Below are 116,643 nucleotides of genomic sequence, written 5' to 3' on the forward strand. Positions count from 1 at the left end.
TGGTGGAATAGTGGCAGTTGCTTAAATCCGGATGCATCGTTTGTAGCTCGGTGTGAAATTTGCTGGCTTTCACCAGTCTTCCAGCTGTGTCATTTCTCGGTGAATAAATTACGGCGCTGACCCTGAGAAGTCAGCCCTTCGGGTCTGTGTTGGGGATGTGTCCAGGCGGTTTTGCAAGAAGACGATGCTCCTCTCTGCTTTTAGTGCTGAGGAAGGCACGTCCCGGTGAGGCAGGCAGCTTGGGGCGAGCAGGTGTGGAGAGCACCGAGTTGGGCAAGGCTGCTACCAAAAAAGTGAGCAGCCAGCGGAGAAGAAACGCTTGCCCTGGCTCGAGTGAGCGTTGCCTTGCTGCAAGGCAGTGCAGAACCTCAGTGCAGCTGAGGCTTTCGGGCCTGGACCAAGGCTCTGTTGGCAGAAGAGGTGCCAACAGGGCTGTCGTGGACCATACCACAGCTGCTAACATCTGCGCAGATGAACATCAGGTGTGGCGCCCTCCTCTGGAGATGCCATCCTGGAGCTGCTTGGACCTTCTCCCCCTGCATCCTGGGTGTCCGTGGGTGAGGTGCACCAGCCCGGGGATTCTGCCTCCCTGCTGCAGAGGTGCTTGGCTTGGCAAATGAGGAAAACATCTCTTCGTAATCCAGCAGGTAATGAATTTGTTCCTGGAAAAAAAAAAGAAAACAACTTCCATTCCTGCATGGTTATAAACATGCTTCTGAGTCACAGCTACCCAGTCCCAATTTGAAATTTGGCCAGAGCACCGTAGATGATTCTCATTTGATCCTAGTTGTTTTTTTTTTTTCTTCCCCCCCCCCCCCCCCCAGCATAACTAAAGCCTTATTTAAAAAATAAAATCAAATCAGGGTGCCAAAAGCCACTTTCTAAGATGAGCGCAGCCCATCAGAGCTCCTGGGACTATTGGTCACCGAAGCAGAGCCTGTCCCCTGACTCCAGACCCTGCCTTGGCTGCCTGAGGGCTGTGTCCCCTGCCCGATGCTGTCCCCGAGATGAGGAGCAGCCTTCGGCTCCCTGAGCGACCCGGGGCTCGGCAGAGGATGCTTTTAACGGTATTGCCTGTAACCAGCAATACGGAGGTGGGAGATTTTGGGTCGCCCGGGGTGAGCCGGAGGCTGCTGAGCCGTGCGAAGGGATGCAATAGCTGCGCGGAGCGGGGGGGACGCTTGTGCATCTGCCGCAAAGCGCCCCACGGGAAGGGTAGGCAAAGGAGGCGGGGGTGGGGGGGGCTCGGCTCGGCTCCCCCCCGCCCCCCCGACTGCAGCCGGCTGTCGGAGGCTGGGACGAGCGGCGCGGGGGGGCTGCAGGGAGGGGGCAGCCGCCGCTAGATGGCAATGCCGGAGCGGCGGCAGCCCGGGCGCACCGGCCCCGGCCTGCGGCGGAGGCGGTGCTGGAGGTGATGGGGAGGGTTTGGCCCTCCCCTGGGAAGGGGTTAGCCCAGTGTCTACGCCGGTGCCCCACCGTGCAGGGGTAGTGGCATGGCTGGGAAGGTGGGGGGGGGGGCGAGGGGGGAAGCAAGGAGGCGGCTTGGATGGCAATATCAGCATGCGGAGGGGAATTAGCCCGTCTCTGCAAAACCCAGCGCATCCCAAGCGCCTTCCTGTCCCAGCACCCGCTCTTGCCCTGTCTTCTTGGACTTCCTTCATTCACAAAAAAAAACCCCAAAAAAACACCTAAACCAACCCCACATAGCTGGCTCTGAATCTCCGTGCCATGTTGAATCATGCGGGCATCAGCCACGCTTCTCCCTGACTCACCAATCCCAGCGTGCTGGGGTGAGGGTCAAGACGAGAACAGCAATAAACATCCTGGGAAACCGACCCTGCATCTCTTGGCATAGCCAGAGACGTTTTGTTTTTTTTTCTTCTTTCAGTCTTCTCTTAAGGAGCTGCTTTCTCATAAATATCCCATCCTTTAGCACCGTCTGAGCAGGAGAGAGGCTCCCAGCGGGGTCATCCTGCGCCTCTGCTCTGCAGCAGCAAATATAGAGTAGAGCTGAGAGCGAACCCCTGGGTGCAGGGGATAACCCGCTGCCCCAGAAGAGGTGTCCAGGTAAGGCTGGCATCCCTGGGGGACGGAGGGGACAGGAGGAATGCTGCCTTCCTCCTCCTCAGCCCCTCGCACCGAGCGGTGAGGCAGCCATGATGCCTCTGAGCGGGGCAGGGGATGCAGGGGAAGCGCTTGGGTCCAGCCTTCCCCATCCTCCTCGGCCTCTGGGTACCAGCCAGAGCCTGAGCGTTTAGGCTGGGTGGAGGCTTGTCTGCAGGCTCAGAGGGATGGGAGAGAGCTGGGGGGGCCAGGGGGGAGCCAAGGCAGGAGCTCTTGCGGGGCTGAGGATCTGCTTCTGGCAATCAGCCCAGCCTTGGGCTTAATTAACGGTGGCTTAAAGGGTTGGAAGGTGGGAAGAGTGGCATCGCTCCTGATGCTGCGCTGGTGGTGGTGGGGAGGAGGAGGAGGCAAAGGGGATGAGCCACAAATCATAATTGATTCGTTTAGGGCAGCGTCTTGCCTGGAATGAATCGAAGGGACTGTAATTAGTTGGTAGCTGGCGTGGCCTCCTCGCTGCCTGTTGTTAGTGGAATGAAAGCCCAGGGTCATTCTGGCTTGTGCTGGGGTCGGCTGGTGGCCTGGGAAGCATTTCGGGAGGGATCTACCCACCCCTGCTCCATTTTGTGCTGCAGTGTGGCGGTGGCAAAGCTGGGGGGCTTGCCGAAACCCCTCAATAACACCCACCTCTGTTTAAAGGCTAATTGGAGAAGGAAAGTCAAGTAGGGATGCAGCAGATGGGCATCGTGGTGAGCTGGTGGGCTCTCGGTGTCTGGCTGAGGTTGGGGGAATGATCCTGCAACCTTTTTTGTAAACACTCCTCTGTTATCTTGCTGAGGAGGGCCTGATCCTTCCTCACTCAGCCAGCCCAAGGGCTCCTGGCCATGCACCGGTAAAAGCCTGTGCTGAAAAGCGAGCTCCATGGCCATTTGGTCACACTAGCGCCTGCAGGGTGGGAAAGTCTGTGGTGAGGTGCTGCCAGGCTGCGCTGAGGGAGCAGCCCTTGTCCAAATGAGTTAACAATTTATGTGATTAAGGGCTTGATTATTTTTTTTTTAATTTCTTTTTTTTTTTTTTTTGAGATGCCCAAAGTGTTCCTGGCTGCTGCACAGCAGATCCGGGGGGGACAGGGCAGCAGCTGCTGTTTGTAGAGCAGGTTGCTTGTGGTAGGGGGGACAGGGGAAGAGCATTGAGGGGACACAGGGTGACTTGTGACACTGCCTGAAGCTGTGGGCACTCTTCCTGCGGGAAGGGCAGGTAGTGAGCGCTGAAGGCCCTGGGGGACCCCTTTGGATGTGGGGTTGAAAGGGGAGGGCGGGGGATCCTACGTGTGAACAGGTCGCAGGGTGTCAGGGTGTGCTGGGCGGTGAGGCTGGTGCCCTACCTGTTGGGTAGGGAGGACATTGGGGATGCCCTTGAGGAGCTGCGTCTCCCCTGTGTGTGCAAGAGGGCCAGGTGGGCTCCCCCAAAGGCGGGTGGGCAGGCAGCACCCTCACCCAGAGCCCAGGGGAGCCCGCGCATCCCTGGGTGCCCGCAGCACCTGCATGGCTGGTGCTGTGCCCTCGCCTCCACGGTCGGGTCCCTGGTCCTCTGTCCGTGGGACGGCTGGGGGGAGCGGGGTCAATGCCAGACTGGCCCCAGGGCCACCCCCCTCCGCCCCCCCCCCCCCCCCCTTCCCCCGTGGCAGCCGCTGCAGGGACACTTCCAGCCAGGGTTGTTTACACCTCTCCGATGAGCTGCTGCTTCTTCTGGCCAACATCAAGCATCAAAAAGAAAATACCGAGGCGGGGGTTGGGGAGGGGGTGGTGGTGTGGGGGGTGTGCTAAGGAGGCTCATCTGTATGCGACGGGGAGCAGCAGGGCTCTCCCCGGGCAGCCGCTGGCATCGGGGCGGCTCCGGCAGGGAACTGGGAGCCCCGAAGTTTCCCAGGGATTGGGTGCATGTGGCTGGGGAGATGCTCGGTGCGGGATGAGATGGGGTGAGCCTCTCGCCTGCCCTGCAGGCAGGGGGGAGGCAGAGCCCCCTCCCTCCCCCCCCCCCCCCCTTTGCCCCCTATTACCTCCCCCCCCGCCCCAGTTTAGCCACTCACCTAGGAACACCCATGTGCTGGAAAGCCCTCGGCAGCCGGGGCTGGGGGGTGCGTGTGTGTGTGGGGGGAGCTTCTTGCAGGCGGGGAGCTTGCAGGGTGGGGGCTTCTTGCAGGGTGGGGGCCTCCCCCATTGCCTTTGTTCCCTTCAGACCCTCCCCTCGCCTCTGACTTTCCTTTGCGGCAGCTCCCGTGCTTGCCAAAAGAATGCACTGGATGGAGCGAGGGAGCGAGCCGGGCGTGCGTGCGTGTGTGCGCGCTTGTGTGCGCCTGTGTTGCCACTGACTTCATTAAAGCAAGCTGTCCCCGAGCTGCAGAGGCGCCGGCAGCCTTTAATTTCGTGGCCCCGGCTCCTGCGGGAAGCCGGCGTCGCCTTTGAGAGCTCCTGCCCTGGCAGCCAAAGGGCCGAGCATCCCTGCCGCCGCCGGTGCCTGCCCGGAGGTTCTGCCCGCCATCCCTGCCCGCTGCCCCCGGGAGCCAGCGGATGGGTGGCCGGGCTCCTGCAGGCTGCTGAAGATGGAGCCGGGAGGAGGGAGTTGGACACTTGGCTCCAACTAGGCTGGACCACGCTGCAACCTGTTCCCCTGGCCTCCCCTCCGCTGCGCTGGGTGCTGTACCAAATTGCGTCTTCCTTTGCGACCGGGGTGGATGGAAGGACTTGGATCCCAGCCTTTTTCCCTGCCCGGCAGGCAGTCCCCGGGCTCGCCTTGCTGGGAAAGGGAGGAGGTTAAAAAGCGCTGGTTTGGGTTTGCAGGCAGAGCGGTGGGAAGGATGTGGCTGGGTTTAACCCCTTGCTTCGTGGCAGAAGGTGCCTCTGCGGCCTCCGCCGAGCACGCAGGACGGGTCACTGCCGTCCCCGCTGCCCGTGTGGCTGGCGGCGGGGGGGACACACATGGGAGGCAGCCAGCTGCCCACCATGCCGTGCCGCTGAGCCCGGTGCCACGCGTTGCCGCCTCTCCTTCTCCGCGCGGGTCCCCGCTCCCCCGGAGGGATGGAGGAGAGACGGAGCTGAGCATCATCCGGAGAGGAGGAGGGGGCTGTGGTTGGGACTGCGCCCCGCAACCCCCTCCCTCTTCTCTTCCCCCCCCACCCCCCCCATTCACCTCGGTGGTGCTGCTTTGGCTCACCTGTGTGTTTTCTTCCAGGATGGCTCGTTTTGGGGAGGCGGTGGCCGGCAGGCTGGGCTCCGGAGATGGGGGCTCCGATCAGAACAGGAGCCGGCAAGGACCTCCTGCCCCTGCGGGAGGGACCCCAGGAGCCTTCAAGCAAACCAAAGCGCAGAGAGCCCGGACTATGGCTCTGTACAACCCTATCCCCGTCCGGCAGAACTGCTTCACCGTCAACAGATCGCTCTTCCTCTTTGGGGAAGAGAACATAGTCAGGAAATATGCCAAGAAGCTCATCGACTGGCCATATCCTTTCTGCGCCCCCTGCGAGCCCCCCCCTTGCTCCCTGGATTTGCCTTGGTGGCTGCCCAGGACACGTGCGTGTGGCACTAGCCGGCAGGTAAGTGCCTGCCTTCTGCTCTTCTTCGGCGTGCGGAGAGGGGTGCCCCGTCCCCCCCGTCCCCAGGGAATGTTCTCCTCGCCCTGTTGCTGCTTCCCCTCCTGTGCTCTGCTTGGTGCCCTTGGTGGGGAGCTGAGCCCCTTCTCCCTGCGGGGAGCCCCCCGGTCCCTCCTCAGTCTTGGATTTGGAAGCCCCCTGTGCTGGCCAGGAGGGGGACTCTGATCCCGGTTAAACCCTGCATGCTTTAGGGTGTTCTCTGTGTGTGCGTGTGTGTGTGTATCTGTGTGTGTGTCTGTGTGTGTGGCTGGGTGGGGGGGTCACGGCCTTTCCTCTATGTCTCAACGAGTTTTGCCACCTCACCCTGCCCAGAGCTTACCCATCCTGCTGGGGATAGACCCCGGGGAGCCCACAAATCTCTGGTCCCTGCTGAGCAGTGGCTTTGTCTTCTCCTGCGCCTGCCTGCACGTGCCCCCTTTGCTGCTAATCGCATCTGGCAGGGGCACAGCCGTCCTCGCCCTGCAGCCCCCCGGCCTCCGACTGTGGCTCTGGGAACCGGTTGCCCCCCTCCTTGCGGCAGAGGGGAAATGCTGAAAACCTTGGCTGTGCCCTGTGGCCCCCTGGGGGGCTGGCGCAGGGGACGGAGGTTTATCCCAGGGACTGAGGTTTATCCCAAGCACCCCACTCCTAGGGCTGGGTGGGGGATGCAGACCCCCCTGGCTCCTTTCCCCTGCTCCTCCATCCTTTTATACACCCCCGTGCGCTTCTCTCCCCTTCCGCCCTCCCTGCGGGTGCCCCCGGGTGCCCTGGCCGGTGCCCAGCACCGCAGCACGCAGCTCCCCATCAACCTGGGTTCGGCACCCTGCCCCCCGAGACCCTTCCTGGGCTTTGCCCCCACCGAGGACCTGAGCCTAAAAACTTCAGCGTGGCCACGCTTTGGCTTTAGGGACCCTCCCTGTGCCGTCTTCTGCAGTGGTGATTACATGCAGCTCTTGCCGCTGCCGCTTTCTCTCCCTGCAACTTGTTGGTTAACTTGCCGGCTCCTCCGGCGGGCGCAGAGAGCCTGCCCAGGTGCCAAGCGGCGATGCCTGGGTCTGGTGCAACAGGTACCTCGGGGAAACCCTCCAGCGAGGCACAGGGATGCAGGACAGGTCACTCACCCGCCCCGCTGAGCGTCATCGGGCAAATAGTCCCCTTGCAGCTCCAACACGTCAGGTTGAACCTCTGCCAGGCAGGAGCTGGGGAGCCGCAAAGCCCTCAGGGTTGGGGGGTGACCTGGGGGTGAAGGGACAGCTCGAGGAGGCCATATTCCCCACGGCATCCCTAAATCCGCCTCTGCCGGCAGCGCCCGCTGGGTGGGCGGCTGCGGGAGCATTGGTGCGGTGGCGAGGATGGGAACGTGGCAGCTCAGCTCACAGCCCTGCAGGGCAGCGGCCAGGCCGGCCTGCCTGCTTTTCCAGAATATGCCAAATTATGCGTGTGCTTTTTCAGCGTATGGTGTGGGATGGCCCTCACGCCTTTGCCTTTCGTTTAAAGCAAGAAGGAGAGCTGGGGCGCTGCTGCTGGCCCAGCATTCCTGGCGTGGGCTGGGGTCCCGTGCTGGTGCGGCGCCGTGTGATGTCTCATCTCTAGGCAGCCGCTGTCTCCTAGAAACTAGAGCTTCACCACTGCGCGGTAAAAACTCCCCAACGTTATTCTTTCCTGGAATTTGCAATGCATGAGGGAGATGGGTTCGTTTCATTTTTTTTATTTTTTTTTTTCCAGAAGTAAGTGACGTATCCCCATGTGAGTGCTGGGAACGGGCATGCTCCAGGTGCGGGAGCTGAGCATCCCGCCTAGCTGCCATCTCTTTCCAGGAAACTCATCCACCCCGGAGCTCCTCCGCTCTCCTTGAGCTCTTGAGGGATTGGGGATATGGAAAAGGTTTTTTGGTGATGAGTTTGGCGGTGTTGGCCAGGCGAGTTGTTCCCATTCTTGTAGTTGTAGCCTGGCACGTGCAGCCGGTGCCTTTTGGTAGGGCTGGGAAAAACGTGTGAGCATCTCAGCTGCCTGGCCCGGAGCCTGTGGCATCGCTCCTGGGCAAGGGCGAGGGTGGTTTGGAGAGGTAAGCGTTGGATTTTGGCCACAGTCAGCGAGAGCTGCTGGCCTCGGGAGGGAGATGGGCTGGTCCCTGGCGCTGCGGGTCGGAGCAGGCATGGCACGAAGGAAAGCCAAGGGGGCTGGGGTGGAGCGCGGGGAGGAGTGGAGGCTCTTCTTCATCCAGCTCCAGTTGACTAGGTAATAGGGCTAAAAATAACTGGTGATTCAGGCCTGTATATCTGCTGGGTAACTGTATAATTATAACCAGCAGCCTCTGCAGTTTGGCTTCCCGGTGTAAATAGGGATGATGCATGGAGGGGAAGGAGGAGAAACACGAGCAACTGGGATTGGGATGCAGCTTTGTGGGGAGACGGGTCTTTGCTGAGTTCCTCACTGGAAAGCCCAGTGCGTTACCTCTGCTGCAGCTGCTCTTTTTACCGGTCCTGCTCAAAACGTGAGGCAGCTGCCGGTTTGGCTGTAGGAACACCTATTCCTCTTCTTCTTCAGAAACAAAGCCTTGTCCTGCCTGTTCTCCTTCTGCTGATGACCAGGCCTTTAGCCCTGATTTCATTTGTTTGGCTGCCTGGAAAGCCGCAATTCAGTTAGCACATGAGATGGGCTGCAACTCATCTATATCTGCTCGGTTCTTCATCCGCTTAATCACATTTGACCTGGATAAGATCCCTCTCCCGCCCCAGAAAGGCCAGATGACACTGCGTGGCTCTGGCTATGTCCCCAAGGACAGCCTCTGGCTGTAGGTGCACAGTGCCCACTGTACCCGTCCCCCTGATTTGGCAGGGGACAGGGATGTCCATCAGTCTTCTGGGGACCTTGCTGTTCCCTACAGCAAGGGCTTTCTCCTATCTCAGCCCTTTTGAGGACCAGATCTGGTGCTGGGCTGGCCAAGAGCAGCCGGGATGTCCACAAAGCCCCGGTGCGTGTCCCTGGTCCAACACATATGGGGATTTTTCTCCATGGGATGCGCGCCGGTGCGCGCCTGAACCGTTTTGCCACGCGATGACTCCCACTTTAACCCAGGCATCTCTGATGCTGTGTGGGCACTGCCCCTCGGGGACCCTGGTAGCGTTATGCCGCATCCGAGCAAGCGTTTTCTGCGCCTTCGCTTCTGGCCAGCCAAGATTTCAGCAGGTCTCGCCTCCTCGCGGGAAGAGCTGCGCCATGTCGTGCCGTCCTTGGGCAGCTCCCTCCTTGCCACTACCCAAGAACACCTCTTTTTATTTTATTTTTTTCTTCCTTTTCTTTTCCTTCAAGGCTGTTTTCTGTACCTTTCATTCATCAGATTTTTAAAATGTGTTTTGGTTTTTTTTGTTTTTGTTTTTTTTTTTGTTTTGTTTTTTTTTGGGAGGGGCGAGTAGGTGTAATGGCAGGTCCATCTTTTTTGACAGCCGGAGAGAGCGAGGCTGCCTGTCAGATGGTGAATTTAAACAGAGGCAGCTGTTGTCATGGTGACTCCAAGTTGCATCCTGTTGCTGTGGCAACCAAAGTTAAAAAACTGATGTTAAGGCAGGAAAAATCACATGATGTGGTTCTTTTTTGTTGGTTTTTTTTTTTTAAAAAAAAAAAGGAGGAGAGGAGAGAGATTCGATTTCCAGTTTTTTAAGCGCAGGGTGAGGTGGGGGAGAAGGAGACGCTTCTCCAAGGAGCTGTTGGCACGTGGCAGGCGGGCACCCCACAACCCTACGGGATGGCAGCGGCATGGGCAGGCTCTGCCCCCACCGGCTCCTGGCTGACACTGCTTTCGCTTTAGCCCCTGACAGAGACCAGACTGCCCACTTTTTGGAGCCAGGAGCAGCAATATCTGTGGACGCAGATAACAAGCAGAGGGTCCCCCCTCGAGGCATGCCTGCATAGTGAGATTTAGGTGGCCTGAGCACCTCGCCCGCGTGCTCCCTTGTGAGCTGCACGGAGCTGCGAGCACAGCTCTGAGCCCACGCTTGCCCTCCTGCGCCCCTTTCGCTTGGCGTAACGGGCACGCGGGAGCTGGCTCGCCTCCAAAGCCGTGGCATTTGGGGATCTGTTGGCACCTTGTCCTCCTGGAGATCATTTTCTGTCAACCCCAGCAAAGCGTGGATGGGCCCGGAGCGCTGGGTGGTGGAACCCAGGGATGGGGACAGCTCTGAGGGGCCACGGCTCTGCAGCTGTTTGATAGCCTTATGTGCTGGGGGAAGATCCCCCTCCGTGTCCTTGGGGACAAGCCAGGGAGGTGCTGTAGGGATGGGGAACCCTGGAGTTGAAGTAGGACTGTGTTCCATTTGGCATTTTGGGTTTCTCTTGGAAAACAGCCTTGGAGAGGAGGCTTTCCTGCTGGGGAGGAGGAGGGTTGGGGCCTCCTAGGGAATGGGATGTTGAAAAGATGGGTCTTTGTTCCTGTCGTGCCTTGGGTGGATGGAGTGTGGGAAGGTCTGTGTGAGGGCAGGCAGCAGTGGCGGAGTTGGAACCAGCAAGATAAAGTCCACGGATGTTGGAACTGAAGCTCCCTCTCATTGCCATCTGGCGTGCAGGGAAAGCCCCTCCGTGCAGCAGGTCCTGGGGGAAGCCGGCGGAATGGTGGGAAATGGAGACTTAAGTTTCTAGATGTTGGGGCTGGGCTGGGTGATGCAGGCAGGGTGAGGGGTAAATCGTTCCTGGTCTTCTCAATGGTTCTCTGAGGTAGGCTTCCCCTCTGAGGCAGGCTTCCTCAAGAGCCCTTTTGGAGATGCCCACGTGGCCTCACTCCTCTGGCTCTTCTGCTCCTTCCCCATCTGCCTGCCCAGCAGCAGGGAGGAGGCACTGTCACAGAAGTGGAGAGATGGAGGTGGGCTTTCCACAGCTCCCAGCCCGCATCGCCAGGGAGGGATTTGTTTTGCACCCAGCCTCTCAGGGAGGTTGCATCAATGTGCCATCAGCACCATAAATCCGTCTTCAGGGCTTAGAGCTGGGCACGCTCCCTGCATTAGCGATATAGGTGTTCTGGGTGGGCTGGTTTTGGCTTCCAGCTGTGGAGGGAGCGAGGTGAAGAGGGGAGTCACAGCTGGAAGCAAGGATCCACCGGTGGCTGGACATCTCCCTGGTGCTCCCTGCCAGCTTCTGCCAGACCTGCCAAGGAGCTCCAGCTCCAGGCATGGCGTTAGCCTGCAGTGCCTGCTCTGGGTGGGATGGGGCATGGGTCTGGTGGGGGGTGTCTCCGTGGCCTGGGGGGCACCTTCCCCACCTGAAATGCACCGGGAGGGAAGCATGGAGCTGCAGGTGTGGTGTGCTCTGGGATCGGACGAGTTGCTAAGGAAACAAGTCAACGGTGCAGGGGAGAGAGCATTGGGTAAAGGAGATAAATCAATAAGAAAACCTATTTTTATCAGCTCCCTAATGATCCTCCAGGAGAAGCCAGACGAAGGAGGAGGAGAAGGCTGGAGGCAGATGGGCTTTCATTACCGGGCTTGGAGGGAGGCAAGTGCTACTCTGTGTTTTGGGTGGCTGGAAGGTTGTGTAATTAGACATCTAATGAGAGAGGAAACAAAGGAGTAATAGAGCATTGTCCAGTGGGCTCCAACCCTGAGCTGGGAGGATGCTTGCTTGGCAGAAGTCAAATGCGTGGATAAAATTTCCCCCGGTTCAGCCAGATGTTCCCGTTGTCCCTTGGGGCGGGTTTTCTTACCCTGGGCCTCTCAAAACCTGGCACAGCTGGAGGCTACGGGGACTTGTAGCTCTCACCCAGCTCCAGATGCGATAGCCCAGGATCGGGTCCTAAGAAAACTGGGCCAGTGGGGTTCGGAGAATCACCTCGTGCTTAGGCCACCGCTTAGGGCAGCGATTGCCCTGTTTCCCGTAGACTTAATACTTGCTGATCCACATGCCACGCGCTCCCTGGAGGCGGAGCAGGGACGCGGTCCCATGCTGGGGCTGTGACAGATGTGCACCGTCCTTATGCTGTCGAGCCAGATGTTGGACCCAGCAAGGAGATGTAGGGGCGAGCTGAGCCATTAGAAGGGGTCCTGTCCCCCACCAGCCACTGCCGGGCAGGGCTCCCACACTGCTGGCTTTGGAAAATTTGGGAATTTTCCTACCTGGGTGTTTCCCCTGGGGGACGAGAGGCCGCAGCGGGGAGGAGGCAGTGCTAAACCCTGCCAGGGCGGACAGACGGACTCACCGCGCCGTTCCCACACTTCTCATCTAGGCAAATGTGCCTAGCGCCTGGGGACCTGGCTGCGCCGCCCTGCTAACGCACTGTTTTCTTTTAAGCCTGTGCTAATTGCTCCCAGACTTTCAGGAAAATGAGACAAAAGACCCCAAATAGGCCGGTGGCTTGGGGCCAAGTGCCGCAGTCTGTGTATTAGCTGAAGTGTGTGGGCAGAGGTGGGAAGCAGAGAAAGTACGTGGCTTTTGCAGGAGCCGTGCAATCAAATCCTCACTTGTGTGAAGCCTCAGATGAAAACTTTTGGGGTCTGGCATCCCCCCGAGCACGGGGAGCTGCTCACAATTTGTGCCCGGCTGGCATCAAGGTCTGAGCCCGCAGCAGTGAGCTCCGCGGCGGTCTCTCTTGGTTTGCCTTTAACTTAGCAACCATTAATTTCACTGAGTGGCCTTTTAAATGCCTTGGCTTAATCTTCCCTGGCACTTCTCCCTACTGGGCTGAATCCATCCCGGTTCCTGCAGGCTCTCCTTGGCATCCCCTCCTGGTCGACTTGCCGGGGACCTGATCCGATGTCCGGCCCTGTTCCCACCTTGCCACAGGCCGCAGCATGCACAGGGTGGCTGCCGCCAGCGTTAATTCATGGTTTCCAGTTAACCATGGTCATGGCCAGCCCTGGATATGTCTTCTCTTGCCCATGGGCTCAGGGCCGCTGATTTAAGGCATCTCTCTGTAGCCAGTGGCTTTGTCAGCCAAAAGCTGAAGTTGCGAAAATCATCCCTTTTCCCGGGGCTGATGGCACCGGCATTTGGCACCTCCTGGCCTGAGCAGTGTGAAGCTGAAGCCGCCGGGTCTGGAGAAGCCCAGTGTGGTAGGGAAAGGCTCAGCCGGGGTCCTGGTCCCTGTGCCGGCTTGGATGATTTCTTTATGGGCAAATCCATGCCAGGTGGGATCACCCCCCCTTTCCATAGACATGAGCCTTGGGAAGGTGGCAGTCCCTTCCCAGGGTGCCCGCTGACCCCAGTGGTGACAGTAATGGAGCTGTGGGTTTTTGACACGGAGGGAGCGGAGAAAGGGCGTGCCACCTGCTGATGAATCTCACCTCATTTAGTTATTGAGGACAAAGAGGGCTTTTATTGCAATGAGGTGGTAAAGATGGACAGGAAGTCGGAAAGATATGGCCGTCCTGTCGCTTGGAAGTGCTTTGTTTTCAGGGCTTGGCGGTGGGCCAGGCAGGAGGAGGGAGCTCTGTGCCCTCACCTCGCTCCCGGCGGACTCTGTGAATCCAAAGGCAGGAGGGAGCTGAGTCTGGAGTGCCTTTCCCGGGGTGTCTGACCGCCCTTTCCTCCGCCTCCCCTCCCCACTCACTCGGGTCCTCAGGTGCCAGCGTCTCCTGCCACTTGTCCTGGTGGGGGGGCTGCTCCCGGAGAGGGGTGTGTAAGGCCCTAGACATGGCTGTAGGGTTTAGGATGCTCGTAAGGGTCCAACCAAATCCTGCTGATAAGGTGTCGCCACCCCTCAGGGTCTCACCGAAGCGTGGCTGAGCTGGGATGGCTCCGTGGGGAGTTTCAGCCCTGCCTGAACTGGAGCTCAGACCCAGGCGCCATCAGTGTCTTGAGCTGCAAACGCTCAGCCTGGTGCTCTGCGGCTCCCAGCGCTGTCTGTGGTCACCCTGCCACCCGCGGGGTGCTTGGCAAGGGACCCTCGGTTCCCAGGGCACGTCCGCCTTGCCAACGCAGGGCACAGGGTGGGCTGATCCAGGTCGGAACCCCAGGACCTGTCAGGGATGCTCTAGGACTGGGGCCGCCGATAGCCTGTGACACCCTCAATTCCAAGCCCCATCTCCTGCTGCTTTGTGATGGAAAAGAGAAGGCAAGCAGCAGGGCCACTGCGTTGCAGGGACATGCCAGTCCCGGCTACCAGCTTGCCATGCCAGGGACACGCTCCCTGACGCTGCCAGGGATCACGCCAAGCACTTTTCTAGATGAAGCCCAACCTGGTCAGAGTCTGGTTGTCCACCTTCATGCTTGTGCCTGTCTTCTGGGCTTCCACCACAAGCAGCGTCTCACTCCCAAGAGAGTTCACAGCCCAGCAACGGCCGTTGGTTAAATGTCCCATTGCCTTGGGAAGGAGGTGATGGTGCTCAGCAGGTCTCTAGGGAGGAAGGTCCTGAGGGCTCACAGTTCTCATCACTTCTCTCGTTTCCAAACAGTCCCAGCTGGGCTTCACCCTCCTGCCTGGGGGGCAGCGGGAGGTGAAATCTGGGCTCTGTGTGTGTGTTTTCCTGTAGGGAAAGCAGTGGTGGTGGCTAAACGAAACGGTGGTGGTGGTGGTGAAACGAGATGGGCAGGGGTGGGCTGGCAGGTTGGGGACATCTTCGGCTGCTTCTCTGCTCCTTAACTCCTCTCCACTCCCTTCGAGTACATGATCCTGGCGACCATCATTGCCAACTGCATCGTGCTGGCCCTCGAGCAGCACCTCCCCGAGGACGACAAGACGCCCATGTCACGGAGATTAGTAAGTACCCTGCGTCCGTCCCTCGCCAACCCGGTCGGGGGTTCTGGTGGGTGACCAGCTGAGGGGAGCCACCCCATCCTACCAGCCAATTTCTGCTGGTTTCAGGGTGGTAGGCTAAGAGGTTTCCTCTGGGACCAGCCCCTCCAGCCTTCCCAGGGCTGCTGTCACATACTCCTCCTCCATGGAAAGGGCTAAGGAAGGTTTAAGTCCCTTAAAAAGTGGGGTAGAGAAGGGGGACTGGGCAACTTGAGTGGGTTGTAGCCCCCACTTTTTGTTTCCAAGGTTAATGCTGTCTGAGGAAGGGCGAGGAAAGCTCCCAAAGGGGAGGATGGGGCTGGGGAAGGTGGGATGGGATGTCAGTTGGGTCAAAGTGAAATGGCTGGTGCTGTGTTTGCTCCATCTCCATCCTCCCCCTCTGACCGTGTCACTGATTCCCCTCTGGCAGGAGAAGACGGAGCCCTACTTCATCGGGATTTTCTGCTTCGAGGCTGGGATTAAGATCGTGGCTCTGGGATTCGTTTTCCACAAGGGTTCGTACCTGCGTAATGGCTGGAACGTCATGGACTTCATCGTGGTCCTTAGTGGGTGAGTCAGGCGGCGTGGGGCCGTTGGTGGGGTTGGGCAGCTGGGCATGGGGACTCGTCCCACTGGGGACATAAGCTCCAGGACGCGGGTTTGCTGTTGTCGGTGGTGTTTCTTCATCCCGAGGGAGGGGAGGATGGTTCCCAGTACTGGAGGCTCCTGTGTTGGCTTTGCTGTGGGCTGCTGATGGTGGGGCAAGGTTCCCTGTCGGGCGAGGAGGGCTGGCTCTCAGGGCATCATGTCAAGCTTTCCTCAGCTGGTGGCCTGACACCTGTCACCCGTTTGGGCATGGGGTGAGGTGAGGATGAGCACGGTCTGATAAGCTAAGCAACTGGACGTGGTCTGGGAGAGGTTTTGGTCAAACCCTTTGTGGAGAGGGGGAAAATCTCTTCTCCTCTTGCCTTCCCAAGCACTTTCCAGCCTTGGCCCGTTGCTGGGGGTTTGGGAACGAGATCCACGTGGGGCTATTTTCCCAGGTGGTGCTCACTCAGCATCCCAGTTTGCAGCAGCAGTGCTGGGGGTGATAGTGCACAGAGCTTCACGGGTGCTGGTTGTGTCACTGGTGGTGTCACCTGCTGGGGACGTGGCCCAGATTTGCGTCCTGCTTGTGGTGTGATGGGCTGTGCTGGTGACATAGAAATGAACAGGGATATCTGGGCTTGTGCTAGCCAACGGTGGCAGTCAGCTTGAGCAGAAGCTTCTTAGGGTGACTGCCCCAGCCCCTCGCTGTGTGGAGGGCAGGTGGGTGCCTGCAGCCACCAAGGGGTCCCGAGGAAAGGTGCCTGGATCACGGTCAATGTTTTTTGCATGCTGAAGGAAACGCCACGCTCAGAGTACCTGGTTTGATGCGTACAAACAGATGGTGTCTGTGGATCTCTAAGCACTTAGCGAGCTCTGCTGGGTGCAGAGCAGCTGCAGGTCTGGCTGGGAAACTGAGGCATGGGAGCCAGGAAAGATACCTGGAGTCTCTCCTGAATTGCTTGCTGCATAGTCCTGTCTCTTGGCTTGCAGGGTAGTGGTACCACGTGGGACATGACACCCATTGGGGTGTTCGGAGGAGGAAAGGGGATGCTGAGCCTGGTGCTGCCAGGGACGTGGTGATGGGTGCTGCTTGTCTGTGGTGGAGAGGTGCAGGTTGGGACTATGCTTGAGTGAAGACTTGAGGAGAACATGACCGGGAATGTTTTGACTCCCTTGGTCCCATGTGGACGGGGATGGCCTCGCTGGGGAGCGGGGACACCTCTGCCAGTGAAGGCAGGGTGTCTCGATGTGCTGGTGGTGGGGTGATGCTTCTCAGTGGGCATCAAACAGGCTGCCTGTGGGCGGTGCGGCCATCGCACAGGATGCCGCTGCCTCTTCCGCATCTGCAAAGCAACTCTCAGGGGAGGGCTTTGTGACCTGATGGGCTCGCTGCTGCGGGGAGAGCAGCCAGGCACAGCTCCGGGGCTGGGCAAAGGTAGTCACATCTCCGAGGACAGCGTGGGACACGTATGTCACCCCTGGTCGCAACAAGAGGGGACGTCTCGGCCTCACCGTGCAGCTGCGGTGCTGGGCTGAGCGCGCAGAAAGTGGGCGGGTGGTTGGCAAATGCCCATCATCTGTCTCCTGGCCCGGGCATCCTTTGGGGCCGGGGCCAAGGGGGGAAGCACTGGGCTGGGAGGGGGGGAATTCGCCGCGGACCTCTCCGTGCCCTCCCCGCGACTCCGGGCGAGCTGACTGTAACCGAGCTGGTGCTGAGTCAGCGCTCGGCAATTACTCACTCACGAAAGCCTCGCCAGCTCCTTTCAGTGCCGCCGCCGGGCCCCGTGCCAGGGAATCAATTGTCCGTGCCGGGCTGCTAGCGCCACGCCGGCCACCCTGCCGGGAGGTGCTCAGGTCCCCCTGACACTGCCTGTTACGGGGCATAGCCCTCCAGGGTCCGCTTCACCACCATCGCCCCCCTCGCACGCCGACGTTTGCTCCGGCAGGATGAATCCCTCTCTGAGAAATGCCTAGGTACCCACCAGCTTTGCCCCAGCCGTCCCAGCACCTCCTGGCATGGACTCACCGGGCTTTTGGGGTGAATTCTGTTGTATGATGGGTGGAGGAGGCAACCTGCAGTTTTTCAGCCTGAAAACCAGTTTTGGGGATGATGGGGTCACTGGGGGAAAGGCTGGACCACATCATCGGCTCCTCTGTGCTCTTCAGCCCTTGCTTTTACAGCGCGGTGCCGACAAAGCTGCCGTTCTCCAGCGCCACGGTTGTGCCTCCCTTGCGAGAAACTCTTGCCCGTTTGATCTGCTGAATTATTGGCAAATCTCTTCAGCAAATAATCCTCGGCTGGCAAATGACTTGCAAACAGCTTGCGGGAGAGGGTTTGCGCTTGGCGGTTCGTGCTGCGTCGGTTGCGTAAGGCGGGTGGTGAAGTCTGCGCGGGGGATGCGTGCGGGTGACCGGCAGGTTCAGGATGATCTTTGTGAACTAAAACGCCACGCGTGATTAATACGTGAGTGTCTGGATGGAGGCTGTTGAGCTTGGGAGGATTAATGGTCATTGGGATCTCGTCACGACTTAGCAAGAGGCGGTGGCTCTGGTGGAGGGGATGTTGTGAGTGTCAGAGGCGTAGGGTAACGCTCGCCGTGGGATGTGCTGACCGCTTTGGGATGCTGATGCATCCCATGAGGATGGACCAGAGAGGATATCCATGGGAACAGAACCCACCCCAGGATCCATCCCTGATGGCCCTAGAGGGACCAGGCATCCCACTTGCTGGCCCTTGTCCCTCCAAGGTTGACACAGGGTATTACTCTTCCTTTCTGGACTTATTTTTTGCCATGTGTCCGATGGGAGAGGTGGCATCATGGCGTTGGGATTTCCGTGAGCCGTGGGATTTCCTGGGCACGCTTTCCCCGGCGTAAATTAGCCTAACGAGGGGCTGCTACCGTGAGCGGTCTCCTGGGACCCTGTGCAGGAATGGATGGCACTGACTTGGCTTCAACTGGTGTTTGCTTCTTATGTCAATAAATCCCGATTTTATTTTTTTTTTTTTTCATCTCGGTGGAAATCAACTCCCACGTAAAACTCCCTGATGCTAAAGCTTCCACCGGGGAACTAATAGTCACATTTGTAAACCTGCTCTGTTTATAACCTGTGGTTTCCAAATCATCGTTGCTGCCTGAAAAAACCAGCCTGTTCTCCCCCAGCTAAAAATATTTTTCGCGGAAAACGTGCATAAAATACCTTCATTCGTTCCGAGGCAGAGCCGGGGAGGGGAACGTCTGTGTTTCCCCTGGGGCTTGGGGATGCTCGCCTTGCCCATGCATGAACCAGAGCCGGCTGGGCACCGAAGCTGGACTCGTGGCCCGCTCGATGCTGCATGTCCTGGACCAAAAAGGGGAAAGAAATGCTCAGAAATGGTCAGGAGGGGCAGCGGGACCTTGGTGACCTCTTAATTGGTGGTCCCAAGAGGGAGAGGTTGAAGGACCTTGAAGGGTCTGAAGGACCAGCGACTGGAGCATCAGCTCTGTGCTCCCCGGGGTGCTGTTAGCGCAATGAAAAGAGAACAAGGACCCTACACCAGCCCACCTTGTCCTTGTATTTGACGGAGCTCATGGAAAAAGAAGGGTTAAGCTCCCTCTGAAAATATCCAGGTGGGTGTGCGCTTCACACACTCCAAAGCCTGAGCATCATAGCACCGCGCTGGCTTTTTTTTATAGCAGTTGCAGTGGTAATACAATAACACGTTATGTTGAGAGGTGAAGGGGTGGGGAAACACTTCTAACGACGGGGGGAGGGGGAAAAAAAAGAAAATTGAAATGGAAATCAAAAGGCCCTTGTGAAGTTGTGCTGCTCAGGAGCCGAGGAAGCAGCCGCTGTAAAACCAGGGTAAATACACTGGGGTCACTAAAAGGAAGAGCTGGCGTCAGGGTTTTTCGGAGGTTTTAATAACAGCCGCTACACCTGGATGCCTTCTGTGAAGCCCTTGGGCTCTGCGGTTTATCATTAAGGGATTTTGTGGGGTGGAGCATGGCCAAGGGAAGGCAGGAATGAAGGATCGCCGGAGGTGACTGCCGTGCCCTTAGCAAAACCCGGAGCCAACCGGTGGGACACCGGCCCGTGCCGACGGAGGACAGCCTTGGCACTCCAAACCCAGACGGCTGGCCTGAAAACCCAAGTCCTCTCCCTGCAAAGGCCAGCGGCAGTTGCGAGCCTGTCCCTCTGACCCGCCGGTGGAATCCTGCGCACGCTCCTGCCCTGATTTTTCGGCTGTGGCTGGGGTGAAGCAGGAGAGCGCGGTTCCCGGGAGGCTGCTTTCCTCTTTGCTGCGGGGTCGCAACAGGAGCGTGGGGACGAGGAAGGGCAGGTTGTTGCCCATTGAGGTGCTGCCTGCCTTCGGGGATGACTGTCCTGGAATGTGCCCGGTGCCCTTTTTGCAATTCCCTTGGGATCCCCCATGGCAGACATGAGGACGCTTTGCCCTCTGGTGTTTAGCGCACCTCACACAACCCAAGTTCTGTGTGTCTTAGGTGGTCTTTTTGGTCTCAGAGGGCCGGAGATGGAAGAGTGGGGGGACGACCTTGAATGGGTCTGTGCAGGAATATTCATATGCTCCACCTCCTTGCGGTTTTGGGGTTGCCGGCGGCCAGCAGCGTGCCTGGCACCTGATGCACGTGCAAAAGCACACACGTGTGTGTGTGCACACCCGGGCTGGGAACAGGCTCTCGCCCCGACTCCGACACCTGCGTTTTCCCAACCGAGGGAGTATAGTGCACCTCCAGGCAAGGAAGTTTTGGGGGAGTGGATACAAGGGTTAAATCGGAGCACGAGTGCAGCATCCCAACAGGGTTATTCTTCTGGAGCCTGTACCGTTGCAAGGAGTGTTGTCCTATAGGGCAAACCAGTAAAGAGACAGCCCCGAGTCCAAAAGCGGAGCAATGCTTTGATCACACCAGACAAGACTTTTTTTTTTTTCCTCTTCCTTTCTTTTCATGAACGGTGCCGGTCTCCAACCTGATGTCTGCCCCATCTCCCACCCCCTTCCCAGCCCTTTCCTTCCAGGACAATTAGTAAAGTGTTTGGTCTTTCGTTTGGATGAATAATTAATTCCCCAGCTTTGTGAATGATTCATGTGCCATATGCCACGGCGGCGGGACGTGCCTGCCATCGGCACCTTGTACAAAGGGCAGCACCGTTTCACTGGCCCGGCGAGGGGATGGGATGGGATGGGTGAGGGAAAAGGCTTTGCGCTGCTGGGGAGACAGGTGGTGGCGAGGACACTGGGTGACCCCTGAGAAGGCAGACCCAGGGCTCTGGCTTTGGGGGAGACAGCCATCCCGCCTTCCCTGGGCGCAAGGATCCGGGCCTGGGCCTGCTCACACGCTTCACCTTCTTGGTTCCTCTTCCCGGGCAGCTGGTTTTCCCGCAGCCGCCACGCTGCGGAGTGAGTCAGTCCCTCCCACGCGGCTGCCGGGCCCGGGGATGGGGTGGGCATCGGCATCGCCTCCCCTCCCCAGGCACCCCTCTGCCCCTTGCGGTCCCCGGGGGCTCCCTGCGGAGCTCCCAGGGTTGGGGAGAAGCCCTCGTCCTCCTGGGGGTAAAGCCTTGGGCCAAGCTGCAAAGCCCCCACCTGCCATTTCTTTGCGCTGCCGCGGACTTGGCGCCGGGAGGTGGGGTTGTGGGGTAAAAGCCTGGCTTGAGGGAAGGGGAAAGGGATTATTTTCCACCACATCCTCATGTGGGGAGGTGGTATCACCCAGGCTTGGGTAAATATCCCTTGGGGCCTCGGACCTCTCCTTTTGGCACGAGTTCAAGCAGGTCTTGAGGTGGTACAGGGTCGCCTGTGCTGTATTTCTCTTTGCGGGGCCGGCTCTCCAGCCTCCTGGCAGCAACTTTAGGTTTCCACCAGGTCCCGTTTCCCAAACGGTTTCACCAGCATCTCCTCGCCCTGCTAAATCCTGCATCTGCCGAGAGGCGCCGGAGGCGGGAGGGAGGCGCAGGGTTTGTCCAGCCCGCAGGGTGCGGAGCAGGAGGGGATGCTCCCTCATGCACCAAATCCTGGGGGCTTCTCCAGGAAGAGGTGGCCTTGGGAGATCATTTTGTGTCCTTCCCCCACCCCGTGTCGAAGGCTGGTGATGGCAGATTTTCTGCTCACCCTCCTCACACCTTGCAGGGAGTCATTGGTGCCCAGTTCAGGGCTCTCAAAGCCGCCTGGAAAGATGGGACCAGCAGCTTTGCAGCAGTGCAAATCCGCTTGTGTCACGGCCCCAAAACCTAGAAAGAGAAAGTGAAGAGGATGGAGGCTTTAAGGTTGCTCTGAACTGTGCCAAGGGCAGGACTCGGACCTGGTCCCTTGGCATGGCCAAGGCAGGACCACTGCACTCTGCTGTGGGGCATCCTCGGGGTGGGCAACCCCATCCCTCTGGCCCTGCCTGGAGCGGGGTTTGGACCCAAGAGCCTAGAGTCCATCCCGCTACTCGTGATGCTGTCTGCAGAGAGAGGAGGGGTTGATTCCCCAGCAGAAAAGGGCAAGAATGGGGTAAATTCATCAGGTAACTTACTTTCCGTGAGCCGTTTGACCAGTGTATTAATTATGAAGTAGTCTCCCTCGTAGAGTCAGGTGGCAGTGCAAGCCTTCAGGGGCCTTTCCACTTAATTATAAATATTAATTTGCGCGTCAGCCAGCCAGCCAGCACCCTCCCTGCCCCAGATTTTGAGCTGAGATTAGTCTGTCTCAGCCGATCGCTCCCTCCACCCAGCAAACTCTGGAGCTGCCCTTTGCTAGGACGGCTTGTCTGCATGCACCTCTGCAGCGGTTCCCGACGGAAACGGTCGAGGGATGCTCAGTTTGGGGTGGGGGATGAATTGGGGGTGACCGTTTGGGTGTTCAGCATTTGCTTGGGGTCCTCGGGGGCGAAGCCCTTTGCAGCGTGCCCCGCGCTGTGTGCGCCGTCCCCAAGGGCTGAAGCTTTTCAGGGTTGTTGGTGCCGCCTCCCGACGGGATGATGGGGACGTGAGCGGGTGCGATGTGCGGCCCCTGGCACGGGCAGCGGAGGCACGCTGGGTGCCGTAGCGTGTGACGGTGCCTGAATTTGGCGCTGGCTCTGTGGTAGTAAAAAGGGCTTTTGTGCGGGCAGGGTCGTCGAGCGTCGCTCACGCTGTATTCTGCGAAGTCCCAAACAGCAGTCATTTTCAAATGGGATTATTCTCCTCTTTTTTTTTTTTTTTTTTTTTTTTTTTTTTTTTTTTTTTTTTTTTAACTTTTGGCCCCCTTTCTCATCTGGAAAAGAAATCCATAGGTGCAGGTTTTCAGCTGGAGGCGAGGGCGTGCGCTTTGCTCAGCTGCCGGGAGGGAGCTGGAGCATCGCTCCGCCAACAACAGCCACCAGCCCCACAGCCTGCAGGTGCGGCGCAGCCCAGCGGGAGCTCGCCCTTCGCTCCGCAGCCTGTAAAGAAAGAAAATAAAATAATCATCCTGGTCGCAAACACCAAAGCATCGGAGGTCGTTCCCCCCCCCCCCCCCCCCCGAAAGCATGTTTTTGTCTGCCGGTGGGTGATTGCTCACTATTCAATTATACTTTGGGGATTAGCATATATTTCCCATCCTGCCTCCTCTCTCATTTGCATTCTTCCAATAGCTCCTCTCTGCTCTTTTCTCCACCTGAAGTCTCTTCCCCCTTTCCTGTGAAGAAGTAAAACTAACCCCTTTGCCTGGGTGACCTATAAAAACGCCTTCACTTCTTTCCCCCCCCCCACTTCTTCTTTTTTTCTCCAGTACATATGATGAAAAGCATGAGCTCATTGGGATTTTTATAGCCCAATCTGGCAGCTTTTTCAAATAACTTGGATGGTGAGATGTAATTTTAGTTTGGGTCCTTGCCTAAAAATAAAGAATAATTATTAGCACATCAGACGTGGATATTGTAAGTGTTCGAAAAGGGTTTAAATTGTTCCACAGATACCGGAGCTGCCGCCCTGTGTCAGCACAATGGTCTGTCACAGCCCCAGTCCCACCTCTGCGCCGTGCATCCTGAAGGGTTTAAGAATCCCTAACCCTAATGTGTGCCAATAAATAAATCAGAAATGGGTCGTGCCGGGTGATACGGGTGGCTCTCTGCTTTTTTTTTTTTAAAAAAAAAAAAAAGGGCATGCTTAAAGGGTTAATAAGCAATTAACAGGTGAGATGCTGAAGTCCGAAGCAGGAGGGTGTGTTTTGAGCGTTGAATTTATTAGTAGCAGTAACGTGGTGGTGGCGTCTGTGCGTACTAGCGAAGGCTGGCTGTCAGGGAGAGGTGACGTCTGTGATTTAGAGCCACTGAAGGGCTTGGGAAAGGCAGACGGAAGCCATCCTTGCATGCCTGGAAGCTTGTTTGGCTTTTTCCAGCCACTTCAGTTGGTCTAAAGGTGGTCCAGGGCTGTTCAGACCCTGCTCAGAGACGCTGGGATGCCTCGGTGCTCTGGGATGGGTGGGTTTCCCAGGAGCAGCTCCAGTAGCCTGTGGATCCGCCTTTGTCCGGGAGCCGCGGCTGTGTCCGCGAAAGGACGTGCAGGCACCTATTTTGTAGCTCTGGGTCATCTTTTTGTTGTCGATCAGGAGACGTGTCTCCAGTGAGACCCCCTTGCCCTGGTGATCTTGTCCAAACCTCCTTCCAAGGGAGCTCGTGATGTCCCTTGTCCCCCAGCCGAGGACAAGGAGCATGTCACCTTGCCACAGAGGAGTCCCATTCTTAGCAGCTAATTTAGAGCGCTGGGAAGTAGTGCCCTGAAATCGCCTGAACCTTGCCTGAAGGCTCGGCGCGACGGCTCCCGAGCCCTTCAAACAAATCTGGGTTAGCGGAGGACTTTGCAGCCAGGGCGGCTCTGCTCCCCTCCGCCGGAACGGGCAGCCGGTGACGGTCCTGCCCCGGGGAGGAGATGTGTGGTGGGGCTGGGAGCGGTGACGGCTCCACCTCCGTCACTCGACCTGGTTGTATGGGACTGCGGCTCATGCTGCTTTGTGGTGGTGGGAGAGAGCTGTCAATTCTGCTCTGCTGCCGGAATCCTTCCAGCTGGGCTTGCATCTGCGAACCCTTGGCACAAGGGCTGGAGCCTGCATCCAGCCCAGGAGCATCCCTGGTCTCCTGGAGATGCTCAGCCCTGGCTGGAGTCAGCGGAGGGGCTGCATGTGCCTTTCCCCTGTCCCTTTGGGAGGCTGGTTGGACACCAGGTATCGGGACGTGAGGAGCGAAAGCTGAAGGAGGGTCTCGGGGTCTCCAAAGCAGCATTGGGTGCAGCATGTCCTCTGCTTTGGAGCGCTGGATTTGCTCTCACTGGCAGGTGGCATGAAAGAGATGAAAGTGCCCGTGCTCCTCTCTCTCCCACGTGCTGCTGAGTGGCCGTGCTTTGTCATACTTACTGATTTTGGTCTTACAACCAATTTAACACCGCAGCTCTCCCCAGCCTCTGGGTGCTCCTGACTTAATTAAATCCCTTTTCTGCTCTCCCGTCAGCCCTGTGGGTAGCGGGGGTTGGACACAGGCTGGGGCACGGGGACCATGCCGAAGGGGGATGGGGGAAAGGGAAAGTGCCACCAAGGGTAAAAGATCCACCTATATATCGGGGATGAGCATTCTGACACGAGGGGAGTTGTGGGTGATGCTGGGGTGTCGCATCCCATCTGCTGCTGGGGCCAGGCTTTGCAGCTGACCCCTTGCGCTGGGGCAGGGAGGAAGAGGAGGCTCGGAAAAGGAGTTGAAACAACCTGGTTTGCTGATGTGAGAGCATTTCTGCTGCCGGGGTATCCTAGGAAACCCAGCCGCCTTTCTGGAGGGGCAGGTTGGTACCTGCCGTACCTCGGGGAGAGGGGGAGAGAAAGAGTGCTAATTGCTCAGCACGCCAGAGAGCTGCTCTGGCCTGTAATTAGATGAATTAGTGGAACAATGACCCAATTTCCCTCGGTTTTTGGATTGCTGCAAACAACCCTGGGGTTGCTGCCTCCCTCTGTCCTGCTCTCCTCCCCATCCCCTCCTCTCCCATCCCCTGCTCCTCTGCTGCAGTTCCCCCGCCTCCTCCTCCTCGCCCAGCACCTGGGGACCGAGCCGGGATGGGAGAGGAGGCCACGAGCTCCGGCACCGCCGTCTGTGCTCCCGCAGCTCTGCCGGCATCCCCGAGCTGCAGCATCCCCGTCCTCCCGAGTATTTCCGCTACTGGACTTGGTGTGCGCCAGCTCCCTTCTGCCCCAGTTTGTTTTCCAGAGATGGGCTTGAAAAAAATCTTTGTGTTTTAAAAGAAAATCTCCGGAGTCCTTCCCGTGCCTGCCGGTTGCCTTCCAAGGTCATCAAACTTTCATTACTGTAGATTTTTGAATGCACGCAAGGTTCTCGGCTCCTTCGTGGCAATCCCAGAGGTAGGACTCTAAGGAAGCTCCATGTGTGGAAAAAGCCAGAGCAGCTGATGGCTGGAGGTGCTGCCAGAGAAGCATGGGTGACCATCAGGGGAACGACCCCCATCGCTGGGGCACCATCTCTGGTCCATGTGCCACCTGCCTGGAAGGGAGGTTAAACCCACTCAACCACGATGAGCACGGTGTTGGCGGTGTTGAGACCCCAGAGTGCGATTGCACGGCGTGGGTGATGGCCAGCACTGTGGCATGGGGCTGTCCCCAGCCATCCTGGTGTGTGTGTGGGGCATTGACGTGGGGCTGCCAGGGCTGGGTGGCCCCTGGGTGGCTTTGTCTGACCATAGTGGCCCATGAGCTTTGGTGCCAGCATGGAACGGGGCTCACTGGCATGCGGGCTGTGGGACGCATTGAATCTCTGTACCTGCCATGGTCTTCCACGTGGTTTCCCCCAGCCTGGCAGGAGAACATGGCTCTTGGCACTGGGGTGGCCGAGGGCTTTGCCCGGAGTAACTCTGCTCTCTCCCTCTCTGCCCGCAGCATCCTTGCCACTGCTGGGACACACTTCAACACCCACGTGGACCTGCGGACTCTGCGGGCCGTGCGTGTGCTCAGACCTCTGAAGCTTGTCTCAGGCATTCCCAGTAAGTTGGATGCTCCTGGTCCTCCTCGCAGTGTGTCCCTATCAGTCCCTGGTGTCCTTCATAGTGAGAGGAGTCCGGGTGCTGCTTTGGAGGTGTAGGGTGTAATCAGGGAAGAGGGAGACAAACCTCCTCATGGAGGGGGGATTTTACATGCCGTCTTCCCAGCCAGCCCTTGGATAGCCCGCAGGGGAGGTGCCTCTAGGATGGCAGCGTTTGGTGTCCCCGGGTGGCATTTCCTCCCGCCCAGCCTGCACTGTGCTGGTACAAGCCTGAGCTCGGCGGCTCGCGGGGCCCACCAGCGGCTCTGCTTCCCTGGCCAGAAGGCGGTGGGTGGATCCTTTCAGGACTGAGGTTTATTCAGGGGAGTTTTCTTTTTTTTTTTTTTTTTTTTTTTTTTTTTTTTTTGCAAGATTTCATCTGCTGGCACGGGGATAAATAAAGAAACTATAAAGAAACTAGGCTGCTGCCGGCACCGGTCCTCCCATCCCTCCTGTCCTGAGCACTGGCTGGGTGGTGCGCTGGATCCGTGCCGAGGGGACAGAGCTGTACAGGCCATGTCCCACCAAGTCCAGGTGGCACAAAGACAGAGAGGACACCAGAGGGAGGACCAGATCCAAAAACCATCCCTCCTGGAGCCTTGCTCTGCAGCCTGGCCCTCCCTGCTCCCACTGGGATAGTGCTTTCCTCTGAGCTGCCCAAAGGGATGCTCTAGGCTGTGCTGGCCTCCTACATCTGTCTGATGACTGTCCGTCCTATCTGTTCACTGTCCTCCGCTTGCCAGAGGTGGGATGGACGTGCTCCAGGCAGGGGGTTTGCGTCACCGTACTGAGCTGCGCTCTTTCTTTCCCCTCCCAGGTCTGCAGATTGTGCTGAAATCCATCATGAAGGCCATGGTGCCTCTCCTCCAGATTGGCTTGCTGCTCTTTTTTGCTATTCTCATGTTTGCCATCATCGGCCTGGAGTTCTACAGCGGGAAGCTGCACCGCGCCTGCTACACAAACAATTCAGGTGGGGAGAAGGGCTCTGCACCCCCTTTGCATCCCAGGGGTGGAAAACAGCTAGGACGAGCGCACGTTGCTATTGTGGGAAGATCCTGCGTTTTGCTTTGTGCACACCAGGCATCACCTGGTTGCAGTCAGGATATCCCGGTTTCTTACGGGAGCAGTTTGTGTGCAGCCAGGGCTGGTCCCAGCGGGGTCCCCTGCTCTGCCCCAAGCCCGTCTGCGTTCGGGCTCTTTGCCTCGCCAGTGCCTTGCCCCTCTCTTACCTTTGCCTCCTTTGGCTCTCTGCTGTGCACTCGCAGGTGAACTAGAGGAGCTGGACCCCCCCCATCCATGCGGGGTGCAGGGTTGCCCCCCAGGCTACGAATGCCGGGAGTGGATCGGTCCCAACGACGGGATCACGCAGTTTGACAACATCCTCTTTGCTGTGTTGACCGTCTTCCAGTGCATCACCATGGAAGGGTGGACCACAGTCCTGTACAACGTGAGTAGCGCTGCTCCGGGGTCCCTTTGGGCAGATGGGCATGGGCATGGGGAGCCGGAGACGGTATTTTTACGTGCTGGAAACCAACGAGATCCTGAATTTCCTTTGTGACGGGGTCGGTCGATCCCTTTTGGGCAGGAGCTGGGGGATAAAGAGGCGCGTGTTACATGTGTCTGGGCAAAGGGAGCACTAAGGGCTTGGTCCCCATCCCTGGGCTGGCTGTGCATCCCACTGCAGAGAGCAAAACCTTGTGGGCACGGGCTGCAGTCAGCCTCCTGCTCGAGGGCTGTCCCTCGGGGGGGCATCCTTCCTTCCTTCCCTCCTCCTCCTGCGCTCCCCAAGGCAGCTCTGTAAGAGTGGACGTGGTTTCTGGGCACTCTGCATCCGCTCTCCCTGCGGACCAGGCGGCAGACGTGCCTGCATCCCTGTGGTGGCCTTGAGAAGCCCTGGAGCTGGACTTGGACCCCCCTCCCTGGGGCAAGGGCAGGATTTCGGTGTCCGACAGGGAGCTGAGATCTTTGATATTGATGCTGCAAATGTTTGTTGGTGCTGATGAAGGAGGGGATGGGGTTCCTGTGGTTTGCAGCAGCTTGAATTTGCCAACGCCCGAGCCCTTGAGGTGCCCAGGGAGCAACTTGGGGGCAAAGCTGGAAGCACGAAAAAAGCTACAGGCGATCACAAAGCGCGATATCTTCGTGGGCAATTGGCGGTATTACGTACGTTTTAGTTTATGGGCTAGAAGCGACGGTGCCAGTTCCGTTCCCAGCCTAATTTCAGCATCAATTTTGGCGTCATTGCACCGGGAATGTTTTTATACCCTGGTTCCCATAGTGCCTGGAGAGTTGCAGAGTGGCATCGCCCTGCGGGAGGCATATTGGATGGCTTGCGATGGGGAAACGTGCTTTGAGAGTTGCTTGCTGTGAGCAGAAAGGCTGGGTTTTAACCCCAGGCGAAGACACCGGCGCTGCCAGCGTCGGGGTCCCCCTCCCGCTCGGTCCCTCCCAGGGTCCTTCTGGTGGGCAAACGGACCATGAAACCCAGACTGGGGTAGAAAGGGGAGAGTTCACGGCAAGGGCTTGACCGTGCCGTGAGGATTTGGTTTTCCTCATCCTAAAGGAGATGGCAGCGTCAAGATCTTTTGCTGCTTCAGTGGGGGAATTCGGCAGGATTGAATCACCTGGGAGTTCAGACCAAGAAAAAAAAAAAAAAAAAAAAAAGAATATTTCTTGGCTGCTTCTGGTGTATCGATGGGATTAGAGACTTAAGGACGATGCTTATTGCCCGGGCATAATTGAGCATAGCGGGAAAGGTGATTTCTTTTCCTGCCTGGCGGTGCGGTTCCCCTGCCTGTAACACGGCTGGGCAGGTCCTGCCCGCTCACGCCGCCGTGCTGCAGCCCGCGCCTGGCAACACAGCGACATGCCCTGCACCTTCTCTCTCGTATTAACGATTGTCTCTTTGCAAAAGCCAGGGGCTGCTTCCATCGGTGCTCCCCATGTCCCCTCCTCTCCGTCCTTTGGCGTCTGCAGCCATTAGCGGCAGCGCTCCCCGGGCGGGAGCTGCGGTGCGCGAGGAGCCGGGGAGGTGCATGGATGGGCAATTTACGGTCTGATGGACCTTGAGGGTTTGTACCGGCAGTTTCCCGAGAAATTCTGGTCTCCTGCCGTTTAGGGTGTCCTCGCTGGGAAGGCTGGAGCTGATCCATTTGATATGAGGGATACGCTGATCTGTATCTTACTGGGGGGCAAGGGTAGGAGATGCTGTTGGGAGCACCGATAACCATGCTGTGCAGGACAGACCCTGCGGCATCCCCTGTTTACCACTCTAGCTGCTAAATCAAGGGCTCTTTGGGTCACCTGAGGAGCCACAGCCCCAGTATCCGAATGCTCTTCCCAGCACCGGTCGCAATGCCGGGCAGATGCGCTCTGTCACGGTGTCCCCAAAGGCCGGGACCGTAAGGTACCTCCCTTTCCTGCTCCTCTGCAAGGAACCGGCTATTACTTACCTATAATGGAAAGGATTAGGGACCTTCTTTGGCTTTTAATTGAATGAGGACTGGGGCCTTGGTATGGTAAAATGCTGCTGATTCACTCTGGGAGGCGGCGAGGGATGGACACTGTTCCCAGCACTGCCGGGCTGCACCTCCCGCCCTCCCCAGGGACACGGGCTGCGTCACAGGGTGCCTCTAGCTCGCGAAGGATATGGGTGCTCAGTCCTTTTGTTGCCCGGAGGCAGCAAAACGGGCTTCTGCCCCCCCCCCCTTTTTTTTAATTATTTTTATTTATTTTAAATAGAAAAATGAGGCGTACATACGGGGAGCGTGGTCCCCAGGGGGTGCTGGAGGAGGGCTGGGCAGGGGTAGAAAGCCACTGGGATGCTCTGCCATCACCTTCATCGTTTGGAGAAGCAAAGCAGAGCAGGATCCCGCTGCTAACCAGCGTGGACGTTGCCCAGCCCATGCCTCGGGTTTGGGTAAGTCGGTGGGGGACTGTCCGCTTTCCCACCGGAGTACAGCGGTGGGAGGCTGCGTCCTTGCAGGTTAACGCCGCAGCCTTGCAGAGGAGGTGGGGATGGCAAGAAAACCACTTGAGCCATCTCTCCAGAAAATGGCTCGACTACCCAATTCCCCTGCGTAAACCGTATCGTGATTTTTAAGATCCGTTTTTCCCCAATTTTGCCGGGTCCGGAAGCGGGGCTCCTGGAATTCATAGCTAGCTTCACAAAAAGCTAATTGGCCTGGTGGTGCTTTCCACCCGCGTCGTTTCACGGATGTGTGCTTGCCTTTTGCCTTGTTTTTATCAGCCTTGCCTGCATGCAATGCTGTCTTTCTTGCTAGAAAACACACTATAGGCTAAAAAAAAAAGAGAAAAAGCCTTAAACTGTGGGGTGTTACAGCTTTTCCAGCTCCTGTTCCTAGAAGCCTGAAGGACTTTAATTTCTTTTAGAGGGGGATTTTGGCTTTGTGGGTCCTCTGGTTGTCTCTGCCATCCAAAACAGGGGCTAAGGAATAATTTGCTTTTTTATACTGGAGCGGGTGCCCCTTCCCTGGGATGGCTTGAGACCAAACCTGGTTTCTGTAGGGACCAGAGGGAAAAATGATGCTGGCAAAGAGGCTCGCTGGCCTAATTCTCTGCCGGTGTGCCATCATGGGTCAGGGGCCGGGTTGCGATTTTGTCATTAAACAGCGATGCTGGGTCCTGGGCGGAGGGGTGGGGATGATGGCAGGGCCATGCCATGGGGTGCTGAGCACCGGGGCTGCCCGCGCACAGCACAGGGTGCTGCTCAGTGGCGCTGGCGGCTTCGGATAGAATCGTTTAGGTTGGAAAAGACCTTTAAAGCTCATTGAGTCCAACCGGATGCTCAGCCGGGATCCCCAGGTCCTAGGGAGCAAACAAGAGAGGAGTTTGAGATCGTGATTTCCTCTGAAACGCCGACTCGAGAGGCTGTATTTATTTCACCTAGACTGTTTATTTGTTTTCCCATTTGGAAGCGCTCCGCCGCTGTGCTTGCAGGTAGTGAGGAGGAGCCTGGCTTGCCAGGAGCTGCCACTCTCTTCTTCCCCCACGCTGCCGGGAGCTGAGATGGGAAGAAAAACACACTCGTGGCAAACACGTGCCGGGGCCGTGGGCTGGGCTGGTGGGCTCTGCGGGGAAGAGGGGTCAGCCCTGCCTGTCCCGGCTGGATCCCTCACCTGGAAGACGGCTCTGTGCTCTCCCGAGCTGCTGGAGCAGGCAACACAAGCCAAGCGGCACAGGAACCGCAGCCCCCGGTCGGGAATTAGATAGTCCAGGACAAATGAAAACACAAGGGCTTGGAGAAAAGGTGCTGTTTGGAGCTGTGGGAGCGATGGGATGGTGGATGGGCGCAGGCAGGGGAGCCAGGGCTGCCTGCACCTCCTGCCGGCGTTGCTCATGGGGGGACTGAGGCTGCCACGAGGTGCAAGTGGTGGTAGTTGCAGGCGGTTGCTGAGGGTGCACGTGGTTGCAGGGGACCAGAGGAACAAGCCGGGGTACGAGTCCAGCTGTGGCCCCGGGCACCCCCTGGGAGAGGCTCCAAGCGTTTTGCAAATGCAGCACGGCTGGTGCAGAGAGCCAGAGCCTGCTGTGCAGGGAAAGCCTTGTTTCCCTGCATGGCTCTGGACGTCAGGTTGAACTCCTGATCCTAATATTGTGGTCCTAGTGAAGTCCCGAACATCGGAGCAACCGGCAGAGAGGCAGGAGCGTCTGCACGGCTGTGATCACCAAGCTGCATGTAAAGAGCCAGCTTGGCTTTGCACAGGGCCGTGGCTATTAGCAACCACGGCTACAAACGTTTGCTTCCTAAGCACAGGCATTAAAGCAGCGCTGGAAGAGCATCCGTACTGCTAATTAAGAACGCATGGCGAGTCCTAACGGGACCTAGTGTGCCACAGTTGCTTGCTATAAACCCAAAAGCCATCTTGTGGCACAGGGGATTAGGACCGCAGGGAAGCAGGAGGGCAAAAAGTTACAGGGAGCTTTAGGAGATGCCAGGGCTGGGTGCTGGGAGCCTTCTGGGTGCTTTTGCAGCAGGAGGAGAGCTTTTTTTTTTGGGGGGGGGGGGGATGGGAAGAGAATCAAGTCCTCGACGGCTTCTAAAACACCGACGGAAAGGCAGTGGTTGTGGGCAGATCTGTGTGCGCCGTAGCCGTGAGGGGGAGATGGGGTGTGCGGGTCTCGCAGCCCCTGCGCGGAGCCGAGCGGCCGCCTGCCAACCGCCCGCCGGTTGCGAACGAACTCCTTAGGTGCGAAGCATGAGCCCTGCGTGCAGAGAGCAGCGGCGGAGAGACTTTAACACCCGCAGGAACGGCTGTGAAATGCCGAGCTGCTGCCGCAAGGAAGGGGGTTTGCAGCAAGCGTGACTCAGCCGCCACGTGCTTCCCGCAAGCCCGAGGGGCCGCGGCCAGGAGGATATGCGGGGAGGACGGCTGGGGACCGGGGCTGCCCCGGCCTTTGGGGGTCTCCTCTAAAGATGGGGTGAAAAAGGGACCGAGGTGACCCTCAACACGCATGAGAGGAATCTCACCAGGCTCAGGGGTCAGCATTTGGGGCTGCTGAGTGCGGTGCTGGGTTTTCCAAAGTTGCCTCAGGCCGGTTTTGACCATGAAGCACCCGACCCGAGGTCTTCTGCTGGAGCCTGGTTTTCAAACGTGGTTGAAACGTCCATCCTTTTTTTTTTGGAAACGGAGTCTGATTTGGGGTTTCCTGGGGAAGGGAGGTGTGTTAAATCACTGGCTGTGCTGGAGCACATGGATTGGAGGTGGGTGGAAGGTCCTGCTCCCAGCCAGCTCCCCAGCAGCTCTATTCGAGTGGCCTTGGAGGGGCTCAGGGGAGGAACGTGCTGCAAAGCAGTTATTTTTCTATGTGTGTGTGTGTATACAAAATTGCTCATTGCTTGCTGGTATAAATTCCTGGGGTGTCACTGTCGTCCCTTGGGATGCTCAATGCTCAGCCGCTCTCCCCAAAGCACCCATGCCTGAGCGGGACCTGAGCATCGTTCAGGTCTGGGTGTGTTTCTCCTCTTGCCTTTTGGCCAGCGAGGGCAATGCCTGGCTCTGTGTGGGGCAGCCAGGGGCCAGCGAAATTAATGACTAGGCCAGAGAGGAGTTTGCTCCTGTTGGGTTTTGCTTGGACCAGGAGCTGCGCTGGGAAACCTCCTTGAGCCCTGGTGCTTCCAGGAGCTGCTGAAGTTCCTTTGGACATCAGCGCCTGTCCCCTGGGGTCCCTGCTCCCAAGGTGAGAGCTGCAGCGGTGCTGGCCACATCCCAAGGGTCGCAGGGACTCTGCAAGTGAGGGCCAGTGGTGAAAAGACACCCCCCCCAAAACAGCACCTGCCATGACACCATGGTGATGGGCAGAGCACTGGAGGAGCTCAGTACAGCAGTGGTCCCACGGCCGCAGGCTGAGCCTGCCCTGCTCCTCCTTGGTGGGGCACTGTGGAGGATGAAGCTGGGAGCATGATGGGTGACGGTGTCTCCCAGCAAAAAGCTGGCTAGGGCTGGTGTCCAGGGAGAGGAGGAGGAGGAGGAGGAGGGAGAGAGGCTGGAGAGCAGAAGGGGATGGGAGGGATGGCAAAAGGGAAAAACCATTTGGCTTTTTAGCCCTCCGTGCCCTGGGACCATGCCAGGCTCTCGAGCTGGAATGCTTGCAAAGGGGAAAAAAGGAGTCCCTTCTTGTGTGTGTTTTAAATTTAAATGCAACACCAAAAAAATATCCTGTCGGGGAGGTATGAAAATTTAATCAACACCCAGTGCTCTTAGCAGCTCGGTAGCAAGCGCGGATCTTAATGCTTCTGCAGCTATTCCTGGCGGCTCCCAGCCATGCGGGCGAAGCCAGGTGTGCTGTGGGGGGGACAGGGACTGCCAAAAAGTCCCCGGCCACTGGTGGCACCGCAGGGCAGAGCCCCTTCCTGCTTCTTCCTCTGAAACATGAAACACGGAGTGATTTAAGTGTGTTTAAAGTGAGCGAGGACTTCAGAGAGGAGACTTCAAGTTCCGCCTGGAAGGTTTAAAACCTTCCTAACTTTTAGCGAAAGCTGTTTTTTTTTCCCCAAATGGCTCCTCTTGGTGGCCGAGCCGGCAGCTCGCGTGCTGGGTGATGGAGCCCGATCCCGACAGGCACATTGTGTGCCAGCCAGCCTGCTTTACCCTCCTCTCCCTTTGGAAGTAAACGGCTCTTTCTCCGCGCTCAGCAAAGCCAGACCCTCGCCAGCTTGCCAAATGTTCCTGCCTTTTTTTTTTTCTTCCCCTCTCTCCCTTTTCCCTCTGTTGTATATATGTGTGTGTGTGTGTGCGCGCGCGCGCTGAAATGACACAGCAAGAAACAAACTGTGTCTGCTGGATCCCCAGCTTTGCCGGCATGTTCTATCAAAAGCTCCCTGCCCACTCCCTCCTCCCTGCCCGCGCGGGAAAGTCTTGTTCCTAGACCGTCTGCCGGCAGGAGTGGAGGAGCCGAGGGGCTGGCGGAGGCACCAATGCTCCGGCACCAATGCTCCGGCACCCATGCTCCATGCTGCCGAACAACTCCGGGCTCGAGGAGGGGAGGTGGCAGGGGATCTCGGTGCTGCCTCGTCCCTCGTTGCTCATCTTTCTTAAGCCCAGGACCTGTCATTTCCTTATTTGACGCTGGAAATTGCGCCCATGAGGCTCTGCAAAGCTGTTTCCGCGCCTCTGCGGTGGTGCACGTGCTGCTGTGCTGTGTGGGGGTATTGGGGGTGAATTGGTGTCCCCGAGCGAGGTCGCACATGGCTCTGTTGTCCCAGAGCATCACAGCCAGAGCTGGGCACGTTCCTGCATCTAGGAAACAAATCACGGAGCCCGCGCTGCTTGCGGTGTGCTTGAAACAAAGCAGGGATCCAGCCTGGCAATTGCCAAGCCCCATTGGCAAAAAAAAACCCAAAACACCCCAAAAGCTGATCCCATGAAAAACCGTGCCCCACCGCAGCACGCAGGCCCCGGGTCCAGCCGGAGAGGCAGAGGCGCTGGCACGTGTCCGAGCTCCATGCTGAGGATGTGCACTGGGAATGCCGGCGCTGCCTTAGCCAAGCGCTGGGTCTAAGGAAGGCTGGGGAGCTTTGCAAATACTCCGTTGGGAGAAGTTCACGCTGTGGGCACCAGTTCACGCACCAGTTAAGGGGTTGCCCTCAGGTGGGGCTGGGGGAAGACGCAGGAGGGGTCCGGGCAGGGGGAAGGTGGGAGCTCGGGAGCAGAGGTGGGGGCAACTGAGGGGTCACAGCGAGGGATGGCTGGGGGGAGAGGAGGAGGAGGGGAAGGTGCGTGGGGACAGGGTCTGCTGGGGCACTTGGGTGCCATTTCTCAGTAGGTTGGAGGAGAACGGAACAAAAATTGGTCTCCACGCCCATTCGATATATTTTGAAAACACTTGATTTTTAGTAGCGCTTCTAGCAATGCTTTTTTTTTTTCTTTTTTTTTTTTTGCATTCCACTTCGAAAACAGAAAAATGAAATATTATGGGCTTTTTTTCCCTGTCTCCCCATTCCTTTCCCTTCCTTGCACAGACACGAGTGTGTCCGTGTGCTGAAGGGCTTTGCTGAGCTCCGTGCAGCACTCTGCAGGGACCCCTGCCTGCCTCCGGAGCATCCCAGGGGACTGGGAAAGGCAGCGCTGCAGGCAGGACATCGGGCAGGAGATGCCCACCCTGCCCGGACACCCCCACCGCAGGGCCGTGGCAAGGATACGTCCCGCCTCGGGCCAGCCCGGGCCCTGCAAAGGAAATGTACCAATTTCCTCATTAACCTGATTTGGGAAAGCAAAGCATTTTCATTCAGATCTTGTCCAGCGCCGGGGTCACTGATGGATACCAGGCAGGGCTGGCGGGGAGTGAAGCATGGCCCTGCATGCAGGAGATCAAATTACCGCTATTAAAGGGAAGAAAGAGATCTGTTACTGTGCTGGGGAGAGCAGCAGCGGGTGTCAAGGTCTTGAGGGAACCGGTTAGGCCAGGGAATCTGCTATAAGGTATTTTTTAAAATTTTTTTATTTCCCCCCCCGCCTTTTTGCTGCGGTATGGAGATTTTGAGGCCGTTCCTGCTGGCTGGCGTGTGTTTCTCAGCTGGATGCAGCTGTGGTTTGCAGGGAGAATCAGGTTGGGGAGCACAGAGGCGATGCTGGGGGAATGGCGTCAGCCCTGGTGGCGGCGTGGTGTGCATCATCACCAGGCAAAGCCCGTGGGGAGCGGCCAAGCCGAGGATTTGCCATACGAATCATGGGAGCTGTGGGTGTGTTCTCACCCGCTGTCCCTGCAGGTCTGCTCTGCCCCTGTGCCGGGCAGGAGGTGCTGGGGAAGGCAGGCAAAAGCCTCCTGAGATCCTGGCTTTCTCCACCATCCCCATGTCCCCTCGCTGGGATTGCAGCTGGGGGGGACAGGCGGATCTCTCCTGCCTGGCTGCGGCGCTGGGACAGTTTGGTCGCCCTGTTCCCTGCCCATTAAAGCCTGCCCGCAATGCAGGCAAAGCCACAGGTCCCTGTGGAAGCGCTCCATTGGGTGGGAGATCCTTGGCAGAGGACCTCAACGAGAGCAGGATGGGGCCACCCGTGGTGCTGGAGGTCCCGTGGATTTTTCTCCCCCCCCCAGCCCTGTAGCACAGCACTGCCGTATCCCCCAAGCACGTCACGGCCAGTTGGTTGCAGTAATGAATGTGTATTATCCCAATCTAATTACGCGCCGTTTTGGTCTGGGTTCAAACAGAAACCACAGAGGCTCTCTCCTAATGCAGATGGATTTTGACAGGGGGCTCGGCTGCCTATGGGGCATCAGCGCGGGCGGTTGATGTTGGCCAAGATGGTCGTGGAGGGCTTCAGGACGCGTCTCCTGCTGGGAAAGGGGCGTAAAGCTCCCCTCCTCTCCAGAGAAAGCCTAAAGCGGGAGCCCAGCCCTGTGACTAGACACCGGAGAGTCAACGAAGGCACATCACCATGTGAATGAAGTCTGGTGGCTCCCCACGTCCTGCTGCTCCCCAAATGAGTGGGTTGCCCGCAGCCGCAGTCCCCAGTTCCCCTCCCCGAGCTGGTGGGCCATGAGTGGCCGTTAAAAGAGCCTCGCACAGGCAGAACTCGCTTTCTGTTTATTTTTAGGTAGGAGAGACTGAATTTGTGGGCTTTTTTTGTGGGTTCCCCCCCCCCTCACCTCCCTTCCCCTATAGCAAAGAAATCCTAAAGTTTCCCATGTGAGCGCAGCCCGAGGGAGGGTACGTGTGGGCTGCGAGCTTGTGCTTTGCATTCCACTTGGGTATATATTTAGATTTCTTTAGATTTCTGGCCCCCCGAGTGAGACCTGCTTTTGCAGCTCCCCGCGCCTTTTCCTGCCCTTTGAGGGGAAAAAAAAAAAAAAAAAAAAAAAAGGTGGGGGGAAGAGGCACAAAACAATGCAAGAGCTGCTGAAAGAATAACACCGTGCTGGGGGTTGAGAAGCAGGAGCCGGCGGGGGCTCCTTTGCTGGGTGGGGACCCGCCATGCCGGCTCCGTTCCCCCATGAGGGTCCTGCTCCCACTCCTTGGTGGTGTCATTTATAGGCTTTGCTGGCGGCGGGATGGGTTGTGTCTGAGATGTGAGTGTGGTGGTTCAGCTCCGGCTGGGGGTCTCCACCGACCCCTTGGCGTGAGAAACGCCCTTAGGCACATAGTCCCTTGGGGAAGCTGTGGCTCCTGAGTCTGCGCCGACAAGCTCACTTTGGTTGTGGTTGTGTGTCGAGTATGCCTGGAGACAGCAACAAACACTGAAATCTTATGAAATTCAACAAGGGCAAGTGCAGGGTGCTGCACTTGGGGAGGAATAACCCCCTGCACCAGGACAGGTTGGGGGTGACCTGCTGGAGAGCAGCTCAGTGGAAGGAGACCTGGGAGTCCTGGGGGACAACAGGATGACCATGAGCCAGCAATGTGCCCTTGTGGCCAAGAAGGCCAAGGGCATCCTGGGGTGCATCAAGAAGAGTGTGGCCAGCAGGTGGAGGGAGGTCATCCTCCTCCTCTGCTCTGCCTTGGTGAGGCTGCACCTGGAGTACTGTGTCCAGTTCTGGGCTCCCTGGTTCGAGAAGGACAGGGAACTGCTGGAGAGGGGACAGCAAAGGGCTACCAAGATGCTGAGGGGACTGGAACACCTCTCTCATGAAGAAAGGCTGAGGGATTTGGGTCTCTTCAGTCTGGAAAATAGACGGCTGAGGGGGAATCTTATCAATGCTTATAAATACTGAAAGGGTGGGTGTCAGGAGGATGGGGCCAGGCTCTTCTCAGTGGTGCCTGGGGACAGGACAAGGGGTAACGGGCACAAACTGGAGCATAGGAAGTTCCATCTCACCATGAGGAGGAACTTCTTTCCTTTGAGGGTGGCAGAGCCCTGGCACAGGCTGCCCAGAGAGGTGATGGAGTCTCCATCTCTGGAGACATTCCAAACCCACCTGGACGCGTTCCTGTGCCACCTGCTCTGGGTGACCCTGCTCTGGCAGGGGTAGGGAGCTCCAGAGGTCCCTTCCAACCCCGGCCATTCTGTGATTTCTCAGTCTGGTGGCCGTGGGAGAGCTCGGGTGGTTTAGGCTGGTGGGGATGCGTATCGAAAAGGTGGTTGTCTTAAAGGGAAGGGAAGAAGCAGCAAAGGTCAGCCATCAGGCAGCTCTTCCGTTACCCAAAGGGCTTGGCTGAGTGATGAGACCTGGTCTTCAGGGACAGGAGACAGGAATTTCTTCATTAAAGGTGTTACAGCGTTCATGTAACTTGGGGATTGAACTTCCTATGTCTACCCTGATCTCCGTACCTGAGGGCCTCCTGGTACCTTCAGCAAAGGGGAAAAAATGGTGGGAAGGCACAGCAGACCAAGGCAATAAACACTGCCTAAGGAGGAATATTAAGAACAAACGATGCCCCAAAGGGATGGGAAAAGGGGCTGCTCAGTCAAGACAACTACACCTTAGTGCCAAAGAAGTTAGAAAGTGCTATGGGAGCTGCCAAAAGTCACGCTGACACGGACCTCGTGAAGGATGCTCAAAGGGGCAGCGAGTGGTTCCTCACCTCTGCGGATAGAAGCAAGGCACGGTGGAGCGACGGCTAGGGAGTTTTGGGTACGGATGGATGTTTCACCCCACCTTCTGGTCAACGCCAAGACAGAGGCAACACAAAGGGCTGGATAGCAGGAATTGAGGACACAGGTGTGAGCGCTGCCGATGTGGAAGCTAAACGCCAAGACCATCGGATCCATCAGCCCGGCGTTTAGGATGGCTTCCCCCCTACCCGTGCTTGGAGGGAGCTGGCACATGAAATGGCAGGTCTGGTAACAAGTATTTTTAACAACTCCATCGAGTTGGGGGAGGCACCATCTGACTGGAGAATAGCGAATGCGATGCCTATATTTAAAAGCGGGGGGAGGAGGGGAAAAAAAGTAAGGCAGGCAGGAATAGGACTGTAAACCTGACCTCAATCGCATGCCATTTCGGAACAGGTTTGGAAGGCAAAAAATGAAAATGAATCATGGGTTTGCCAAAGGTAGGTCACTCCAGGCTAACCTGGCATCGGAGACCTGGAAGCGTGTAGAGCTGCTCTTTGTAGTAAAGCTTTTGCTATGGGAAAATGTTAACGAAGTGGAAAAGAGGGGAAGGAGAAAAGGAGCTCTGCAAGGCTGGCAGGGAAGTGAGCAGCATCGGGATGGTGCTGGGTGGTGGTGAGGGGACGTAGTGGCTGGCTGTGACCGGCGAGGCTCCTCGGGGATGAGTCATCGACTTTCCTGCTTCCAGTTTACGGCATCGGCGGCTTCCCAGAGGTGGGGGGACAGAGGCTGCCACCCCGGGCTGGTGGAGTTTGAAGGCTGGAGGAAGAGATGTGGGATGCGGTGAGAAATGGAAAGCCATGTGCTTGTTGAGTAACAGCAAAGATATCTCCTAGGAGCCCAGGTCTTGCTGATTGGGAATTAGCGGTGTGGAGGAGGAGGAGAGGGGATGAGCGAGTGAGCGCAGGGTGACCGTGGTGCCCTGGTGGAGTCAGGGAGGTTTGCAGGCAGGATGGCAAAGCCTCGGTAGCATCACGCAGGGATGGAGCGGGACCCATCAGAATCTCTCACTCGGGTCTCCTGTGTCCAGGGAAGATAAACTGAGCCTGGACCAGAGAAGGGAAGGAGCTACTAGATAAAATAGGGAGGGAGAGCCAGTCATACAAGAGAGAACCAGAGGGACCTTGCTTTGGCTAGGAAAGCAGAGCCCGGGGATGGTCATGATAGCTATCTATAAATACATCAGGATGGGAAACAGTATTTCAGCCAAAAAAGCTAGTAAAAGAACAGAGGCATATATAAAATGACCACAAATAAATTTAGGTTGAAAATTAGAGCAGCCATTAGAGAACCTGCTTGAGGAGCCCTCCGCTAGGAATAGCGTAATTAAGGTGAAGCTGACAAAACTCTAGGGGAGATTTCATGATACGAGGGGGTCTGGACTCAGCAACTCTGCGAGACCCTGGCAGCCTGCGTCTTTCTCTCAGGCAAAGGCAGCCGGGTGTGGTGGTTCCTTTGGTTTCCTCGGCAGATGTGCTTCAGCTTTGGGGAGTGGAGAGTTGGGAATGCATCCACTCGTTTGTGTAGGGACGTACGTGCAGGCGTGCATGCTGTTCTGCCTGCTGATGCCCCGCCGCACTGGATGCTTTGTGGTCACGCTCTCTGCCACGGGCTAGAGAAGCAGTGGAAGATGCAGAGCCTGTGAAATGCCAAGCCCCTTGTGTTTCCCAGACAAGCCCCCTTGTCCCCCCCTGAGCTGGGCCCCTCTGGAGTAGCTCTTCCAGCTCCTTGGGGAATAGAAGGGCAAACTTTGGCAGTCGGGGTGGCCAAGTAGATCATTGGCTGGAGCCACTGCAGCCTGGCTGGGCGTCACCCGCTCCCGGGTTTGGTACAGAGCATCGGGATGCGCCGTGGAAAAGTTTATCTTGGGGCTGGAGGGTCCTGGCAAAGCCAGCATCAGCCAGGGGACCCGCGTGGCTGCTCAGGGCAGGACTGTTCCCTGGCCCTGCTGGCATTGTCCTGGGTGACTGGGACCATTCCTGAGCGTGGTGTGGTCATTGGTGTGTCCTTGGGTATGTGGGGTCAGTGGCCACAGCTCCACATCCCCACCCCTGCCCCTGCAGTGCTGGACATGTAACTCCCCACCTCGCCCCAAAACCCTTAAAATCTCCCCAATCCCCTTTACCTCCACCCCCGTGGGAGCTGGGTACACAAATGCACGTAGAGGTGTCCTGGCAGGGCCCTGCCGAGCCCCTGCCTCAGCTTTCCCAGCTGTGGGTTCCTGGTGCCACCAGCTCTGGCCATGGCCACAAACTGCAGCAGGAAGAGGTGCTCTGGGTGCTGCTGCTGGTATCACCGGCTGATGACCCCAGGGAAACTGCCCTCTGCTCCATCATCTCATCCCCGTCTCCCACTCCATCTCCTGCCGCGCATCATTGGAGGGGAGAAGGCCAAAGGAGGGGTGGCGATGGCCCAGCCATGGGGGAAGATGTCTCCTTCACCTGTAGGAAAGGAGCTCATCTGTTTTGCGTGCCCTGTGCCAAGGACCTTGGGGAAAACCCATGATTTTTGGGCAGGAGCCAGTTTCGAAGGCGAGCGATCCCTGGCACGGGTGGCAGGTACCCAGTGGCATCTTTGGCAGGGAGCTGAAGCCCAGTCATGTTCAGGCCGAGGAGTTGCACGATGCCTTGAAAACTGATGCCATGGCAAATGGTGCTGTTGGAGCAGAACCACGGTGGCCTGCGTGTCTCTGGAGGGCGGTGATGAGCGTTGCTTATACAGGATTCCCATGCATTGTTCCCACCTCCCTGCTCTCGCTTCTCCCGCGGCCCCGAGGAACGGGGCTGGTGGTGGACTGGGGCTCTTGAAAGGTGCAGGACCTTGAGAAGACATGTGTGGTCTCCTCGGGGCCAAAGGAGGAGGGCGTTGAGACTTTCCAGGTTTTCCCAACCTCAAAGGCGTTATTGCTGCTGGGTGCCAGGCTCTCCTCGGCGCTTGGGTCTCTGCCCACAGCATCGCCCTCCCTGGTGCTGTGGTGGATGCCTGCAGCGGGATGTGCCAACATTGCCCTTCCTGCCTTGGGCTCGGCGTCAGGGTGGTGGGGATGCCCAGCCGAGGTTCCCGCTGACATCTCGGTCACCAGAGGAAGACTCCAGCGCGGTGGCTTTCTCTTCCCTCGTCGGAGAGGAGCTTCTCCCCTTGCAGAGCCTCATTTCGTCTCCTGCACCGGCTGACCGGGAGATGTGGTGCCAATGACTCAGACGAAGATGAGGGCTTAATTAGCACAGGGAGAAGGGGGGGAAGAGAGAGAAAAGAGCCTTTCATTGCAACAAGATTGATACCACCTCCCCCAGACAGTCACGTTCTGCCGCATCACCCTCCAGCCCGGCGTCATGTGCGCCGTGCCTGACACCGGAGGACAAATGGGGCCTGGGAAGCAGCTACAAGGTACAGAGGGGCACTGCTTTATTAAGAGCCTCAGTGAATAAATGTCTGGGAGGTATAGAGGAGGGTTTGCCGGCAGGCTTTTTAGCTGTTGGGCTTGGCCCTGCGGTTAGAGCTCCCCTTGGCTCTCAGTGCCTTGGGGTTGGGGTAACACACCCAGGACGGGAGGGTGTCTGCGATTTATTACCGATGATGCCATCAACAAAATGCTTATGTGAAGGCGTGGGGCTTGTCCACACCAGCTCTTTTCCCCCTGGACACAGAAGGACAAGCATTGGCCGCCTCTTCTTTATCCACCAGCCTCCCTGGCCCTAAGGAACCTTATAAATCTTTCCCTTTTAACCAGCGCTGTGCTCAGCCAGCGCTGCCGCTGCAGGGCTGCTTCGCCCTGTCTGGGTGGGATGTGCAGGGCAGCACCGAATCAAGCCGCTGGGGGAGGCACGCTCAGGGTGGTCCCCGCGCCCTCAGCACCGCGATTTTGGGCTGCTCGTCCCTGGACCTCTGCTTGCCCACCACTGAGAGACTGTCTTACAGCCCCTGCGTCCCTGCAGGGGTGGTAGGAGGAGGCAGAGGAGAGTGGTCCAGCCCGATGAGGGCTGGAGACTGCGGAGGGGAGCATGACTGGGGCAGGATGCCGAAGGGCATCAGGGCACTGCCTGTGGGCATGCCTGTACAGGCAGCGCCCCGTGCCCATCGAGGCTCGGGAGGCATGGCCACATCACCCCGAGCAGCCTGGTGTGGTCAGCGCGGAGGGAGAAACTAACACCCTCTCCCTCTGCCCCGGGTGCTAGGTGTTGAAGATAACGTCACACGTGTTTTTTTTTCTTTCCCCTCCAGACCAATGATGCCTTAGGAGCCACGTGGAACTGGCTGTACTTCATCCCCCTCATCATCATTGGATCCTTCTTTGTGCTCAACCTTGTCCTGGGAGTGCTGTCGGGGTAAGCGAGATGCCGTCCGTCCTTCCCCTCTGGGCCGTGCCCATCGCGTGTCTCTGAGCCCTGAGGTTGGCCCCTGGTGCTGCTGTGTCCTCCAGGACACCAGTAGCTGGTTCCCACCATCCCCTCCACGCTTGCGTGCCCCACAGCAAGGGATCGCTCCCCAGATCTCCTTAGCTCCTTGGCTCCCCGGGGAGCTGGGAAAGGGGCAGCCTTGAAGATGCTTTCGCGTTGTTTCTCCTTGCTGAAGAGCTTGTGGTTTTGGTCACCTGTGAGAAATGGTCAGTGGTGATCTTCTGTCTGCTTGGGACCCGCTGGAGGGGAGAGACATGGTCGGGGGGGGGTGCTTATGGAAATGTGTTTGAGTCCGGAATGCATTTGTAGTGGGGTGTGCGTTTACTGGCTGATGGAGTGTGGTGGGTGCGGGTTGGGCTGGGTTTGGGGCTCATGTGGGGTGCCTCCACTCTGTCTGGGCTGTGGCTGGGAGGGTGTGCCTGGCGCCAGTGGGGGATACACACTGGTGAGGGTGGGGGGGGCCTGGGACATACGTGGACAAAGCGAGGACATGGGGACAAGACAACTGTCCCTGTTCTGCTCTTCCCAGGGGAAAGAAGGTTTTAATCCAAGCCATTAAGCTGGGTTTGGAGAGAAAAAGGCTTCTTGTCTCCATGACGATGAACTGCGGTTGCATCAGCCCATCCTCAACCGCTGGCAGGGGTTGGTGCATGGGGAGAGCATGCCCTCTCCTGCACTGGGAGGAGGATGTGGGCTCTTCTGCCCTTGCTGCAGGTAATTTTTCCCTAAGTGCCCACTAAAAAGCACCACTGTAGCACTGGTTTGGCCAGATGGAAAGCCTTTAGATGCAGGGATCAGCGTAGAGACTGGCCCTGGTCATATCTGTCACTATCCTAAGTGAGGTGTGATGGTGGTGGTTTTAGGAGTGCTTCTGGAGAAGCACGCTGGGCTTCGGGGTCCGTTGGTGGGTTGAATTTCCCCAGCTCCCGCTCTGGGATCTGACTGAATCCAGGGGCTCTGGGGCCAGACTGCAGGAAGGGCTTCATGCTGCCTTGCAGGGAGCCAGCTCTTATGGAGGATGAAGACACCCAAGCAGCGTTGGGTGGCTTTTGCGTTTCTTGTGCCACATCCAGCTTGGGGATTTGAGCAAAGACCAACAAGGGTGTCAGTGTCAAGCGGGAGCTTTCCTACGAAAGCCCAGAGAAGGGAAGTTGGGAAGCTCGGGGCCAGGCAGCTGGAAAAGCCTCTTCTTGCAGCATTGAAGTGTGTCAACGTAGCGTGTTGTGTGGACACCGACGCTTTTGGTGCTGGTATGATGCTGAAAGCAGCCTCGGGACGCAGCAAGGTGGCACTTCTCTGTCCTGAAAGCCATCCACCAGCTAGAGGACCACACGGTGGCTGGTGGGATGCCCGACCCGTGCCCTGGTCCATGCTCGGTGCTTGCCTGCACCAGGACTGTGCCGAGGCAGCTGTTCCTATGCCCGCTGAATTGGATGCGGTTGTCTAGTGCTCTTCCCAGGCGCCGGCTGGCATTTCGACTGTTTGTTTATCACTAATAGGGTTTGTATTGGGGAAGGATGCAAGTGGGTGGGTGGCCTAATTGGCAATGGAGATGCTCTCGTGGCGTGCCAGATACCTAGGGAAAAGCATGACTGCTCAGCTCCCTGGAGGGCTGGGCAAGGTGAGTGGAGGTGGCAAGCTGGGCTTTGCCACCCAACGGCAAGGCCACCGCCTGTGCCCTCCTGCCTGGCCACGGCCACAGGCTTCCCCTGCGGCTCGGGGGATGCAGTACCCTGATGGTGGCGAAGCATCCTCTTGCCAAAGCTGCTGCCGGAGTAATGGAGGGGTGCGGCGCAGGGCGGGAGGAGGTACTTCTGCACGCAAACAATGCCCGTCCTTGAATGCAAGAAGGAGGGCTTCGTTCCTCGCTTTGCTGGCTTAGTTTTTATTGTTTTTTTTAACACTTCTCGCAATCCTCTCGCGCTGGGAGAGAGCACTCAGCTCTGCTGCAGGAGGGGAAGGGTGACCTTTCCATCCCCCCAGCCTCTGCGCTGGAGGAGCAGCCGGGGTCTGGCTGGATCCCCCCCCGCACGCCCTGCGGCTGGGCTGAGCTGGGAGCAGAGGGGCACTCCGGGGATGAGCTCCATGGAAACAACTCCACGTGAAGGAGACCTTTCCCTGGCATTACGGCGCTGATTTGGGGAAGACAGGCAGACATGCCCGGCTAGCTGAAATCGCCGTCGCTCTGTTAACTCAGGTGCAGCGGCGAGGACCCCGCTTGTGGAAACCCGGACACACGTTGCTGGCAAACTGCACCGTCTGCACTGGCAAATAACGAAGTCCTGTTGGGATTTCCAGCCTTGTTCTTGAAGTTCACGCTCGTGAGCTGCTGCAGAGCTGCCTCTCTGCCCTCGCTTCATCTCAGCAGGGGTTTTCTTTGGGGAAACAATCAAAGACCCGAGGCTGGTCCTGAATGCGAAGAGGCTGCAGGAGGACATTTGTATGTTTAACTTGCCACCATCAGAAGTTTGCCAGAGCCCAGATTTAGCAATCTTCTGGTTGCGATGCGCATCTCCCCCAACAGTCAGTTCCCCAACTGTTAAGCTGAGGCATGACCTCCGTGATGTAAACAGCCTGGATCCATCTGCTCCTAAGCACAAAGTATGTGGGAGAGGAAAAGAAATGATTTCCATCACACTGAGGCTCCTCGATTTTTTTTCTCTCTAAATACTAACACGCACGCATGCACTGGAATTGCATGCAACGCTATTAAGAGGAGATGGAGTCGCTCCAGGCAGGGACTTGGAGAGCCAGTTCTTCTGGGGCTTTGGCGTTTATTACTGTGTCTATTAACTTTCCCCCTCTACGGGTGCAATTACGGATCAATTAATTCCAACTGAAAGCAGGAAGGGGAAAAAAAAAACACAACCAGTTGGCCCTGTTCCTCTTTGAGAGCATTTTGCAGGTATGAAGCCCAAGGAGATGTGACTGCTCAGCTTTTAAAGCTACACAAGCTACCAAAATAATCCTGGCAGAAGAGAGTCAGTGGGAGCGAGCGAGGATGGAGCATCAGCTGAAATGCCATGTTTTCTGCCACGTGGCAGCTGGTGGATTTGGGAGCCTGGGAAGATCCCGAGACTCCTATCAAGCGTTGCCTGCTGCCATCCTGTGTCCCGAGGTTGGTGTCATCCAGCACCCTGCCGCGGTGGGGCAGGATGCACCTGCAGCTCTACACATCTTCCCAAGGAGAACGGCTGCAGCGCAGAGAGGGAATCGCCTGCTGCAGCCATCTCTGCTGTGGGATGGGTAGGAGGGGTGGATGGGACCCCTTCCCACCCTCCAGCTGATGGCCTGTTGTGCGCAGTGCCCTGCGGTCGGTTGGCTTTGAGTCAGGGGGATGGCAAAAGCTTGCATGTGCCCCATCCCGGCAATTTGCAAAGATCTGCTCTCTCCCTTCTTTGCGGGCGTGAAATGTTCTGGGCTTTTTTGTTCGGTTTTTTCTCGTGGGAAACAATTTGGATTTGTGCGTTCGTGCTGCATCTCCAAGAGCAGCAGAGACCGGGTGAGAGCCATGCTGGCCGGTCCCCGCTGCCTGTGGTGTGCACGGTGCCACGGCAGCAGTAATGCCGTCCCGGTAATGACCACAGCTCACCTGTCCTAGCCACCGCAGGGGTCCTGCCTGCTTTGCCCTTCCTGGCAAGAAGATGTCTTACGACTAGCTTGTCGCTGGGAGCAAGAAGATGAAAGAGTGAAGATAAAAAATAAGCCATGCTTGGAGGTATAACGCTGAGGACTCGTGCAGGGTTTCTGATACCAGACAGGCTGTCTTTTGGCTCTTCTATCTCCTTTTCCTCAGCCCCTGCAGTAAAGCCCTCTTCCGTGCATTGCAGCATCTGTCCTCCTGTTGAGGTAGACCTGTAGCCCTGGTGGACTCCTTTCCCCTATCCAGTCTTGTACGTCCAGCCCCTTTCCAGGGTGACAAAGCTGCTGTCATCACTGGAACTCCTGGTCCACAGCAATGGCTGGGTGGGTGCAGAGTGGAACGGGATGCTGGCCAACCTGAGAAGGCTGGGTCCTTGGATCTGCCGAGGAGAAGACCTCTGGAAGCTGCTGGCAGAGCAAGAAATTGAGCACGATGGCAAGAAAAATGAAATCCATCTGCCTTGTACCAAACAAGAGAGTAATTTAAATCCTCCTAATTGCTTCCACTCATCCTGGTGATGTTAAGTCTTTTCTCCCTTTGAGTCTTTTCTGCCCCCCACCCCCAGCTCTTGCATTAAGCCTTTGAAAGAAACGACTAATGTTATAATTAAAGGATCAATTTGGCAAGAATTCTTTGTCTTAAGATCTTCTTTCTTTCAGGTTGGGTTAGCGCTGCGTTCCGAGTCTCCGGAGAGTTTTCTTCAGCTCCTTCAGGAGCCTTCTGTACCATCTCTGAAATCTTTTCACTTCACTTAATTTGAATTTTTTTCCCATCCAATTTTGAGGCATAACAAACGATGAATAAAATTAAGTTTTATAGCAATTAATAATAAGGGCGCTGAAGGAACAAGTGTACATTTTCAGTGGAGGCAGGGGGTTATTTTGCCGGCTCTACGCAAAACCTGGGCCCATGTGTTTGAGCTGGATCAGGTGGTTTGAAGCCAAGAAACGCTGGGAAGAGGATTAATGTCTCGGAGGTAGGCGGTTTGTGGAGGGGAAAGCAGGGAGACACGTCGCCACAATGCGGGAAGGCTTGTGGGGACATCATGAGGGATAGCGAGATGCCAAAAAATATGCCTGAGAAATATTGCACCAGAAAGCGTGAAAGCTTGGAAGGATCATTGGTTTCTTTTTTTTAGGTTTTTTTTTGTTTTTTTTTTTCCTTTAATGGTTGTAGCATCTCAGGGAGTGGCTCGGATGAGACGTAAAATGGCTGTGCCCATTGTGTGTTTGGGGATTGACTAGCTGGAACGGCTTTTGGACGGAGGTGTGGGTGTAATGGGGGGAGGGTGGGCTGCGATGCCTCCTGCCAGCTCCCCCAGCACCGTCACGGGACGCGCGTTGGTCGGGCCACGCTTAGCGAAAAATGGCCGCACTTGTCTCTGTGTTCTGGGCAAGCTCTTGTGTCAAGGACGTGGTATTTGAACATGAGTGAAGCAAAGGAGCCTTTGAGATCTTCATCTATATTCAGCAGCCAGGTGGGCATCCATATTCAATGAGCGCTTCTCCGCCTTGCTCCGCTGTACCACCTTTCTGCGGAGGGACTCCAAGCCCTTTGCAAACAAGCTGCCTGATGAGAGACATGCGTGTCTGGGGTGCTGGGTCCCCTGGTGTTACAGGGAATAACGACTCCGCTTACAGCCAGCCGGACAGGATTTAAAAAAAAAAAAAAAAAAAAAAAATCCACAACAAAGCGACGACTCGGCGCCTTTCCCCTTTGATTTCTCTTCACAAATTATTTGCCAGCGTGTCTCAACTGCTTCAGATTTGCTCTTATTCCTGCCTCCCTGCAAATCTGCTCTGTGGACTGCCCGTTGCCTGCAGGCCGTGGGTGAAAAGACTCAGTTTTTGATCCTCTCAACAAAGCACTCGGCAGAGAGTTCTGGTTTACAGATTGCTTTTGGAATTGCGTGTTCCAGACAGGCGTAATTTCCATCGTCCTGGTTAATGACAGCAATCGCGTGGCCGTGGCTGCAGCTCTTTGACTGGGGGGATGGCTTTGGAGGTGCCCAGTTGCCCCATGACCAACTCTATCCTTGCAAGGGGGTGCTGGGCACTCCTGTTGGGTGAAGTAGACAGGATGCCCCGAAGGAATCACGTAGCGTTATCAGTTCTTTGGATCACGGAGGCGGCTGTTTGTGTGTGTTTGTGTGTTTGTTTGTTTTGCAGTGGCGGAGTGCCATATCTAGCAGTTGCGTTGTGGGTTTCACGCTTGCTGGTTGGTTCCGAATTCATTGTATTTGTGTGTCGAAGGCGTCAATTAGAGGGCTTGGAGGTTCCTGGGAAGTTAACATGATGAAATGTTGAGAATCGGCGATTTTTTTCTCGCGCTGTAACTCACCTGCAGTACTGTCCCTGCACCTTTCATCTGCAGATGACTCTCACTTGTGAAGGGGGCCTATAAAACTGTTCTCCGCTTACAGAGGATAAAAACTGGAGCATAGCAGGGAAGGGGAGGAGTGACATTTTCCCAGCGCTGCATGAGCCAGTGGGAGTGATTGCGAACAAAGCCCGGGGCTCTTGAAGCAGTGAAGCTGCTCTGCTCATACCAACCCTGCCTGATAAGAGCGAAATAAAATCCAGAGCCTGTATCTCTGCTTCTTGCTGCTGGGGCTACCAGACCCTCCGCCACCTCTATGCAGCGTGGGTTGGCCGTGCTCTTGCTGCTTTTGGCGCAATATTGTAAACGACAGGCTTCTCTGAGCAATGGGGACAGAGATGCAAAGCCCAGCATTGTTACCCTTGGAAAAATGTTGAAACCGAGACTCTACAACTGGAACGTTGGTGGCTCCCTTCTCCCGGGGATGTTTCTCCTCTTTGTCATTTATTTTTCTCTACTTCGAAACAATAAGCTCTCCAAACTGTTGGCTGCTCTGAGCACAGAATCATAGGGCTGGAAGGGACCTCTGGAGATCATCTAGTCCAACGCCCTGCCAGAGCAGGGTCACCTAGAGCAGGTGGCACAGGAACACATCCAGGGGGGTTTGGAATGTCTCCAGAGATGGAGACTCCACCACCTTTCTGGGCAGCCTGTGACAGGGCTCTGCCACCCTCAAAGGAAAGAAGTTCCTCCTCATGGTGAGATGGAACTTCCTATGGTCAAGTTTGTGCCCGTTACCCCTTGTCCTGTCCCTGGGCACCACTGAGAAGAGCCTGGCCCCATCCTGCTGACACCCACCCTTTCAGTATTTATAAGCATGGATAAGATCCCCCCTCAGCCGTCTGTTTTCCAGACTGAAGAGACCCAAATCCCTCAGCCTTTCTTCATGAGAGAGGTGTTCCAGTCCCCTCATCATCTTGGTAGCCCTTTGCTGTCCCCTCTCCAGCAGTTCCCTGTCCTTCTCGAACCAGGGAGCCCAGAACTGGACACAGCACTCCAGGTGTGGCCTCACCAGGGCAGAGCAGAATAGAGAGGGAGGATGACCTCCCTCCACCTGCTGGCCACACTCTTCTTGCTGCAGCCCAGGATGCCCTTGGCCTTCTTGGCCACAAGGGCACATTGCTGGCTCATGGTCATCCTGTTGTCCCCCAGGACTCCCAGGTCTCTTTCCACTGAGCTGCTCTCCAGCAGGTCAGCCCCCAACCTGTCCTGGTGCAGGGGGTTATTCCTCCCCAGGTGCAGCACCCTGCACTTGCCCTTGTTGAGTTTCATAAGGTTCCTCTCCGCCCAGCTCTCCAGCCTGTCCAGGTCTCTCTGTATGGCGGCAGAGCCTTCCGGTGTGTTAGCCACCCCCCCCAGCTTTGTGTCACCAGCAAAACTGCTGAGGGTGCACTCTATCCCTTCAACACAAATGTTGTGGAAAGCCTGACTTTTTTTTTTAAAGGTTACAGCAGGGTTGAGCTGCACACAAAACTAGTATCCACGTATGGTTTTCTCACGCTGATCTTGGAGTCCTCATTCTTGGAGAGCACGCGTGAAGTGTGTGGAGAAGGGCTGTTCCCACCCTGAAAGGCAGAGGCTGGACCGGACACCTGCATCTGTGCCGGGATCTACTGATGAGGGACAGGCTTTGCAGCAAGGTACAGCTGATGCCCAACCGTGTTCCGAAGTGATGGGTGAACCTGCTCTTGGATGAACAGGAGCCTGTTGACTGAAGCTGCCTGTGAACAAGAAACGGTGATTACTGGAGAGAAGAGGGGAGATATTTAAAGTCCTTGGTGTTCAGTGGGCTGTGTTCCCCATCAGCAGATGCAAAGTCTGAGTTCTCTTGTGTTCTTCACCGCTTTGAGTCACTTCGGTGTCCCCATTGCTGCTCTGGCTCTCCATCAAATGCCAATTATTTGAATTCTTGAACTTCGTCTTCAAAGCTACCCAAAGCCTGGACCCGGCAGATCCCATTACACAGCTGGCCAATGGTGGCCCTGTCCCTGCTGCTTTAGGCCCTACGTGAAGCCACGATGGCCCATATCTCTTTGAGGGACCAGCTTATAAAAGGAGCTCTTTAGTGCTGGGAGTCTTGACTTTGCTTCTAGTGGCTCCTCCTCTGGAGCCCCTCTGTCCTCTCCGCACTTGTGGAGGCAGTTTCCCATTTGGCCTGCCTTCTCCCCGTGTCTTCGTGTTGTCACTGCCTTTCCTTCCTGCCTCTGTTTTTGTTCACTGCTCCTCTTAGCGTGGGGGGTCAACACAAACTAGCATGACGAGGTCTTTCTGAATTGTTCATGCTGCTTGGCATCAATAATACAAGCCCCTTTAGGACCTGGTCAAAGTGATGGGCATCAGCGAGTGCCTATAACAAAATCCAATTTAAATCCCAACCTTTCTCCAAGGCAGAAGGTAACCATCAGCATCTGGCCCTTCTTAAGTGGGACAGTGATGTAATGGGTAATCTCAGGGCTGGTATCTCCCAGCTCCTTCCCGTTTTACCGTTCGACGTCGCCAACAGCTTGTCAGCTTTTCATTCCCCGGCTCATGTGTCTGCCGGCGCTCTATAAATGTGCTCTCTTTAGCATCGTCAGCTGCACACTTTGCTCCTTGCCGCAGCTTTGTCACATCACGGCGAAGAAGGAACTCTCGCCGAAGTACACTGGGATGATCAAAAGCTAGCGGCCACCACTGAAAAAGGAATGACAAGAAATAGGATGTTTCTGTTTTCTGTTTTTTTTAATTATTCTTCTCACCAGTTAGTACTTCATGGGAAAGCTTTCTCGAGACAATCCAGCTTTGGTAAGGAACCATAAAACAGTTTGGGTTGGAGGGAGATGTAAAGGTCCTCTGCTCCAACTCCCTTGCAATCAGCAGGGGCATCTTCAACTAGATGAGGTTCCTCAGAGTCCAACCTGACTTTGAATCTTCTCTGGCTTCTGGCAATCCGAGCGAACTTAAATCAAGCAACTACCCTCATGCAGAAAGCTCGTTGCCTCCCTCAAAGCAGACCTGTGAAGCACATCGTCCCCCTGCAAAGCATTTTTGTACCTTTTGGACTCTCTGGCCTAGCTTTTGCTCTTGGTTCAGTGCAACCATCCCGGTCCGCAATGCCGGTTCTGCTGCGCCTGCTCGCCACCGTCTGTTTAAGTTGAAGCACCAGGTTACAGACTGCACAGTTAATTCAACATGCCGACTTGAGTTCCTTTACACCTCTTGAGTAAATACCATCTGATCCCCCTGGTTTGCAACTGTCTCATCCGTGTTTTCCAAACCGTCTGTTGTCAGTTCTGTCCCGTAACCTTCCCTGACGCCCTGCTGGAGTCGAAGATCGGTTTTTTCCTCAAATTGTGGCGCTCAAAACGGAGTCAGAGCCATAAGCTGAGACCTCACGAGTGCCGAGGAGAGCAGCAGTATTACCTGATGTCTTACAGATGGTGTTCCTTGTTATACATCCTGTTATATATGTTTTTTTCACAGCAGCACGGTACTGTTACCTCATCCTCAGCGTGTAATCCAGTATTTCTCCTCTTCCCACCCCATCCTTTCTGCTGCCTCATATCGTTTTAAGACCCATTTGGTAACTGATTTGTTGGAGGCATCCTCAACGGTGGCAAAAGGTGATGAATTGATGGGTTTGAAGAGGGTTGGCTTCTAGTTTCAAAGCATGGAAGCCACAATATTAATGTGACCAACGCTATACTCCCTTTCTGGACTCAAAGAAGATCTGGAAAGGATAAAAGTAGGGTTTTCTTTTCTTAGCTGGTTTTTGGTTGCTGTTTTTTCGTGGTTGGGTTTTTTGGGCGCTTTTCTTTTTGTTTGCCTTTTGGGTTTTGGTGGTTTCTGTTGGTTGGGTTTTTTTTTGGTTTTTGGTTTTTTGGTTTTTTTGTTGTTTGTTTGGTTTTTTGTTTTGTTTTGTTTTGTTTTTTTTTCAAAAAAGGGGGCCCATTTTCAAGCTGGATGCATTCACATGGGTTCTCTTCCTGTTAAAACCAGACCTGGACTCTCCAGTCCTTTGCGCAGAGCGCACCGATATGGTAAAAGCATCGCTGCCCAGGTGTGAGCAAGGGTGTGGGGGCCTGGGGAGGAAGGTGGCTGAGTGCAGCCGTGACCCCCCGAGGTCTCCTGCTGGGAGCAGAGATGCTCTCAGGCCACCTGAGGGGAATGCCGAGGCTGCGGAGGAGAATTTGCAGGCAGAGGAGGAGCGAACCGTCTGTGCTCCAATGGCCCCGGCAGGCTGGGCACGGCGCGCGGGTGGATGGTGCCCTTGTGTGCAGGAGGACAGATGGCACGCTGCTCCCCAGCTCCCACCGTGACCTTCAGCGCTCATCTCCATCGCTCGCTGCCTGCCTTCGGCTTTACGAGGCCAGATGGAGAAGGGCTGCAATGGCACAGGGTCGGCACGACTGGAGCTCAGCTGTCATGAGTGGACATTTTCGTGCTGGAAGCATCAGGATTTGGGGCCGGGAGACCCAGGTGGGCAGCAGAGGTGTTGCTGGTGAGAATCGAGCTTTCTGATGGGGGCTTCTACGCCCCCCTTGCAGGCACCCCATCAGCAGCACAGCCCTGGACTCTTTGCAAGGCAAAATTGGTCCGTCCCTGGCAGTGTAACCCAAACACACCCCGGGGATAGAGCCCTTCGATGGGAGGCAGGCGGCTGGCTCTTGCGGCGATGTGATGAGATGCTGCCCTGCCCGCGACTTGGAGCCTTCCCAAGCGGCTGTCAGTCACCGGCGCTGGCCCTGTTCTCACTCACATACAGTATTATCTCTACCCGCTGCTGCAAATTGGCTCTGAGCAATCCTTGATCTGTCAGCATCGCCTACCCACTCTCAGATGTCACCAGCCCCCGCTGCTGCCCTGCTCGGTAACGTGTCTCTCTGAAATGTAATAATTCATTAAGTTGAGCTTAACTTTTTTTCTTTTTCCCCCCTCCCCTCTCTGCCACACCTTCCTCCTTCTAATGGACAAAAGCAATTAAGCTCCATTAAGGATCAAGCGTGTGGGAAGTGTGTCCCTCGGAGACGCTGCCGCAGCTTCAGGGACCTTGTCCCTGGATGCGTGTGGTACCGGCTCCCTGCAATTTAGGGCTCCAGTTGGGTAGGGGGAAATGTTGCTCGATGAGGGGGGTGCTGGAAAAGACGCTCCCATTCCCTTCTCTGGGAAAAAGTTATCTGATGCTCAGCTGGTCCTTCTGGCTGAGTTTTATTGTGGACACGTGATGGTGGCTTCTCACCATGCAGCAGAAGGAGACACTAGTCTCAGCAAAGGAGGAGCTGGAAGACAAGAGGGATGGGCAAGCAGGAGGTAGCAGAGAGGGGCCAGATTCCCAGCTGGTGTAAATCAGGCGAAGCTTTCCAGCTGCTCCCACTCACAGATTATTTCTGCAGGGTCTGACCAGCAGAAGTTCTGCCGAGGTGCTGTCTGGCATGGGGTTATGGCCGTGGGGCAGAGGTTCAGCACACAGGAGGACCAGTGGACCAAACCAGAGGGAAAGAGGCAACTTCCCCACTCACTCTGGCTCCAAACAGCATCTACTCACCTCTTGACATCCTAAATTTGCTAATAAAAGCCGGTGAGGGATGGTGGCGCAGCCAAAATGGTCCTGCCTTTCCTCCAGCTAGGGCAAGGAGGGGTTTTGGCATGGCATGCCCAAACCCCAGAGTGTGTTTCACTGTTGGCTGCGGGAGGTCCTTCCTTCTCCCCCGTCTCCTCCCGCCCTCCTTCCCTCCACTTAGGCTGCTTTTCTCTTCCTTGCCTTTTGTTCTCTCCCCCTTCCCTGCCCTAGGAAGAAAGTCTCATTTCAGTCTGAAAGCCAGCGATGGAGGGGGAGAGTCATTTGATGCTGAATGCCAGAGCGGCAGGAAACATCACCTTCCTGGGGTGGAATTAAAAACGCTTGAATTGTCTGGGGATCTTAAACAAGAGATGCAGGGAACATTCAGGGCTTTTCACACAAACGCACGCACGCGCGCGCGCACACACACACACACACACACACATGCAAAAACCCACACAGCATTAAGGGTGTAATAGCTCAGCTGGGGTAATGCACTTGAACTCTCTCTGCGGCAGACAGACCGATTCTTTCAGTTCTTTTGAATATATTTTTTTTTTTGAGGCTGGAGGTTGCTGCTAGTCTCCGGGGAGAGAGACATTCGTCTTGCAGAGAGAATGGTGCCATTTGTTCTTCATAATGACGCTTCCTTTGGAGCAGCCTGGGGCCGGGAGGGGGCTGAGGGCACAGGCCGGGTTCCTCCGTGCAGCTGGGGCTCTGCGGCCACCGGGACTCGGGGATGGGATGGGGAGCTGCAGCCAGCAGGTTGCATCCCTGGGGTGTTGTTGGGAGGAAGGAAGGGTGTGCTGGGGGGTTGTCGGGTGTGAGGGATGCTCCTTGTGCGCTAATGGGGGTGTCAATAGAGGTAGAACATGTGGCCTGAGATGCCCCAGGTATGTGGTATGTGCCAGCACAGGGTGTGAGACCTCCTAGAAACAGGTCTGGCCGTGTTGTCTCACGTATGGCGTGGGTGGGAGGTTACCTAAACTGCCACCCCTGTGTGTCCTGCCAAATATTTTAATTGCTCTGTGTGTGATGGCCTTTGCATACATGCTTAGGGCTTCAGGTGCTTCTTCGTAGAGAGTGGGTGAAAACCTTAGGAGAGCTGTCGGCATGGGCCTTCTGGGTATGGCCATGAGCACGTGTATACCGGAAAGCAGACCACGCTTTCCTGGGCGGTCTTGCATTTTACCTGCAGGGGGGAAGGTGTATATAGCCCTAGCTGCATATAGGCATCTTTGCACAGCTCTGGGCTGGGCTACAGGTGAAATCATATATCTTATGTACTGAGGAGTGTGCTTATGACTGTGCCTAGGAGTGGATGAGCACGTGGATGCTAGCGCATCCGTGCACCATGTGTGTCAGAGGCTGCAGGAGCAGTGGGCAAGGTATTAGCTCTGGCCAGTGGCGCTCAGCGTTTGACATGCCCTTGCCTGCACAGAGCCCGTGTTGGCGTTGCCTGCCCTCCTGCCTGTTGCAGTGCCAAGCTGTTGTCCTTCTCTGGACCGGTCGTGGTGCTTGGGCAGTTCGTGTGAGACACTGAAGTCCAGAGAAGGACAACAGGGATGTCTCAAGCCCTGGGAAAACCCTCCAAGGAGAGGCTGGAAGGAGAAGGGATTCAGAGGAAGAGGTGGCGAAGGCAGGGGACAGGACCTGTCCTTCTCCATCCCCTTGCTGCCTCCTCATGGTGCCCAGATTTTATTCCCTGAAGGGACACACAGAAGCTCAGCTGGTTCTGGAGTCGGGTGGTGCTGGGAGCATCCTCCCCGAACAGCAGCATCTCCCAGCTGGGACATGCGATGCTGAGTGACTGAGCAGGGTGTTTGCTCATGTGCATCCATGCCTTTCCTCCTGCAAAGAAGCCTCTCCTCCCCTCGGATCATTCACCCATCCCTTGGCCTTGCTTTGTCTGGGGATGGCCATACGTTGCCTCAGGATGCTCCAGCAGCCCTTGGCTTGTGCTAGCCCTTGGTCCCTGCCTCCCCTCCCGGCCCCATGTTGCCCCCAGCCCCCGGTGTACTCTGCTGCCCCACGGCCATGCTCTCACTGCTCCCCCCTGCCCTTCCCCAGGGAGTTTGCCAAAGAGCGTGAGCGAGTGGAGAACCGCCGAGCCTTCATGAAGCTGCGGCGCCAGCAGCAGATCGAGCGGGAGCTCAATGGCTACCGGGCCTGGATAGACAAAGCGGGTAAAGGCTGGCGGGCCAGGGGGGGCTTCCAAGAGGGGTGGCGGGCACTGAAGGGTGCTGGTCATGCAAAGTGGTGGGGATGGGAAGGGATACCTGAGCATCATCCAGAGCAACCCCAAAGTTGCATAGGTGCTCACAGGGTGGTGTTGGGTGCATGAGTGAGCTTGGCCCCAGGTGGTGCGATGGTCTGGCCAGGCTGCAAGTAAGGACATTGCCAACAGCTGATGAAGCCTCGTCTTCTGTGGCATGAAACTGTCATATTTTGAACATGAGGCATATTACATCTCCAGGGAAGGCTGTGAGCATCACTGCTGCGAGCTTTGCTCTGCCATGGTTTCCTTTCTCGTGATGTTTGCTGGAGTCCCCTGCAGTAGTGGGCAGAGAGAACGCAGAGCAGTGAACGGTGACAGTGGTTTTCCAGTTAAACCTGCTCCTGGAGGAGACTGGAGGGCATGCATTCACTGGTTCCCAGCTTGGGGCTCCCACCTTGACCTGGGCACGGCCTGGGGATGGTGGACACACAGCCATGTGCAACAGCCCATAGGGCCTGGTTCCCAAACTGGCACAGCCCCCGGTAACTTGAATCGAGGTCTGAGCTCCAGATCTCAGCTTTGATTCTGGGTTGGGATGTTGAGCCCCAGACTCAATATTCAGCTTCTTTAGTGGGGTTAATTACAGTGGAGGAAGAATGGTTAATTGCTAGTACTTTTCCTTTCTGATGCAATGTCTGGTAGCTGTCACTTGCCACCTTCCAGAATTTGCTTTTGGACACTTAACCGATACTTGACAAAGAGTTTACAAGGTAGAGCAACCGCCTCCAGGCTGGGCAAAGTGCTTACGTACAAGGCAGTGAGGTCTGATGTGCTCAGACAACTGTATCTTGTCTCCTGATGCTAAACTCTGTGTTTTGCGTAGAGGAAGTCATGCTGGCTGAAGAGAACAAAAATTCTGGGACCTCAGCCTTAGAAGGTAAGACAAGCAACACCCTACCTAAGCAACTGTCTGCCCTTCCTTCTGCCTGCCTGCAGCTGGAGGTTGAAATCCTTTATCTGCAATGAGAGGAGGGAGGTTTGGGGATGCCCCGGTGGGGTCTGTGGCCTGAGAGAGGGGTATGAGGAAGTGGATTGACAGTATAACTGCTAAGAGACCATGGAGGCCAGGAGAAGTCTGGTCCCACACAGGTATAGCTCTGGACTAGGGTCACCTGGCTATGTCCGTCCTGTTACCAGGTCTGAGTTAGCCAAGTACTGGTCATCAGGTCCTAGTCTGATGAGCTGGCTCCTGGCAGAGTTGGGCCACCAACACCCCTTCCTCTTCCCTTCCCAGTGCTCAGGCGAGCCACCATCAAAAGGAACCGGACAGACGCCATGAACCGCGACTCGAGCGATGAGCACTGCGTCGATATCTCCTCTGTGGGTGAGAGGAGGTTGGCACAGAGAAGACCTCTTCATCCAACCTTGGGTTAGTGCAGTTTGGAGCCTTCTTCCTCAAAACCTCTGCCAGTTTATTGAGTTGCAAGGGTCACACCTGTCACATGGAGATTGTCATGGATCGGTCATCTCTGCTAGTTTGAGAGCAACGGGAGCAAACCATCCGCTGCCCCCTGTACCATTTAAAAACTGTGTGGTTAAGTCACGTCCCATAAGAGCAATGTCTGTGAGCTGTGTGTCCTGTCTCATGTTGGGGGAAGGCTGGAGTGCCCAACTCCTTCTCTCACCTTGACTGGAGAACCCAACTCCTTCTCCCCACTCTTTTCCCTTAGGAAACCCCTTAAGTCACTCTGGCCTCAAAGGCGCCAGAGTGGATGGTGCCTCCTACTTACGGCACAAGGAGCGACTCCTGCGCATCTCCGTTCGCCACATGGTGAAATCCCAGGTCTTCTACTGGATCGTCTTGAGCTTGGTGGCTCTCAATACTGCCTGTGTTGCCATCGTCCATCACAACCAGCCAGCCTGGCTCACCCACTTCCTCTGTGAGTCTGTGGGCTTTGTGTAGGTGTGAGAGCACTGCATGGGCAGACAAAACCTCCTGCAACCTTCTTATCTCCATGGCTGGAGAGGAGCACACGTTCACTCCTTCCCCTGGGGCATGTGGGGATGAATCCCACCAGAGTCATGCTGGTATGGAGCTGGGTGGGGAATAACCTGAACTACATTCACTGTTGGTAACACAGGACTGTGTACAGCCATGTAATTCAGCTTTGCCCTTGACCCCGTGGCCACTGGTGGCTGTCTCAGCCCTGTGAGCAAACACGGAGGAGTTTTACTGGCCTTGTGTCCTTCAGGTTCAACATGTTTCTCAAGAGAGAGAAAAAGACTACAGGTCTTAGTTGGGTTTCTCCTAAAATTGTGAATGGTGGTGATGGAAAGCTTGCTAGAGCTCCATCTTTGAATGGCCATAAGCAGTTTCTGGAAATGCATGAGTTTGCAGGGATATGGGAACCCCTGGTTAAGGTTTTGGTGCAGAGCATGGAGATCCCAAGGTAGAAACCAGTTACTGGAGCATCCCCCAGCCCTCTGTGGGACACGATACAAGGTCAGGTCTCGACGGCAGCAAACCCATGTCCATTCTAGCATGGTGCTAACTGCAGAGCAATGTGGTCAGCCCCGCAGCAGCCATGTGTTCCTCCTGAGCTGCTGCAGTAGAGACAGTGCTGCTTTCTCAGCTATGTTATTCTTACTCACCTTGAAAATGTCCCCATCAAGCACTGGGCCTGCCCAAATCTGCATTAGCATGCTCAGGCCTGCTGGGATCCCAGCACACCGCGGTGTGGTATGGCAGCTGGTCGTGGTGAGAAGCATCTTTTGGACAAGGTGAAGAGCCAGACTGTTGCCTGCCAATGTTCATGAAATAGCTGGAGAAGCTTTTCACTGGCTCTTGGCTGTTCAGCTCGATTACCCTGGCCAAGTTCCAGCCATGTGATGATTTAAATCCAGGTTGCTAATATTCCCCTACAGCGTTGCGTGGTTAATGTCTTTGCAGATGCCTCAACCACTGTTGTATAATGCTGAAGAGCTGCTCCACTCCATGCCAGCCATCTCTGATCTTCTCAAACCCCTGGGACACTGGTGCACCTACCCTGAAAGATTAACTAGTGGGTTTGGTGCTCTGTTATGCACAATTTAGCTCCTCAGAGACAAGCTTCCCTCGTCCCAGACCCCGAGAGCTTGGGGAAGCAGCGCGTGGTCCTTAACTTGTCCCATCTCTGTGGTGTGCTATATGGGCTATGGGTGGGTGCGTGCGGGGTGCTCCGCGCAGCTCAGTGCCCCAAGAGTAACGCGTCTGGGTTTTCTCTTTCAGACTATGCAGAGTTTCTGTTTCTTGGACTCTTCCTCCTGGAGATGTCCTTAAAGATGTATGGGATGGGGCCGCGCCTTTACTTCCATTCTTCCTTCAACTGCTTCGACTGTGGGGTAAGCAGCCCCAGAGATGCGGTGGGTGTGGGGGGAGATGTTTGATGTTTGGCAGGTGTCTGCAGTGCAAGATGCCAAGGGGGAGAAGAACGGGATGGCCCTCAGAGTGGGCAGGGGAACCCTTTCTGCTGGGACAGCCTGCCCATGACAGACCGAGACACCGTGTCTTGGGCAGGGTGGTGGGTGCCATGTCTTCAGGCACGTGAAGATTTCCTGCAACAGCCTGTCCTGAGCCTGTATTTGACTCATGGCTGTGTCTGCTTCTCAGGTCACGGTGGGAAGCATCTTCGAAGTGGTTTGGGCTATCTTCAGACCAGGAACCTCTTTTGGGATTAGTGTCCTACGAGCCCTTCGTCTCCTGCGAATATTTAAAATAACCAAGTATGTGCCATCCGTCCGTGCCCGTCACCCTCTGTCTCGGACTGTGGCTGCAGCCTGGATCCAGTCACTCCTGCTCATAGCACTCGTGACTACGAGTGCTCCAGCACTGCTTCTGTTTTCTAGGTACTGGGCATCCCTGAGGAATTTGGTGGTCTCACTGATGAGCTCCATGAAGTCTATCATCAGCCTGCTCTTCCTCCTCTTCCTCTTCATTGTAGTCTTTGCCCTGCTGGGAATGCAGCTGTTTGGAGGCAGGTAGGTCGTTTCAAGTTTTGGTGGAAACGAATTTCTTGGTGTCAAAGCCAAGAGATAACACCCTCTTAGGTGCCTAGGAAGACCATAGCCTCACCCCTCAGCCTGCTGCTAACAGTGGTACCTCTCCCATACAAAAGTCCCTGCTCCAGCAAGTGCCTCTGGGCTGTGTGGGTCCTTCTGACCAGGACACCTTTTGGGTTCTGGCACCAAATGCTCAGGAGACCCTCCTTAGAGTGGGGAAAGGTCCTCCTAAGCCAAAGAGAGCTGATAGCACAGCAGTCAGGGGTTTGATGGCCTTGGTACTGCAGCCCATTTATGTCCTTCCGGTTCCACTTCCAGGTTTAACTTCATCGATGGGACGCCATCAGCCAACTTCGACACTTTCCCTGCAGCCATCATGACAGTGTTCCAGGTAGGAGCTGGGCTGCAAGGGAACACAACCAAAGGGACTTGGGACCACCTGCTTGCTCCCCGCTGGCTGGAAGGGGCTTTTTAAACCAAACAAGTTCCCCTCCGTCACCTCTTAGGGTGTAACTTGCTTCCTCCCTCTTCTCCTGCGTAACAAAGAGATGGAAACTCTTCCACCTCTGTTACGCAAGGTGGAAGAGTTTCAAAACTCTTCTGAGGAGACCTAAATCATAGAATCATAGAATCATTTAGGTTGGAAAAGACCCTTGGGATCATCGAGTCCAACCATCAGCCCCACTCTACAACGTTCTACCCCACACCATATCCCCCAACACCACATCTAAACCTGACTCTTAAACACATTCAGGGCTGGTGACTCCACCACCTCCCTGGTCAGCCTATTCCAGCCTAATCCTCAGCACCGTCCAACATCTTCTCCCTCACGTGCTACAGCTGGAGAGCTGGGTTATTGACTGCATGGGGTCTCTGTACTCGGCGCCTGCATGTTGGTGGGATAGACCGAGGGGGCCATCCAGGTGACGAGAAGGTGCGGGTGATGGAGATGCTGGCTTGCTTTCCTGCAGATCCTGACAGGTGAGGACTGGAATGAGGTGATGTACAACGGCATCCGCTCCCAGGGAGGCGTTCGCTCAGGCATGTGGTCCTCCATCTATTTCATCGTCCTCACCTTGTTTGGAAACTGTATCCACCTGGCTGCTGTGTGTTTAGTGGAGACAACCCCATCTCATCTCCCCCTCTGTGGGCACCCCCCTCCCCACTCACTGCTCCTTCCTCCTCTCCCAATTGAGGGAGTCCTATCACACATGCAGCAGCCCTGGATATCCCAAACACAGGGAAGGAGCTGTCTGGAGGTGCCCTGAGGGCTGTATAGATAGGATGGGTGAGGAGTTTGTCCCTTTGGCTGCTCCTCACTGAGATGGTGAGGAGCCATCAGGGCCACCCTATCTCGGTGGCTGCAGACACCCATGTCCTTAACAAGTACCTTGTGCATCCTTAGCTGCTCGCAGATACTCTGCTGAATGTGTTCTTGGCCATCGCGGTGGACAACCTGGCCAACGCTCAGGAACTCACCAAGGTACGTTTCAATTGCTCCTTTTTCTTCTCTTGCTGGTCTGAAGACAGCGAAGGATGGGGCCAGCAGGAAAGGCACTGGGAGCAGCGCCTGTGCCTGTCCTCACTCCAGAGCCTGGGGTCACCTTGTCCCTCAGCTCAACCTGCCTTGAAAAGAGGTCGGGTCAAATTGGAAGTGGAGGCTCTTCCTCTAGGAAGGTTCGCAGGCCGCTCCCCTGACACACAAACCCGTATCGCTGGGCCAAAGCCATTTAGACTTTGATTTAGGAAAGTGCTTAACCCTGCTGGGTCTCTCTGGGAACACCCACGCTTCCCATCCAGTGTGGCTTAACTATTTCTCCATTTAAGCTCCCCAGTTGCATTTGCCTCCAGTCAGATTGAGACAACCCTCAACTGTCCGATGGGCTCTGATGCAGGGACGGTTATTTGCCTGAGCGCTCCGGAGATGTGGATTGGGAAGCGGGGATGTGGATGCGCTTTCCAGTGGCATCAGTATTTATTCCCTATCCGCCCGCAGGGCAGTGGACGTGATTTAGGATGCAATTTAGTATGGTGCTTGAGAAGATTATTGGGCTTAGCTGTTTTTAAGACCGTGCTGGGAAATATTTGGGGAATGCTAAAACGTTGGGGCACCATCTGGGTAACGGTGAGTAGGCGAGAGCTGCAAGGGTCATTGCTGCTCTTCAGAGGGGACCAGTCATCTCATGGTGCCCATTTTTTTGCAGAGCCCATGCCTATTGCTCAGGTCCTTGGGGTTTACTGGGAGACTTCCGCGCTGGTGTAAATCCGACCCCTGGGCAGCAAACAAAATGGGGCACGAGGCTCATTTGCCTGAGGGGTGGGTGCAGGGGTCCCTGTCCTGCCGTGCTGGATGGAGGTGGCACTTCCAGGGGCTGCTGGCTGCTGCTGGGGTGAGAGGGGTGGAGAGCCCCGTGGCGTACCAGCAGCATCAATTAAGGGAGCGCTGAGTTTTTGAAAGGGCTGAATGCGCGCTAATGATTCCTAATGACATTTTTTTGCTCCGGTGACACAACCGTACTCATTAAAGCAACATGGTCTCTGCCGGGGTCATTCATGGATGCCTTGCCTCCCACTCCAGCGGAGGGGGATGCCTGTCTCGCCCCTGTGGTTGTGAAGAAGGGAGGGCTGAGCTGGTCTACGCCATCTGGGGCTATTCTAGCTCTTGCCTGGAGCGGGCTGGGTTCACTTACTTAAGTAGCGCTGGCGCCTTCAGTAAGACCTGGCGTAGTGGGGAAGTTGCCTCCCCATAATAAAATAAAGGCTGTTTCTGGAAATACAGATGCCTGCTCCCCTTTTCTCTCGCGTGCCTCGGCATCTACGGTAGCCCGGTGCATCCCTCGTTGTCTCCGATGGCTGCACCTTCCCTGGAAACCCCAGCGTCCCGCTAAAGCAATTCCCCTCTTTCCTCTGCAGGATGAGCAGGAGGAAGAGGAGGCCTTTAACCAGAAGCACGCCCTTCAGAAAGCCAAAGAAGTCAGCCCCATGTCCGCCCCAAACATGCCTGCTATCGAGTGAGTGACACCACCCTCTCCCCAGCATTGCTACCCCGGTGACCCCCCCCTACCCCAAGCCCAGCGGGGCTTCTCAGAAGGGTGGGGAGCTGAAGCGGAGCCCTGGCATGGCTGCTTGTGGGGCTGTGGTCCCCACAAGGGATGACATAAAAAGGGGTCCCCGCGCGGGGTGACTCCCTCTCCGGGTGTCTTCCTTGAGGATGGATGGAGATCTTGGTGTACGCTCCCCGTGAGCAGCAGTGCCTTCGGAGAGGTGTCGGAGCAGGGAGCAGCTCACCCTGCTGGACCTGGGGTTGGCCACCCCTGCCCCAAGCAGCAGCTTCAGAGCTTGCACATGGCAGAAATCCGCTCAAATGGGCTTTCTGCCCCAAATGTACAACTCAAACGCTCTGGACTGCTGCTAGGGGTGGGGAAGGAGGTTGGGGAGGAAGAGGGTGCGTCGTTTTTTTCTTGAAGAGGGGTGATATTTGTCCCCGGGGAGCGTTTCTTCATGGCGGAGCTGCGGGATCGCAGCCAGGGCTGGAGGAGAAGGGGGCAGGAGTGTCACAAATCTGCCCCAGGCTCCTTCCCTGGTAGCGAATGCAGTTATGAGAGATGGAGCAGGCTGGCGAAACCATGTTTGATTGTACAGAAATTTGATTTGGGCGAGAAAGAAATGCCCCAAACCACATAAACCTCTGGTATGGTGTTAAGGAGCCTTGTCTCTGCGTTTCAGCAGAAGAAAATTCTGTTTTTTCCTTTCCAGACGCCTTTTTTTCCCTTTATTTTGTGGTGTCATATGGTCTAAATCACATAAAACTTTCAAAGTCAACATTGGAACGAGGCGTTTTGATTTGTTTCCCAAAACAGTACATTTCAGTACGGCTGAAAGGATGATTTTTTTTTTTTTTTAAATTTTTTTTTTCCCCCTTTTTTTTATAGAATCCTTTCCCAGGGAATTTTAGGTTTCATTGTACTTTGAAACCCAGCCAAGCTTGTACACGGCAGAATCTCTTGCAGATTTGCCGAGAGAAACCGCTGTCTTCAGGCGAGCACTGATCTTGCCGGGGTGGGGGTGGGGGGTCAGAAGCAGCGCTGGGAACAGCCCCCTCCCTGGCTTGGCAGCGGTGGGATGTGACGGTCCCTCATCCTGCACGCATCACCCGTGGTTTTAGGGGCAGCATGGAGCTGGGGCGGGGGGTACTTGGAAGCCCTGCCTGGTCTCCCAGTAGCCACAGATATCGCCCTGGTTTGGGGGTGATGGGATGTTCATATAGATCTGCGCCTGCCCCCCCGCCCCCCCCGGCCCCCAGCCTGGGGGATTTGTGGGAAAGATGGCAGAGTCTGCCTGTCATGACCGTCTCTGGCTATCAGTGGGAATATGTTGGATAAAACGAGGGAATAGAGGGATTTGGGCTGCAAAAGAGGCTGGAGAATGGACACAGAGGAGAGAGGAAGAGGGAGGGAGATGGACTATATCAGGGCACTGAAGGATTTGCCCACACTGCGCATCCCTGCTGGAGTTTTCTAGCCATTGTCAGATACAGCTGGTTAGGAAAACCTATCTCTTTAACCTTCTGGTGTTGTTCTGGTGGCATGGAAATGGGCAGGTATTGATGTTTTCAGATCTTTTTTCCAGCTCCTCCTCCTCACCAGGATGGATAGCGTGAGGGGCAGGAAGGGGGTGTGATGCCGTGGGGGGCGACCATCTCCAGCTTCAGGTCTGATGTGCCTTCGGTGGTGCTACGCTGATGCCAGCAGCCAGGGAGGGACAGTAGGGACATCACAATAAGGGACAAGCCGGAGCAGAGCCGGTTACCAAAGGACTGTTGGAAACTCGGGTCGGTGAAGCCGAGCCGGAGTCTGCGTTTGGGTGCGCGCAGACACAGATGGCTTCATTTCTATGTGGGTACCCGGCGCAGGCAGGTTTGGTACACGCGTTCCTGCCTGCGGAGAGGTCCGGTGGCGCTCGGGGATGAGTGCACCCACGTGGCCAGGTTGGCGTGGGCGGCTGCGGTGCCGATCGGAGTATTGTATTTGTACATGGGCGCCGTTGGTGCAGATGGCTCGGGGCTGGTTGACGAGTGGGTGGCCAGATGGACGCATGCGGGTGCTGTCATGTGTTGGTGCCTAATGCGGTGCGGGGATGCGTTTGAAGGTTCGGCCACTTGCTGCGGGGACGGCGGCAGATCCCTGCCTGCAGGTCCTGCCTGCGTGGCCCGGCTGTGGAGTTCACCCCCTGCCTCGAGCGTGGCCATCGGGCTGTTCCCATGCAGGTGGCCATAAGGATGCAATGGCCAGTGTGACTCCCCCAGGGGCTGAGGGTATCGTTGCACTCCCGGGATGGCAGTGAGACGTGTCCCATCTCGCCTGCGCGAGCTCTGCGAGTATATTTCCTTGCGCGTCCCGCACACGCACGGCATTTACGAAAGCAAAAACCAAACCACTGCATGCATGTTTCCACATGCTGGTGGCTGTTTGCTGGGAGCTGTGCGCAGCTGAAATCTTTTCTGTGCTAATACCAAGGATAAAGCCTTGAATGTCCCCAGCCTCCTGAAGCCGGCAGGGGTGAAAGGCACCGACAGCCCTGTTGGGCTTCCCTGTGTCGGGGCTACGCAGGGGAGAGGGGCTCTGCAGGGTCTCAGCTTGTGCCTTGGTTTTGCTGGGGAGCTTCATGTTCCCCCCTGCGGTCTCAGGGCAGCATTAACCAGCGGTGACGGCTCTGAGCAGCTCGGGGCTGGCCCGAGGCACCACTTCCTCTGCAAAACCCCCACGTGTTGCTCAGGAGAGGTGAATTCAGAGGGGTTTGAAAGAGCTGTCAAATATCCAAGGATGTACTAGGACTTCTGAGGGGCTGCAGCCTTCGCCACTCATCCCGCCTGACCGCTGGCGTGGCTGGCTGGCGTGGGGAAGGCTCCGTGGCCCCCGCGAAATGGCATCCGTGGCATCCCTGGCGCGAGCATCGCTGCCTGCATCTGCCTGGATGGCAGGGACGGGCGCCATGGCGGGGTGTGGGGGACCTGGGTGTGCAGCGTGTGAGTGCGGTCCATGAGCAGGGACGTGCAGGGGGTTCGCTGCTGGCTGCCGTGCTCCAGCATCCCGGCAGCTGGAGAGATGCCGGCTGCCCAGGGACCGGGAGGGGGACGGACACCTCTCTGCGTTGCCCACATGAGTGGAAGGAGGGGCGAAGGGGGGGATTGACCCCGTTTGTTTTTCCTCCCCAGAAGAGACAGGCGAAGGAGACACCACATGTCGATGTGGGAGCCGCGCAGCAGCCACCTGTATGTGGGCCGCGGGGGCGCGTGTCGTCTGTGGCTCCTGTGTTTTCTGTGCGTCCGTGGGGCCGCACACCGCTCCCCTCCGGCCTCCTCGGCTGGGGTGGGGGGGTTGTGTGCCTGTGCCTCTACTCAGTGTCCCCCTTTGCACCCCTGTTTGTGTGTGCGTGTGCACGCGTGTGTGCGCGCCTTCGTGGTTTTGTGCGTGCACCCGTGGTTCTGTGTGCGTGTGCCGCGCAGTCCGTGTGTGTGCCGGCGTGCGCCGGCGTGTGCTGCTACCCGTGGATGTGAGCAGTGTACGTACAGGCCTGCACTCGGGGGTCTTTCCGTGTGCCTCCGTCTGTTGGGAAGGGCACGTCTGTCTTCTCCAGGGTGTTTGTGTGTGCGTTTACGGCACGGCAAAGGTTTCGTGGCATAGCCCAGCCCCTCCCTAGAGCACACCTGCAGGAACATAGACCAGCCCAGTACGGCTTCTTCCCCCACCGGCAGCCGAAACCGCTGCTCCCTGAGGCTTGGGGATGTGCGGGGTGAGGGGCTGTCCTGGCCGAGCACAGCAGAGCACAGGGAGGGTGTCCTGTGCCCGGTGACATTTTGCGTGGCAAACGTCCCAGAGGGCCATCTCTCATTGAGAAAAGCAGGTCTTGGACCTGGCATCTTTTTCCCTCTTACTGTCCCCATCCCATCAGGACTGCCGCCCTTGCACCAGCGTCCCCTGCACCGTCATTTGTACCGTTAGGGCAGCACCGCTCTGAAAAGGAGCCTGGCTCCGGGGAGCTGGCGATGCAAAGACATCCCCAGTGCAAGGAGGGATCCCCGGCTGCAGTGAGAGGACATTGCCTATATTCAAGGTGTCCCCAGGCAATCACGCAAGAGGAAGGTGGTCACTGCCTGGCTGGGATAGGGCAAGCCGGGGTGCTGGCTGCTCTCAGCAAGCTGGGCAAGCTGCCTGAAAGCTTCAGGGTAGCTGTGAGGCTGCTGGGGCTGGTCCTCCATCAGCCTACACATGTCTGAAGGGGCAGAAGTGCAGTTTCAGCCCCGCTTCCAGCCCCTGCCAGCACCAGCAGGATGCTGGAAGGCTGGGGATGAAGCAGGAGCCCAGCCCGTAGCCACCGGGGATGGCATTTCCTTCTCCCTGGGATTTCCAAATTGAATCCAGAGTGAGTGCTTCACCGGTGGTGGGGGGTGAAGGATGCTGACTGCTCGCTGTCCCCCGTTGCAGGCGGGAGCGTCGCCGGCGGCACCACATGTCGGTGTGGGAGCAGCGCACCAGCCAGCTGCGCCGGCACATGCAGATGTCCAGCCAGGAGGGCATCAACAAGGACGAGCCGCACCTCATCAACCCCCACGCCAGCATCTTCCGCAGGAAGAAACCGGGGGACGGCGTCACCCTGGAGAAATGCGCTGAGGAGCAGGGTGGCAAGGGTGAGCGGCCACCAGCCGAGGGACCTGAGCAGCCAGCCCCGGGGGCCAACCCCAGCGGTGGTGAGGACAGAAGGAGCCCATCGCCCCGGGCCAGGCGGGACAAGGACTCGTGGCACCAGAAATCGTGCCATGGGAACTGTGAGCCAGGCGAGCAGGATGGAGCAGGAGGCAGCATCGAGGACAGGGCCAGGATGAGGCAGAGTCAGCGGCGCAGCCGGCACCGCAGAGCCCGGATGGAGGGGAAGGAGCCGTCTGGTGCCCTGGGGAGCCGCTCAGCCAGCCAGGAGCTGGGCCTGGAGGAGACCAGCCCCACGGAGGGGGCACAGGATGGGGACCGGCACGGGGATGCGGCTGCAGCGGAGGCACTGATTCAGGGGGAGCCAGAGGCAAGCGAGGAGCCCATCAGGTTGGTAACCAGGGAGGGCACCTTGTGGTTCCCATAGCTCCTTGTCCTCTCCCCTTATCTTCTCGCACCTCTTTTTCTCCCACATCCCTCCTGCAGGACAAATGGGGTCCCTGCTGGCGATGCCGAGCTGGTCGGGACCGCCGAGGAGGGGAGCTCCCCGCAAGCAGCACCTGAGCCCCCCCGGGCGAAGACGGGCAGCCTGACGGAGCAGGACTGCAGCAGCCCGGACACCAGTGAGCAAGCGCTGCTGGAGGCCAGTCGTACCGTCAGCCGGAGCGAGCCCGACCTCTCCTCCATCACCCCCAACACTGAGAAGGCCACGGAGAGCACCACCATCATGATCGATGTCCCCGACTCCACTGTGGTACAGAGTGAGGACCCGTCTCTCTTTCCTGAGCCCCTCTCCCAGCCCTCGGGGACCTTGTGGGGACGGAGAGCCGCTTGCACGGCTTTTCCTATCCACATCCATCAACTTGGGAAGGGGGGTTCCTTGCTGCTCCTTGCAGCACCTCCCTCCAGCACCCCAGTTTTTCAGGGTGCTGATGCAAAGCTGATGTGCCACCATCTCCTGGGAGCTTTTCCCTTTCTCACCTCCTTCCCACCCGCCCCTTTGCCTGATCCCTCCTTCTCCCTTCCTCTCCGCCCGGGCCAAACACTCCCCATCCCCTGTTTTTCCTAACACATCCACAGCCTCCGCCCAACTCGCAGCCGCTCAAACCCCCTTAACAGCATCCTCGCTGTCAAGGTGAGCTGCTTTAAACAGTGTTATTAATTAAACAGCACTGTGAAAAGCTGGCCTTGTTGAAACCCGTTTCATCTGCTTCATCCTGGCAGCTCGTGTCTTTTCTTCCCTTCTGGTCCCTCTCCCCGTAACAGCACGGGGATGCAAAGCAGAAACCGGGGGAGGGTTGCATGTGCCCGGGTGGCAGGGACAACCCAGGGTGCTGTCTGGGTGCAAGGCCGGGCAAAGGGTCTCACTTTTCCCGCAGTTAGCAACAAGACAGATGGCGAAGCCAGCCCCTTAAAGGAGGCCGAGAGCAAAGAGGATGAGGAGGAGATGGAGAAGAAGAAGCGGAAGAAGGAGAAAAGCGAGACAGGGAAAGCGATGGTGCCGCACAGCTCCATGTTCATCTTCAGCACCACCAACCCGTGAGACATTTTTTGATCTGTTGGGGAGGGCAGCCAGGGGAAGGATCCCTAGACATCACTGAAAAGAGGGGGGATCCCTTTGGGAAGGGGGCTGAATATCTCCCAAACAGCCTGGAAAACCAGCCACTGTGTTCTCCAAGCCCCAGCAGCGCTCTCCCTCTGCGCCAGCCACACTCGTGGCTTTCTCTCCTGGCTGCTGATTGCTAGCTGTGATTCTTATTCAGTGTCTGTTGTATTATTCTGCAGTTATAATCCCCCATAGCTCTTGCCCAGCTCCAGCAACCTGGAAGAATAAGCCCCTCAATTTCTCAGGGACTCTTCCTGGCCAGCCGTGGGTTGTCTGGGGGGCTGGAACAGCTAAGCAAAGGGGTTAGCGAGCCCAAACCACCCTTGGGCTCCCTTGTTTTGCTCCTAGGGCTTTGCTACCCCTTTTTCTGCTCTGGAAGCAGGTGATGTGGGGTGGGTTTTGGAGGTGGGGCCGTGCCTGGGGCATGCCAGGGGTTCACAGGTCCCCCTGTCTCCCCGCAGGGTGCGGAGGGCTTGCCACTACATCGTGAACCTGCGCTACTTCGAGATGTGCATCCTCCTGGTGATCGCCGCCAGCAGCATCGCCCTCGCGGCGGAGGATCCCGTCCTCACCAACTCCGACCGCAACAAAGTGATTGCAAACCTCCCCTGCTTCCCCCCATCCCGCAGGCAACGCGGGCAGAGGTCCTGTAGGATTTTAGCTTCCGTGGTGGAGGCGCATGTGGGACACGGATCAAGGCAGCCGGTGGCAGCACCTGCACCGCGCCGTGGGGTCTGACTTCTTCCCCATCACCTTCCCCTCTATAAACCCTGGAAATCGCTCTCAGCCTCACGCACGCGGGGTTTGGAGTCTGGAGAGCAGATCCGGGCTGCCTTGTCGCCAGTAAAGTAGCTTACACTGGGGAGATGTGCACAGGGACTGGTATGGGGGAGCACGATTCCGGCTCACAGCATGATTTCAGAGCTGCTCGCACCACACGTGGAAAATGTTTCTCTCCTGCCTTCACAGGCTGGGTTTATGGCTGTCCTGAACTCTTAGGGAACAGGCTGGGTTTGGGGCAAGCGAACCGACCCTGAGCCAGGGGACCCCCGCCCCAGTGCAGGGTGGTAACAGAGTCTGGGTGGGCACCAGTGGGCCCGTTTGCTTGGCAGCAGCTGCAGAGCGCCCATGCCCTGTCTCTGCAGGTCCTGAGGTATTTCGACTACGTCTTCACCGGCGTCTTCACCTTCGAGATGGTTATCAAGGTAAGAGGCCTTGCGGGCTGGCTGCGCTGGGGATGCTGTGTCCCGCAGCATCCTTGCAGCGGGTGGGAAATGGCTCCGTTTTTCAGTTCTGGTCCTAAATTTGGCTGATGGAGACTTTAAAGCTTGGTTCTTAGCGGCGGGAGTTGAGAATGCTTTTATCACTTTCCAGGCTCCCAAAATATGATGCTCCTTGATATATATACCTGGGAGGCAGGGACAGGTCCGCTGCTCCCCGGCCATGTCCCTGTCCCCAGCACGTCCCACCTGTGGCTGTTTCCACTTGGCGGCCGAGCTGCTCATCCCCTGTGTGGTTTTCCTCACTGTTTTCTCCCCTGCAGATGATCGATCAGGGCTTGATCCTGCAGGACGGCTCCTACTTTCGAGACCTCTGGAACATCCTGGATTTCATCGTGGTGGTGGGAGCGCTGGTGGCTTTCGCCTTGGCGTAAGTGGTTGTCACCCTTGTCAGCTCTTTGCCTTCCCTTGGCCGGGGTGGGAGGAGGGTGCAGCTGTGTGTTATGGCTACTAGACCCTGATTTATTTTTTTTTTTTATTTCTCTGCGCCCTTCTGCTCTGCTTCCGGGACGGCTCCTGGCAGTGGCGCGTGGCTGACTGCAAAGCCCAGCTGTGTCGCTGGCACCTGAAACCAGTATAGCTCCAGAGATGGGTTTCTCCTTGTTTGTCAAATGCTGGTGAGCAAGCAGGCAGGGGCCAAGGCAAGGAAAACTGGAGATGCCGGGAAGAGTTTTGTGGTGAAAGTGGACTTGAAAGAGCTCAGAAGGGGCTGTTAGAGGGGGGAAAGGACGTAAGAGTGGCAGAGCTGGAGTTATGCACCTGCTACGCCCCCGGCCGGTGGCTTTTCCTCTGCTCCAAGGGGATGGAGCATTGCCCTGGAGCCCTGCAGGGATGGGGATGCAGGGATGGTGGCGTTTGTGCCCGCATCCTCTGCAGCATCCTGCCGAGGGCAGGGTGCTGTGCGCTTGCTCCGCATGTGTCCCCGCTGAGCATCGCCTTGCGTTTGGGCTCTGGTACTGAGCTTGTGGCACCTGCATACCCTCCTTGGCAGGTGGGTGCAGGGTGGCTCGACGTCTGCAGTGCCCATGCCGTGGCGGGGAGAAGTGTCCAGGGATGAGTTTCGTGCCGCTCTGCCCTCCTCCGTGCTGCTGGCAGGGGCAGGCAGTGCAGTGTAAGCTGGAGGAAGGACGAGTGGGTGCCATCGTGATGCTCGCAGGGCAAGGAGCACCCCCTGGGCCCAGGGACCGTGGCGCCCTGTTGGTGCCCGAGGAGGGAGAAGAGAGGAGAGGTTCGCGCTCTTTTGTCATGCTGTTGTTCTCTCTTTGTGCCTTTGACGCTGGTGGCGGTGGCGTTAGTGCTGGTGAGAGGGGAGGGCCTGGCAGCGGCGCAGAATGGAGCCCTGTCCTTGGCCACAGCTCAGGTACCGTGCGAGGCTCTCGGGGTGGCTGGGTCCAAGCCCCGAGGTCACTCGATGGATTGCAGCCTGTAATCCATCCCTCCCACCTCCGCTCCGGCCGGGGAGCCAGCTCCTTCCCCTCACTCTCACCCACTTGAACCTTCCCTGGCATCTTGCTTTTGCCTTCCTCACCTTCCTTGCCCAGTGCTTTCATCCGCTGCTCTCTCCTTGGGAAGAGCGTGGGAGAATTCAGCTCGCTCAGCACAGGGATGAACTGGTCCCCGGGCAGGACAGGGGGCTGGCTGCAGACCCTGGCACGGGGAAGGGGCAGGTCGGCTGGCTGGGGACATTGCTCTGAACCACTGTAAGGTCACCCAGGCCACCAAGAGGACGGATTGAGTGTCTCCAGGGTCTGGCTGATAAGCCCTCTGCCAGGGCAGCCCCTCAGAGCATGTCTGGAGGTGCGACTCGAGGGCATCAGCAGCCTGAAGATGCTCTGGGTGGTTTGTGGGGCTTTAGGAGGACAACAGAGCCTTTTCCTTCCAAGGCATCTTTCATCAAGACTTTTTGATGGCTAAAGGGAGGGTAGGTTGATGGCTCAGCCTGCTCCTGGGTGATGGGTATCCTCACTGCCGTTAACAGTACTGTAATCAGTGCTTTCTGTGCTTACCGTCACCTTGGCCCCACCCCACAAAGGTGGCACGGTTCCTGGGGTGGCCCCTGGAGCTGGTGGGATCCCCATGTGCCAGTGCCAAGCAAGTGGGGGAAGCTGCCATACCCCTTCCAACCCCGCTTGCCACCTGCCTGCCTCCACCCAGCCTCCCTAGGGAAGGACAGGTCCCCTGGGGCATGGGACGGCTGAATTCTCGAGGGCAAGCACCCCCATCACGGCAACAACAAACCCCCTCCCGCAGGGAAGGAGGGGGTCCATCTCCATGTACGTTTACAGCAAGCATCTGTGTCACCTGCCCGCTCTTGTAGCTGTAGCTGGGTAGATACCAAGTTGCTTGTGTCGTGGACGAGGGCTCTTTATAACGTCAACCTGCAGGATTGTCCCTCTCCCCCACTTCTGACGGTGGCTCCAGCTGGAGGAGATGATCTCATGGCTTCGGGGGTGAAGGGAACAAAAGAACCGCAGCAATTTCTGATGGTTTTATACATTATAAAGCATTTATAAGGACACCTGCCTCTCCCGTTGGCAGCCCGTCACTGCCACGGCCCCGGGAGCTGAAGGATGTTCGCCAGCTATACGTGTCCCAACCCGCCACCCACCCTTCCTCCCTCTCTCCATCCTGGTCTCAAGAGAAAAAAATCTGGCTGTGATGTTTAAATCCCTCTCCTTTTCTTCTCCCTCTGTGAGCTCTTTGATGTGGGGCCAGAGTAGTGGCGGGGGAATGTGTCCTCCCTCTCCCCTTCCTCACCTCCATGGCGCCAAGCGGGCAAAGCGATGCCCACTGGGCGGCTGCAGCAATTTTGTGTCTGAGAGCAGCTGGTGACCAAGTCCAGCACTTCCTGCTTGAAGAACTGCTGGGACATGCCGTGCCATTCAGGTTTTCTGCCTTTTTTGCCTCCCCTCTGTGTTTTGGTTTTTTCGTGGTGGTCCTGGGTAGCCGTGGGTACAGCAGGAGGTCTCTGAGCTGGTCCAGTGGTGCCACCGTCATCTGCCAGCCATCAGTGCAACATCGGAATCCACCAATAAGCAAGTGTCCACCCATAAAGCTGTCTCCTGTGTGCCATTGCAGCTTGTCCACTGTCCCCTTAGAGCCTGTACATCCCAAGCAAGAAGTCGTCTTGGCTCGCTTGTAGCTCTCCGCACGGAAAGTTAATACGTCAATCGAAACGCAGCCTAAATAAAAAGCCTGATATAAGACCATAAATCTCCAAAGAGTTCAAATTAAATTAGCTGAAATAACCAGAACCATAACTAAAGACGCTGCTCGCCTTTGCCTCCCGTGGCACCCTCCGAGGAGGCATTGCGCAGAGGAGCAGCGCTCACTTGTGGCTTTGAGGAGCTGCCAGGAGGTGGTGATGCCTACTCCTGCGGGCTGGCAGCCGGAGGAAAGGTTGAGTGATGGAAAAGTTGGTGGAAAGGTTGAGTGGCGGCCAGCGCGGAGCCCTCATTGGCTTGCCCTGGTGATCAAGGGCAGGAGTTTCTCCACCCAGAGGTACCCAGCAGAGGTGCCTCTTTCTTTGCAGAGCTCCCTGTGCTCCTTGGCACCGGTGTCTGGAAGCAAGAGGGACCCCTGTGTACTGCAAAATAACCTGGTATGAGGCTGGTCAGGACAGAGGTCCGATATTCTGTCACAGAAGTGGTGCAGAGTTAAACTATCGCCTTTTCAACACGCCTTCCGCTTGCTTCACTAACATGCAGCCAGGGCCTGGGGTTATTTTTACGGTTTTTAAGAAATATTTTACTTCTTAGGCTTTGCCCCCAGTGCTGAGCCCTCTGCGCGCACATAGCAGGGACATAGCTCAGGCAATGATGGATGTTTTGTTGCAACCAGGGACCTTGTAGACCACCTTGGCTTGTCTGAGCAGGTGTCCTGCTGGGTTGCAGGAGATCCCACGCTGGAGGGCGGGCTCTTAATTGGTAGATTTCTTGATGGAGGCGATTTATGAGGCGAGTTAGCCTGTTTGGATGGGAATTATTGCGGCCTTGCAGGTAGGTTCCCTCGGAGGCACCTGCCTTTGGCAGGTTGGGGCCAAGCCTTGAGGTCCTTCCCCTGACTCCTGGCCTAGGAGTACCACATGCCTGCCCGCTGTCACCCACCGTCCTGCTCTCCGCAGGTTCCTCTTGCAGCAGAGGTTACACTATACACCCCTCTCCCAAAACCTCCAGCAGGCAGTCTCTCCGTGGAGATAAGCCCCATCCTGGAGGACACAACGTGGTCTACTCATCGTGCCTTTCAACCAAGGCATGGGGCGGTGAAGGGCTGCCACAGGGTTCCTGCACCCCAGAGGCCGCAGTGGTCCCCGTGCAGCTTCCCCGATGTATTTCTTACCTTCTTCCTCTCTTCTCTCTTTCTCTCTTGGTGCTGTTTGGTGGCTGCTGGGCCGGATCACCGACAGGAATGCTTTGGGGTAACTATGCCGTTCGGGTCACCGCGGGGTGCTGCCTTGGGGAGCGTGTGGGGATGGGCTCAGGCGGGTGTCTGTCTGTCCGACACATGCACTGACCCTTAGCTGCATTTGCAGAGACCGGAGAATGCTGCTCTGCACGCACCCCTGTGTTGCCCGGGATGCGTTAAAGGTGGTGTGCTCCGGAAAAGCGCCATGAGGGATATTCTTTGCAAGCGATGCAATCCCTTGCCTTCGGAGGAGCGTGCTTTCATCGTGGACATCCTCTGAGGGCATGGGATGTGATTCATGCCAAGCCCCGGGGGGCTGGGGAGAGCTCAGCCTCCGCTGTAGACACAGCAAGGCCAGGCTTTCCTCCAGGCGTTGTCCAGCCCTATATCCCATATCCATGTTGGATCCCAAGCAAACCCACTGGAGGTTTCCTGAGGTCTGAAGAGGTCCCTCCTCAGCAGACGTTAACCGCTTGAGTTGTCCTTGGTGGCAGTGGCACCAGCTGAGCGCTACCCTCAAATCCTCACCCCCGTCCCAAGCCGAATGCCCCAGCCCCGAGTTGGATGCTCCAGCTGCTTACCCAGGACCTGACCCTGAGCAAAGCAGGAGATGGGAGGCGCAAAGTGGGTCCCGGGGCTGTTTGTACAGTTGCTTCCTGTGCATTTGTGGGGCTGTGCTCCTAGGGAGGACAATTAATTAGTGGTTCTGTTTACATCTCTTAATGATTAAGCCCATTATTGTGCTCCCTGTTGCATTAACCCTCACAAAGGAGCCGTGTAATTTGGAGCATCTGTTGTTGTAAGTCATTTCCTTGATGTTTTTTGAGGGTGCCCAGTGGATTCAAACCATGCCACCTTCACCAGGACCTCTCTGCTCCATCCTGGGATCCAGCCCATGGGCTCTAGTTAAAAGACAAGAAAAAAACCCTTGTATTGTGGTTGGGATTAATCACCATATGCAAGAAATGAGGGTGATGAGGGGTTTTATTGCTGCTTTTCTAAATAGTCTAATAGTAAGCTCTGGCTCCCTCAGCTGACTTGGGGTGGAGGCAAGTGCAGCCCTGATCTTGGCGAGGGAAGAGAGGGCTGAGACGTTGTGAGATGGAAGACCAGGCTGATCAGGTTGGGTAGCATTTATGGAATAAGGGAGAAAGCCGTAAGACATCATTTGTGCAAAGGAACCAAGCATCGAGCAGGTGCTTCCCTAGGTGAATGTAAGGACCCTGAATCTTGAGTTTAAACCAGGATGGAAAACCCTTGGTGAGAGACCAGCACGTAGACCCCATTAAGCGCACCTCCCTCGTTTAATTATTAATTTCTTGCAACCAGTAGTAATGGTAGAAAACAATTTGCCAGGGTGGGGGCCTTTTGCAAGCCCCACCTGCAAACGGCACATGCCTGCCGTAGGGAAGCAAACCTCCTGGCCCCGTTGAGCGGCGTGGCTTGGGGACACGGGGGAGGGCAATGTGTCACAGCGCCCTTGGGGCAGCTGCCCTTGCTCGGGAACAACGTTGCATCCCCTGCCCCAGCCCTGGCATCTCGCTGCTTCCCACAACGAGGGGGTTTGTTGAGGTCGCTGCTCCCCAGCCAAAGGGAAAGGTGCTAATCCCGAGGAGGAGAGGATTGCTTTATTTTTTCATCTCTGCCAGCGCAGAGTGCGTTGGAGGAGACTCATTTAGGCGGGCTGAGCAGTCAGCAGTCACACGTTTGTGAGTCCTGGCCCCCACGACGGGCATGCAGCCCTCCCATTCCTGTCCTCACGCATGCCTGAGACTTGGGGTGGGGGGTGGGGTGGTGTCAGCTGTTGAAAACCCCTTGAGCATCCAACCTGGGTCTGCAAGGTTATTGTCTCTCCGTTTCCTTTTTGGGTACGTGTGCCTCTCTCCGACACGGTAGGACCAACAAGGGCCGAGATATCAAGACCATCAAGTCTCTCCGTGTGCTACGGGTCTTGAGGCCCCTGAAAACCATCAAGCGACTGCCCAAGCTGAAGGTAATAATTCCCGTCTCCTGCCTTACATCTGTCTCCTCCAGCGTGGACCGGTGGGTGCAGGGACCACGTGCATCCATCTGCTCGTGAGCGATGAACAAGTAGTTTTCAAAGCATGTGCTGCGTTTTAGGAGCCCCGGTTTCAAACCCAATGCTCTTCGGGCTGCTTCATATCTGGAGGTGCATCGAGTTATTCAAAGCAAGCCTGGATCTCTGCAAGGTGTTAGTTCCTCTGCCAGGGAAAGTGGAGCTGGAGTGGACACGAAGCAGCAAAGCCCAGATGCTCTCCTGTCGAAACAGGCTGCCCTGGCTTTGGGAGAGCTCAAGTCTCCTTCCAAAGTTCATTACCTTTCCCACCAGAGCAGCTTGCAAACAACCTGGGATGTGCTGTGCTCTCATGGTGTTGCACCGGAGGGGGATTTCCCATCGGAATAGAGGGATTATTTATGCAGTGCCGGTAGGATTATGGATTTGCCTATTTTAGCCAATGGGGTATAGAGCCAAAAAGGAGCAAGAGGCTGAGCGAGCGAGCCCTGAATTTTCTCACAAAGGGTTATTCGGCTGATGGATGAGGCCCAGGGTGACACCCCGAAGATATGGGTTTTGACCGCAGCTTTTCTTCCCGATCAGTGGATGGATTCAGCCCATGTCCGTTCATTTCTGGACACCTCTGTCTTCACCATGAAGCAGAGATGAGGACATTCTTCTCTTTTTTTAAAGTGCTTTGAGAACTAGAGCTGAGAACGAACCCTCTGCAGCCTGGGAGGTGCTGCTATTGCAGGCAGAGGTATTTGCTCTGCTCTGTTATTCACAGTGATTACGAACAAAGAAGCGTTTACTAATTGGTCTTGAGTGTGCTGCTACTTGCATCGTTGGGGCTGTCCCCGGTCTGCTGCCCTGCTTGCAGAGGTTGGAGAGGGCTGAGCAGTGACTGTGTGTGTGCTGGGAGGTACTCCACATGTTAAACTCACTCATAAAATAGCCCTTTGCCTGGGAGAAGGCCCAGCTCTTCCCCCCTTTCCACCCCAGGAGTGGGAAATGTCTTTCCCCATGGCAGTCTTGAGGAAGGTTTTGGTCCTGCCCTTTGCTGAGGTTGTCGGTTCCCCAAAGTGAGCTATGCCCTCTCCTTGCAGGCCGTCTTCGACTGCGTTGTGACTTCCCTCAAGAACGTCTTCAACATCCTAATCGTCTATAAGCTCTTCATGTTCATCTTTGCTGTCATTGCTGTCCAGCTCTTCAAGGGGAAGTTTTTCTACTGCACTGACAGCTCTAAGGACACAGAGAAGGACTGCATGTAGGTGCCCTGTTCAGTAGGTCCGATGCTGCTGACACCTCTGGCAAAGGCAGGGTGCTGGGTAATGTCTTCTATGGTTCCCAGTTAAGTCCTTGGTCATGACTTGCTCTTGGCCGTGGTCCCTTGGGGTAGATGGCATGGGCTGAGCCCCATCGCCATTGCTGCGTCAGCGCTGTGCATCCTTGCACAGGGATGTGGGCTGGAGAACCCCGTATTTTGCTTCTGTTCTCTTTTCTCCTTCTCTCTTCCCTTTTGCTGTCCCCTTCTCCCCTTTCCCCCTAGTTGTTACCCAGCCTCTCCCCATTTCTCCCTCCAGCCCTGCAGGAGGAGACATGCCCCCTCCCACCACACACACATGCTGCTCCCAGGGTTTAAAACCACTGTCTCGTAGTCTGGCAGTATAAAAAGCAAGGTCACTTCTCTCTCCCAACCTTGCAGAGGGAACTACGTGGACCACGAGAAGAACAAGATGGAAGTGAAGTGCCGGGAATGGAAACGCCACGAGTTTCACTATGACAATATCATCTGGGCTTTGCTCACCCTCTTCACAGTCTCCACCGGCGAGGGTTGGCCCCAGTGAGTATTCTTCTCCATCCAGCTCCCTTGAATTAGGGTGGAGAAGTCCCCACTGGGTTGGTTGGCTTAATAACTGGCTGTAGCCAGGTGGGACTGAGAGAGAAACTGCTGGGCAGGGAGGAAGAGAGGAAGGACGAGACATTATGTCAGGACAAAAGAGCTGGAACCATGGCTGGGGTTAGTTTCTTCTTCAGGGAGTGAATTATAGATAATCCCTTCTCCTGTGTGGTCCTGAGGTATATCTTAACTCAAGTTTAGAGATGACCATAGGATTAGCCCTTTCTTCATGCTGACGGGAGCTTGGGCAATTTTTTTCTCTCTACGTGGAGCACTGGAAAATCCATTTTCCTGCAGGGGCACAGGCAAAGCACCGTAAAACAAGCTGTAGCCACTGAGAAAGGTTGTCCTTGTAAAGCAGATTAAGACAGAGATTTGTGTTGTCATTGTTACAACTGTGGACAGACAGAGCTGGCTGTACAAAGCGGGTCCCGTGAGAAGTGCCGCGTGGTGGCATTCCTGATGGGCACATCTCTGGTTGCTTTTCTTCACCTGTCTGCCCACAGGGTGCTGCAGCATTCAGTGGACGTGACGGAGGAGGACCGTGGGCCCAGCCGCAGCAACCGCATGGAGATGTCCATATTTTACGTCGTCTATTTTGTGGTCTTCCCTTTCTTTTTCGTCAACATTTTCGTGGCTCTCATCATCATTACATTCCAAGAGCAAGGAGACAAAATGATGGAGGAGTGCAGTCTGGAGAAGAATGAGGTACGATCCAGGGAGAGGAAAAGGGGACGTTTCCATGGGTTTTCTGCAGTCTGTGAGCTTGGAGCTTCCTAGATGTTGAAAAGGTGTAAGAAACCCATGAGCCACCCATCAAGGAAAGAAGTGTGGCAGCCACTGTCCCCCGTGTTACCATCGGCCTGAGTCTGATGCACATTGTTTTATTCCAGAGGGCCTGTATTGACTTTGCCATCAGCGCCAAGCCCCTCACGCGGTACATGCCCCAGAACCGGCACACCTTCCAGTACCGGGTCTGGCACTTTGTGGTCTCCCCATCCTTCGAGTACACCATCATGGCCATGATAGCGTTGAACACCGTGGTGCTGATGATGAAGGTGAGCCAGTCAGAGTGTGCCTGTCCTGTTTGAGGCGGTGGGGAGAAGGAGGGTCCATCAGGATGGGACCAGAGGGTAATTTGGTTGTTTCTAGGAGACGCTTTGGGACAGAATCTGAGCATGTGTTCCCTTGGCATAGTCACTTGAAACACCACATACCCCCAAGTGGAGAAGAGATCTTCCCTAACTGAGATGACCCAAATGATCTTGACCTCTTAACTACTGCAAGAAGATCTGGATTTACTCTGTGCTTCCTTCTTAGAAGGAGTGGCAGCTGTCCTGGGAGAGGGGTGGAGAGGGGAAGGAGGAGATGGTCTTGAAGCACTCAGGGCAAGGAACACAGACCACCGCAGGTCTTCCCTGGGACAGTCGTCAGCCAAGAGGCTGGCAGGCCCCCTCCTGGCTAGCAATGTCTCTCTCTTTCCATCAGTACTACTCTGCTCCATACACCTATGAGCTGGCCCTGAAGTACCTGAACATCGCATTCACCATGGTGTTCTCCTTGGAGTGCGTCCTCAAGATCATCGCTTTCGGCTTCCTGGTGAGCGGCTGCTCCTGTTCTTGACAAGGGTGTTAATTTGGACTTTGGCAGCACACAGATCACAGAGGGAAGGTGTTAATAATGTGAGGTTGTTGCTATTTATTTCGGGTTCCAGCCTGAAAGCTGCTTTTAGATTGGAATCACTCCTTTGGTTCTCCTTAAACTTCCCACTGCCGGATGCTGGTGGGGAAAGCCACACCATTGCTTTACTTTTTGACTTGTTTCTGCCGTACTCTGGTGCCTGGACCACGTGTGTGCTGTGCAGCCGCTCCGCTAAAGTCAAGTGCTGCTGCAATCGTGCTGGTGCCTGCAGTCCCTTGTCCCTGGGAGCCACACGATGCTGGTGCATGGCTGTCCTTGGGCTGCATCCCTTGGGCCAGACCTGACCAGCAGTGAGACCTCCCTGCCTAATTCACCGTCCTCAAATCCCCAGCTGCTCATTTAAGATTTGAAGCCATGGACTGCTTTTTCTTCGGCTGCTCTTTGCTGCTTACGGGCAACTGTTATATTTGCTCTCTTATAGTTCCTTTTCCATTCCTAACCCAGACTGGGGGATGAGGTCCACTAGCCAGGAGGGTTTCTAGCCACCCTCCCTGCTCCCAGTGGCACCAGCCATGGTCAAGTCTGGTCTTGCACCAGCTGCCGCACAAATGGCAGGGGCTGTGAGATGGGTCCGGGTGCCCACGAAGAGGAGGTGCAAGGGTCAGCGTGAGGAGGTGTTGCAGCCTGACCAGGACTGGCTGTGGCCGCTTTTCCCGCTCCCATTCACCAGGGTGGCCTGTTGGATGCATGAGTCGGCTCCCAGGAGAAGCTGCTCACTGCAGACACGCTCAGGTCTGCCACCATCTCAGATGCAGGACAGTGCTCCGGACCATGGCTGCGTACAAATATGCACCTTGTCCACGAGCAGCCTCGGCCTGTGGCCCAGCACCCTTCAGACCTGCGATCCCCGAGCTCAAATCCACGTTCCCTCTCTCCTTCCTTTTGCAGAACTATTTCCGGGACACCTGGAACATCTTTGACTTCATCACCGTCATCGGCAGCATTACGGAGATCATCCTGACAGACACCAAGGTGAAGCGGGGGCTGGGAGCAGCGGGCCGTACCGCTGCGGGGTTGGGGGCTCCTGCCTCCCTCTGACCCTTCTCATCTCCTCCCAGCTGGTGAACACCAGCAGCTTCAACATGAGCTTCCTGAAGCTTTTCCGGGCTGCTCGGCTCATCAAGCTGCTGCGCCAGGGTTACACCATCCGCATCCTGCTCTGGACGTTCGTGCAGTCCTTCAAGGTAAGTCACGCGTGCCCTGGTCTCCTCCCAGGCCATGGTGCTGGGGTGCTGCTCCCAAATGCAAGCTCTTTCCCAAGGTCTCGCTGACTTGTTGGCTTGTAGGAGAGACGGATTGGCACAGCTTTACCCGCTCGCTGTGCATTTTGTACTCCTCTGGAGCTGGACCTGTGCTAAACGAGATGACTCATCTGCTTATCTTGCAGGCCCTCCCCTACGTCTGCCTCTTGATCGCCATGCTTTTCTTCATCTACGCCATCATTGGGATGCAGGTGAGCACAGACATCTCAGCGTGCATCCCTCTGGCGCGGACAGGCTGGACCAGCATGTCCTCAGCGTTATGCACAGCAGCCAGCCTTGTGCCTGCCTGTCATTGCTTCACTCAATCGCGGTGTCCGGGAAGGTCCCGAGGGTGGAACAGCTTGTTTGGGAGCTGCAGAGCCACGCGCCTTGGGGGACCTGCCACAGGCTTGTTCAGTCAAGCTCCACAGCTGTTTTCCCGACTTGTACCCTTGGAGATGTGGCCTTGGGGACTCAGCTGGGCGTCCTGTGCGACGGCTGCTTTCAAATCCGCCACCCTTTCATTTAGAAATTACACCCTATCTCCAACTCCCTGACAGCCCCCAGAGATTGATTTCATGCCTGAGGGACCTGGTGAGCAGCCTTCTGCCTTTTCCCATCCAAACGGCTGGATGATGGCGGTGATCCACCTTGTCCCTCTGCGGAGGGTTTATGTCGTAGCCGTGCTGCTGATGGTCTGCTTGGGCTCTTGCTGTTAGGGACCTGCGATGACCTACCAGGTGGTGGGAGGTCCGCAGAGCATGGGAAGATGTTAGCTTTCCAGCTGGTAAATAAGAAGCACGTGAGCTAAAACCCTCAGCTCCACACGTGCCGAGGGGCTGGCTCGGTTCTGCGGTGACTAAATCCCACGCTGAGGATCTGACAAAGCATCTTCGAGGATGAACGCTGGGGATCTGGAGCCGCCTGATGAGCGAGCTGCCACAGTACCCAACACCGTTGCCTGGACGGGCAGATTTTGGGGAGGCAGCAGGCAGCGCGGTGGCCCCCTCCTCGGGCTGCTTGGCAGCACTGGTGTTTAGTCTCTTCCACCTCCTCTCTCCCACCTCGAGAGAGTCTCATGGCTGGTTTTGGCCGCTCTGTCCTACACATCTCGGCATGAGCTCCAGGTGTTCTCTGCGCTAAACAACCGCCATCTGACTCAAGTTCCCCCCCCCCGCCGTGTGGTAGTATTTGATTTTTTTTTAATTTTTTTTTTTTAACACCATTGTGAACAAATCCCCAAGCAGTAAAGTCTGTGGGCGTTATTTGAGCAAAATAGCTGGAGGCAGAAAATATTCTACAATTACACATTCCAAAAAACCTGTACGGGGAAAAAAATACTCTGCAGTTAGTGTATTTTTAGGTTCACGGAAAGCGGAATAAATATTTAACAGTAATAACAGCACATTTTTTCCTATTTGAGGCACTTTATGAACATTCGTTATATCCTACCACAGCCTTAGCTGTGGGTCGTTATTAGGATATCGTCCGTGTTTGGGACATTGTTGCCTCTTTTGGCCCTGGGGACGGTAGTCCCAGGTGTCTGGCTGTCCACGGTGGGCCAGCAGTCGGTCTGTCCCTCCCTTCGCCAAGCCCTTCCCCACCCTATTTGCACCGCCGTGCCCAACCTCAGCATCACGGACCGTTTCCCCACCGACGGAGAAGCTCCCGGGAGTTTCCAGGACCGGGAACCCAGCACCCACCCAGGGTGCTGCGGCTTGTCCCTGTGCCTCCAGCGTGCTTGAGACCGCCAGCTGCCGGGCGGTGCTCGGATGCCGCCCATAGCGCGGCAGAGGGATGGACATGGAGAGGTTGGAGTCGGTTGATCCCAGGTCCTCCGTGCTCCCGTTTCCATGGCAGCTCGGCCTCTTGCAGCCTTTGCCGCCCACCACAGATCCCTGCCGAGGAGAGGAGAGTCTCCTTCCCTGACGGCTGCTCGGTGCCGGCTCCACGGTGCGCTGGCTTTGCACCGGCGTGCGTTTGCTGGGGTACTTTTCCAGGAGGGATTGCGCAGAGAGGGTGGATGTCAGCTGCTTTTGGGGCTGGCTGCGCTGAGGGCGATGGGCCTGGGGCAGGATCGGTCGCTGCAGTGAAGGTGAGCCTGCAGCCGATTCCCCAGCTGCTGAGCTCTTGCCTGAGTAACTGAGCCCTTTTTCTCCCTCCTGCAGGTTTTTGGCAATATCAAACTAGATGAGGAAAGCCACATTAACCGGCACAACAACTTCCGCAGCTTCCTGGGCTCCCTCATGCTCCTCTTCAGGTAAGTAACCATAGAAAACTCCTTTGGCAGCATTTTTGGGTGCAGGAGCTGGGCTGGGCAGGTTCCCACAGCAGGCTTTTTGAAGGACATCAGCTTTTGGTGCCAGAGACCAGCTGGGCAAACACATGGCCACAGGAGCTCAGGAACCCTTTCTTTTTTCCTCTATCCTGCCCCAAAAAGGATGTCTGTCTCCCAGCTTTTTGTACTGGCTGGCCAGGGGGAGTTGGCCCAATGTGCCAGGAGCTACACACAGGCACGGCTGGACCCATGGCTTGCGTGGGTCCAGCTCGGTCACCGCTGATCCAGTGCCTCGCTCCTCTGCAGGCTGGAGATGTGTTTAAATTGGGCAGGGGGTTGTGCAGCTTCTTGTGAAGACTTGTGACCCCCCCGGCTTCTTCTGGGGGCATCCTGCCCTGGCTCCATCCTGTGCCACCACAAGCTGCTGAGCAGGGCTGTGTTGGGCGCAGGAGTGCCACGGGAGAGGCATGGCAGGAGATCATGCTGTCCTGCCTGGAGGGCAAAGGCTGCGAGCCGGACACGACGGCGACGTCCGGGCAGAATGAGAATGAGCGTTGCGGCACCGATCTGGCCTACGTTTACTTTGTCTCCTTCATCTTCTTCTGCTCTTTCCTGGTGAGTTCCTCCTCCCTGACAGCCCTGGGGGGCCCTCTCATGAGGGTCATCTCTGCTCCCTCTACCCCTACTTTCCTTTCTCTCTGCCTTTTTCCCTTTCACTTAGATGCTCAACCTGTTCGTGGCGGTCATCATGGACAATTTTGAATACCTGACTCGGGATTCCTCCATCCTGGGACCTCACCATCTAGATGAGTTTGTCCGGATCTGGGCAGAGTATGACAGAGCAGCGTGGTATGTAGCCAGCTCCTTCTCTCCTGAGCAACCTCTCAGAGTCGGTTTTAAACAGGCATCTCTGTGTTCTGCTGTCAGAAGCCAGCTTGCGATGCCTGGGACGGTCAGGGAACGGCTGCTGTCGCTTGCAGTCATTACAAGGCCAGCAGACGGTTCCTACAATGCCTGGTGGCACAGGCGTCTTGGGTGGTGTTCGTGGTTTGCCATGGTGTTTATCCTGAGTGCTGGAGATTCCTGCTCTTTCTCTCCTCTCTGGCCAGCGGGCAGGTCCCTCTCAGCCTCCCTCCCTGTCCCCATCCACCAGCTGGGTGCCTCTGCCCTGGGACCGGCACCATCACCACGTCCCCAGCACCCACAGCTCCCTGTCAGAGCAGGGCTGAGCGGGGCTTGTTCCCAGCAACGGGGAGAATGCTGGGGGTCTGCTGGGCTCCTGCCAAGTCCCCTATGGAGGACCTTGTTGGGAGTGTGTTTGATGGGTTTGGGGAATTGTGTTCTTACGCTGGGAAAACTTTGTTTCCCGCGCTCACACCTTTGCTGATGAAGACACCAGCAAACAGGGCTCCCGTTTGCAGGTGGCATCGTGTTCCCAGCAACAGGACAAGTTCACAGCAGCCGTTCATAGTCCTGGTGGCCGGCCTTTGGCCCTGCTCCTGCGGCTGCTGCAGAGGAGCTGCCCTCAGCCACTCCTCCCAGGGTGGCCTGGAGGACCCCTAGGGCAGTGTGGAGCACTCAGCACCTCTCGGAGCATGGTTCCCTCCACTCAGCCCCAGCACTATGAGGGCGTCTTGTGTGGCCCCTTCCTCCCTCCCCCAGCCCAGCGACAGCCTCTTTGGAGCCATGACCCATCACCGCTGTGCCGGCGAGCGTGGGCAATCTAAGTTCAAGAGCTCTTGACAGTCACACGCGCTCCCTTTGGAGACTCTTCGCCTCCACTGCTAACGTCCTGCCCCTCAAGAGACCAGCTCCAGCCAAGATATTTTTTTATGCCTAATATCATCAGCTCCTGGCACAGTTTCTTCCACCGTTTCTGTCCAACCCCATGCAGCTCAGTGCTGGCCGGGTTCCTCCCCACATGGCCCCCTCCGGCACTCTTGCTGCTGTGCAAGGTCCCCGTGGGCACATGGGTTTGCTTGTTAGTGGATGACTGTGCTTTGTGCAAGGGGGAGAGGTCAGTATGGGTGAGTAGATGTCCTGATGGACAAGTAGAGAAGAGAAAGGAGGTGAGAGCACTGAAACATGCAGCTGCTTGGTGTGGGGCTTCTCGCCCATGTTTTTTGGGAAGGATTTCTTCACACCAGGCACTTCATTGACTCTCGCCTCCCATCTTGGTGGCCTGGGCCTCCAGGACAATCACTGAAAAAGTATGCCTGAACTGTCCTATCAATGCCATGTACCACTCTGATTCTGAGCAAGCCCTGCTCTTTCATTGTGATACGTAGCCAGTGGTTAGGGAACGCGTGCAGGAGCCGCTAGTGCTGAGCCCATGGGGGCAGTCCTGGCTGCCGTTGCTGGGTAAGGAATGGGTGAGTATGTCTGAACGGGTCCCACCACCTGAGTGGGGCAGCAGTTCTGCATCCTGACACTGGGACCATCACGTGAAGGTCTCACGGGGAGACCGCCCAGCACCAGGGGGACTCAGGGATGGGTTTTGCCCGGATGGTTGGGTTAGCTCTGGCCAGTGAATGGAGAGGGGATGGGACAAGAGCAAGGAGAAACCAGAGGCAAAGGCACGAGGTAGGATGGTAATGCTGGTCTTTGCCTCCTCATGTGGTTTCCCTCCAAGCTTGTCTAAGGATGCCCAGGAGGCTGCAGCACGCTGCACCTCAGCACTTCCACCCCACATGGTCCCGCTTCCCAAAGGGCTCTGGTCTGGAGGGAAGCGGAGAGCTCAGCATCCGATCGCCCCTGCACCCTCTCCTGCCAGCTCTCCGCCTCGACTGCTTCGTTATTTCAGCTGGTGCAGGAGGGATACGGGCCATTCCCTGCACTGACTGTGCCTGGGCTGGGGAGATGTGCTTCTGTAGGCGAGAAGGGGTGTGCGTATGGGAGAGTTTGCTTCTAATAATGTGTACCCTTGGCAGAGCGTGGTCTGGTGGTCGGAGCACAGGACTGGACCGGGAGAGACCTAGGTGCTAGTGCCACAGCCACCGGTCACCAGCTGGTCACATTATCTCTTCCCATCTCAGATTCCCCAGACGTTGGAGATAGACGTGACTCAGCTGCCAAGCTCCCTGGGAACTTGCGAGCACCAGGGAGCTGGCCATGCCAGGGCAGGCTCTTTGGTGGCGTGATGGGACAGAACTCCACCTAAAGGGCTCATGGTGGCTAGAACCCAACTAAGCTGCAGGCTCACCCTGTCTAAAATCCCAGCCCTCTCCCACCAGGCGCAGGTGGCCAGGGGCACGATGAGGAAGGGTGCTGGGGTGGTGTTCACCACCAATACTGTCCTTCTCCAGGGTCAAGATGGGTCAGTATGAGGAGGTATGAGCTGACTCATAGCGGAGAAGGCAGTAGCTGATGCTCACAGCTTTCCCCTCTCTGGGTCTGACAGAGCCAGAAGGAGAAGAGCCATGCACCCCTGGGGTCTTGCCCCACAGATGGCCCCAGCATCCCCCAGTTAAGCTCTCCATCCTCCCCTCCACTCTCTCAGTGTCCTATTAACCCACCTGTGCTTCCTTTGCAGCGGCAGGATCTCGTATAAGGATATGTACAAATTAGTACGGGTGATCTCGCCTCCTCTGGGCCTAGGAGAGAACTGCCCCTACAGGGTGGCGTGCAAGGTTTGCCTCCCAGTCCTCCGCCACAACCTGGCCACGGGACGCACCATCCACCCCTCCTTCCCCCCTGCTCCACCGCCACCGCGCCTCCCGAGGGAACCCTGACGTTGCTTTCCTTCGAGTTTAAAGAGGTCCACGGCCTCCCAGAGACAGCAGCTGTCCCCCTCCAGGGGAGGCATGAGTGGGGCCAGGGGGGGCTCAGAGCCTCCTGGGGTGGGTTTCGACAAATTGCGTCCCACAGCCAGCCCCCTGCCCCAGCCACCCTTAGCGCAGAGAGCCTCCGAAGGGTGCCGGGCCAAATGCCACTGTCCCTGCATCTCGAAGTGCCCTCACATGGCAGCAGGAGGTTTTTTTGAGGACTTCAATGCGGTTTGCTCCTGGGGAGGAAAGGGGGGAGCAAAGGTAGGAGGATGTTGGGGACTTTGCTGTTGTTTTGGAGAGTGAGGACTGGGGGGAGGATGTGGAGGCCAGGGTGGCCCCACTCTCTGGAGGACACTGTGCTGTACCCAACAGACGCTTCTTCAAGTGTGGCACTTGAAGATACACGACCATGTCTATGGGGATCAGGACTCTTGCTAGTCTTGCCCTTAGCTTGCCGGACGTGTTTGGGAGGTGGTGGCACCTGGGCACCTCTCTGGAGCTCAACAGCTCCTCTCCCTCCGCCTGAGCCAAGCTCCTGGCTGCTGGCCATAAGTCCACAGCAGTGATTTGTGCCTCTCTGACTAGCACTTTTTTTTTTTTTAAATTTTATTTTGGGGTGACAGTTGAGCAAAATCCTGTGCCTGCCGCCTTCTCCAGAGTGCCAGAACACCTATGTCTGTGTCCATGGCATGAAAGGATGAACCGCAGAGCTTGTTCTTCCCTCTGCATCCCTCACAGCATCTGAGAAGATATATGAGGAAAGCTCAGACACCCCTGGCCCTCGATCTTGGCTCTGCAGAGGAAGAGGGTTCCTTGGTACAGTAAGGTGTAGCCACCACATCCTCTCACCACATCAGAAACGCTTCTTCCAGCCAGCATCCCTGGAACAGGTCTGTCACCCTCCCCAGCTGGTTGTGGGGATGATGCACACATTTGAAATCTTGAAGTAGACCACCAGAAGTAAAACAGAGCAAGCAAGCCAAGGCCTGGATGCTCGGTCATCTCATTTATGAAGAAGTATTTAGGGATAGGAGATTTCTTGCAAGAATCTCCGATGGCTCATTTGTTCAAGGAGCGGCTCCTTGCAGTCTTTCCACTCTTCTCTGTTGCATCCCTGGCAAATGACAGTGGCTTTGCTGAAGACACTTGCTCAGGTCCCTGCAGACAGAAGACACCTTTAGGAGGATTTCCAGTCTTTCTTGATTGACATCAGGGCTTCACTGGGAAACACTGCTCTCCCAAGCTGGATCACCTGGTGCTCAGAAGGACACCTGCTTCCTGGGAAGAGGGAGCTCTGCATCATTCTGGGCTTTCTGCTGACTCTGTGGGATGGACAGAGCAGTGAAGGTGGATAAACTCAGGGGGAGGAGGAGGCAGAGAGAGTGAGACCAGCTTCTGCTGTCATGTGAGGGAGGCCATACCTGTTCCTTCCTTGTCTTACCTTGATCTGCTCCTTCCTGTGCCTGGGATATTTCAAGGACATGAGCGATTTACAGGGATTCCCAAACAATTCCCAAAAAGAAGAAAGAAATGATGAAGAAAGAAAACCCACATGATCATTGCATCTTGCCACCATGGTCCAGATCCCAAAATGCCAACCCAACTTGCTCACCCTTCATTTGGGTGAGCCTGCCCTGCACATCACGGTGCACAAGTCCACTTTCCTGGAGCCCACACCCCTATCCTGCCAGGCAATGTGACAACGATGACTTGTGGAAACAAACACCAACGTCTTCATGGAGCGGCGGACCAAGAAGAAGAGATGGTGCTTTGGCAAGTTCAGGATGCTGCATGGGGGTGCAGCATGATATGGAAGCATACCTGCTAGGCCATCCACAGGTGGGATAACAAAGGGGCGTTGATGCAGGAAGACTTCTTGTGGAAGTCCAGCAAGCTCTGTCCTTATGCTGGGGAGAGCAGGTCTTGTAATGACATCTTCTTGGGACTTCATCCTGGCAGCCAGCTCCGCTCCTTGGGGCTATCTCTGCCTTTCTTCAACCCATCTGCTTCTAGCAGTCATGCAAAAGTGAGCCAAGGAGGTGGGCATCACCTTTGCCCCCTAAAAGTAGCCCTTGAGATGGTCATGGGTCAGGTGAATGCTCCACAGACATTCATATCCCTGTGGACATCTCTCATTCCTAAATCTACTCTCGCATCACTTGCTATTCTGGTGCTCTGTTTCTAACAGCCTGGAAAGGTATGGTCCTTATTTCCTAACCACATGAGGACAGATGCTCCCCAGATTTCCTCCTCCATCACCCGCAGGGTTCTCTCAGAGCACCAGGACCAAGCCATTACTGCCTGGCGTTTTTACAGGCCACCCTGTGCCGTAGCCACAGGGCACATCTCCGTCCAGACACAGGACAGATGGCCAGCTCTCCCATCAAGGATGTGCCCGTGCTGGGACCAGCTCCTGGGGAGCCATCCTGTTCAGATGGATGTCATTGCACGTGCCTTCCTGTGCTTCAGTCCATGGGGATGTGGTTTCTGGGCACTGCTGTGCGGCTCCAAACGCTTTAAGATCTCTGCTCTGAGAAGCAGCAAAGCGTGCAGCCTGTCTGTGAGAACAGCACAGTTCTCCTGCAGTCCTTCTTGGTTACTGATGAAAACTCTTCCTTTCAAAGGAATCCGTTCCTCCTTCATTGTGCAGAGAATCTCAGTACAAAAGACAGTCTCTGACGTGTTCTGGGTACGCTAAAATCCCCCCTGCCAGGAAAGGTGGGTGGAAGATCGCTGTCTTGCTTCCTTTCTGTAAAAAGTTCTTGAGCATGAAAATTTTGAGGTCATCTTCTCCCCTTCAGATACCTCGAGTCAGTGCACAGCCAGCTCTGCCAAGACGCTGCTTATGAACTCCTGGACCTGGATATTTCCTCTTGATCATCCCACTTAATAGTCTCCAGAGTTGTCGTCAATCCTCTTTCCAACTAGTTTAGGTGTGTCAGGTCTCAAAGGGGATGGCTTGCCCAGCCTGTTCAGTGTCTGCACTCCAAACAGCTCCTGTTGCGGGTCGTCACCATCTCTAGTTCTCATCCGAAATGTCAGGACTTCTCTTGGTGGGGGCCTCTTTGGCCAGGGGTCTGCTTCCAAACCAGGGGTACCCCCTGAGAAGGGGAGATATCTCCTTCTCCCCTTTCCACGCTGCTCTGAGCACATGGGTAGGGAAAAGGCCGGGATGTCGTGGGGAGTGCTTAATTTTTCAGCAGTGCCCTCTCTCCCAGGCCACCCCGACTGAGACAGGTTCCTCTCCAGCAGCATCCTCCCAGTCAATGCATTTGCTGTTGCGAGGTTGCCCAGGCCCATTAATCATCCTGAACGTGGCAGTGCAGGACAGAAGCCTGGCACGAGGGGAAGAAGAGGTGGCCAAGCCCAGGATCCCTGGGAGACGTACTCGAGCAGCCTCCTGGATGCGCAGAGAGAGGGAGATGCAGCCCAAATATCTCAGCCTGGCAGAGGGCTCGAGGCGTCATCGGGTGGCCCGTTTTTGGTAGCATCCCTCGCTGCAGCCATCCTAGGCAGGCCCTTATGGAGCAGAGGAGCGCGAGGTGGGGGTCCGTCCTAGCTGCCTCCCTTGGGAAACCCAAATGAACCCCGATGTTGGAAGGCCCAAACAGCTGCCTCTGCTGAGACTCTTTAAACTCCAACCTGGTGGAACTTGCAGCCGCATGTGGGAGAGAGCCAGGGCGGGAGCATGGCATGTACAACTTTTCCTCCCAGTTTTGTTTTTTTTCAGCCAATTCAGCATGCCTTTTTGCACTGGTGCATGGTGGGGAAAGCGGTCCATCCGCAGAGCCAGACGGAAGCAACTGGGCATCTTCCTTTGACAAGTGACCCTGGCCCACTGCCTTCTATGCAAGATGCTGCCTCCCAATTGCATAGACTTTATGAGCTGGGGATACACAGCCTTCCGGCTATGGGTTAGGTGGCCACAATACCCAGGCCCCCCCACCCCCAGGAGGGAAGACGCTACGGAGGCCACAGAACGGTGTGGTGCAAACCACCGTTATCTCAAATAACCCATGGCTTGAGCGCCGTGTATCTGATTTATACCACTCGCACACAGCCCTGGAACCTGTGGGACAAGTTGGGGGCTGCTGGAGGGCTTTAGGAAAGGGGTTGAGACCAGAGGAGGACTCCCAGACTGCTAGTGAGACAGGCGCTTGAGGCCAGCAGCAGAGAGGAGAGGGGTGAGTTGCTTTCTGCCAGCATTCCTGGGTCTGTGTGAGCAGTGCTATAAATCCACATCAGGACAGTCTCTCATGTATGATTTGCCTTGATTAACGGGTTTCCTGTTCTTTTCCTGTTTGTCCGTTTGTTTTTTCTCTCCTGTTTTCCTGTACTATTTTTGTTTGTACGTTTTTCTGCTCTCTGGGAATGCCTCCTCTCTCTCTGCATCTCCCTCCCTCCCCTTCCCCCTTCATGAGCAGTGGCCGAATCCATTACACTGAGATGTATGAAATGCTGACTCTTATGTCACCACCGCTAGGCCTCGGCAAGAGATGTCCTTCCAAAGTGGCCTATAAGGTAGATCAACCCTTCCTTCTACGGGGGCTAGAGCTGAGCAGGACCCGGGGCTCGAGGGAGCTGTGGGAGGTGGGGCTGGGGGAAGCTGGGGAGGCGTTGGGGGCATCCAACGCATGTTTAGCTCGCTCCTGGGGAGCCTGGAGTGCCCGGAAGAGTCCTGGCCACGCTGGCCGGTCTCCACTGCCCACGCATGTGACGCTACTGTGGTCACTCGCAAGCCTGGGGAGCTCTGGGGTGGAAGACCCCAGTGAAATAAAAGGGGCAAGGTCAGCAATAGTGTGGGAGGGTTAGGGAAGATGAGGTGAGGAGCAGCCCCGTAGCACAGTTAGGAGGGTGAGATGTCCTTAGGACTTCACTGACCCAAGTTTGTCCCATGGGCTTGGAACCATCCTTGTCCCTGCCAGCGCAAAAACAGGGCTAAAGCCCATGGAGATGGGAAGCAGGTGGGCAGCAAGGATGTATCATAGAACCATAGAATGTGTTGGGTCAGAAGGGACCTTTAAAGGCCATCTAGTCCAACCCCCCTGCAGTAAGCAGGGACTTCTTCAACTAGATCAGGTTGCTCAGAGCCTCATCAAGCCTGGCCTTGAATGTCTCCAGGAATGGGGCCTCCACGACCTCTCTGGGCAACTTGGGCCGGTGTCTCACCACCCTGTAGGAGCAGCTCTGAAGTGCAGGAGCCAGGGCACGTCATCACGAGCTATTCCAAGGATGGCTTGTGCAAGGCAAAGCCAGATGCCTTCAAAAGGTGTCTCCGAGTTCTACCCCCTTGTTCCTCCTGGGGTGGTGGCCAGCAGTTGGATCATGGCACAGGCACAGCATGCTCTTGGCTGCATAGGCATGGAGCAGGAGCATGGGAAGCTGTGAAGGACGTGGGGTGGGAGCTGCACGGCTTTTCTGAGGGCAGCAGCTGTTAGGACAAGACCCAGAGCTACGGAGCAATATGTTGCTCCAGGTCTGGAGCAAACTGAAGCTTTTCTTGGCCACGGGCTGCTGCCTGCAGCCCTTTCAGCCGCATTCAGGGCTGGCGAAGAGGGGATCTCTGCACACTTGCAAACATGCCGCCACCCTCACCAGCTCTCAGATGTTTGTTCACGCGTGCATACATCCACCATCACGCTTTTCCGGGAGAAAATAGGCTTGAAGGCAGGGAAAGGACATGAGAAGCCGGGTGAAAAGGAATGGGCAGGGAAGGGATGACCCAAGGTATTCACAAAGCAAAATATACTCTCTGGAAAGTGGATCTGGTCACTTCGGTTTGCACCCCGCCTGCCCAGGGTGGGGAAGGAGCATGGCGTGTCTAACCTGCCTTGGTTGCCCTTCTCTCTTTCCTTCTGCACTTTTTCTACCCTTCCTTCCCTTCCCCACCCTTGGATAATTTGGACCCTGTGCATGTGCTGGCAAACTTCATCTCTGAAAGACGCAAAAAGGGAGCGCCAGGATGTAGCATGCTAGAGGAATCCAGCCGATCTGAAGTCCCTGAAGGTTAGGGACCCTCCTCTCCCCTGCCCCAGGTGGGAAGGGTTGAGAGCTGGAAAGCCAAACTCCCTGGGGAACGGAAACCTGAGCCCAGTCTCCCCTTCCCGAGCATTCCCCGCGCCCACATCCCTGACGGATCAGGCGTGGCTTCCCAAAAGTGCCGGGAGGTGCCATGGCAGCCCCGGTGCCGTGGGGAGGGGGGCTCAGGGGCCGTTCCTGGGGTGCAGGAGGAGCCCTGGAAGGCAGTGAGCCGGTGTCCTGGGGTGGAAGGAGCCGGGGGGGGGTGGGGGGATGGCGGGGTGATCCTTGCCCTTCTTTTTTGGCTGTGCTGTTTTGACACTCTTTGTTGCTTTTTATTTTTTTAATTTTTATTTTTTTTTCCTTTTGTTTAATGTTTAATTTCTTTTCCTCCAGCCTGGTCGATGTGTTTTTCGATATTGTTTTCCGTCCGCTGTTTTCTTCTCTCTCTTGCGCAGAGACTGGTGCTGATGAACATGCCTGTGGCCGAAGACATGACGGTCCATTTTACCTCCACCTTGATGGCGCTGATACGCACGGCCTTGGACATCAAAATTGCCAAAGGTAAGGTGGGCGGGACAGAGAGGGGACAGAGCCAGGAGGGTTTCAGAGTGACCAGTACTCATCCGTTGGGCAGGCTGACAGCATCACAGCCAAACTGGAGTTGGCTGCCCACAGCCTGGCATGTGGATGGAAGTGATTACCTTGAACAGGCAAATTTCTGCCAATCTCCATAAAAAATTCTATTTCTTCAGGGAAGAGATGGCTAGTTTTCCACTGGAAGGTGCTTCTAGAGAGCTTGTTGTCTACCGAGTAAAGGGGGAGAGAGAGAGAATTCCCCTTCCTCCCCATGTACAAAACCAAACCAAGGAGGGAAAAGATCACACGTGCTTGGCTTCCTAAGGGCTGGGGAACGGAAAGCTCTCTCTCAGAGAAGATAAAACGTTCTGAGCAAGAAAACCTGCTTTGTTGTTGTTGCTGAAAACGCTCTGATTCATCAGATCAAAAGCTTTCTGCAGAAAGATGCCATTTTCAATACAATGTTCCCTGGGAACAGCTCAGCTGTTGGAAGAAAACCCAACCCAGGGCAAGACAGCAGCAAAAGCCCAGTGCTGAGACACCTCCTTGGGTTCAAACCCCTCTCGATAGAGCACAGATTTGAACCCAGGCCTCCTACAGCTCAGCAGGTTTTCCCTGGGCTTGGGTGTCTCTGGTTGGCACGTGTTGACAGCTCCCTTTGAGCTTTGGGTCTTCCTAAGCTCAGCAAATCCCTTCACCACTGTCCAGAGAGCCCTGCTCTCCTTGCACGGCATCGCCGAGTATTTAAGGATTTCAACCAAGTGGAGCTGCTCTTTCCCCAGCACATGATCCGCTCACCAGTGAAGAGAAAGTGGGGCAGCAGCAGGTGTGTGTGGGCTGCAGTAGGATTGGAGCCGCAGAGACGGACCCAAGGCGAGCTTGAAGATGGCAGCTTTGAGTGGGAGGGCAGGGGATGGGGAGATGGAGGCACATATGGAAGGGATGGTAGGAAAAGGTTCCCTACGAGAGCAGGAGACCAGGCTCACTGATGCAAGGTGGCCCTCCCAGCCCAGAGCGAGCTGGTTGCTGCTCATGAACCTCACTTCAGGAGAGCAGCTCTGTGGAAGAGACCTGGGAGTCCTGGAGGACAACAGGATGACCATGAGCCAGCAATGTGCCCTTGTAGCCAAGAAGGCCAAGGGCATCCTGGGGTGCAGCAAGAGGAGTGTGGCCAGTAGGTGGATGGAGGTCATCCTCCCCCTCTGCTCTGCCCTGGTGAGGCCGCACCTGGAGTACTGTGTCCAGTTCTGGGCTCCCCGGTTCGAGAAGGACAGGGAACTGCTGGAGAGGGGACAGCAAAGGGCTACCAAGATGCTGAGAGGACTGGAACACCTCTCTCATGAAGAAAGGCTGAGGGATTTGGGTCTCTCCAGTCTGGAAAAAACACAACTGGGGGGGATCTTACCCATGCTTATAAATACTGAAAGGGTGGGTGTCAGGAGGATGGGGCCAGGCTCTTTTCAGTGGTGCCCGCGGACAGGACAAGAGGCAATGGGCACAAACTTGAGCATAGGAAGTTCCATCTCACCATGAGGAGGAACTTCTTTACCCTGAGGGTGGCAGAGCCCTGGCACAGGCTGCCCAGAGAGGTGGTGGAGTCTCCATCTCTGGAGACATTCCAACCCCGCCTGGACGCGTTCCTGTGCCACCTGCTCTGGGTGACCCTGCTCTGGCAGGGGGTTGGACTGGATGATCTCCAGAGGTCCCTTCCAACCCTATGATTCTATCATTCTATGGGAAAAGGCTGGGTTTAGTTGGACCCTGCTGCCAGACCTTGATGGACGTGGACCTTTTTTTTTCCCCCTCCCTCACTGTTCAAGGCGGTGCAGATTGGCAGCAGTTAGACTCTGAGCTTCAAAAGGAGATCCTGACCATTTGGCCTCACCTGTCCCAGAAGATGCTTGACCTGTTGGTACCCATGCCAAAAAGTGAGTCTCTGTGGGAGCTGTCATCGCTGCCAAGTTTCCATCATACCTGCAGCAGGTTCTTCCCAAGGGGAGGTGGGGACTGATCAGACATGTCCCCAGCTGGGGGAGAAGTGGGAAAAGGGTTTGGTTTGTGTTGCTAAAGGCTGGCTTCTGCCTTGCTCTGCCTGCCTGCTTGGGAACCCTCTTGAAAAATGCCCAGTTTGCAGTTATCTACCCCTGCCAAACCCAGAGTCTCCTGTAAATCACCTCTGGAGCATACAAGGGCAGGAGGCTGAGCATCACTTGCTCTGTTACATATGAAGATGTGATGAAGACGTGTGTCTTGGTGGTTTATGATGACACTTTCAAGCCATCTCCATCCATTTTATCTCCGCGTGGAGTGGCTGGGTGTTCCTCTCTCTCCCTCTTTTGGAGCAGTGAGCAGAGTTTGAAGGTCGTCGGGGTATCCCACAGCAGGGCTCGTCCCGAGATCCGCGCTGGTGCCTTCAGACCTGCTGTTTCTGTTAACACGCAAGTGTCCCCCCTTTGTTCCCTCTTAACACGCAAGTGTCCCCTCTTTGTTCCCTCTTATGCTCTCAGCCTCTGACCTGACTGTTGGCAAAATATATGCAGCCATGATGATCATGGATTACTACAAGCAGAGCAAAGCAAAGAAGCAGCGGCAGCAGCTGGAGGAGCAGGTGAGGCTCACTGAGGGCACATGGTGGGTGGGACGGGGATGTTCAGAACAACCTCGCTGCCTCCTACCATGGGATGCACTTGAGGGATGAAGATGGCGGTACAGGTTGGGGTTTGGTTTGGTGACTCCGAGACTATGCGTACCTGCATCCTTGGTCCCCGACAGCGAAGATGAGCATGCTGTTGCCTCCCCAAGCTTGGTTGGAGCTTGGTTGGTGAAGCACTGGATGTTCATCTGCATTTCCTGCAGGCTTAGCTCTTTCCTTTATTCCGTACAGAAAAACGCCCCCATGTTCCAGCGCATGGAGCCATCCTCCTTGCCACAAGAAATCATCTCAAACGCGAAGGCTCTGCCTTACCTCCAGCAGGACACCCTCTCGGGCCTGTGAGTATTGCCCAGAGAAAAGGGGAGGTATTCCTGTCATTTCTCTGTTCCTGCAGCCCTCTTTTTGTTCTCTGGAGCTGGCACTGGGATGCACAGAGGGTTAAAGAGCTGCCAAGAGCAGCAGAAACCCAGTCCAGAGGAGAAAGCTCCCGCCACAAAGCTTTTGCGGGGTTCCAGGTAGCTGGTGTGCATCAGCATCACCAACAGCAGCGGAGGTGGCCAAGAGGGATGGCCCGGTGTCTGCATGGATGCTCTTCTTGCAGGACCATCCTGGCACTAAGTGTAAATTCTCTTATCTAGGAGGGTCTGGGGTGGACCTGAACCTCCAGAGCGGTTGAGCAATGGGTCCCTGGGTGGTGCAGGGTTGGTGGGGGATCCCAGCACCCTGGTTGGTGGGAAAGAGATGGTGGAAGTTGCTGGCGTGGGATGTCCTCTGGCATGGGATGTCCTCTCCTGCCCGGGCACCATTTCAGATGCCCAAGGAACATGATATTTGTCCCAGAGGTCTCAACCTTGACAGCTTAGGGAGCAAGAACGGGGGGTCCCCAGCTCTGAGCCACTGGGGAGGTGATACCCAGTGACGGCAGCACCCGGCTTGTGGGCCTCCCTGAAGCTGGACCGTCTTTGCAGGAGCAGCCGGAGCGGGTTCCCCTCGCTGAGCCCGCTCTCGCCACAGGAGATCTTCCAGCTGGCGTGCATGGATCCGGCTCACGGGCAGTTCCAGGAGCACCAGTCTCTGGTAAAGTCACGCACCGCCTGGCGGGCGCTCGGCTGCGGTCCCAGCGAGGATGCTGGTGGGCATGGGGAGGTGTGGGGCTGCCGGCACAGCAGCGAAATGCTGCTCCCAGCCCCTGTGGCAGCGAACACAGCAGGGAGATGGCAGCCAGTGGGTCACTCATGGATCCAAGCAGGGGAGAAATGTCCCCAAGTGTCCCCAAGCTGGGGCTCTGGCCCCTCGCCTCTGTCCGGGCACTGGGGACACAGCCACCCCTGGGCCAGCCCTGGCCAGTAGGGCCAGGCAGTGGCAAGCGCTTTTGGGGCGAGAGCTGTGAGCGAGGTCCAATGTCCTGCAGTAAAACATCCTTCTCTTCGCAGGCGGTTCTTTTTTTCCACTGAGCGCTCATTTCAGTGGGTTACCCCGTGCTGAGTGATGGTATCTGATGTTTTCGGATTCATGTTCATTTTGTTGTCAGTGCCTGGTGTCCCCGATCCCAAACCGATCTGTCCAACCGTCTCCAACGGGAGCACACCCCTCCGGCCTCACACACGTGCTGGCTGGCAGCAGCAGTGTCTGTCCGTCTGTTTGTATATATTTATATATACATATTTGTATATATCTCTCCGTGTCTGTGTGCGTGTGCGTTCGCGCACCACCCCGGCGCTTGTCGGATGCAGTGTTGTACCACTGTGCATCTCCAGGCCGGTCTGTGTCCCCCGGGGTCTGTAGTACTCTGTGTGAGCTGTGTACCATGCAGGCGGGCGTCCCCTGCCCCGGCCACCCCCACCACACCACCGTCCTGCCAGCAAGGAGGCGGCAGATAAGACACCCCCCCGCCCCTTGCCCATAAAGTCACCTTCTAGCAGATCTCCAGGGTCACTCCCTGCCCATCTCCTCTACAAAAGAGTCCCCTAAATTGAGAATTAACCAAGGTGCCACAGGTGGCGTGCGTTCTTTTAATGGGGATGTGGCCACAAAGCCTTTAAAGCAGGGTCAGGGAGAAAATCCCATATGTTTGTCCCATTCTGGCAAAAGGAGGAGTTAAAGCCCGGGCAGTCAGGGCATCACCAGATCCAGGCAGGTTTTCTGCTGCTGCTGAAGAGGTCCAGGGTGAACTGGCCATCAGGCAAGCATGAAGCACCACATCTGGGCTCCCCAGCGATGGACTGTGAATCGGAGATTATTTTTCGGTGACAACGTGATGGATGACATGTCTTAGACTCTCTTTTTGGCCCACTTAAGTTCTGGCCCCGGTTGAGCGAGCGGGGCTGTCCCCTGCCAACAGGGCAGAAGCAGCGCGCTGCCCCGCTCCAACCCCATCCCAAGAGCTTGGCTGTGTGTTTATTTCTAGGAGCCAGAGGTTAGGGAGTTTCAAAGAGTGCAGCCCTCTAACCGTGGCAACTACCTTCCCGTGGACACTCAGGACCACGCTGTCTCTGGGAGGGCCTCCTCCATGCCTCGTCTCACTGTGGATCCCCAGGTAAAACCAAGCAAAGCCCCCCCACGGGTGCCGGGTCCAAGCAAAGCCTACCAGGTAACACTGGGACTTCTCTCCACACTCAGCGAGTCCCACGAGCCCCCGAGCTTCCCCAGCGCCCCCGTGTTGGAGCATCTCCCCATCTTTGGGGAGTTGCACAAAGTAGGAGAGCTGCTGTTCCCCTGCGTGGGGGACACCAGCAGCGGAGAGCAGCCAGGGTGTCAATCCCCTGGCTCGTGTGGGAGGTCCATGGTGGAGCAGGGCCATGCCAGGAGGTTGCAGGGTCCCCCCGCAGTGGGACACCCCTGCTTTCCTCCAGCCCTGGGCGCTGGCTGAGGTTCGAGGAGTGCCAGCCCGGCTGTCAGATGATCTCCCGGGTGATGAAATGCCTTTTCCTTCCTTTCCCGTTGTCCCAACGCACGCGCTTCTCTGTCTGTCCAGGGGAACCCAGGCCACATCTCACCTCGTTTGTCTGCCTGGTTTCTCTGTTGTTCTGTCTTGTACTCAGCCTCCACCGAGACACAGACGCTCCTGTGGGGTTCGGTTTTGCTGTGAAGCCTCTGGGTCTGCTTTCTCACAGAGGTCCTGGTGTCGGGGCTGGCGTGGCACTTCGGTGGGGCGTGAAGAGGAAGGGAGGCTTTGCCTCGTAGGATTTATCGACCATTTAGCAGTGGGGGGAGATGATCAGAAGAGAGGGGAGGGGAGCAGAAAGGGTACGGTGCGAGGAGAGGAGAAAAAGGAGAATGGCCTGAGGCTGCAGAGGCAAAAAGCTGCTGGAATAGAGCAAAGGAAAGTATGGGAGGAGGTGATATTTTCCACAAAACATGTGAGAACTCAAGCTAGAATGAGGGGAGAAGGTAGAAAGGAGAAGCACGGAAGGCAGAAAGGAAAGGAGAGGGGTGATAAAACGACAGCATGAGTGGGGAGAGGGACAGAACGAGCGGAGGGGAAGGGGACGTGGCAATAAAGGAGGACCAAGGAGGACCAGTGCTGCCACTGGAAAAGTGGCAGCAGCCAGGAAAATAAACACCAAGTGAGGGGCGCTGGAGGATCCCCTCTCTCTCAATGATTTCTTTTCCGATGTCTCCGTTTGCTCCACTCGGTCCTGTTTTCAAGGCGGGGAGGGATGCTGAGACAGCCTGGGGGGGACAACAGCCTGGTACCTCTCCCGTCCCCATGAGGTGGGGTGCTGCTGCTCATCCCCTGACGCGCAGTGCCTTGGCTTGAACCCACAGCCGCTGCCTTTGCTCGGGGAGCGCAGCTCCCAGCCGGTGGGGGCAGGGGAGCTCGCAAGCCCAAAAGCTAACCCCCCACTTTCCTCCCGCTCCCCCACCCCGATTTGCGCAGAGATTATTTGGTGGGGCTGTGCTCGGGGTGGCCACCCCCACCCCAACTCTCCCCATCCTGGTGTGCCAGTGATGGTGGGGCACCATCATCATCAGTAATTGCTCAACCGCCGTCCCCCCACGGCGCTGACCCCCTCCCCGGCCGGACGGGGTTGCTTGCAGGTGGTGACAGACACCAGCTCGATGCGGCGATCGTTTTCTACCATCCGGGACAAGCGCACCAACAGCTCCTGGCTGGATGAGTTCTCCATGGAGCGCAGCAGCGACAACACCTACAAGTCCCGCCGGCGCAGCTACCACTCCTCGCTCCAGCTCTCCGCCCGGCGCCTCAACGCCGACTCGGGTGAGCAAGTGGCCCCGTCCCACACCAATGCCAAAAAAAAACCAACCCCTCAGCCGAGCTGTCCCTTGCTCCTGGGGAGGGGACGGTGAGGACTGACGGGGATGTCCTGCAGGCCACCGGTCCGACGGACATCGCTCGGGCGGCAGGGAGCGGGGCCGATCCAAAGAGCGCAAGCACTTGCTGTCCCCCGATATCTCCCGCTGCAACTCTGAGGAGAGGAGTCCCCAGGCGCATGACGAGTCGCCGGAGCGGCGGCGCGAGTCCCGGTCACCCAGCGAGGGCAGGTCGCAGACACCCAACAGGCAGGTGCGTGACAAAAACCCCTTCCTAAGCACAAAGGAGAAAAGCTCCTTGCCAAAACTGGGAAGAGAAGCCCCAGCTCCGGGAGCTCTGCACCATCTCTCCTCCCCACGGTGGCATCTCTGTGTCCCCTGTGAGCTTGAGCGGGTTGGGGGTACTCGGACACCCTGCCTAGCGTTTGGGGAGAGAGGTGGATCTCCACACTGATCCTCTCACCACTGTGGCATCCGCTCCCTGACAAGGTTGAGATGTCCCAGCTACACAAGCCAGTGCTTGAGCGTGCTTGAAGCCCACGGAGATGCTGCCCATGGGGACCATCAGCTGGCAAGCCATTAGCTCTTCCCACAGTGGTTTTGTGGGTGCTTCTTACTTTTGACCACCAAGAGCAGACACCATCCTCATCCCTGGAGCAGACCCCGAGGCAGGGATGGGGCAGGCGAGGGGCCTCATCCAAGTGTGAGGATGCTCCGGGCACCCCAGGTTCAGGGCAGGGGGAGTGGGCGCACGGCGCTGCCCATCACCCCTGTATTCCCCAGCGTGTCTTGGTGCATTGCAGGGAACGGGCTCCCTGAGTGAAAGCTCCATCCCCTCCATCTCGGACACCAGCACCCCCCGGCGAGGTCGCCGCCAGCTCCCGCCGGTGCCCCCCAAGCCACGTCCCCTCCTCTCCTACGCCTCCATGCTGCGGCACGCCGGAGATGGCTCGCCGCCAGCCGAGGAGAGCGAGGGGGGCTCCCCGCTCCTCTCCTCCACCTTGGAGCCCAACGCCGCCGGCCTGACCGAGTCTTCCAGCTCCCCAGCGGGGAAGCAGAGCCGCCAATCCACCCCGCAACGCTACATCTCGGAGCCCTACCTGGCCCTGCACGACGACTCGCACGCCTCAGACTGCGGTGAGGAGGAGACGCTCACCTTCGAGGCGGCCGTCGCCACCAGCCTCGGCCGCTCCAACACCATCGGCTCGGCCCCGCCGCTGCGGCACAGCTGGCAGATGCCCAACGGGCACTACCGGCGGCGGAGGCGAGGGGCGGGGCAAGGCGTGATGTGCGGGGCCAGCATCGACGTGCTCAGCGACACCGAGGAAGACGACAAGTGCTAGAAGCTGCCCCTCCTTTTTCGCCCCAACCCCGGCCCCGTCTCAGCCTCCCTGTCCCGTCCCATCCCGTCCCGCCGCCGCCGCCCTGCCCCTCTCCAATGCATGCTCTTCGCCACGCCTGGGAATGAAACCAAACCAAAACCAAATGCCAGGGGAAAAGGAGAAAACCAAACTGACCGGAACATGGAGGGGGAAAGAAAAAAGGAGGGGGGGGGAAAGGAAAAAAAAAAAAGAAAAGAAAAGAAAAAGGAAAAAAAAAGTCTTTGTGCAAAAAAAAAATTAAAATCTGTCGACTTTCATTTATTACTATCACCTTTTTTTTTTCTGCACAGAGAAGCATTTGATGGGTGGCGGAGCGGCCCGTGGGGTGTGCGTGCTGGGGGCCGAATGAGAGCCCCCCCCCCGGCCGCAGCCCCGCTCCCTGCCCCAAGCGGGACCCCCCGGGAAGGCTCATCCCGATGGTTTTCCGCTCCCCGAGGCCGGAGAGTCCCAGCAAGAGGGGGTACCAGGGGCCCCCTTTGCTCTGTCGCTCGGGCTCGTGCTGCTGTGGCTTTGAATTTCCCTCCCCCGAGGGTCTCATCCAGCCTGGAGAAGGGGTGAGGTGCGGTGGCGGAGTGCGGGGGGACCGAGGGGTCGCGGTGCACCAGGTGGACCGGAGCGGCTCTGCCTGCCAGCGGTGGGGGGCAGGAAAAAAGAAGCCGACTGGTTTGTACAGGGGGCAGGCGGGAGAAGGGCTGGGGCTGGGGTGGGGTGGGGGCTCAGTGCTGCCAAAGGTATGCTGCCTCCCACCGACATATATTTATTTATATACGGAGAACTCTAGGTGTGCCTGTGCGTGTATATACGGTATGTGTGTGTATATATATTTATATGCTGTATATATAAAGATATACACATACATGGATTTGTTTTAGTCATCTGACAATGCTGGGGAGCCCCCTGGGGTTTTTTACTGCCCGCACCCCTCTTTGGCGGGGGCAGGACCAAGCCTCCCCGGGGGGCTGCTGTGGCCCGTCGCTGTAGCAGAGCGTTGAGAACGTCACCCTGCTCCCCTCGCCCCCGTCCCAGGCGTTTCCGGCGGTGGGAATTGCATTTGCTCCGTCAGAGGTGGCCGTGGCGGCGGGGGGGAGGTTCGTCGGGCAGCTCTGCTGCCAGCTGTGCCGTGCCGTCCCTGCGGGAGTGAGTGGGATGCCCAAGGGACAAGGACGGGGCTGTCCCTGGAGGTATGGCTTGCTTGGCGCCGGCGGTGCCAAGGGGTGATGGCAAACCTCTCAGAGGCCTCTTTGCTGTGTTTTCCCAGGAAAAGAAGATTCCCGTGTCCGCAGGGGAGAGAAGATGTTGTGCGTGCGTGACGGTACCCTAAGATCTGTCCTCCCGGCAGAGGAGCCCGGCTTCGGCACCTCCCCTGCCTCGGTATCCCCTGCAGCCATGGCCTCTGACCACTTATGAGGCCTAGCACCCCCTTTGGAGGGGGGGCTGCCATGGGGGCAGCTGGGTTTGCAAACCCCACGGCCCCGGCGTGGGGGCAGGTGGGTGTCTGAGAGGGTTCTGGGAGAAGAGCGTGGTCCGGAGTGCAAGCAGGGTGGCTCGCACCTCCTGCAAATACTGAAAATGCAGTACAGGGCCGCCTTCTAGTGCCGGTCATTAATTAATCTGGTAATTATGTGCAGTCAGCTCTAATGATCTGCGCGCCCCCTTGGCCGTGGGTGCAATGCTTTGCCTGCCAGCCTGGGGTGATGCTGGTGGCCTTGTGGTGATGGGTGGCTCACCCTGGCGATCGCCGGCGTGTTTCTGCTGTGAGTCGTGTCCGTCGTCAGCCCTGAGCGTGGTCCTGGGGAGCCGGCGGGTGCTGTGTGCCTTTGGAGCCTCAGGGAAGGGCTTGCTCCACGGGCTGGAGTTCTGGTCGATGTGGTTGGACCAGGCACGGCCACATGCTGTGGAGGTGGGACGTGGCCTTCAGCCCGCTGGGCTGGGCAGGGGGAAGCGGTGCAGCCCTCGTCCTGCCCTTCCTCCTGCCCGCGGTTTCGCTCTGCTGCGAGTTGTTGTGGTTCGGGTCCCTTGGGGCTGTTCTCCAGGCTCTCAGGCTTTGCTTTGGTCCTGGATAACCCGTGTCTTCTCCTGACCAAAAGATGCTATGGGCACAAACTGCCCTGCTCCCGCATGCGCGGATCAGCCCCCTGCCCCGATCGCTTTGTGAGCTCCCCCCCAGGGGAGCTCTGCTTTGCAAGAAGCAAATCCCACCAGCTCCAAAGGCTGCCCACTCCGTGACTCTTTGGGCATGGACCCAAACCCCTCTTTCTAATGGTCAAACTGCCCTCTGCGCACCCAAGGAGCAGGTTTCGCTTATGGGGCCAAAAAACCTCCTACTGCCTTGATTGGTCCCTGCCGGTGGGTGGCACCTCTGCTGTCCCTGCTCGCCCTGTGCGTCCTGAACAGATACTTCCAGCTGCCAGAGGATCCAAAAATTCTCCAGGAAGCCCTCGCCATCGCTCTGGCTCAGCTCCTGCATCCCCCATCTTGGTGCTTGGGGGCAAGCCGTGCCCCATGCGGCCGTGGGGAAGGTCCCTGGTGCTGGCTGATGGCAAGGGCATCTCCTGTCCCCTTCTGGGCATCGCCCGTCACCTTCCAGCCATCCATGAGCAGCTCGTGGCTTCAACCTGAAGCTGCTGGAGAGTTGCTCCCCGTGCCGGAGTTTGGGGGAAGGTGGGTCTGATGGGCAGCATGGGACCATGTGGGGGCTGGGGCCAGGGATGCGGTGGTGCTGGGGGCCGGGGGAGGCGATGCCATACAAGCTCTAAAAATAGGTGCTGGCATCGTCTCCTTCTAAATGCAGAAAGGTGTCTGACAATACGCCGGGTTCTGAGTAACAGCCCGTGGGGAGGGGAGGAGGCGGCTTTTTGTGTCTGCGCCTGTTGGGTGGGAGGAAGGGATGCTCTCGAAGAGGTGGGGGCCGGGGCGGGGGGCGGGTAGGGGGCACGTTTCATGCAGATTTCAAGCTTTGGGCATGTTTCTTTCCCTGGCTGCGGAATGGGGCCAGCCGGCGGTGCGTGGTAATGCTCTGCAGTGGCAGCGGGGGCTGGGGCAGAGCCCCTCGGGGCGCACCTGCAGGTGGCGGTGGGCTGCGGCGTCCAAATCTGAGCTTTTTGGCATGTAAGACCTGTGGTTTCCTAACGTACAGAAACCGTATGAAGCAAACCAGAGTCCCTTCCATCTCAGAAGGGGGCCCAAAAATGGCCTGCTCCTGTCTCTCCTGCTAATAGCCGCAATCCTGCTCCCGCAGTGGGAGCTCAGGCAGGGACCTGCGGGGACAAGGTGGCACCTCCAAAGCATGTCTCTGAAACCAAAAACAACCCCCAAGAGAACCGTGGAAAAGACTGCGCCAAGGGGGAAGGAAAAGCAGCCCCAAGGCGCCATTGCAGCCCGCGTCGCACTTTTCAAGGCGCTGGACTCACTTTGCTGCTGTATGATCTCTTGTCTGTGGCTTTTCGGACATCTCCTTCACCTCCTGGACAGTGGGGATCTGCCACTGCGCTCACCGTTAGGTGGCTGCTGGCCATGCTTGACCATGGGAGGGAGGATGAGGAAGCCGGGGGAACGGGTTTCAACCTCTGCCTGCACAGGACAAGCCCCTGCCCAGGCAGGAATTCACCGGTAGCGTGCAACTGGTTCCCAGCTTGGTGCTGGGACTGGGCTCAGAGCCCTGCAAAGCTCCTGGGGAGACGGCGGAGGGCGTGAGGGGAGATGAGGCAGCCCCGGAGCACAGAGCCCCGCTGTCCCCTCCGGGCTGGCTGTCCCAACCCCATCCTCCTGTCCTCCTGCGAGGCCTCGGAGGGCAGAGCCCCCCTCCCGGTGCAGGGCTGGCGGCTCCTGGGGCTGAGGGAGGGTGGGTGTGAGATGCTCTGCCTTTATCCCCCAGGCACTGGGGCGGAATGTTGTAACGTAACATGCTCGTTCGGACCCAGACGGGGAACCGAACCGACGGACGGCGATGTACAACTTCAATGTTTTTTGTCAAAAGGAAAGAAAAATAAAAACTTGTTGTAAAGAACCCCCACGGACCTCGTCTCATTGGCATCCCATCTGTGCTGGCGGGGCCGCGGGGACAGCGGGTGAGACGCCGCACCCCTGCAAAAGGTCCCCGTGGCAGGGAGGGGGTGGCACACAGCCTGTGCTGGGCAGCCCCGTCACACGGGATGGGGTGGGATGGGGTGTTCCCCAGCGTCGTCACAGGGGACATTCCCCTGCCAGACCTGCCCTGGCATCCCTGTGGTCCCCAGGCAGGGTGCGAGGCTGCGAAGGAGAGAGGCAGGGAGCATGTTTGGAGAGGGCTGTCACCCTGGGGGGAGCTGTGGCTCGTGCCTGGCTGCTTCCAGACATGCAGGCTGAGGGGCACTGGGGGGCTGGTGGCACTGGAGGGGGGCTGGGGCCAGGAGCCAGGAGAGGCACCGGTGCAAACCGGGCGGAGGAAGCCGAGAGCATCGTGGTGACATTTTATAGCCGGATAAATGCAAGGGAACACCAGCCTGTAAATGGAAGGGCTTGGAAAACTTGCTGGGATGCGGGGCTTTGGGGGATTCCAACAGCTCGGCCATCCCTCCACGCCAGCGCCCTGGAGATGTCAAGTGGATTCAGATGCTGTTGCCTGGTCCAAAGCTCATGGGTGAGTTGTCGAGCAAAGATGCTGAAGTCAGGGCTTATATTTTTCTGTCGCAGAGCTGGTTAAAGCACAAAAAGTTCCCCAGCAGTCAGAGACAAGTCAGCAGCCTGCGGCAGGCTGGGCACGGGTGACAGGGATGTTTTATGGCTTCTCAACAGGACTCTTCTTTTTTTTTTTTCCCAGCAGCGGGAGGGTGCTGTGCCAAGAAGAGCTCAGGGAAGGATGAAGGCCATTGCTCTGCTCACCTGGACCGCTTCGAGCTGAGCTTAACTTGTGTGTCCCCCCTGTGCTGCTGCCCCTCTCTCCCTGTGCCACCAGGGACAAAGCCCAAATGTGGTGGCCATAGGAACTGGCTTTATGTTGGCCTCCACTTTCTGCATCTTTCCCTTTCTTTCCCAAATGCTGCCAGGTTTGGTTTTCAACTCTTCTGGTCACAAAGGGCTAAAAAGTGTGTTTTCAGCAGGAGACGTACAGGCTAGGTTGAGGACATAGCCCAGGAGATGGCCCAGCTTTGAGGGCACTTGCCCAGGCAATAGACGCAGTGACAGCCAGGGGCTGAAAGCAAAGCCCAGCATTTTGCAGGCTGGGAAGCACATTCCCATCTTATAACCCAAAAAGTGATCTGCAGGGAAGGCTCTGCAGGGCGGCGATGCCTTCTTCACCAGGGCGGGCTTTGCACTGCTGCTGGGAGCAGTTCAAGCAGAGGAGCTCCTCCCGTGTGGGCCAGAAGTCCTGCATTAACATTTTTTTTGCAGCGAGTGTCTTAAGGTTTTGGAAGCGGGACTGAGCGTGCAGGTCTCCGGTGGACATCCCATGGAGGGTATGGGATGGGACTGGGAGGAGTGACGGATGTAGCTAGCTGAGTGCTTAACCTCCTCTGCCGCCTTTCCCCAAATCTCCTAACACATCTGGGGCCGTGAAACCGATACCTGGAGTAATGCAGGGAAGGCAGAGCTTCACCCTAGCAAGGGAAACTGCTGCTGCAAAACGGGGAGCCTTCGCTGTCGGAGAGCCAGCGCTCCGCCTGGCAGATGCAGAGGCTAAAAAAAGCCCCTTGACAAATGGAACAGAAAGGTTAAAATTATCTGTACATCATCTGAATAACAATGGCGATGCAGATTGTACCTGCTTATAATAGCTCCAGGAGACAGGGGATAAATCGGGAACAAAAGTACCCCAGGAACAGATGCTGCTGGCGTGCGGCTGGCGTGCGGCTGGCAGAAGCGCTGGGGCTGCTCCTCCTCGCCGGGCCCTGGAGAGCCGCGGGGGACAGGGCCGCCAAAAGCACCCAAACCTGGCCTGTGTGCGCTCCCCTCCCCTCGTCCGCGGGTGCTCCAGGCCCCTTCCAGCCCCAGGTGCCGGCAGAGGTGTCCTGGTGGCTGGCGGGCTCCCGGGACGTGGGAGCAGTCCCTTCCTGCAGCAGCGGCATTACAGCCAGCGTTGGGCACAGCTCGTCTGGCGTCTGGGTACCTGAGGGACACGAACAGTCTTTTTCTTCTGGGACTGCTGCAAATCATCACCCCGTAACCCGGCTCTTCTTCCTGGGAAAAGATCCTTCCCGGGAAGAGGCATAATTTTCTTAGAGGTTTTTTCCTCTCTGTGTCTGCCCGGCAAAGCCACAGGAAGGCACAGGGCACCGAGGGCATCTTTAACTCCATGTGGCGCTGGCTTTTCCCTAAAGGCTCCCCACATTATTTTTAAGGCAGGATGCCAGCGGTTGTGCAACCCTGGGGGGGACGCAAGGGAAGCCTTGAGCACTCGAGATGACCAATGCTCACTCCTTTCACGAAGCTCCTTTCAGGAAAACAAGGGAAACTTGGATGGGAGGCTGCTGGAGTCAAACCCAAGCCCCTGGGAGGAGGAAGGGATGCAAGGGAGGGCCTGGGAAACTTGAAAGAATGAAGCTTTTGTCTTCCTTTTTTTCAGTCCCAGTGAGGTGCTTAAAATCCACCTGTACAAGGCTGAGTGGGCAGTGGTTTGCACCCTCTAGGGACACAGCTGATGGCTTGGAGGGGAGACGCTGTGGCTGGCTCTCATCCCCCCCTCCTTCCCTTTCGTTCCTCCGGTGGTACTTACAAGCATCCTCTCCCAGTGCCAAGGATGTGTGTGGGCTCTGAAGTGGGGCTGGTGCTTACTCATGCCGGGAGCCACGTGGCGTTGCTGGCTCGCTGGCTGGCAGCACCGACGGTTCCACGCGTGAGCATCCTCCCCCCTCAATGGGCGAGCATCCTTCCCCCAGGGGCGAGCACAGGCAATCACTGCTCCTTTCTGGCACCATTGTGGCTCCCCGGGGAAATGAGATGCTCTCAGAAGGTTGCCCCCACCGAAGGGCTTCAATAGCCCAGTCTGGTTCAGCATCTCTATTTTTTATTCGTCTCATTTGTTTACATCTCTTGACAATGATCTTTCTTGCTCGGTGACGCAGTGCTGCATATCCTCACTGGCTGTGTTTGCCAGAGCCCACACCAGCAGGTGGAATACTGTGGACTGCCCTGGAAGTTGGTCCCTACCAGTGCACGGAAGAGCGAGCTGGCAAATAGCGTCTCCCAGGAGCTTTTTGGGAGCTGCTTTGTGTCACCTTTGGCTTTAGAGGTGACAGGGAGCGAGGAGATGGCAGCTCCCTTGGGCTTGGCTTGTCTCAGTACCTGCTGTCTTGTCCCCTGGTTAAATGACCACGGAGCAGGAAAGAGCCCACTGCCCATTTGCCTTTGCTATTTCTGTGTAGATAATTAAAAAACCCAAACCAACCCAATTCTGCCTTCTAAATGAATGCAAAAAGCATTAATTGCCCTCTTTCCTCAGCTGGAATCTTCCGCTCACCGAAGCGGGGCTCTCCGAGTGCCAGGCACCCCTGGCAAGGGGCAGGTGGGTGCTGGGAGGGCTGGGCGAGGCGGGGGGAACCCAGCAGCTGTGATCTGCAGCCGAAAATCACCCGGTGCCTTCGGCTTGAAGCCGTTGCAGGGCTGAGAGCTGGACGTCTCCGCAGCGGTCCAGCACGCAAGCGACCTGATGTAAGGACGAGGGCACAGATGCGATGCACCCAGCAGGCTGCTCCACCATCCCAGCGGACTTCAGCGGAGGTACCGGTGCCGCTCGGGGTGAACTTAGGGAGAGGGAATAGGGATAAGCGTTAAAGATATGAAGTTATTTGCTAAAGACAGGCCTAACTAGACTCTCTCCCCCTCCCACACCCCCTCCCCTGGGACGCAGTCAGTCAATTTATGGAGCAATCTGCCACAGATGATGTGATTTTCAGATTGATTTTCACAGATCTCCATCACAGCCATCATGAATGATGTGGGTTTTTTGGGTTTTTTTTCCCTTTCCAAAAGGGGAGGAGCAGAGGAAGGAAATGAATCCGGGGGTTGTACCTCCCAGTGGAGTTTAATCCTATGCTAAATTCAGCAAACGGTGCCTGGGCAAACACGGGGGCTTCAGGTTGCACCTCTGGGTCCTCTGGGCAAAGCAGGGAGCGTGCAGGACCGTCAGCCAGAGCCACAGCTCCCAGCTGCCCCTTTCCCTTGGCCTCAAGTGTTGACGGTGGCTTATGGATGGCCTTATCATTTCTTTGCTAATTTACTTTATGGGGGGAAAGGGGGGCGGTGGGGAAAGTGCAATCAAGCCTTTTTTTTTTTTTTAGGTTTTTCTCACTGATCAAAGGGGTGAGCTTCTTTTACACCGGCATAATTTTTTAAGGACCTCTCCCAGCTTGAGCCCCTGTTCCTCCAGCATGTGATATTGCGCCGTATCAGCAAGTCTCGCCTCCTTTAGCAGCGAGGGGTGCATGAGGAAACCAGTGTGAGCCGTGCGAAGGAGCTGTGAGTTAGCAAAGACTCCCCTGCCCCTTGGCAAAGCCTTGTCTTACACCTCCTGGCAGGAATAGCTACAGCTGCTTTCTGCAGCAGAAGTGAGAGCAGAGGCGGGAGCGGGGGGCAACGGGACAGCCCATGCATCCTTACACCTTCTCAAGGACACAGCCTCGAGTCACAGCCAGTCTGCCACCCACAGCCCAGGCTATCCACACCGGTCCTGGGAACCAGGGGCTTTGCCATGATCTCCACGTCCCCACATGCCCGGTGTCTCCAGCCGTGTGTGTCCCACAATGGGTGCACCCATCCCACCACAAGGACAAACATCTTGGAGCCCTCAGCACAAGAAGGACACGGAGCTGTTGGAGCGGGTTCAGAGGAGGGCCACGAAGATGATCAGAGGGCTAGAGCCCCTCTGCTGTGACGACAGGCTGAGAGAGTTGGGGGTGTTCAGCCTGGAGAAGAGAAGGCTCCGGGGAGACCTTAGAGCCCCTTCCAGTACCTGAAGGGACTACAGGAAGGATGGGGAGGGACTCTGGATCAGGGAGCGGAGCAATAGGACGAGGGGTAATGGTTTTAAACTGAAGGAGGGTAGATTTAGATTGGATATCAGGAAGAAATTCTTTCCTGTGAGGGTGGTGAGGCACTGGAACAGGTTGCCCAGAGAAGCTGTGGCTGCCCCATCCCTGGAGGTGTTCAAGGCCAGGCTGGATGGGGCTTTGAGCAGCCTGGTCTGGTGGGAGGTGTCCCTGCCCAGGGCAGGGGGCTGGAAATGGATGATCTTTAATGTCCCTTCCAACATCCCTTCCATCCAACCATTCGGTGATTCTATGATCCTTGTCCCCAGGTCTCAGCGATCACTTAGGGGTGGAAGATGCCCCAGCGGGTCAGGTAGCATGGAAGGAGAGCAACGGAGGGTGCAAGTCAGGCAGAGAAAGCCAACCGTGCTCACCCACTCGTCTTTGCTGCCTGGGGACATTTCTGTGATGAGCGTTGGCAAATCCCTGCTTCGCCTGGTGCTGGTTTGGGAAGAGAGACATCTTCCCACCCTGCACTGAGTGGACCGGTGCTGTGGACAACCAGCTTGCTCTTCCATGCCCACCACATCTCAGCAGCGCCGGAAGGGATTAAGACCTACGGCTGACAGACACAGGCAGATGGGATTATCAGTCACATGCGCCACCACTCTCTTCTTGTCTTAGCCTCTTTTTTTCCCCTGTATTCACTCCTCGAGTGGATTTTCAGCCTGTGCTAGTGACAGCGATTTGATGCTTGACACAATCGGCTTCTTCCCGCTGTCTGTGAGAAGCTGGTGGGTGTTTAAACATACCCGATGGGACGTTTCTGAGCCAGGCTGGACTTCCTCCGCATTGCACCCCAGCAGCATCCCAGCAGGAAAGCCTCCCTGGGCACTGGGGAGCCCAGCAGCTCACAGGGAAAGGGCTTTTGCAGCTTATTTGCCCACTCCCACCCGGGTTTATGCTGTCCCAGATGCAGCCCCCCCACCACCTGCATGACGAAAAGAGGCTAACCTGCCTAATCGCCTTTGCTAATTTTCCCCTCTCCTCCACAGTCGCCCTCTTTGTTCCAGTATTCAGCGATCCTTGCCCTAGGAAGAGCTTTAGAGATACGCTCCGGTGACAGCAGCTAATGGCTGGGAAGTCATCTCCGCCGCAGTGGGCAGCTTTTGCCAGACCTCTTTCTCCATTGTTTGTGCTCCCTGAGCACGCCTGCCCCAAGGAAAAGGGGCATGGGTGGCCCAAAGCTGGGGTTAGCCACCAACTCTGGGTGCTGCACATCAATGAATACTGTTAATACAATTAATAATGTTCTGTGATTACTTAGCAGAGCGATTACTCTGGCTGGAAAGCTGTTGCTGCCCTCTGGACCTCTGCTGCCACCACATCCCCGTGCTGGAGGGACCCCTTTGAAATACTCAGCCAAAGCAAGTCGGACTGCAGCAGAAGGAGATTTTGGGAACTAAAATCTGCAACCCCCTGCTGGGATTAGCTGTTCCCAGACCCTGTTGTTTGCACTTGCTGCATGCGCACACCTTCTGCCAACGTACACACGTACCACCGCGAGCCTCATGAGGTTCGGAGACAGAGCTGCCGGCACCGCGTGTGCCCGCAGGCTTCCCGTGAGATGCTCTGCGGGGGGCTTGGAGCCGGCACTGCAGAGACGGGTCTGTCCTTCGGCCAGGAAAGGCTTTCTCTGTCCCTGACTCCAGTCCTGCTCTCAGGTGGGGAAACTGAGGCATGAGATCATAGGGCTGAGAGTAGCAGTTCCTGGTGGGTTGGGCATTGCTCCTCTGGTCTTGGCAGGAGCTGGTGCTCGCTGCCTGCATGCTTTGGTCATTCTTCTTAAAGTTTCCCCCCTTTCTGTAGAAACCGCATTCTGCTCTGCTCACAAGGGTGACCTGCTGGGGGATCAGCAGGCTTTCAGCCAGGGCTGTGCTTATTGCGGCTGACCTGGTGTCCCCCGTTGCCACCAGGGCTCTAACCTACCCGTTGGACCAGCCCCTCCACCCAGGGAAAAGGGTTAAGGCATATTTTTGGACACAAGTGACTACAGCTCCAGTGAATTAACTCAGAGATGTTATTACAGGCCATGAAAACAGGTCAGGTTTCAGCCTGGGAAGGAAGCAGATAAGTGATGGGCTGCGATCATCTGCCGGCTGAAATCAGGCCAGAAAAAAAAAAAAGCTTTTTTTTCCATACTCTGCCCTTTCCCTTGGCTCATGGTGGAGGGGGACGTCTCCGCCACCCCTGCGTAGCGCTGTGGGTGACGGGGAGCTGGGAGGATGCTGTCCCACAAGCAGCGCTGGGAGAGGGGAGAAGCCCCAGCAGCGCTGGGAGGGAATCTGGCTCTTCTCCCAGCAACAAAAAACTTATTTTAGCTGAGGTCGGGAGGGCTAGACAGACCTCCCAGGCTGAATTTCACAGCCATGAGTAGAACAAGTTGTTGATTTTGCCAGTGCTGCCATAAGGAGACATGTCGCAGACGGAGAACGCTGTATCCTTCGTTCCTGACAAACGCCTGTCATGATAGCTTGAATATAAAGCAGGGGCTTAGGCAGGGGGAGCTTGTTTAATGTTCTTCTTTTTCCACAAATTCATGTTTCCCTGCAGATTTTAAGAACCTCCAGAAGCCCAAAGCAAAGCCGGGGCTCCCGTGTGCGCAACAGAAACACCGGAGCGAGCCCCATCTCCCGCAGGCTGGGTGCTGCGGAAGGGGAAGGCAAGCCGCGGTGTGTTGGCATCCTCATCACGCGGATGCAGGCAGGGACAGGGGACGGCAGCGATATTCCCATGGAATGGGATGGGCCTGGTCTTGCCTGGTCCTGGAGCACGGAGCCTTGTCTTGGTGCCATAAAGCTGAGAGGCCATGTAGCAACGCTGGTGACCCAGCCACCAACCTCCCCACCCCCGGTGTCGGTGCCGCAAGCTGCGGGGAGGAGGGAGGGCTGCTTTTTTGCCAGGATCACTGAGGGGGGACCCTCCTCGGCGTCCCCCTCCTCCTGCTCGGCCCCTTTTCCTCAAGCAGCCTATTTCCTCTTGTTTCGCGCCATTTTCTCCAGCAGCCCCCCACTGCGCCCGCAGAGAAAGGATTTACTCTGAGCAGGGTCGTTCCCTGGCAGCGTCCGCTGCCGCCCCTCGGCCCCTCAGTCCTGGCATTTGGAGAAGTGAGACAGACGACGGCAGGACCAAGGGGACAGCTGCGAGGTGAGTGGTGAAACTGCAGACGGGTTTATTTCAAGACGCAGCTGGGATTTTAGCTCGTGCCCGTCCCTGTGCTTTGTGCCGGATGCTGCGGCGTGCGGGGACAGAGGTGGAACGCGGGTCTGTTTAGGGGCTGGGAACAACAAAATCTCCCTGAACAGCCACGTTTTAAGTTGCATTTCTAGGGCTCTTGGCAGAAGCCTGGGTCCTGTGGTGTGCTGAGCGGTGGTTGCACTAAACGGCCGTGAGTTTCTGTATCGCTGACCTGCTGGGGCAATCTGGGCAGTTGGCAGACCCGATAGCTCTCCTGGCGTTAACACAGCAGTGCTGGTTGCAAGCAGTGGCTTGGGAACTGGGGGAGGGGGGTGGACCCAGCCGGTGGGATTTATTTGGGTTTTTTTCGTGGGTTTTGGTCTATTAATCCAAACCTCAGCTTGGCTTGACTTCTTCGGTGCCACCAGTTGAAGAGACTGCGACGC

General features: G+C 56.7%; 1 protein-coding gene across 1 annotated transcript; it reads left to right on the top strand.

Annotated features, from left to right (window-relative positions):
• The first annotated feature begins 5,293 nt into the window (after positions 1-5,293).
• Positions 5,294-104,092, top strand: CACNA1E (calcium voltage-gated channel subunit alpha1 E). The gene is made up of 48 exons (XM_054211798.1): positions 5,294-5,559; positions 14,267-14,372; positions 14,818-14,957; positions 25,846-25,949; positions 26,805-26,957; positions 27,253-27,434; positions 43,222-43,325; positions 57,029-57,144; positions 58,060-58,113; positions 58,471-58,560; positions 58,907-59,116; positions 60,445-60,557; positions 60,826-60,938; positions 61,062-61,193; positions 61,533-61,605; positions 62,186-62,303; positions 62,630-62,697; positions 64,128-64,225; positions 67,429-67,485; positions 68,699-69,307; positions 69,404-69,678; positions 70,297-70,456; positions 70,985-71,114; positions 71,669-71,728; positions 72,067-72,173; positions 76,209-76,220; positions 78,104-78,200; positions 79,331-79,491; positions 79,930-80,067; positions 80,631-80,832; positions 81,018-81,182; positions 81,613-81,723; positions 82,714-82,797; positions 82,884-83,009; positions 83,213-83,278; positions 85,235-85,326; positions 85,794-85,959; positions 86,066-86,193; positions 93,536-93,632; positions 95,588-95,693; positions 97,529-97,636; positions 98,216-98,316; positions 98,593-98,699; positions 99,330-99,438; positions 100,769-100,897; positions 102,403-102,583; positions 102,696-102,889; positions 103,440-104,092. Exons 1-48 carry the CDS (start codon positions 5,294-5,296, stop codon positions 103,977-103,979), a joined length of 6,858 nt encoding a protein of 2,285 aa, XP_054067773.1. The 3' UTR covers positions 103,980-104,092.
• Positions 104,093-116,643: the final 12,551 nt, after the last annotated feature.

Source organism: Rissa tridactyla, chromosome 8 (assembly GCF_028500815.1).
Source record: "Rissa tridactyla isolate bRisTri1 chromosome 8, bRisTri1.patW.cur.20221130, whole genome shotgun sequence".
Classification (NCBI taxonomy): domain Eukaryota; kingdom Metazoa; phylum Chordata; class Aves; order Charadriiformes; family Laridae; genus Rissa; species Rissa tridactyla.

Coding starts and splice junctions, on each gene's coding strand:
- CACNA1E (XM_054211798.1), top strand. CDS start 5,294: ATGGCTCGTTTTGGGGAGGCGGTGGCCGGCAGGCTGGGCTCCGGAGAT. Junction 62,698..64,127: donor ACGCTCAGGAACTCACCAAG/GTACGTTTCAAT, acceptor TTTCCTCTGCAG/GATGAGCAGGAGGAAGAGGA. Junction 71,115..71,668: donor CCAACTCCGACCGCAACAAA/GTGATTGCAAAC, acceptor CTGTCTCTGCAG/GTCCTGAGGTATTTCGACTA.